This window comes from Salmo trutta, unplaced genomic scaffold (assembly GCF_901001165.1).
Source record: "Salmo trutta unplaced genomic scaffold, fSalTru1.1, whole genome shotgun sequence".
In the NCBI taxonomy this organism is placed as follows: Eukaryota; Metazoa; Chordata; class Actinopteri; order Salmoniformes; family Salmonidae; genus Salmo; species Salmo trutta.
Window position 1 is genome coordinate 2293214 of NW_021823237.1, and position 127518 is coordinate 2420731.

General features: G+C 46.9%; 2 protein-coding genes, 1 long non-coding RNA gene and 2 pseudogenes across 4 annotated transcripts; 2 read left to right on the top strand and 3 right to left on the bottom strand.

Annotated features, from left to right (window-relative positions):
* Nucleotides 1–11766: 11766 nt before the first annotated feature.
* LOC115189815 (transmembrane protein 243-like) lies at nt 11767–24924 on the top strand (annotated as a pseudogene).
* A 4397-nt stretch (nt 24925–29321) lies between these two features.
* On the bottom strand, nt 29322–43077 carry LOC115189799 (cyclin-D-binding Myb-like transcription factor 1; annotated as a pseudogene).
* On the bottom strand, nt 34900–35337 carry LOC115189800 (uncharacterized). Its single transcript, XR_003877000.1, has 3 exons — nt 35218–35337; nt 35072–35134; nt 34900–34988 (listed from the first exon to the last, which is right to left on the bottom strand). It is a non-coding gene; the product is annotated as an uncharacterized LOC115189800 (long non-coding RNA).
* Nucleotides 43078–50515: 7438 nt separating the features above from the next.
* LOC115189788 (CWF19-like protein 1) lies at nt 50516–73436 on the top strand. Of its 2 annotated transcripts, XM_029748306.1 has the most exons (15): nt 50516–50670; nt 50820–50977; nt 51229–51313; nt 51387–51471; nt 52487–52588; nt 52967–53181; nt 53887–54002; nt 55602–55686; nt 58299–58433; nt 63519–63708; nt 63953–64032; nt 64146–64355; nt 66217–66336; nt 70449–70546; nt 72272–73436. In XM_029748306.1, exons 2-15 carry the CDS (start codon nt 50955–50957, stop codon nt 72414–72416), a joined length of 1689 nt encoding a protein of 562 aa, XP_029604166.1. In that variant the 5' UTR covers nt 50516–50670; nt 50820–50954; the 3' UTR covers nt 72417–73436. The 2 variants fall into 2 exon arrangements, with proteins under 2 accessions (XP_029604166.1, XP_029604165.1); XM_029748305.1 differs by lacking the exon at nt 50516–50670 and having other exon boundaries at nt 50708–50977.
* A 3674-nt stretch (nt 73437–77110) lies between these two features.
* On the bottom strand, nt 77111–111799 carry LOC115189824 (CD9 antigen-like). Its single transcript, XM_029748331.1, is given in 9 exon segments — nt 77111–77730; nt 78485–78568; nt 85230–85319; nt 85572–85673; nt 86380–86454; nt 87512–87609; nt 89379–89441; nt 89444–89480; nt 111331–111799. Coding segments are annotated over 9 exon segments (681 nt in total). The 5' UTR covers nt 111397–111799; the 3' UTR covers nt 77111–77664.
* Between the last annotated feature and the right edge of the window lie 15719 nt (nt 111800–127518).

Sequence of the window (127518 nt, forward strand, 5' to 3'; positions counted from 1 at the left end):
CCAGCTCGGAAACCAGATTGCATAGCGGAGAAGGTACGGTGGGATTCGAAATGGTCGGTGATCTGTTTAACTTGGCTTTCGAAGACCTTAGAAAGGCAGGGTAGGATAGATATAGGTCTATAACAGTTGGGTCTAGAGTGTCTCCCCCTTTGAAGAGGGGGATGACAGCAGCTGCTTTCCAATCTTTGGGAATCTCAGACGATACAAAAGAGAGGTTTAACAGGCTAGTAATAGGGGTTGCAACAATTGTGGCGTTAATTTAGAAAGAGAGGGTCCAGATTGTCTAGCCCGGCTGATTTGTAGGGGTCCAGATTTTGCAACTCTTTAAGAACATCAGCTATCTGGATTGGGTGAAGGAGAAATGGGGGAGGTTTGGGCAAGTTGCTGTGGGGGATGCAGGGCTGTTGACCGGGGTAGGGGTAGCCAGGTGGAAAGCATGGCCAGCCGAGAAAAATGCTTCTAGAAATTCTCAATTATCGGTGGTGACAGTGTTTCCTAGCCTCAGTGCAGTGGGCAGCTGGAAGGAGGTGCTCTCATTCTCCATGGACTTTACAGTGTCCCAGAACTTTTTGGAGTTTGTGCTACAGGATGCAAATTTCTGTTTGAAAAAGCTAGCCTTTGCTTTCCTAAATGCCTGTTAATACTGGTTCCTAACTTCCCTGAAAAGTTGAATATCGCGGGGGCTATTCGATGCTATTCGACTTCAATAGCATGGCTGTTATGGCTTAATGCTCTACAAGACCATACAGCGCTAGGCTATACAACGTGACTTCAATAGCATGGCTGTAATGGCTTAATGCTCTACCAGACAATACAGCGCTAGGCTATACAACGTGACTTCAATAGCATGGCTGTAATGGCTTAATGCTCTACAACGTGACTTCAATAGCATGGCTGTAATGGCTTAATGCTCTACAAGACAATACAGCGCTAGGCTCTACAACGTGACTTCAATAGCATGGCTGTAATGGCTTAATGCTCTACAACGTGACTTCAATAGCATGGCTGTAATGGCTTAATGCTCTACAAGACAATACAGTGCTAGGCTATACAACGTGACTTCAATAGCATGGCTGTTATGGCTTAATGCTCTACAACGTGACTTCAATAGCATGGCTGTAATGGCTTAATGCTCTACAACGTGACTTCAATAGCATGGCTGTAATGGCTTAATGCTCTACAAGACAATACAGTGCTAGGCTATACAACGTGACTTCAATAGCATGGCTGTTATGGCTTAATGCTCTACAACGTGACTTCAATAGCATGGCTGTAATGGCTTAATGCTCTACAACGTGACTTCAATAGCATGGCTGTAATGGCTTAATGCTCTACAACGTGACTTCAATAGCATGGCTAATGGCTTAATGCTCTACAACATGACTTCAATAGCATGGCTGTAATGGCTTAATGCTCTACAACGTGACTTCAAGAGCATGGCTGTTATGGCTTAATGCTCTACAACGTGACTTCAATAGCATGGCTGTAATGGCTTAATGCTCTACAACGTGACTTCAATAGCATGGCTGTAATGGCTTAATGCTCTACAACGTGACTTCAATAGCATGGCTGTTATGGCTTAATGCTCTACAAGACAATACAGCGCTAAGCTATACAACGTGACTTCAATAGCATGGCTGTAATGGCTTAATGCTCTACAACGTGACTTCAATAGCATGGCTGTAATGGCTTAATGCTCTACAACGTGACTTCAATAGCATGGCTGTAATGGCTTAATGCTCTACAACGTGACTTCAATAGCATGGCTGTAATGGCTTAATGCTCTACAAGACAATACAGTGCTAGGCTATACAACGTGACTTCAATAGCATGGCTGTAATGGCTTAATGCTCTACAACGTGACTTCAATAGCATGGCTGTTATGGCTTAATGCTCTACAACGTGACTTCAATAGCATGGCTGTAATGGCTTAATGCTCTACAACGTGACTTCAATAGCATGGCTGTAATGGCTTAATGCTCTACAACGTGACTTCAATAGCATGGCTGTTATGGCTTAATGCTCTACAAGACAATACAGCGCTAAGCTATACAACGTGACTTCAATAACATGGCTGTTATGGCTTAATGCTCTACAACGTGACTTCAATAGCATGGCTGTAATGGCTTAATGCTCTACAACGTGACTTCAATAGCATGGCTTAATTCTCTACAAGACAATACAGCTCTAGGCTAAACAACGTGACTTCAATAGCATGGCTGTAATGGCTTAATGCTCTACAAGACAATACAGCGCTAGGCTAAACAGCGCTAGGCTAAACAGCGCTAGGCTAAACAACGTGACTAATTAAAGGGGAGCCTCACATAACTGAATGATCTTGAAATGTAAACTTCTAAACAGTTTGGAATGAAATATCCATATAAAGTACATCTCTATAATTACAGGGTGTATAAATAAAGTAGTGAGGGACATTATCCTATACAAACACAGGGCTAAATGTCAAAATAACATGACACTGAAAACTGATCTAGCAAGCCTGCAGTAGCTAGCTCACGGTAGCTCACGCTAAACCCCTGCAGTAGCTAGCTCACGGTAGCTCACGCTAAACCCCTGCAGTAGCTAGCTCACGGTAGCTCACGCTAAACCCCCGCAGTAGCTAGCTCACGGTAGCTCACACTAAACCCCTGCAGTAGCTAGCTCACGGTAGCTCACACTAAACCCCTGCAGTAGCTAGCTCACGGTAGCTCACGCTAAACCCTGCAGTAGCTAGCTCACGGTAAACACTTCATTAGCAGAACCACAAAATATGACAATAACGTAGGTAAGCGCATAAACACTTCCAAATCAGCAAGGACGCACACTGGCCTTGGCTAACACAAGTGGAGGAGTTCTATGTATTGTACTATGATAAGCAGTATTTGGTAGTCATTCTGTCTGTATATACAGTAGGTTGTGTGTGTGTGTGTGTGTGTGTGTGTGTGTGTGTGTGTGTGTGTGTGGTGTGGTGTGTGTGTGGTGTGTGGTGTGTACCTGCTCCCAGAGTGGAGGAGTTCTATGTATTGTACTATGATAAGCAGTATTTGGTAGTCATTCTGTCTGTATATACAGTAGGTTGTGTGTGTGTGTGTGTGTGTGTGTGTGGTGTGTGTGTGTACCTGCTCCCAGAGTGGAGGAGTTCTATGTATTGTACTATGATAAGCAGTATTTGGTAGTCATTCTGTCTGTATATACAGTAGGTTGTGTGTGTGTGTGTGTGTGTGTGTGTGTGTGTGTGTACCTGCTCCCAGAGTGGAGGAGTTCTATGTATTGTACTATGATAAGCAGTATTTGGTAGTCATTCTGTCTGTATATACGTAGGTAGTGTGTGTGTGTGTGTGTGTGTGTGTGTGTGCCTGCTCCCAGAGTGGAGGAGTTCTATGTATTGTACTATGATAAGCAGTATTTGGTAGTCATTCTGTCTGTATATACTGTAGGTAGTGTGTGTGTGTGTGGGTGTGTGTGTGTGTGTGTGTGTGTGTGTGTGTGTGTGTGTGTGTGTGTGTGTGTGTACCTGCTCCCAGAGTGGAGGGGTTCTATGCGGGAGGCGTCTCCCTTCGCCAGTCGGAAGTCTCCTGTGTACAACACCGTGCCCTGGGCCCCCTCTACCAAGAACCTACACACACACACACACACACACACACACACACACACACACACAAGGGTTGGGAGATATCCAGGTTTTCATACCTTCATATCGTTCCTGTACCATAACGGGGTATACGGTACGAATTAATATATATATATATATATATATATAAATCTCAGTCCCAGGACAAAGTTTGGACACACCTACTCATTCAAGGCCTTTTCTTTATTTTTACTATTTTCTACATTGTAGAATAATAGTGAAGACATCAAAACTATGAAATAACACATATGGAGTCATGTAGAAACCAAAAAATGTTAAATTATATTTGAGATTCTTCAAAGTAGCCACCCTTTGCCTTGATGACAGCATTGCACACTCTTGGCATTCTCTCAACCAGCTTCATGAGGTAGTCACCTGGAATCCATTTCAATTAACAGGTGTGCCTTGTTAAAAGTTCATTAATGCATTTGAGCCAACCAGTTGTGTTGTGAAAGGGTAGGGTGGTATACAGAATATAGCCCTATTTGGTAAAAGATCAAGTCCATATTATGGCAAGAACATTTCAAATGAGCAAAGAGAAACGATCGACATTACTTTAAGACATGAAGGTCAGTCAATCCAAAAAATCTAAAGAACTTTGAACATTTTTCAAGTGCCGTCGCAAAAACCCTCAAGCGCTATGATGAAACTGGCTCTTATGAGGACCTCCACAGGAAAGGAAGACCCAGAGTTACCTCTGCTGCAGAGGATAAGTTCATTGTAGTTAACTGCACCTCAGATTGCAGCCCAAATAAATGCTTCACAGAGTTCAAGTAACAGACACATCTCAACATCAACTGTTCAGAGGAGACTACGTGATTCTTTTTCATTTTTTCCCTCACTTTTATTTAACTAGGCAAGTCAGTTAAGAACAACTTCTTATTTACAATGACGGCCTATCGGGGAACAGTGGGTTAACTGCCTTGTTCAGGGGCAGAACGACAGATTTTTACCTTGTCAGCTCGGTGATTCGATCCACCAACCTTTCGGTTAAATGGCCCAACACTCTAACCACTAGGCTACCTGCCGCCCCGAATCAGGCCTTCATGGTTGAATTGCTGCAAAGAAACCACTACTAAAGGACACCAATAATAAGAAGAGACTTGCTTGGGCCCAGAAACACGAGCAGTGGACTTTAGACCGGTGGAAATCTGTCCTTTGGTCTGATGAGTCCAAATGTTGTATTTTTGGTTCCAACCGTCGTGTCTTTGTGAGATGCAGAGTAGGTGAACGGATGATCTCTGCATGTGTGGTTCCAACCGTGAAGCATGGAGGAGGAGGTGGTGTGATGGTGACACTGTCTGTGGTTTATTTAGAATTCAAGGCACACTTAACCAGCATGGCAACCACAGCTTCTGCAGTGATACGCCATCCCATCTGGTCTGCGCTTAGGGGAATATCATTTGTTTTTCAACAGGACAATGACCCAACACACCTCCAGGCTGTGTAAGGGCTATTTGACCAAGAAGGAGAGTGATGGAGTGCTGCATCAGATGACCTGGCCTCCACAATCAACCGACCTCAACCCAATTGAGAGTTTGGGATGAGTTGGACTGCAGAGTGAAGCAAAAGCAGCCAACAAGTGCTCAGCATATGTGGGAACTCCTTCAAGACTGTTGGAGAAGCATTCCAGGTGAAGCTGGTTGAGAGAATGCCAAGAGTGTGCAAAGCTGTCAAAGGCAAAGGGTGGCTACTTTGAAGAATCTAAAATATATTTTGATTTGTTTAACACTTTTTTGATTGTTGTTTCATAGTTTTGATGGATAATGTATAAAATAGTAAAAATAAAGAAAAACCCTTGAATGAGTAGGTGTGTCCAAACTTTTGACTGGTACTAATATATTTAATAAAACACAGTACCAGTTCTTGATACACATGGAAAACTGTTGAGTGTGAAAAACCCAGCAACGTTGCAGTTCTTGACGCAAACCGGTGCGCCTGTACACAAAACATTAAGAACACCTGCTCTTTCCATGGCAGACTGACCAGGTGAAAGCTATGATCCCTTATTGATGTCACTTGTTAAATCCACTTCAATCAGTGTAGATGAAGGAGAGGAGACATGTTAAAGAATGATTTTTAAGTCTTGAGATAATTGAGACGGATTGTGTATGTGTGCCATTCAGAGGGTGAACGGGCAAGACAAGAGATTTAAGTGCCTTTGAACGGCATATGGTAGTAGGTGCCAGGCGAACCGGTTTGAGTCAAGAACGGCAACGTTGCTGGGTTTCTCACACTCAACAGTTTCTTTGTGTATCAAGAACGGTCCACCACCCAAAGGACATCAGCCAACTGGACACAACTGTGGGAATCATTGGGCCAGCTTCCCTGTAGAAAGCTTTCGACACCTTGTAGTGTCCACGCCCCAACGAATGGGGAGGCACTCAATATTAGGAAAGTGTTCTTATTGTTTATACACTCACCCCCCCCCCTTTTGCTTCTCACAGTTGTGCCAAGATGGCTGGATGTCCCAGCAGCACTGCAGTTCTTGACAAACCAGTTCGCATGGCACCTATTACCATACCTTATTCAAAGGCACTTCAACATTTTGTCTTGCACATTCACCCTCTGAATGGCACACACTACACAATCCATGTCTCATTAGTCTCAAGGCTTACAATCCTTCTTTAACCTGTCTCCTGCCCTTCATCTACTCTGATTGAAGTGGATTTAACAAGTGACATCAATAAGGGATCATATCTTTCACCTGGATTCACCTTGTCAGTCTGTCATGGAAAGAGCAGGTGTTCTTAATGTTTTCGGTTGGAGTCCCAACAAATGCTTATAAATTACAAGCGAATTCCCATAGCGGACGCTAGCTAAATGCTAACAAGCGCACATAAACAAATTGCAAGGACAGACAACCCAGCTCATAAAGTATACAACTATGTCAACAGGCCACTCACAGTTTGCTGCTAGCAACAAAACAAATATTACACAGCATTGATTGTGTCTGCTGTAACCAGGAAGCTTGATGTTGCCATCTAACACTTAGCTAACAAGTTAGCAAACCAGATGCACGCTGGAGCCCTGGCTGGAGATCATTTACTCAGTACATCTTAGCTAACAAGTTAGCAAACCAGCTGGAGCCCTGGCTGGAGATCATTTACTCAGTACATCTTAGCTAGGGAAATGATAGTTATAAACAGTGGCGTTGCATGCTCCCCTGCGAGGCTCAGAGCTTTAGAGGGCCCTCACCCCCCAAAAATATCCAATTGTCGGTATTTCTAAATACCCCAGTACACAGTAGCTATATATGATATATCACCCAAGTCTAACTAACACACACACAAGCTAGGTGATACCACACACACACACACACACACACACACACAAGCCAGGTGATACCACACACACACACACAAGCCAGGTGATACCACACACACACACACACACGCAGGTGATACCACAAGCACACGCACACAAGCCAGGTGATACCACACACACACACACAAGCCAGGTGATACCACACACACACACCACACACACATACACACACACACAAGCAGGTGATACCACAAGCACACACACACAAGCTAGGTGATACCACACACACACACACACACAAGCCAGGTGATACCACAAGCACACACACACAAGCTAGGTGATACCACACACACACACACACACACACACAACACACACACACAAGCTAGGTGATACCACACACAAGCTAGGTGATATGTCATATTACCACAAACACACACACACACACACACACACACACACACACACTAGGTGATACCACACACACACACACACACACACAAGCCAGGTGATACCACACACACACAAAAGCCAGGTGATATGTCATATTACCACATAAACACACACACACACACACACACACACACACAGTACTCACATGACCGAGCCTGGACAGTGACCTGCAGGAAGCAGAGTCACCACAGTTCTTCTCTCTGTGGACACACACAATCAGTCATCAAAGAGTCAGTCATATAGCAAACTAACAGCGATCAGCCCTTATATGACCCTATATGTGTTGTAATGATGACCCAGTGTCGTACCTCTCCTGAAGCCTCATCTATTAAAGTGATTAGTGTGGGGACTCTCCAGTCCAAAGCAACCTGGACAAACAGAAAGCACATAAATTACACAAAGCTTACCTAGCAATACGTCCATAACTAGTGTTCAGTATTCAGAATGATTTTTCACAATCAACTACTTACTATGTGATCTTCCCAGAAGGCATATTTTGGGTTGCTCAGCAACCAGTTCCTTAGTTACAAATGAACAGTACAGTTTGACTGTCAGACTGGAACAATGAACCCAGACAGTAACGTTTAGAGCATCAGTTAGCTTTGAAACAGTTTCACTGAACTTTCAGACCATCAAAATAAAACGTTGTGAAATCACCTGAATTTCAACTTTCTTTTCAACAGGGGCCCCTTCAGTCCCTTCATGTGATCTGCAGAAAATACATGATGTAAGTAGCTAACGTTAGTTAGTTACATGTCTTACTGTGTAACAGTTAACGTTAGAGCACATCCTGGCTAGTTATCTTTAGCTAGCTAACTGCTGTTTTGGTTCACTGTACCTCAGAGTTTCTTTACCTTATGACAGTGAGATAAAAATAAGCCCTTGCATGTAGATTCTCCCTGTCGAAACGGTCCAGAGACATGTTGGGATACTCCTTCATACGACCAGCGAAACGAACTCATTTTGATTGAAGATTAGCTCCAGTATTTTCTAAACGACCGACCCACTCGTTTGACTGCTGCTAGGTGACATGTCGGCGCATTTTGGTCGGGGATACTTGAATAGCTAACGTTAGCTAAGACACCTAGTGGATGGGAGCCAAAACTAAACGATACCACGGCCAGCATTGTATCTGCATTTTACCTGCTCACTATAACTACAACGTTGCTAGCAGTAGTCAGTAACAAAAACAACACCTGTTGAAGAAGGATGGAAGGAAGGATGGAAGGAAGGAAGGAAGGTAGGTTTGGGTTGCTAGGTAACTAAAGACAACCGTCCCTCATCACCAACTCTTGGGACTGTGAGTCTTGCCCCGTTCAGCTGTAAGTAACATTGTGGTATTAGCTACTTAATCAAATGGAGATAAAATGTATAGCTAGCTAGCCAGATTCTAGTCTATTTTCAGAACTGTGACTTGTATATTATATCTCCCGTAGCCTGAACGCTAGTGCTAGCAACTTTCATTCAAATATAGCTAGCTAGCTAGCCAGATTCAGTCTATTTCAGAACTGTGACTTGTATATTATATCTACCGTAGCCTGAAGCTAGTGCTAGCAACTTTCATTCAAATATTAGCTAGCTAGCTAGCCAGATTCAGTCTATTTTCAGAACTGTGACTTGTATATTATATCTACCGTAGCCTGAAGCTAGTGCTAGCAACTTTCATTCAAATATTAGCTAGCTAGCTACTGTACGTTTGGCAACGTTAGTGTCAACTGTGCAATTACATTTGATTGGTTTCGGGCACGAATATAAAACTGAAATCAGCTTAAGAAATATGTAGATAAAATGTTTTCGGTAATAAGATGGTTAGTGTGTAAGAATTAAGAGAGGAGTTCTGCCTGCTCTCCTCTCTACAATGTCCTGTACCGAGACTGGCTATCTGACAAGTGACAGGCAGACCCACCTGCTGCACCCATCTGTTCTCTACCCCCCCAGGACAGGAGGATGGAGAGAAACAGAAAATCAGGATCCCCCTACCCATATAACCTACTATGTAATTGCCATTCTTTTAAAATGGTGTTTTATTGTTTATTTACTTTTCCTATATGTATTTCCGTGTCCATGAATGTCATGTCAGTATATAGAGATTCTTGAACTTGTCTAACTGAGCCCACTATTTGCTCCTGTAGGTCGCCTGTGGACATCCTCTCTGCAGCACAATGTCTTGTGCAGCCTACTTAGATGGCAACGCAACGCCAAAGTCCATGAGCAGAGCCAAACAATGGACTGACGAGGTGGAGAACTTATACCGATTCCAACAGGCAGGCTACAGAGATGAACTGGAATACAAACAAGTAAAGCAAGTTGACTTGGTAAACAACTATTAAATGAATCCCTATCACTGGCTAAAAGCATTGACAGTTGGTTTACTACAAGATGAATGTGTCCACTATGGCATTGCTTCTTTGTCTCAGATCGGACAGGTGGCCTGAGACTGGTTTGTAAGAAGCTTCAGCGTCGAGACAACACATTCTATACTACAACAGAAAAAGAGAATGTGAAGACAGGGAAGTCCATAAAGTGAAGGTCTATGCATATAAGTCAGGAAGTGTCCAGCGATCTCTCTTTCCATTTTGAATATCTTTTTGACATGTTTTTGAAGAAGACGTCTGTAGGAAGGAAGGCAACACCATCCCAGCTGTGGAATGTAGACCAGTTCACTGAATAAAGGCTGTGAGGCTGAAGCTGTCTGATGTGTGATCCTGTGAGGGAAGGGTATGTGTGTGTTATAAAAGGGTCCTTTTGATGAATGTTTTGTTGTGGATCCAGATGAACTATTGAACTGTGTGAGAGGGGATTATGGACTGGGGCTATCACACCCTCATCATGTGATATTGTGACGTTAGTATGAGAACTGGGATCACCGTCAACAAAATGAAATACCTAAAGTCTGACCCCGTAACGGGGATATTCACATATACCATTACACTAACTAGGATTCACATACCAGTACACTAACTAGGATTCACCCTTCACATACCAGTACACTACTAGGATTCACATATACTAGTACACTAACTAGGATTCACATACCAGTACACTAACTAGGATTCACATATACCAGTACACTAACTAGGATTCACATATACCAGTACACTAACTAGGATTCACATATACTAGTACACTAACTAGGATTCACATACCAGTACACTAACTAGGATTCACATATCCAGTACACTAACTAGGATTCACATATACCAGTACACTAACTAGGATTCACATATACAGTACACTAACAAGGATTTCACATATACCAGTACACTAACTAGGATTCACATATACCAGTACACTAACTAGGATTCACATATACCATACACTAACTAGGATTCACATATACCAGTACTTCCAACTAAAACATAGAGCTGCTGAGCACATATTCTGCTGCATGACATTCATGGTATTCTATAAACACACATTTCTATATGAATGTTGTGTGAAGGTGCCTCCTCCTGGATACTCCTGTGGGGGATATGGGGCCCAGTTAGAATGGACTGAGAGCTGAACTGGTATGACAGTTAGCAGGTGGTAAACAATACAACTATTTGGCTTAAGTATTGGTCCTGATGAATATATTTACAAGTCTCCAATGATGAATTCATATGATATGAAGATAACGACTGGACTTTCCAGTGGTGTGTAAAGTACTTCAGTAAAATTACTTGAAACTACTACTGAAGTAGTTTTTCTGGGTATCTGTACTTTACTATTTATATTTTCACAACTTTTACTTCACTACATACCTAAAGAAAATATTGTACTTTTTATTCTATACATTTTCCCTGATAACCCAAAGCACTCTTTACATTTTGAATGCTTAGCAGAACAGGAAAATTGTGAAATTTACACACTTATCAAGGAGATCGCGTGGGTATCCCTACTGCGTATGTTCTGGCAGACTCACTAAACACAAATGCATGTTTTGTAATAAAAATAGTGTTGGAGTGTGCCCCTGGCTATCCATACATTTTCAAAACAAGAAAATGGTGCCGTCTGCTTTGCTAGTATAAGGAATTTGAAATGGATTTATACTTTACTTTTGATATTTAAGTATATTTTAGCAATGAAATTTACTTTTGATACTTAAGTATATTTAAACCAAATACTTTTAGACTTTTACTCAAGTAGTATTTTACTGGGTGACTTTCACTTTTACTTAAGGTATTAAGGTATCTATACTTTTACTCAAGTATGACAATTGGGTACGTTGGATTTCAACAAACATTACTGCAGAATGGTGTCCCTAAAAAAGGTTTGCATTAATCACCACTCATCAACTCAATTAAAACAGACCCATTAATAATGCATGTGAAATATGTTGATTTAGTACACTGTATTGAATAATGGCAAATCTTTCTTTGCTGAAACGTGTATCTGCGTAATAACCCACGTTCCCTTTAAGAGTACTGTCACGTTCCCTTTAAGCCGCCAGGCTGTAATTTCTAGTTGACCCGATCAGAATCATTTCGCTCCTGGAAGTTTTGGAGACACTGAATAACTGACAAGTAGTTGACACATATTCATCTGAAACACCAACCTTTTATTATGCTCTGACACGTAAGTACATTGAAACAAGTAGACGTTTGGTTGAACCTTTGAACTCGGTGTTTTCGGCAGACGGTTGGAGCCGTTCTGGTAGTATTATTGTTAGCGGACATGCTATCAGTAACAACCCGCCGTTAAGGTTAGATAAGCAGCCTTACTAGCTAGCTTGCTAGCCGTCTAACATTAAGCTCCTAGATATGTTCTGGGACCTTTTGATAAGTGTCTGAAATCAATGTTAAATTAACATCTGTGAGGTCAGCGCCCAAGATAGCTAAGCTAGCTAGCAAGCTAACGACGACCAGCTGTTACCGACTGTTTTGCTGTAGCTAGCCGGTTCCGGTATGTCGGGGCTCCCTGCCGCCGGTATGAATTATTTAACCTTCTTCTTTGATGAGGTTAACGGCTGTTGACATCCAATAATGCTGTATTACTGCCCACCAACTAGACTGGAGTATAACTCCATTATACTTTGCCTGGAAAAACCAAATTAAATAAGCAAATAACGTTACCCTACTATAATTCAGATTGTATTTGGTCACATGCGCCGATGTTTTTTAATTTTTTAAATGCAATAAAATAACAATAACGAGGCTATATACAGGGGTTACCGGTACGAGTCAATGTGGAGGCTATATACAGGGGGGTACCGGTACGAGTCAATGTGGAGGCTATATACAGGGGGGTACCGGTACAGAGTCAATGTGGAGGCTATATACAGGGGGGTACCGGTACAGAGTCAATGTGGCGGCTATATACAGGGGGTACCGGTACAGAGTCAATGTGGAGGCTATATACAGGGGGTACCGGTACGAGTCAATGTGGAGGCTATATACAGGGTGGTACCAGTACAGAGTCAATGTGGAGGCTATATACAGGGGTGGTACCGGTACAGAGTCAATGTGGAGTCTATATACAGGGGGTACCGGTACGAGTCAAGGTGTGGAGGCTATATACAGGGGGTACCGGTACAGAGTCATGTGTAGGTTATATACAGGGTATTACGGTACAGAGTCAATGTGGGGCCTATATACAGGGGGGTACCGGTACGAGTCAATGTGGAGGCTATATACAGGGGGTACCCGGTACAGAGTCAATGTGGAGGCTATATACAGGGGGTACCAGTATAGAGGTCAATGTGGAGGCTATATACAGGGGAGGGGGGGGTACCGGTATAGAGTCAATGTGGAGGCTATATACAGGGTGGTACCGGTACAGAGTCAATGTGGAGGCTATATACAGGGGGTACCGGTACAAAGTCAATGTGCAGGGTACAGGTTAGTTGAGGTAATTTGTACATGTAGGTAGGGGTAAAGTTGACTTATGCATAGATAATAACAGCGAGTAGCAGCGGTTGGGGCTGCGGGGAGCCGGCGGCGGGGGGGCCCGGCGGTTGGGGCGGCGGGGGGCCCGGCGGTTGGGGCGGCGGGGGGCACGGCGGTTGGGGCGGCGGGGGCCCGGCGGTTGGGGCGGCGGGGGGCCCGGCGGTTGGTGCTGCGGGGGGCCCGGCGGTTGGAGCTGACAGGGTAAAAATCTGTCGTTCTGCCCCTGAACAAGTTAACCTACTGTTCCCCGGTAGGCCATCATTGTAAATAAGAATTTGTTCTTAACAGACTTGCCTGGTTAAATAAAGGTTCAAATATAATAATAAAATGTTTGTAACTAGCAAGGCCATTTAGACTCCAGTTGGGTGATTTGCTGTTGTTTTCAGTGTAGCTGTTCACATGATCCCATGCAGCAGCTCTTAGGGTTATGATGTGTTATGGAGCCCAGGCTGAAATGGAGCTGGAGGCTAGAGAGAAGCAGCTCGTTCCCATGTCATAATGGACCTCTTGTTCCTGTGGCTTTGGAGCACAAAGCTGCCTCAGGAATTCTGCCTTTTCACCCAGAATGTTGTTGCAACAGGAAACCTGGCCTAGAATGGTCTTCTACACCGTGCAGTAACATACTTCTGTGGTAGAGCTGGGCTAGAGCAGAGCTGGGGCTAGAGCTGGGGCTAGAGCTGGGGCTAGAGCAGGGGCTAGAGCTGGGGCTAGAGCTGGGCTAGAGCTGGGCTAGAGCTGGGGCTGGGCTAGAGCTGGGCTAGCAGGGGCTAGAGCAGGGGCTAGAGCAGGGGCTAGAGCAGGGGCTAGAGCAGGGGCTAGAGCTGGGCTAGAGCTGGGCTAGAGCTGGGCTAGAGCTGGGGCTAGAGCTGGGGCTAGAGCTGGGCTAGAGCTGGGCTAGGGAGGAGAAGGATGCAGGAGGAGAAGGAGGAGGAGGAGGAGAGGGTTGAAGAGGGGGAGGGAGGAGAAGGATGAAGGGGGAAGGAGAAGGATGAAGAGGGGGAGGGAGGGAGAAGGATGAAGGGGGGGAAGGAGAAGGATGAAGAGGGAGGGAGGAGAAGGATGAAGAGGGGAGGGAGGAGAAGGATGAAGGGGGGAGGGAGGAGAAGGATGCAGGAGGAGAGGGATACAGGAGGAGAAAAGAGGAGGAGAGGGAGGCCCAGGTGGACCTCTAGTACTACACACTATGGACTTGTGGAGTTCTGAGATTTTTTCACAGGTGGAAGCAGTTTGACATTAGTTCAAACTTTCCTCTGATAGGCCAGGTGGAAGTAGTTAGAACTGTTGTCAAACTTTCCTCTGATAGGCCAGGTGGAAGTAGTTAGAACTATTGTCAAACTTTCCTCTGATAGGCCAGGTGGAAGTAGAACTATTGTCAAACTTTCCTCTGATAGGCCAGGTGGAAGTAGTTAGAACTATTGTCAAACTTTCCTCTGATAGGCTAGGACCTAGCCTAGCCGCAAGGTGGAAGTTCCACCATATTGCCTAGACCCATTCAGTCATCTGGGATCTCCACTAGTGTCTAGGGGGGCGATTTGGGATTGGGTGGGGGGACAGAGATGAGAGGGCGAAGGGGAAGAGTGGGTATCAAGGAAAGAGAGGAGGTAATGGAATAGGGGGAATCAGAAAGGGAGAGGGAGTGTTTTAGCCAGTCCCTTTATGGGTAATGGAATAGGGGGAATCAGAAAGGGAAGAGGGAGAGGGAGTGTTTTAGCCAGTCCCTTTATGGGTAATGGAATAGGGGAATCAGAAAGGGAAGTGGGAGAGGGAGTGTTTTAGCCAGTCCCTTTATGGGGTAATGGAATAGGGGGAATCAGAAAGGGAAGAGGGAGTGTTTTAGCCAGTCCCTTTATGGGGTAATGGAATAGGGGGAATCAGAAAGGGAAGAGGGAGAGGGAGTGTTTTAGCCAGTCCCTTTATGGGTAATGGAATAGGGGGAATCAGAAAGGGAAGAGGGAGAGGGAGTGTTTTAGCCAGTCCCTTTATGGGGTAATGGAATAGGGGGAATCAGAAAGGGAAGTGGGAGTGTTTTAGCCAGTCCCTTTATGGGGTAATGGAATAGGGGGAATCAGAAAGGGAAGTGGGAGAGGGAGTGTTTTAGCCAGTCCCTTTATAGGGTAATGGAATAGGGGGAATCAGAAAGGGAAGAGGGAGAGGGAGTGTTTTAGCCAGTCCCTTTATGGGGTAATGGAATAGGGGGAATAAGAAAGGGAAGTGGGAGAGGGAGTGTTTTAGCCAGTCCCTTTATAGGGTGAGGGACAGGCTATTAACTTCCCTCTCCTCTTCCTCCCACCCTTCAGGTCAGGCATCTGGTTGGCTGGCCCTGCTTCCTGTCCGGTAAGGCCTGCCCCTGTGGAGGTACTAGCATGCAGTTCCTCTGTGTGTCCATGGGGTGGAGCTGCTGAGCCATGGATGACTTCACTACCAATGATTTCACCTCCAGAACATATGGCACCAGCGGCCATGAACAGACTGCTGTTTGGAGAAACCTCTGCTCGGGTACGCCTGCCGTGTGTGGTGTGTGTGTGTTGTGTGTGGTGTGTGTGTGTGTGTGTGTAACCACTGACCCTCCCTCTAAACACTAATCATCAATAACAGTATATAACCCTAATGGCTCTATGTCTCTCTAACCACTGACCCTCCCTCTAAATACTTATCATCAATAACAGTATATTACCCTAACCCTAATGGCTCTATGTCTCTCTAACCACTGACCCTCCCTCTAAACACTAATCATCAATAACAGTATATAACCCTAATGGCTCTATGTCTCTCTAACCTCTGACCCTCCCTCTAAACACTAATCAATAACAGTATATAACCCTAATGGCTCTATGTCTCTCTAACCACTGACCCTCCCTCTAAACACTTATCAATAACAGTATGATGCTTTTACAAGTCACCTCACTGTGATGGTGAATTTGAAGGAAGAAGTTTCACCAGCAGGTTGAAGCAGTGGAGAACATGGTAGTTCTGGATGCTGCTCCAAAGCCCAACACAATGACATGGACGGTACTTTCTAAGGTGTTGATTCCTTCAGAACACCCAGAGACCATCTGACAGCTCATTCAGAGGCCTGTACAGTGGGGGGGAAAGTATTTGATCCCCTTCTGATTTTGTACATTTGCCCACTGACAAAGAAAGGATCAGTCTATAATTTTAATGGTAGGTTTATTTGAACATTGAGAGACAGAATAACAACAAAAATATCCAGAAAAACTCATGTTAAAATGTTATAAAATGATTTGCATGTTAATGAGGATAAATAAACCTACCATTAAAATTATAGACTGATCATTTCTTTATCAGTGGGCAAACGTACAAAATCAGCAGGGGATCAATACTTTTTTCCCTCACTGTACTACCCACCACTGCAACCTGTATGCTCTCGTTGGTTGGCCCTCGCTTCATATTCGTCGCCAAACCCACTGGCTCCAGGTCATCTATAGTCTTTGCTAGGTAAAGCCCCGCCTTATCTCAGCTCACTGGTCACCATAGCAGCACGCGCTCCAGCAGGTATATCTCACTGAATCTAGGACCAGTTTCAAATAACTCTGAACCTAGGACCAGTTTCAAATAACTCTGAGCCTAGGACCTGTTTCAAATAACTCTGAACCGAGGCCATAGGCCCCGTTTCAAATAACGCTGAACCTTGTGACCTGTTTCAAAATAACTCTGAACCTAGGACATAGGACCTGTTCAAATAACTCTGAATCTAGGACCTGTTTCAAATAACTCTGAACCTAGGACCAGTTTCAAATAACTCTGAACCTAGGACCTGTTGTTCAAATAACTCTGAACCTAGGACCAGTTTTCAAATGAAACACTTATACACTCAACATGGTCACTTTATATGTGGCTCTGCTCCGGAATGGGGAAAATATCCTTTTTCTATTTATTCAGCTAAATTTAATTATATTATTCTTACTATAAAATCATATCATGTAAAACAATAACGCAGGGACTTATAAGCATATCGTCTGCTAAATGAACAAGTCTACAGTCTATATCATGGAGGAATAGCCAGATAACATACAGTATCTAGTCTGATAAATGAACAAGTCTACAGTCTATATCATAGCCAGATAACATACAGTATCTAGTCTGATAAATGAACAAGTCTACAGTCTATATCATGGAGAATAGCCAGATAACATACAGTATCTAGTCTGATAAATGAACAAGCCTACAGTCTATATCATAGAGAATAGCCAGATAACATACAGTATCTAGTCTGATAAATGAACAAGCCTACAGTCTATATCATGGAGAATAGCCAGATAACATACAGTATCTAGTATCTAAATACATTTTCTTCATCATGTTTCTTTGAACCTAAAACCAATCATGTATTTATTGTGACGGTGTTTTATTAAATATATTCTAGACTTTTCTAAATGTAGATGTTCCAATCAGCTGCTTGTATGTGTGGAGGCCTGGAGATGCTAAACGGGGTGATTACCGGTTAGTTACCGTGAGACCGGCAGTCATGACCCCCACAGCCCCATCTGGGCCCATACTGGGAATCTCCGGCCCGTACTGGAATCTCCGGCCCGTACTGGGAATCTCCGGCCCGTACTGGGAATCTCCGGCCCGTACTGGGAATCTCCGGCCCGTACTGGGAATCTCCAGCCCGTACTGACCGGCAGTCTTGACCGCCACAGCGTGTGTGTTATTGTCTTGTCTCATGTAATGTCCTCTTGTCCTTGCAGGACAGAGCCATCAACCTGGCGATCGGAGGACTAACATCCCTGCTCGTTGTAGTAAGTACCCCTGGCCTGTTTCCACGTGTTGTTACAGCCTGAATGGATTCACACAATATCCCATAATAATATCCCATAATGGCAAAGTGGGATTGTGTTTTTTTTTAGACATTTTTACACATTTTATAAAAAAATGAGAAGCTGAAATGTTTTGTAAGTTTTCAACCCCTTTTGTTTTGGATCCTAAATAATTTCAGGAGTAAAAATGTGCTGAACAAGTCACACAAGTTGCATGGACACACTCTGTACAGTAATACTGTTAACTTCTATGGGCTAGTGGGACGCAAGCGTCCCACCCCTGGTACACCCGATCAACAGCAGGTGAAATATCAAGGGCGCCAAATTTGAAAACAATTAAATGTCATCATTCAAATTTCTCAAACATACAACTATCTTACACCCTTTGAAAGATAAACATCTCCTTAATCTAACCACGTTGTCCGATTTCAAAAAGGCTTTACGGCGAAAGCATAAAGTTAGATTATGTTAGGACAGTACATTGAAAATAGCTGTGTGTAATGTTTTGTCACTGCAAAGACAGGCGTCACCAAAAGCAGAAAACCAGCTAAAATGATGCACTAACCTTTGACAATCTTCATCAGATGACACTCCTAGGACATTATGTTAGAACAAAAAATGCATGTATTGTCTATCAAGTTCATATTTATATCCAAAACAGCATTTTACAATGGCGTTGATGTTGAGAAAATATTTTCCCTCCAATACCGCCAGTCAATAAGCACAACAAATTAAATAATTACTATTCGAACCATTGGTAAAATATTATATTGTCATTCAAAGAATTATAGATTAACATCTCGTGAACGCAAACCGGAATTGCCAGATTTAAAAATAACTTTACTGGGAAATCACACTTTGCAATAAACGAGGTCCCTGTGCTCAGAAAAATAGGCTTGGCGATACAGACTAGGCGCCATGTTGGAGAGATCTAAAAATCCAAAATACTATGTAAATAATCCCTTACCTTTGATTATCTTCATCAGAAGGCACTACCAGGAATCCCAGGTCCATAACACATGTAGTTTTGTTCGAAAAAGCTCATAATTTATGTCCCAAAAAGCTCCGTGTTGTTTAGCGCGTCCTGTAGGCTCCTCAAAAACATGAACGTCCGCCCGCCGGACTTGTCTTCACCAAAGAGGGAAAAATATATATTTACGTTAGTTCAAACATGTCAAACATTGTATAGCATAAATCATTAGGGCCCTTTTTCAATCAGAACTTCAATAATATTCAAGGCGGACGATTGCATTCTCTTTAAAACGTATTGGAACGAGAGTACCCAAACATGCACTCGCGCGCCAGAGTAGTATTGGCCATCCGCTTATGACCAAACATTCAAGTCTCTTGTTCGGATCAGTTTTCACAGTAGAAGCTCAAAAACCACTTTGTAAAGACTGGTGACATCTTGTGGATGGCGTAGGAAGGCTCAATGATTAATAAGTCCCTGTGTGTTTCAATGGCATAGGCCTTAAAAGTAATTCAACACATCAGATACACCACTTCCTGTTAGAAATTGTCTCAGGGGTTTTGACTGCATATATAGTTCTGTTATACTTACAGACACCATTCAAACAGTTTTCGAAAATTCCAGAGTGTTTTTCTATCCAAAGCTAGCTTCTGATGTGGTGTAGGAGGCAGTTAAAATGGGCACATATTTTTGTTTTCAAAATTCTCAATACTGACCCCTAGCCCCAACCAGGTTAAACATGAATGACTACACTAGCCTAGTGGTTAGAGCGTTGTGCCAGTAACCGAAAGGTTGCTTGATTGAGTCCCTGAGCTGACAAAGGTAAAAAATCTGTCGTTCTGCCCCCTGAACAAGGCAGTTAACCCACTCTTCCTAGGGTCGTCATTGTAAATAAGAATTTGTTCTTAATGGACTTGCCTAGTACATGTAAAAATGAATTGGGAGAGGAAATGGATAGAATGATGATTTACTGGGAAAGATGGGGGTTGATCTGTTGCTGTCTGCAGGGGTGATCTGTGGCTGTCTGCAGGGGATCTGTGGCTGTCTGCAGTAGAGGGTCGACCGATTATGATTTTTCAACACCGATACCGGATTATTGGAGGGCCAAAAACCCTGATGCCGATTAAGCGGGCCGGATTTTATTTATTTGTAATAATGACAATTACAACAATACTGAATGAACACTTATTTTTAACTTAATATATACATCAATAAATCAATTTAGCCTCAAATAAATATGAAACATGTTCAATTTGGTTTAAATAATGCAAAAACAAAGTGTTGGAGAAGAAAAGTAAAAGTGCAATATGTGCCATGTCAGAAAGCTAACGTTTAAGTTCCTTGCTCAGAACATGGGAACATATGAAGCTGGTGTTTCCTTTTAACATGAGTCTTAATATTCCCTGGTAAGAAGTTTTAGGTGTAGTTATTATAGGAATTATAGGACTATTTCTCTCTATACGATTTGTATTTCTATACCTTTGATATTGGATGTTCTTATAGGCACTTTATATGCCAGTGTAACAGTATAGCTCCGTCCCCTCATCCTCGCTCCTACCTGGGCTCGAACCAGGAACACATCGACAACAGCCACACCTCGAAGCAGCGTTACCCATGCAGAGCAGGGAAACAACCACTCCAAGTCTCAGAGCGAGTGTCTATCAAATCATAGACTTAATTATAACATAAACACACAGAAATACGAGCCTTAGGTCATTAATATGGTCGAATCCGGAAACTATCACCTCGAAAATAAAACGTTTTCCTGTCAGTGAAATACGGAACCGTTCCGTATTTTATCTAACGGGTGGCATCGCTAGTCTAAATATATCCTGTTACATTGCACAACCTTCAATGTTATGTCATAATTCCGTAAATTCTGGCAAATAGTTCGCAACGAGCCAGGCGGCCCAAACTGTTGCATAAACCCTGACTCTGCGTACAATGAACGCAATTTCATGTTAGCAGGCAATATTAACTAATATGCAGGTTTAAAAATATATACTTGTTTATTGATTTAAAGAAAGGCATTGATGTTTATGGTTAGGTACATTGGTGCAACGACAGTGCTTTATTCGCAAATGCGCTTGTTAAATCAACACCCTTTGTCGAAGTAGGCTGTGATTCGATGAGAAATTAACAGGCACCACATCGATTATAGTAATCATCAATCAACCATGTGTAGTTAACTAGTGATGATGTTAAGATGATAGTTTTGTTTATAAGATAAGTCTAATGCTAGCTAGCAACTTACCTTGGCTTCTTGCTGCCCTCGCGTAACAGGTAGTCAGCCTGCCATGCAGGCTCCTCGTAGAGTAAAATGTAAGGCAGGTGGTTAGAGCGTTGGCTAGTAACCCGGAAGGTTGCAAAAAACGAATCCCAGAACCCCCCCCTGAACAAGGCAGTTAACCCCCCGTTCCTAGGCCGTCATTGAAAATAAGGAATGTGTTCTTAATCTGACTTGCCGAGTTAAGTAAAGGTGTAAAAAAAAAAAAAAAAAAAATCGGCAAATCGATGCCAAAAATACAGATTACCGATTGTTATGAAAACTTGAAATCGGCCCTAATTAATCGTCCATTCCGATTAATCGGTCAACCTCTAGTCTGCAGGTTAGCTGTGGCTGTCTGCAGGGGGGATCTGTCTGCAGGGGATCTGTGGCTGTCTGCAGGGGGATCTGTGGCTGTCTGCAGCGGTAGTTCTGGATGTTTCATACTGTGAGAGGTGTCTGTGCTGGTCCTGGTAGTTATGTGGTGGTTTCATACTGTGAGAGTGTCTGTGCTGGTCCTGGTAGTTATGGATGTGCTCCCTTCCATGCCCGCCCGGGCATTGAGCGGGGCTTGGTCCTCCCCACACTTGGAAAATCCCTTGGGTGCTGGGCTTCGCTCTGCTGGTGGCTAGGAGCGTGTGGGGGTTGAGTGCACCCACTGACCAGATCACCCACTGATTTGAGCGGCCTTTTGTATTGTCTTGTTGTTTTAAAAAAAATGTGATCAGTTAGGTGGTGATTGTGTTCCCTAGGTAACAGTGATCAGTTAGGTGGTGATTGTGTTCCCTAGGTAACAGTGATCAGTTCATTCGTGTTCCCCTCGTGCCTCCCTGGCCACTCAACATCTTCTTGGCTTTCTGTATCTGCTGACCTGCGGCTCGGCCATGGTGCTGGTGAGTACACACTGCTTTCTTTGGGTCTGAAGAGGATAAATCTCTCCCTCCTGTAGATCTTCTGGTACCGGCAGGGGGACGTGGGGCGGGGCGGGGTACCGGCAGGGGACGTGGGGCTGGGTACCGGCAGGGGGACGTGGGGCTGGGTACCGGCAGGGGGACGTGGGGCTGGGTACCGGCAGGGGGACGTGGGTTGGGTACCGGCAGGGGGACGTGGGCTGGGGTACCGGCAGGGGGACGTGGGGTGAGATTGGGTACCGGCAGGGGGGACGTGGGGCGGGGTACCGGCAGGGGGACGTGGGGTGAGATTGGGGTACCGGCAGGGGGACGTGGGGCGAGATTGGGTTACCGGCAGGGGGACGTTGGGGCGAGATTGGGTACCGGCAGGGGGACGTGGGGCGGGGTACCGGCAGGGGGGACGTGGGGTGAGATTGGGTACCGCAGGGGGCCGTGGGGCGGGGTACCGGCAGGGGGACGTGGGGTGAGATTGGGTACCGGCAGGGGGACGTGGGGTGGGGTGGGGTACCGGCAGGGGGACGTGGGGTGAGATTGGGTACCGGCAGGGGGGACGTGGGGTGGGGTGGGGTACCGGCAGGGGGACGTGGGATTGGGTACCGGCAGGGGGACGTGGGGTGGGGTGGGTACCGTCAGGGGACGTGGGATGGGTACCGGCAGGGGGACTTGGGTACCGGCAGGGGGACTTGGTACCCACCCCACACCCACGTCCCCCTGCCGGTACCCAATCCCACGTCCCCCTGCCGGTACCCCACCCCACGTCCCCCTGCCGGTACCCCACCCCACGTCCCCCTGCCGGTACCCCACCCCACGTCCCCCTGCGGTACCCAATCTCATGGGTACATGCAGGGGGACTTGGGGTTGGGTACATGCAGGGGGACTTGGGGGTTGGGTACATGCAGGGGGACTTGGGGTTGGGTACATGCAGGGGACTTGGGGTTGGGTACCTGCAGGGGGACTTGGGGTGGGGTACCTGCAGGGGGACTTGGGGTGGGGTACCTGCAGGGGGACTTGGGGGTGGGGTACCTGCAGGGGGGACTTGGGGTGGGTACCGGCAGGGGGACGTGGGGTGGGGTACATGCAGGGGGACTTGGGGTTGGGTACATGCAGGGGGACTTGGGGTGGGGTACATGCAGGGGGACTTGGGGTTGGGTACCGGCAGGGGGACTTGGGTGTGGGTACCGGCAGGGGACGTGGGGGTGGGTGGGGTACCGGCAGGGGGACGTGGGGTGGGGTGGGGTACCGGCAGGGGGGTGAAGTGGGGGGGTACCGGCAGGGGGACGTGGGGTGAGATTGGGTACCGGCAGGGGGACGTGGGGTGGGGTGGGTACCGGCAGGGGGACGTGGGATTGGGTACCGGCAGGGGGACTGGGTACCGGCAGGGGGACTTGGTACCCACCCCACGTCCCCCTGCCGGTACCCAATCCCACGTCCCCTGCCGGTACCCCCACCCCACGTCCCCCTGCCGGTACCCAATCTCATGGGTACATGCAGGGGGACTTGGGGTTGGGTACATGCAGGGGGACTTGGGGTTGGGTACATGCAGGGGGACTTGGGGTTGGGTACATGCAGGGGGACTTCGGGTTGGGTACATGCAGGGGGACTTGGGGTTGGGTACATGCAGGGGACTTGGGGTTGGGTACATGCAGGGGGACTTGGGGTGGGGTACATGCAAGGGGGACTTGGGGTGGGGTACCTGCAGGGGGACTTGGGGTGGGGTACCTGCAGGGGGACTTGGGGTGGGGTACCGGCAGGGGGACTTGGGGTGGGGTACATGCAGGGGGCCTTGGGGTGGGGTACATGCAGGGGGACTTGGGGTGGGGTACATGCAGGGGGACTGGGGTGGGGTACAGGCAGGGGGACTTGGGTTGGGTACAGGCAGGGGGACTTGGGTTGGGTACAGGCAGGGGGACTTGGGGTTGGGTACCGGCAGGGGGACTTGGGGTTGGGTACCGGCAGGGGACTTGGGGTGGGGTACATGCAGGGGGACTTGGGGTTGGGTACCGGCAGGGGGACTTGGGTTGGGTACCGGCAGGGGGACTTGGGGTTGGGTACCGGCAGGGGGACTTGGGGGTGGGGGTACCGGCAGGGGGACTTGGGGTTGGGTACCGGCAGGGGACTTGGGGTGGGTACAGGCAGGGGGACTTGGGGTGGGTACCTGCAGGGGTTAAGCTGAATCTCTCGGTCTTCCTCCTGTAGATTGTCTGGTACCGGCAGGGGGACTTGGATCCGAAGTTCAGAAAGTTAATCTACTACATGCTGGCCTCCATCATACTGCTGTGTCTCTGTGCTAACCTGTACTTCCACGACGTGGGCAGAGGGACGTGAGACTGGACATGCCTTACTCACCCTTACTGCCACACACGGTCACTGACTGGACTAGTGGAACCAGGTGGACTAGTGGGACCAGTTATACCAGGAGGATGGCTGACCTGCCCAGTACCAGTTCCGATGGGGGGGGGGGCCCACATTCCACACAAGCACAAAAAGGACAGACAGTTTCCAGACAAGTGACTGTTTCTACTCCACCAATCAATGGCGCTGCACAGATCATCTGACCGCTCTGCACAGCAATCACTTTAGGATTGTTCAGACCGTTTGTTGCTTTTTTTATTTAGTATTTTATGCAATAAATAATCATATCCTGTCTGGCCTGTGAGTTGTTGTCCTGCACCTCTGCCATAAGCTTGTTGATAGCTGGCGTCTTCTTCTCAGCCACATTCTGATTGTCCCACATTTTCAGAAAAGTGTCTACACATGGTATTAAAATGTCTCTTATCCACTGTCTACTCATTGTGACCAGATTTCCTGATCCATCCTTGTGTGCAAATTATGACAGATTATTTATTTTACTTCGGCTGCGTTTAGTCAGCCTAATTCTGATGTTTCACCCTGTTATGGCAAAAGAGTTGCTCTGATTGGTTAAAAGATGAGAATTGTGCTGCCTGTGCGTCTGCCTACCTCCAGAGGTGATCAGGAAGACCATCAGATTACAGTAGCTACGCTTCCAGTAACTTGTCCAGTGATCTGACCATCAGATTACAGTAGCTACGCTTCCATTAACTTGTCCAGTGATCTGACCATCAGTAGCTACGCTTCCATTAACTTGTCCAGTGATCTGACCATCAGTAGCTACGCTTCCATTAACTTGTCCAGTGATCAGATCATCAGTAGCTACGCTTCCATTAACTTGTCCAGTGATCTGATCATCAGATTACAGTAGCTACGCTTCCATTAACTTGTCCAGTGATCTGACCATCAGATTACAGTAGCTGCGCATGTAACTTGCAACAGAGATTTAAAGTTAGAGGTCATATCAGGAAATTAGTCAAATAAATATATTCATTAGGGCCTAATCTATGGAGGTCACATGACTGGGAATACAGATATGCATCGGTTGGTCACAGGTACCTTTAAAAAGAACAGGTAGGGGTGTGGATCAGGAAACCAGTCAGTATCTGGTGTCTCCACCATTTACCTCAAGCAGCGCGACACATCTCCTTCACATAGAGCTGATCAGGCTGTTGATTGGGGAATGTTGTCCCACTCCTCTTCAATGGCTGTGAGAAGTTACTGGATATTGGTGGGAACTGGAACACGCCGTTGTACATGTCGATCCAGAGCACCCTAAACATGCTCAATAGGTGACATGTCTGGTGAGTATGCAGGCCATGGAAGAACTGGGAGATTTTCAATTTCCAGGAAATGTGTACAGATCCTAGCAACATGGGGCTGTGCATTATCATGCTGAAACATGAGGTGATGGAGACTGATGAATGGCACCACAATGGGCCTCAGGATCTCCCCACGGTATCTCTGTTCATTCACCATGGGGCCCATACCATAACCCCACCGCCACCATGGGGGCCCATACCATAACCCCACCTCCACCATGGGGCCCATACCATAACCCCACACCTCCACCATGGGGCCCATACCATAACCCCACCTCCACCATGGGGCCCATACCATAACCACACCTCCACCATGGGGCCCTCTGTTCACAACGTTGACATCAGCAAACCACCCGACACCTGCGGTTCTGAGGCCGGTTGGATGTACTGCCAAATTCTCTAAAATGACATTGGAGGCTTATGGTAGAGAAATTAACATTACATTTTCTGGCAACAGCTTTGGTGGACATTTTTGCCGCCAGCATGCCAATTGTACGCTTCCCTCAACTTGAGACCTCTGTGGCATTGAGTTGTGACAAAACTGCACACTCTAGAGTTGCCTTTATTGTCCCCAGCACAAGGTGCACCCGTGTAGTGGTCATGCTGTTTAATCAGCTTCATGATATGCCACACCTGTCAGGTGGATGGATTTTCTTTAAAAGATATATTATTAACCCATTCACCACCCCCCTCTTCAGAGGACAAATACATGGTGTTTTTACAGCTTTTCTGCTACATTTTACACACATTTAGCGTACATGTACTTTTATATAAAGCATTTACATAATAATTCATTACCAAACATCAACTCCGTAATCCCACCTCTCAGCCCATCCCACCCCTCAGCCCATCCCACCTCTCAGCCCATCCCACCCCTCAGCCCCTCCCACCTCTCAGCCCCTCCCACCCCTCAGCCCATCCCACCGCTCAGCCCCTCCCACCCCTCCGCCCATCCCACCCCTCAGCCCCTCCCACCCCTCCGCCCCTCTCAGCCCATCCCACCTCTCAGCCCATCCCGCCCCTCAGCCCATCCCACCTCTCAGCCCATCCCACCCCTCAGCCCATCCCACCTCTCAGCCCATCCCACCTCTCAGCCCCTCCCACCCCTCAGCCCATCCCACCTCTCAGCCCATCCCACCCCTTAGCCCATCCCACCTCTCAGCCCCTCCCACCCCTCAGCCCATCCCACCTCTCAGCCCATCCCACCCCTCAGCCCATCCCACCCCTCAGCCCATCCCGCCCCTCAGCCCATCCCGCCTCTCAGCCCATCCCACCCCTCAGCCCATCCCACCTCTCAGCCCATCCCACCTCTCAGCCCATCCCACCCCTCAGCCACTCTCAGCCAATCCCGCCCCTCAGCCACTCTTCCCCACCTATCACCATAGACCACCCTTGTTTGGTTTCCATGTTTTCCATAAATGTTTTACCTTTCTAATCGTATATTATCCACAGATTGTGAACTAAAGATGAAAACCTTTCCTACGAGTATTATTATATTATTGACTTGGATCATCTTGCCGAAGGAGAAAGGCTCACTAACAGGGATGTAAAGCTTGTTGTGCGTGTGGAGCATTTCTGGGATCATTTATTTCATCTCATGAAACATGGGATCAACACTTCAGATGTTGCCTTTATATTGTCGTCGGGTGGAATTGGATGGTGAAGCATCCAGAATAGCAAGACGAAGCAGTTCAGGCATTCTGGAAGACCCCCCCCATGGGACATGTCCCCCATGCCATTTCAGAATATGGGACATGTCCCCCCCATGCTATTTCAGAATATGGGACATGTCCCCCATGCCATTTCAGAATATGGGACATGTCCCCCCCATGCTATTTCAGAATATGGGACATGTCCCCCCATCCCTCAGTGGAAGCTGCACCCCATGCTATTTCAGAATATGGGACATGTCCCCCCATCCCTCAGTGGAAGCTGCACCCCATGCTATTTCAGAATATGGGACATGTCCCCCCCATGCCATTTCAGAATATGGGACATGTCCCCCCATCCCTCAGTGGAAGCTTGCACCCCATGCTATTTCAGAATATGGGACATGTCCCCCCATGCCATTTCAGAATATGGGACATGTCCCCCCATGCTATTTCAGAATATGGGACATGTCCCCCCATGCTATTTCAGAATATGGGACATGTCCACCCCATGCTATTTCAGAATATGGGACATGTCCCCATCCCCCAGTGGAAGCTGCACCCCATGCTATTTCAGAATATGGGACATGTCCACCCCATGCTATTTCAGAATATGGGACATGTCCACCCCATGCTATTACAGAATATGGGACATGTCCCCCCCATGCTATTTCAGAATATGGGACATGTCCACCCCATGCTATTTCAGAATATGGGACATGTCCACCCCATGCTATTACAGAATATGGGACATGTCCACCCCATGCTATTACAGAATATGGGACATGTCCACCCCATGCTATTTCAGAATATGGGACATGTCCCCCAGTGGAAGCTGGACACCATGCTATTTCAGAATATGGGACATGTCCCCCCCATGCTATTTCAGAATATGGGACATGTCCACCCCATGCTATTACAGAATATGGGACATGTCCACCCCATGCTATTTCAGAATATGGGACATGTCCCCCAGTGGAAGCTGGACACCATGCTATTTCAGAATATGGGACATGTCCCCCCCATGCTATTTCAGAATATGGGACATGTCCACCCCATGCTATTTCAGAATATGGGACCACATTAAATCAGAATGTGGACAAGATCAGGACAAAGGAGCAGGTATAACCGGGGATAAAGTGTCGGACGATCGACAGACGGTGCTAAAACACACCAGAGTAACAACTGTGGGAGTTTTTAATTACACATAAATAAAGTAAATGCAGATATAATTCACAGTGTCAGATGAATGAGAATCTGTCCTGTTCTTCGTGTGGTCAGCAGGCCGACGGTTACAACAGAAAACACCGGGACCTAGAAACTGTAAGGTGCTGTTCTGAGGCAGAGCTACCAGAGAATCTACCACACTGAGTGGACAAAACATTAAGAACACCTGCTCTATCCATGACAGACTGACCAGGTGAATCCAGGTGAAAGATTATGATCCCTTATTGATGTCACTTGTTAAATCCACTTCAATCAGAGTAGATGAAGGAGAGGAGACGGGTTAAAGAAGGATTTTGAAGCTTTCAGACATTTGAGACGTGGAGTTGCAACTCAATATTAGGAAGAGCTTAGTCCAGTCAGTGTGGCTCTGGCTGCAGGCTTTATGAAGTACATAGAACGGACAGTTTGGAAAGACCGTTCTGCAACACACACCCTCTCTCTCACACACACCCTCTCTCACACACACACACCCTCTCACACACACACACCCTCTCACACACACACACCCTCTCTCTCACACACACACACACACACACACACACACCCTCTCACACACACCCTCTCTCACACACACCCTCTCACACACACACACCCTCTCACACACACACACCCTCACGGTCAGGCCGGCCCCCCACAGGAGCCCATGATGATGTCATAGTCTCACCTCTGACCAAAGAGAACATTTAAAGGGGAGGGGCTTAATGGCCAACTCAGCCAATCAGAAATAATGTCCAAAATGATGACATGTCCACTCTGCTGTTTGATTGGCTCCATCAGTGATGATGTTTTCCAGCTAAGTCAGAACCATCCTGGTTCTCTAGGATCAGATCTGAAGGAGAGAAGAAGAGGAGGATGAGAGAGAGAGGAGGAGGATGAGAGAGAAGAGGAGGAGGATGAGAGAGAAGAGGAGGAGGATGAGAGAGAAGAGGAGGAGGATGAGAGAGGAGGAGGATGAGAGAGAAGAGGAGGAGGATGAGAGAGGAGGAGGATGAGAGAGAAGAGGAGGAGGATGAGAGAGGAGGATGAGAGAGAAGAGGAGGAGGATGAGAGAGGAGGAGGATGAGAGAGAAGAGGAGGATGAGAGAGAAGAGGAGGATGAGAGAGAGGAGGAGGATGAGAGAGAGGAGGAGGAGGATGAGAGAGGAGGAGGAGGATGAGAGAGGAGGAGGATGAGAGAGAGGAGGATGAGAGAGAAGAGGAGGAGGATGAGAGAGAGGAGGATGAGAGAGAAGAGGAGGAGGATGAGAGAGCGAGAGCGAGTGTGTGTGTGTATATATATGTGTGGTGTGTAGGTGTAGGTGTGTGTGTGGTGTGTAGGTGTGTGTGTGTGTACGTGTGTGTGTGGTGTGTACCTGTCAGTGTGCTGCTGACATTTGTAGGAGAAACGATAAGCACCGCCCCCTTCGCTATCCCAGAATCCACCACCTGCTCCTCCTGAGAGGAAGACTCCAGGACCTTGGCAGTAAAACTGTCTGTCATTGGCTCCGGAGTCTCGGTGGCTCCGCCTTCTGAGGAACCAATCAGGAAGTTCTGCTCTGGCTCCTCCCCCTGCATCTCCACAACCAGCTGTGATTGGCAAAGAGGCTCTGGAGAGGTGTGGTCAGAGGTGACCGTCTGAATGATGACGCTGTCGTTGGAACAAAGACCCTCCGTCTGACAAAACAAAATGCTGCACTTAAAGTCAGAAAATAACTAGTTTCTATGGGAGAGAACATAATTTATAACAATATTACTAAGGACTAGTTCACCAGGGGTATATTACTAACTAAGGACTAGTTAACCAGGGGTATATTACTGACTAAGGACTAGTTCACCAGGGGTATATTACTGACTAAGGACTAGTTCACCAGGGGTATATTACTGACTAAGGACTAGTTCACCAGGGGTATATTACTAACTAAGGACTAGTTCACCAGGGGTATATTACTGACTAAGGACTAGTTCACCAGGGGTATATTACTGACTAAGGACTAGTTCACCAGGGGTATATTACTGACTAAGGACTAGTTCACCAGGGGTATATTACTAACTAAGGACTAGTTCACCAGGGGTATATTACTGACTAAGGACTAGTTCACCAGGGGTATATTACTGACTAAGGACTAGTTCACCAGGGGTATATTACTGACTAAGGACTAGTTCACCAGGGGTATATTACTAACTAAGGACTAGTTCACCAGGGGTATATGACTAACTAAGGACTAGTTCACCAGGGGTATATTACTAACTAAGGACTAGTTCACCAGGGGTATATTACTAAGGACTAGTTCACCAGGGGTATATGACTAACTAAGGACTAGTTCACCAGTGAGAGTGATCGTTATTTATAATAATATTACTGAGGGAGTGAACGTTATTTATAATAATCGCTCACAAGTGTTTCTCTAAAAGCTGTCTGGGTTTAAATATCTTCTATTGTACAGAAAGCTTAATCAATTATTCAATTTTTTTATTATTTTACCTTTATGTAACCAGGCAAGTCAGTTAAGAACAGATTCTTATTTTCAATGACGGCCTCCCGGGGGAACAGGGGGGTAAACTGCCTTGTTCAGGGGGCAGAACGACAGATTTGTACTTTGTCAGCTTGGGGATTCGAACTTGCAACCTTTCGGTTACTAGTCCAACGCTCTAACCACTAGGCTACCCTGCCGCCGATTACTTCCTGTTACGTTCCCCAGCAAGAAAAACAAAAATTGTCGCTCAAAACAAGGGAATTAACAAAATGTCACTGACAAGCAAAACGAAACAGGTGGGGTTTTAGGAGGAGTTCTGAAACACACTCACTGAGAGGCTGTGTAGGATAATGTGTTCTGGGGACGAGGGCGAGGAGCTAGCCGTCAGGGTGACGGTGGGATTGCTGGGAAAGACTGAGCGGCAGGCTCTGATTGGCTGCTGTCTGAAGGAAGTATGTCCCTGGAGTCCCTGTAGGGTGCAGGTGGAAAGACTACACACACACACGCTGATTGTTGTTGTGATATTAAAACAGCATTACATGAACATTGTGTCTGTATCTAAAGGTAATATTATGGTCCAACTCACAGGGAGGATCTGTAAGGTCTGCAGAGCAGCAGTGTTGAGGGTGATGGTCTCTGTGTCACTGGTACCAGCACCGTCTGAGGCTGATAGAGATGCCAGTCAGTACACACACACACACACACCCACACACACACACACACACACACACACACACACACACACCACACACACAGTCTGAGGCTGATAGAGATGCCAGTCAGTACACACACACACACACACACTCTTCCCCTCCCCTGTACTGACCGAGGTGTGTGATCTGCAGTGGGATCTGCAGCGCTGTGACGGGCCGGGGGGTGGAGCTACAGCACTCCTCCAACTCGCGTGACTCGGATCTGCAGGGAAGGGCTACCTGGCCCCGCCCCCTAACGGCACCTGATTCTCCATCAACTCCTGAAGACCCTTCAGTAACACTACACACCACACACACACACACACACACACACACACCACACAGACACACCACACACACAGTATTATCTGCAGTAGTAACAATATCACTAGTTTGTTATTGTGTATGATTTAAACATGTTGCTGATACTGGATATGAGAGGTTAGAGGTGAGGAGAGGTAAGGGTCAGGGGTTAGAGGTGAGGAGAGGTAAGGGTCAGGGTTAGAGGTGAGGAGAGGTAAGGGTCAGGGGTTAGTGGTGAGGAGAGGTTAGGGTCAGGGGTTAGAGGTGAGGAGAGGTAAGGGTCAGGGGTTAGTGGTGAGGAGAGGTTAGGGTCAGGGGTTAGAGGTGAGGAGAGGTAAGGGTCAGGGGTTAGTGGTGAGGAGAGGTTAGGGTCAGGGGTTAGAGGTGAGGAGAGGTTAGGGTCAGGGGTTAGTGGTGAGGAGAGGTTAGGGTCAGGGGTTAGTGGTGAGGAGAGGTTAGGGTCAGGGGTTAGAGGTGAGGAGAGGTAAGGGTCAGGGGTTAGTGGTGAGGAGAGGTTAGGGTCAGGGGTTAGAGGTGAGGAGAGGTAAGGGTCAGGGGTTAGAGGTGAGGAGAGGTAAGGGTCAGGGGTTAGAGGTGAGGAGAGGTAAGGGTCAGGGGTTAGAGGTGAGGGTCAGGGGTTAGAGGTGAGGAGAGGTAAGGGTCAGGGGTTAGAGGAGAGGTAAGGGTCAGGGTTAGAGGAGAGGTAAGGGTCAGGGGTTAGAGGTGAGGGTCAGGGGTTAGAGGTGAGGGTCAGGGGTTAGAGGTGAGGGTCAGGGGTTAGAGGTGAGGGTCAGGGGTTAGAGGTGAGGGTCAGGGGTTAGAGGTGAGGGTCAGGGGTTAGAGGTGAGGGTCAGGGGTTAGGGTTAGGGTTAGGGTTAGGGGTGAGGGTCAGGGGTTAAAGGTGAGGGTCAGGGGTTAAAGGTGAGGGTCAGGGGTTAAGGTGAGGGTCAGGGGTTAAAGTGAGGGTCAGGGTTAGGTGAGGTCAGGGGTTAAAGGTGAGGGTCGGTTAGGTGAGGTCAGGTTAAAGGTGAGGGTCAGAGGCGTTACCGTGGAAGGGCAGTTCCTTGTGATTGGCTACTTGTCTCTTGATGCTCCACCACTTAGATCTGAGCCACTGAGGAGAGCGAACACTGCTCCACCCCCCTGCTAGCTCCTCCCACTTTAACTCATTCTCATCATCCACATCCACTCCACTATCCGCACACACACACACACACACACACACACACACACACACACACACACACACACACAGGTAAGCCAGAAGAAGTAACACCAGATGTAGGTACTTTCATCATAAAGCTGGTTGAATTCTACATTCGAATACTGTAATTACCCACCCAGACCCCCACTACCCAGACCCCCACCACCCAGACCCCCCCCACCCAGACCCCCCACCACCCAGACCCCCCCACCACCCAGACCCCCCACCACCCAGACCCCCACCACCCAGACCCCCCAACACCCAGACCCCCACCACCCAGACCCCCACTACCCAGACCCCCCCCACCCAGACCCCCCCACCCAGACCCCCCAACACCCAGACCCCCACCACCCAGACCCCCACCCAGACCCCCACCACCCAGACCCCCACCACCCAGACCCTCACCCCCCCACCACCCACCCAGACCCCACTACCCAGACCCAGACCCCCACCCCCAGACCCCCACCCCCCAGACCCACCCCATCCAGACCCCTCCCTACCTGTGTACTAAGCTGAGATCCTGGTCTTTGGTCCACTCCGTCCCTCCACTCTGTTTCCAGTTGAGGTAGTTGAGCCATTTAGAGCGACACTGTTTTCTCCGACCGCGTTCCCACCAGATCAGCTACAGCCGCCCAGGACACCCCCCCCGTCACCGCACGGCCTGGACACACACCCGCCAGCGCATACACACTGTCCGATAGACGCCTCTCCTCTTCCTCACTCCACTTCCCTACACACACAGACAACTGTAAGTCCCGCCTTCCTAAAGCATGAACCCTCCAGGACAAATATCTGACCTGCTTCCTAAAGCATAAACCCTCCAGGAGAATAATCTGACCTGCATCCTAAAGCATAAACCCTCCAGGATAAAGTATCTGACCTGCTTCCTAAAGCAATAAACCCTCCAGGAGAATAATCTGACCTGCTCCTAAAGCATAAACCCTCCAGGATAAAGTATCTGACCTGCTTCCTAAAGCATAAACCCTCCAGGAGAATAATCTGACTGCTTCCTAAAGCATAAACCCTCCAGGATAAAGGTTCTGACCTGCTTCCTAAAGCATAAACCCTCCAGGATAAAGGTTCTGACCTGCTTCCTAAAGCATAAACCCTCCAGGATAATGTGTCTGACCTGCTTCCTAAAGCATAAACCCTCCAGGAGAATAATCCGACCTGCTTCCTAAAGCATAAACCCTCCAGGATAAAGTATCTGACCTGCTTCCTAAAGCATAAACCCTCCAGGAGAATAATCTGACCTGCTTCCTAAAGCATAAACCCTCCAGGATAAAGTGTCTGACCTGCTTCCTAAAGCATAAACCCTCCAGGACAAATATCTGACTTGCTTCCTAAAGCATAAACCCTCCAGGATAAAGTATCTGACCTGCTTCCTAAAGCATAAACCCTCCAGGAGAATAATCTGACCTGCTTCCTAAAACCTAACCCCTCCAGGATAAAGTGTCTGACCTGCTTCCTAAAGCATAAACCCTCCAGGACAAATATCTGACTTGCTTCCTAAAGCATAAACCCTCCAGGATAAAGTATCTGACCTGCTTCCCTAAAGCATAAACCCTCCAGGACAAAGTATCTGACCTGCTTCCTAAAGCATAAACCCTCCAGGAGTATAATCTGACCTGCTTCCTAAAGCCTAAACCCTCCAGGATAAAGTGTCTGACCTGCTTCCTAAAGCATAAACCCTCCAGGATAAAGTGTCTGACCTGCTTCCTAAAGCATAAACCTCCAGGATAAAGTGTCTGACCTGCTTCCTAAAGCATAAACCCTCCAGGATAAAGTGTCTGACCTGCTTCCTAAACCATAAACCCTCCAGAACAAATATCTGACTTGCTTCCTAAAGCATAAACCCTCCAGGATAAAGTATCTGACCTGCTTCCTAAAGCATAAACCCTCCAGGATAAAGTGTCTGACCTGCTTCCTAAAGCATAAACCCTCCAGGATAAAGTGTCTGACCTGCTTCCTAAAGCATAAACCCTCCAGGATAAAGTATCTGACCTGTGTTGCAGGTGTCCTTCATTAGTCGGCAGCGGTCTTTAACAGACGAGGCGCTGCGACCCAGAGCGGCTCCTATGGTGGCCCAGTCGTTACCATGCTTCTGTCTCAGCCTGAACACAAACACATCCTCAGACTGCAGCACATGTTGACTGGAGACGCATTTAGAGGAGGAAGTGATGTCATACTCACTCTTTCAGCTTGTTGATCTCCTCAGGAGAGTACCTTCACAATAACAACAACAACATCAGATCACACACACCAACACACTAAAACTCTGGGGGGGCTATGATGATGTGGTGAGGGGGGGCTATGATGATGATGTGGGGGGGGGGGAGGGGCTATGATGATGATGATGTGGGGGGAGGGGCTATGATGATGTGGTAGGGAGGGGCTATGATGATGTGGGGTGGAGGGGCTATGATGATGATGTGGTGGGGAGGGGCTATGATGATGTGGGGGGGCTATGATAATGTGGGGGGAGGGGCTATGATGATGATGATGTGGGGGGGGCTATGATGATGATGATGATGTGGGGGGAGGGGCTATGATGATGTGGGGGGAGGGGCTATGATAATGTGGTGAGGAGGGGCTATGATAATGTGGTGGGGAGGGGCTATGATGATGTGGGGGGGAGGGGTTATGATGATGTGGGGGGGGGGGGGTTGATGATGATGTGGGGGGAGGGGTTATGATGCTGTGGGGGGGAGGGGTTATGATGCTGTGGGGGGGAGGGGCTATGATGATGTGGTGGGGGGGGTTATGATGATGTGGGGGGGGGGCTATGATGATGTGGGGGGAGGGGTTATGATGATGATGTGGGAGGTGCTATGATGATGATGTGGGAGGTGCTATGATGATGTGGTGGGGAGGGGTTATGATGATGATGTGGGAGGGGCTATGATGCTGTGGGGGGGGGGGTTATGATGATGTGGGGGGAGGGGCTATGATGTGGGGGGAGGGGCTATGATGATGATGTGGGGGGGAGGGGCTATGATGTGGGGGGAGGGGCTATGATGATGTGGGGGGGAGGGGTTATGATGATGTGGGGGGGAGGGGTTATGATGATGTGGGGGGGGAGGGGTTATGATGATGTGGGGGGGAGGGGTTATGATGATGTGGGGGGAGGGTTATGATGATGTGGGGGGAGGGGCTATGATGATGTGGGGGGGAGGGGCTATGATGATGTGGGGGGAGGGGCTATGGTGATGTGGGGGGAGGGGCGATGATGATGTGGGGGGAGGGGCTATGATGATGTGGGGGGGGGCTATGATGATGTGGGAGGGGCTATGATGATGTGGGGGGGAGGGGCTATGATGATGTGGGGGGAGGGGCTATGATGATGTGGGGGGGCTATGATGATGTGGGAGGGGCCATGATGATGTGGGAGGGGTGAGTACTGACTTGCCCACATGGTTGCGGTTATCGTACATGCGGAGGACTCGTCGGTAGACGGCGAACAGCGGGCGGTTCAGACCCCAGGCCACGCTGCGGTAGAAATCCTTACGCTCCTCCTTAGACATCTCAAAGATGATCTCAGCTGGGTCCTCCATTCCCCGACCCTGCACAGACACACGGCTAGGACAGACTCCCGGACACCTGCTGGGAACTCACCGTGAGGGTGGGTGTGGTGTGTGTGTGTGCGTGTGTGTATGTGTGTGTGTGTGTGTACCTGTTTGAGAGGTGTGTGTGTGTGTGTGTGTGTATGTGCGTGTGTACCTGTTTGAGAGGTGTGTGTGTGTGTGTGTGTGTGTGTGTGTGTACCTGTTTGAGAGGTGTGTGTGTGTGTGTGTGTGTGTGTGTGTGTGTGTGTGTGTGTGTACCTGTTTGAGAGGTGTGTGTGTGTGTGTGTGTGTACCTGTTTGAGAGGTGTGTGTGTGTGTGTGTGTGTGTGTGTGTGTGTGTGTGTGTGTGTGTGTGTGTGTGTGTGTGTGTGTGTGTGTGTGTGTGTGTACCTTCACATATTGTTGGATGTTGCTCATCAGGAGGTCGATCTCCTCTTTAGACCACATGCCTTGTTTCCACTTATGACCTGCAGACAAACAACCAATCACAGCCTCTGTTAGCACACTGACCAATCACAGCCTGCGTAAACCCACTGACCAACCATAAATATATGTAGCGAGCTCAATGTGCACCTTTGTTAACCAGAGTGTCTTTATCCTCCTTGGTGGTGAACCAGGCCTGGCTGACAGGAGATATCTCTTCACTGTTCTGAGGATCCTCACTCTGCAAGATCTACACACAGACACACACCCACACACACGCACAGAGAGACAGACACACACACAAAGTGTAAAGAAAAATGAAGAGGAGAGGAGAGAATGAGAGGAGGAGAGGAGAGGAGAGAGAATGAAAGGAGGAGAGGAGAGAGAGAGAGGAGGAGAGGAGGAGAGAGAGAGGAGGAGAGGAGAGAATGAGAGGAGGAGAGGAGAGAGAGAGAGGAGGAGAGGAGAGAGAGAGGAGGAGAGGAGAGAGAGAGGAGGAGAGGAGAGAGGAGGAAAGGAGAGAGAGAGAGGAGGAAAGGAGGAGAGAGAGGAGGAGAGGAGAGAGAGAGAGGAGGAGAGGAGAGAGAGAGGAGGAGAGGAGAGAGAGAGAGGAGGAGGAGAGAGAGAGGAGGAGAGGAGAGAGGAGAGGAGGAGAGAGGAGAGAGAGTGAGAGGAGGAGAGGAGAGGAGAGAGAGGAGGAGAGAATGAGAGAATGAGAGGAGGAGAGGAGAGAATGAGAGGAGAGGAGGAGAGGAGAGAGGGTGAGAGGTCGTGGAAGGGTTTGTTAGGTACCTGTATCTGGGCCTCCCCCTCTTCTGTAATGTCACTGTCGGCGGTGGCGGTCATAGTCACCTCGAAGCTCTCATCTCCCTCTGACACTGAAGAGACACACACAAAGGTACAGACACACCTATACAATGTGATATTGTTGTATGGTTGTATTAAACATGTTGTATTGTAGACATGTAGTGGTGTAATAATGTTATGTACTGTTTTATATTTAGTTTTATATGTAATGTAAGTGCTTTAATATGTTTGGACACCAGGAAGAGTAGCTGCTGCCTTGGCAGGAACTAATGTGGATCCATAATAAACCCCAGGAAGAGTAGCTGCTGCCTTGGCAGGAACTAATGGGGATCCATAATAAACCCCAGGAAGAGTAGCTGCTGCCTTGGCAGGAACTAATGGGGATCCATAATAAACCCCAGGAAGAGTAGCTGCTGCCTTGGCAGGAACTAATGGGGATCCATAATAAACCCCAGGAAGAGTAGCTGCTGCCTTGGCAGGAACTAATGGGGATCCATAATAAACCCCAGGAAGAGTAGCTGCTGCCTTGGCAGGAACTAATGGGGATCCATAATAAACCCCAGGAAGAGTAGCTGCTGCCTTGGCAGGAACAAATGGGGATCCATAATAAACCCCAGGAAGAGTAGCTGCTGCCTTGGCAGGAACTAATGGGGATCCATAATAAACCCCAGGAAGAGTAGCTGCTGCCTTGGCAGGAACTAATGGGGATCCATAATAAACCCCAGGAAGAGTAGCTGCTGCCTTGACAGGAACTAATGGGGATCCATAATAAACCCCAGGAAGAGTAGCTGCTGCCTTGGCAGGAACTAATGGGGATCCATAATAAACCCCAGGAAGAGTAGCTGCTGCCTTGGCAGGAACAAATGGGGATCCATAATAAACCCCAGGAAGAGTAGCTGCTGCCTTGGCAGGAACTAATGGGGATCCATAATAAACCCCAGGAAGAGTAGCTGCTGCCTTGGCAGGAACTAATGGGGATCCATAATAAACCCCAGGAAGAGTAGCTGCTGCCTTGACAGGAACTAATGGGGATCCATAATAAACCCCAGGAAGAGTAGCTGCTGCCTTGGCAGGAACTAATGGGGATCCATAATAAACCCCAGGAAGAGTAGCTGCTGCCTTGGCAGGAACTAATGGGGATCCATAATAAACCCCAGGAAGAGTAGCTGCTGCCTTGGCAGGAACTAATGGGGATCCATAATAAACCCCAGGAAGAGTAGCTGCTGCCTTGGCAGGAACTAATGGGGATCCATAATAAAACCCCAGGAAGAGTAGCTGCTGTCTTGACAGGAACTAATGGGGATCCATAATAAACCCCAGGAAGAGTAGCTGCTGTCTTGGCAGGAACTAATGGGGATCCATAATAAACCCCAGGAAGAGTAGCTGCTGCCTTGGCAGGAACTAATGGGGATCCATAATAAACCCCAGGAAGAGTAGCTGCTGCCTTGACAGGAACTAATGGGGATCCATAATAAACCCCAGGAAGAGTAGCTGCCGCCTTGGCAGGAAGTAATGGGGATCCATAATAAACCCCAGGAAGAGTAGCTGCTGCCTTGACAGGAAGTAAAGAGGAAATACAAATACACTGTAAGACATCACACCCTGTCAGCCAACCACAACAGACAGGACAGTGTGTTTCTGTAACTCACTAGGGAGGGGGACCCCGACAGGCAGGACAGTGTGTTTCTGTACCTCACTAGGGAGGGGGACCCCGACAGGCAGGACAGTGTGTTTCTGTACCTCACTAGGGAGGGGGACCCCGACAGGCAGGACAGTGTGTTTCTGTACCTCACAAGGGAGGGGGACCCCGACAGGCAGGACAGTGTGTTTCTGTACCTCACTAGGGAGGGGGACCCCGACAGGCAGGACAGTGTGTTTCTGTAACTCACTAGGGAGGGGGACCCCGACAGGCAGGACAGTGTGTTTCTGTAACTCACTAGGGAGGGGGACCCCGACAGGCCAGAACAGTGTGTTTTCTGTACCTCACTAGGGAGGGGGACCCCGACAGGACAGTGTGTTTCTGTACCTCACTAGGGAGGGGGACCCCGACAGGCAGGACAGTGTGTTTCTGTACCTCACTAGGGAGGGGGACCCCGACAGGCAGGACAGTGTGTTTCTGTACCTCACTAGGGAGGGGGACCCCCGACAGGCAGGACAGTGTGTTTCTGTAACTCACTAGGGAGGGGGACCCCGACAGGCAGGACAGTGTGTTTCTGTAACTCACTAGGGAGGGGGACCCCGACAGGCAGGACAGTGTGTTTCTGTACCTCACTAGGGAGGGGGACCCCGACAGGCAGGACAGTGTGTTTCTGTACCTCACTAGGGAGGGGGACCCCGACAAGCAGGACAGTGTGTTTCTGTACCTCACTAGGGAGGGGGACCCCGACAGGCAGGACAGTGTGTTTCTGTACCTCACTAGGGAGGGGGACCCCGACAGGACAGTGTGTTTCTGTAACTCACTAGGGAGGGGGACCCCGACAGGCAGGACAGTGTGTTTCTGTAACTCACTAGGGAGGGGGACCCCGACAGGCAGGACAGTGTGTTTCTGTAACTCACTAGGGAGGGGGACCACAGAGAAATGAGGGGCGGAGTCTTTCTCTGTCTGTTCCTCATTGGTCAGACACAGTCTCTTCTGGATCGGCTCAGAGTCCTCATCTGCGCGCGCACAACACACACACACACAAAACACACACCACACACACACCACACACACACACACACACACACACACACAACACACACACACACACCACACACACCACACACACACACACACACACTCATCTGAAAGGAGGCACGTACCTGTCGTTCTGCCCCTGAACAAGGCAGTTAACCCACTGTTCCTAGGCCATTCATCTACACCAGTGCCATGATTACTGTATATATGTGATAACCTTTAGATGCTTGCAATGCGCAATGATGGAAATGGAGCTGTGCTGCTTTAGTTGTCAGGCTGAGAACTGGCTGCACCTGCTGAGAGTCAGGCAGGCTCATGGACGAGATAGCAGAGTGAGAATCCACAGTCTACACATGTTTCTCTCACCTTAGATACTCTGGATCTAATCCAATGTATGATTGACGGTAGGTTGCCCACGCCAACTAGTATAAGGAGTGTTGTCTCCTGTTTCGCCACACAGATCTTTACTATAGACTACTGAGGTATTCTGGATGTGAATCTCTGCAATTGCAATTTATTACTAAAGAGTTTTATACCAAGGTTCCTGTGTCATCTGTCTAGAAGACTGGTAGTTGAAGGAAACTTACATCACCCCAAGCAAAAGGACCACCCAACATGTTCCCATGTGGAAAATCATGGGCGCATTCAACACTGAAGCCAACTTTATAGGGGAGTCAAGACTGTCTGACCTACTAACCGCCCTGCATCATAACTAACCAGCCCTGCATCATAACTAACCACCCTGCATCATAACTAACCACCCTGCATCATAACTAACTACCCTGCATCATAACTAACCAGCCCTGCATCATAACTAACCGCCCTGCATCATAACTAACCAGCCCTGCATCATAACTAACTAACCACTTACCATGTGGAAGGTAATGTGTGTGTTACCGTGTGGAGGATAATGTGTGTGTTACCGTGTGGAGGACAGTGTAGGATGATGCTGCCGTCGCTGTCCTGGGTGAGAGTGACAGAGTTGACAGATTCCAGGGTCACCGAGTCCTCATCTTCCCCCGTGCTCATACTGAAACACACACACACACACACACTTCAACTCCACTGATGGCATATCTTTCCTGACACGCATGCTATTTATTTATAATAGTTGCTCATTTAGATGGGCAGTACAATCAGGAAATAGGACACAAGGAGGCCCAGGATCTGGATCAGTGAATCTCTCTCAACTGAGTAAAATATAACAAACTGTGTACTGTGAATACCATGTAGCTAGCTGAGCCTGTGAATACCATGTAGCTAGCTGAGCCGGTGAATACCATGTAGCTAGCTGAGCCTGTGAATACCATGTAGCTAGCTGAGCCTGTGAATACCATGTAGCTAGCTGAGCCTGTGAATACCATGTAGCTAGCTGAGCCTATGGATACCATGTAGCTAGCTGAGCCTATGGATATCATGTAGCTAGCTGAGCCTATGGATACCATGTAGCTAGCTGAGCCTGTGGATACCATGTAGCTAGCTGAGCCTATGGATACCATGTAGCTAGCTGAGCCTGTGGATATCATGTAGGGAAGCTTGTTCAGCCCCAGATCAGTGAATGACAGGAGAAGAGACGAGTGAAGGAAGCCAACTAATAGGAATGAGATGCACCCAGTCGTAGTAGTGGTACTAGCTAGCTGCTAGCTAATGCACTTGGCTAAAAGACGAATTATTTAACTAGCTTCGTTCGTTCAGTAAGGCTTTTATAGTTACGGCTGTGTCTTAGTCAAAATAGATGCTTTACAACAAAGGCCACCTCAAATAAAAATAACTTGGCCATATACACAGGGTACTACGAGGTTATTGAAGTAGATATGTACATACAGGTAGGGGTAAAGTAACTAGGCAACGGGATAGATAAACAGTAGCAGCAACGTATACATGATTACACAACCAGGCTATTGGCAGTTGGAGGCCCTGTGCTGGTAGTTAACGTTAGCCATAGCACATCATGCTAACTAGCTAGCATGCCCAGCTAAATGAAAGAAGACGAAAAGTCTCCGACGCCATGTTAGAGCAGAGCAGCTTGTGGTGTCTACATTTCAGCGTGTTATTGTGTTGTGTTTATGTTGCAGCCCGTTTCATCATTGGCTCTATCCTTTTACCACATCGAGCCTCAAGCAGAAACTGAATTATACGTTTGATTTTGTTACTTACTTCCTGTTTTTGGTCCGGGCACTTCGGAGAGACCAGGATGGAGGCAAATGCCAGGATGGAGAACCTCTCTGGTGGAGTTTCCGCTAGATAACACAGCCACAAAGGCCAAATCGTAAAAATTCATGAAAAAAATGTCTTAATTTAATGTTAGGGCTATGTATAAGGTTAGCAGTGTTAGTTTTAAAATCATAATTTAAGAATATATTCTGTAGAAATAGGCGGGGGTTATGACTTTGTGGCTGTGTTAACTAGTGACGACCCTCTAGTAGAGAAGGCATGAGGGTTGCCAGATAAGGTGGAAAAACAAAGTTTCTTCAGTTGCTTTGGTCAGAGAGGAAGAGGCAAAGTACTTCGCCCGAAATCTGTCCACGATAAATAAGACCACGAATTGAGAAATGTTCGTATAGAGGTCAATGAGTGTCAAATTTGGTCAACAAAAAAGGTAATTGCTAATTTGCTTCATGAGGCTTATTTGATCCAATAGAAGTTTCGTAATGGTTAGGTTGTGTTATGAATGCACTGATGCAGGTGGAAATGTAGCATTTCAGCAACTTTAAAAAAAATGACATTGCCATTGAGGGCTTCCACCATTTTAAAGTAGTCAACTGGGTGGGGATTTCTATTAGTTGAAGGAAATCAGCCAATGAAGAAGAAAATTGACTACTTTAAAATGGAGATAGCCTTAATGGCGATGCCCATGCTGTCACAGATGCTATAATGGCACAGATACAAAGATGAGTCCTCTATCTCTCTCTCTATGGCCAGTTGTTCACCGCTATTTGCCCTATCATTGGCTATAATGGTCCTACCTGATCTTGCCTCCTCCCACTTCCATCTTTGAGGACATGTATTTCCATTGTTAGAGCAGTCAATCGACTATATTGTCAATATAATAGACAGTCTTTGCTTTGGTTCAAATCTAAAGGTGTCCAACAAACTAAAGGTCTCCAAACTGTCAACGGATCTCAACAAAATAAAATGGAACATTTGTTTATGATTTTGGAGTGGGACAACTTTTCCAACTAGAATAATTAAAAATATAAACTTATCTGGCAACCCGGAGCATTCACATTGCTCTATCGTCAGTCATCGGACTAGAATCATTTTGGTATAAACGATTTTTGAAAGAGCTCTAACATGTCGGAGAGTAAGTATATAGAAATCACGTATTTGATAAATAATAAATATTGTATAATGGAGGATTCTGTGTTAACTCATTTGCAGCTTGCAATCAGCTCAGACACACACCTGATCCCATCAAATACCAACTGGAATAAGGTATTGCTTGTGATTTATTGGAAGGAAAGCTTGGAGCAAATTCATCAAGGGACAGTATTACAGTTCAATAGATTTTATTTATGTAAATAAAATAAGGCTTTAACAGAGGATTTGATAGGATAGATAAACTGAAATAACTGAACTATGAATATGATTGAATATATTTTACATCTCTTGTTCTCTCATGTGCATGTTATAATTAAGGATCCCATTTAGTTCCTGCCAAGGCAGAAGCTACTCTTCCTGGGGTTTATTATGGATCCCCATTAGTTCCTGCCAAGGCAGCAGCTACTCTTCCTGGGGTTTATTATGGATCCCCATTAGTTCCTGCCAAGGCAGCAGCTACTCTTCCTGGGGTTTATTATGGATCCCCATTAGTTCCTGCCAAGGCAGCAGCTACTCTTCCTGGGGTTTATTATGGATCCCCATTAGTTCCTGCCAAGGCAGCAGCTACTCTTTCTGGGGTTTATTATGGATCCCCATTAGTTCCTGCCAAGGCAGCAGCTACTCTTCCTGGGGTCCAGCAACATTAAGGCAGTTATACACTTTAAAACATTACAATACATTCACAACAGATTTCACAACACATTAAGTGTGCCCTCTGGCCCCAACTCTACTACCACATATCTACAACACAAAATCCATGTGTACGTGTGTGTCTAGTGCGTATGTTGTAATGTGTGTATGTGTGTGCGTGTCTGTGCCTGTGTTTGTCTCTTCCCAGTCCCCAATGTTCCATAAGGTGTATTTTAATTTAATTTTTTAAATCTGATTCTACTGCTTGCATCAGTTACCTGATATGGAATAGAGTTCCATGTAGTCATGGCTCTATGTAGTACTGTGCACCTCCCATAGTCTGTTCTGGACTTGGGGACTGTGAAGAGACCTCTGGTGGCATGTCTTGTGGGGTATGGATGGGTGTCTGAGCTGTGTGCCAGTAGTTTAAACAGACCTCTGGTGGCATGTCTTGTGGGGTATGGATGGGTGTCTGAGCTGTGTGCCAGTAGTTTATACAGACCTCTGGTGGCATGTCTTGTGGGGTATGGATGGGTGTCTGAGCTGTGTGCCAGTAGTTTATACAGACCTCTGGTGGCATGTCTTGTGGGGTATGTATGGGTGTCTGAGCTGTGTGCTAGTAGTTTAAACAGACCTCTGGTGGCATGTCTTGTGGGGTATGTATGGGTGTCTGAGCTGTGTGCTAGTCAGTTTATACAGACCTCTGGTGGTATGTCTTGTGGGGTATGTATGGGTGTCCGAGTTTTGTGCCAGTAGTTTAAACAGACCTCTGGTGGCATGTCTTGTGGGGTATGGATGGGTGTCTGAGCTGTGTGCCAGTCAGTTTAAACAGACATTTACATTTAAGTCATTTAGCAGACGCTCTTATCCAGAGCGACTTACAAATTGGTGCATTCACCTTATGATATCCAGTGGAACAACCACTTTACAATAGTGCATCTAAATCTTTTGGGGGGGGGGGGTTAGAAGGATTACTTTATCCTATCCCAGGTATTCCTTAAAGAGGTGGGGTTTCAGGTGTCTCCGGAAGGTGGTGATTGACTCCGCTGTCCTGGCGTCGTGAGGGAGCTTGTTCCACCATTGGGGTGCCAGAGCAGCGAACAGTTTTGACTGGGCTGAGCGGGAACTGTGCTTCCGCAGAGGTAGGAGGGCGAGCAGGCCAGAGGTGGATGAACGCAGTGCCCTTGTTTGGGTGTAGGGCCTGATCAGAGCCTGAAGGTACGGAGGTGCCGTTCCCCTCACAGCTCCGTAGGCAAGCTCCATGGACTTGTAGCGGATGCGAGCTTCAACTGGAAGCCAGTGGAGAGAGCGGAGGAGCGGGGTGACGTGAGAGAACTTGGGAAGGTTGAACACCAGACGGTCTGCGGCGTTCTGGATGAGTTGTAGGGGTTTAATGGCACAGGCAGGGAGCCCAGCCAACAGCGAGTTGCAGTAATCCAGACGGGAGATGACAAGTGCCTGGACTAGGACCTGCGCCGCTTCCTGTGTGAGGCAGGGTCGTACTCTGCGAATGTTGTAGAGCATGAACCTACAGGATCGGGTCACCGCCTTGATGTTAGTGGAGAACGACAGGGTGTTGTCCAGGGTCACGCCAAGGTTCTTAGCACTCTGGGAGGAGGACACAAGGGAGTTGTCAACCGTGATGGTGAGATCATGGAACGGGCAGTCCTTCCCCGGGAGGAAGAGCAGCTCCGTCTTGCCGAGGTTCAGCTTGAGGTGGTGAGCCGTCATCCACACTGATATGTCTGCCAGACATGCAGAGATGCGATTCGCCACCTGGTTATCAGAAGGGGGAAAGGAGAAGATTAATTGTGTGTCGTCTGCGTAGCAATGATAGGAGAGACCATGTGAGGATATGACCGAGCCAAGGGACTTGGTGTATAGTGAGAATAGGAGAGGGCCTAGAACAGAGCCCTGGGGGACACCAGTGGTGAGAGAACGTGGTGCGGAGACAGATTCTCGCCACGCCACCTGGTAGGAGCGACCTGTCAGGTAGGACGCAATCCAAGCGTGGGCCGCGCCGGAGATGCCCAGCTCGGAGAGGGTGGAGAGGAGGATCTGATGGTTCACAGTAGTTTAGACAGACCTCTGGTGGCATGTCTTGTGGGGTATGCATGGCTGTCCGAGCTGTGTGCCAGTAGTTTAGACAGACCTCTGCTGGCATGTCTTGTGGGGTATGCATGGCTGTCCGAGCTGTGTGCTAGTAGTTAAAAAACGTCTTACGGATCAGTGTCCCGTTAGCAGGACAACTTCCAGTGAAACTGGAGGGCGCGCAATTCAAATTTTGGTACATATAAGTATCTGATAACAGCTGAAAGCTTACATTCTTGTTAATCTAACTGCACCGTCCGATTTACAGTAGCTATTACAGCGAAAACATGCCATGCGATTGTTTGAGGACAGCGCCCCACATCAAAATATTTTTCCACCGGCACAGTTTTCATACATTCACATATAACAATTAAATATTCACTTACTTTTTGAAAATCTTTCTCTGATTTGTCATCCAAAGGGTCCCAGCTATAACATGTAGTGTCATTTTGTTAGATAAAATCCTTCTTTATATCCCAAAAAGTCTGTTTAGTTGGCGCCATCGATTTGAGTAATCCACTCATTCAACTTGCAGAGAAAGGAATTCAAAAATCTACCCCTAAACTTTGTTTCAACAAGTCAACACACGTTTCTATTTACTCCTCAGATACCCTAAAATGTGATCAAACTATAATATTTATTTTGGAAAGAAGTATGTTCAATAGGAAACCGATTTTAGCAGGTGCGTAATGTCTTCATGGCGGAAACACAAATTTCCAAGACTGCGTCCTTCTACTAAAACTGTTATTTCTTATTCGTTTTTGAAGTTACAAGCCTGAAACCTTGAACAGACTGCTGACACCCTAATTGTCAATATGACCTTTCTCTTGCATTTCTAAGAGGCTGGTCTCTCAACAAAAAGATTCTGGAAGGTTTTTCTTGGGATTTAATTCTATCATACCAATATTTCTACAAACTTCAAAGTGTTTTCTTTCCAATGGTACCAATTATATGCATATCCTGGCTTCAGGGCCTGAGCTACAGGCAGTTTACTTTGGGCACGTCATTCAGACAGGAAGTGGAGAAAAAAGGGGCCTATCCCTAAGAAGTTTTAAACAGATAGCTCGGTGCATTTAACATGTCAAAACTTCTCACAAACACAAGTAGTGATCGCTGCTCTTTAACGTATCGCTGCTCTTTAACGCATCGCTGCTCTGCTCTTTAACGCATCGCTGCTCTGTAACGCATCGCTGCTCTTTAACGCATCGCTGCTCTTTAACGCATCGCTGCTGCTCTTTAACGCATCGCTGCTCTGCTCTTTAACGCATCGCTGCTCTGTAACGCATCGCTGCTCTTTAACGCATCGCTGCTCTTTAATGCATCGCTGCTCTGTAACGCATCGCTGCTCTGTAACGCATCGCTGCTCTTTAACGTATCGCTGCTCTTTAACGCATCGCTGCTCTTTAACGCATCGCTGCTCTTTAACGCATCGCTGCTCTTTAACGCATCGCTGCTCTTTAACGTATCGCTGCTCTGCTCTGTAACGTATCGCTGCTCTTTAACGCATCGCTGCTCTTTAACGCATCGCTGCTCTTTAACGTATCGCTGCTCTGCTCTGTAACGTATCGCTGCTCTTTAACGCATCGCTGCTCTTTAATGCATCGCTGCTCTGTAACGCATCGCTGCTCTGTAACGCATCGCTGCTCTTTAACGCATCGCTGCTCTTTAACGCATCGCTGCTCTTTAACGTATCGCTGCTCTGCTCTGTAACGTATCGCTGCTCTTTAACGTATCGCTGCTCTTTAACGCATCGCTGCTCTGCTCTTTAACGCATCGCTGCTCTTTAACGCATCGCTGCTCTTTAACGTATCGCTGCTCTTTAACGCATCGCTGCTCTTTAACGCATCGCTGCTCTTTAACGCGTCGCTGCTCTGCTCTTTAACGCATCGCTGCTCTTTAACGCATCGCTGCTCTTTAACGCATCGCTGCTCTTTAACGCGTCGCTGCTCTGCTCTTTAACGCATCGCTGCTCTTTAACGCGTCGCTGCTCTTTAACGTATCGCTGCTCTTTAACGTATCGCTGCTCTTTAACGCGTCGCTGCTCTTTAACGCATCGCTGCTCTGCTCTTTAACGTATCGCTGCTCTTTAACGCATCGCTGCTCTGCTCTTTAACGTATCGCTGCTCTTTAACGCATCGCTGCTCTTTAACGCATCGCTGCTCTTTAACGCATCGCTGCTCTTTAACGTATCGCTGCTCTTTAACGCATCGCTGCTCTGCTCTTTAACGCATCGCTGCTCTTTAATTTAATGTTGTGAATACCATGTAGGGTAGCTGTGAAAACCATGTAGCTTGTTGTGAATACCATGTAGGGTAGCTGTGAAAACCATGTAGCTTGTTGTGAATACCATGTAGGGTAGCTGTGAAAACCATGTAGCTTGTTGTGAATACCATGTAGGGTAGCTGTGAAAACCATGTAGCTTGTTGTGAATACCATGTAGGGTAGCTGTGAAAACCATGTAGCTTGTTGTGAATACCATGTAGGGTAGCTGTGAATACCATGTAGCTTGTTGTGAATATCATGTAGGGTAGCTGTGAAAACCATGTAGCTTGTTGTGAATACCATGTAGGGTAGCTGTGAAAACCATGTAGCTTGTTGTGAATACCATGTAGGGTAGCTGTGAAAACCATGTAGCTTGTTGTGAATACCATGTAGGGTAGCTGTGAATACCATGTAGGGTAGCTGTGAAAACCATGTAGCTTGTTGTGAATACCATGTAGCTTGTTGTGAATACCACGTAGGGTAGCTGTGAAAACCATGTAGCTTGTTGTGAATATCACGTAGGGTAGCTGTGAATACCATGTAGCGTGTTGTGAATACCATGTAGGGTAGATAGCTCAGTAAATGCGTTTAGCCCCTGATCAGTGCATGAGAGAAGACCAGTGAAGAAAGCCAACTAGCACGAATTATTCAGGCAGGTTGTTTGTGCTGTTTCGAAGTCGAACTGGTGTCTCTGCCTCAACGGCGACATGATGAAATTACAGACCGGCTATGAGCGGTTTCCGAGGCGCTGTGCGTGTAACTAAAGCTCGTTAGCACATCATGTTAACTAGCTAGCACATCATGTTAACTAGCTAGCACGTCATGTTAACTAGCTAGCACGTCATGTTAACTAGCTAGCACGTCATGTTAACTAGCTAGCACGTCATGTTAACTAGCTAGCACGTCATGTTAACTAGCTAGCATGTCATGTTAACTAGCTAGCACATCGTGTTAACTAGCTAGCACGTCATGTTAACTAGCTAGCACGTCAGCTTACTGCCGAGTTAAATCAAATACATCGAAAAATCTCATTCTTTGCAGGTCAGGGGTATAGCCTTTCCCCTGAATTTTAGGTTTTATTTTTGGTTAACCAAAACAGAGCACCTCGGGGAAAGAGTCAAATTCCAGGATTTAGAAAGGAGAAGAGACATTTGGTCCGGTTATCACTAGTTACCACAGCCACAAAATCCAGTCCTGCCTATTTCTACAATGTATCTACTTTAAATTGTAAGCCTAACGTTAACCTCAGTGCTAACCGTATACCTAACCTTAAATTAAGACCAAAAAGCAACAATGTATGCATTTTTACGATAGACCATTTTGTTTAACTTTGTGGCTGTGGTAACTAGTGACGACACTGACGTCGGGGTTGCCAGATATGAGAGGAAACAGGACAGTCGCTTTGGTTCAAAACTGAAGGTGTCCTACTAAAGCATGTCTCCAAAATGCCGAAGGACAACACAAAATCATTTCTTTATGAGTTTGTAGCGTGTACAACACTAAATATCTGGCTACCCGGCGGACTGTCCATCCATCCGAATAGAATCATTTCCGGTATAAAGGATTTGTCTTTGTTTTATTAAAGTAATCCATCATGTCGGGGGGGGGGAGTACCTATACAAATCACGTATTAGCTCAATAATAAACGTTGTGTTTGCATGGTTCTGTGTTAATTGTACTAATAACCAGAATGTGTTTTATAGAGATGGGAAGGTTTATTTCGTCCGTAACAGAGGGGGAAGAATATTATCGACGCACACTGTCTACAGCTAGCTATCCGGAGACGAGCTAGCTAACACACTAGCTAACAAAAACTCTGCTTTTCTACTTTTAACGGAATGGGGGAAAAACCGTTGAAGATGTAAGTTTACACTTATGATAATTCATAGTTATTTATTAGCTTCCCCCTAACTTGGTAGTAAAGGTCAAAGTTATAACCTAATAAAAACTAGCTAGCAGTGAAAGTAAAACACAACAAGCCGTGTAGGTAACTAGATGGCTACGGTTGTCAAGTTGTCCAGTTTCTTCATGAGAAAGTACACTTGCTGTTTTCAATAAACTCTGCACATAACTAGCTAGCTACAATTTCAATACTGTTTTAATCTATTCTAGCCTCGCATGTGGTGACGTGGAAGGAAGCATTAATGCTGTGTTTAACCGCGTCCGAACCGTCCAGAAGAAGAGCGGCCAGTTTGATGTAAGTCCTAACCACACAATCACACTCTCTCACACACATCCCATCAGTATCTCATCTCCTATTCTCTCTGCAGCTGTTGCTCTGTGTAGGAAACTTCTTCGGTTCCTCTCCAGAAGCTCAGGCTGAATGGCAGGAGTACAAATCTGGAGCAAAGAAAGGTAACCTATTGTGGGTCTGGAGTTAGGAACGGCATTGTGGGTCTGGAGTTAGGAACGGCATTGTGGGGTTAGGAACGGCATTGTGGGTCTGGAGTTAGGAACGGCATTGTGGGTCAGGAGTTAGGAACGGCATTGTGGGTCCGGAGTTAGGAACGGCATTGTGGGGTCAGGAGTTAGGAACGGCATTGTGGGTCTGGAGTTAGGAACGGCATTGTGGGTCTGGAGTTAGGAACGGCATTGTGGGGTCAGGAGTTAGGAACGGCATTGTGGGTCTGGAGTTAGGAACGGCATTGTGGGTCTGGAGTTAGGAACGGCATTGTGGGTCAGGAGTTAGGAACGGCATTGTGGGTCTGGAGTTAGGAACGGCATTGTGGGTCAGGAGTTAGGAACGGCATTGTGGGTCTGGAGTTAGGAACGGCATTGTGGGTCTGGAGTTAGGAACGGCATTGTGGGTCTGGAGTTAGGAACGGCATTGTGGGTCCGGAGTTAGGAACGGCATTGTGGATCTGGAGTTAGGAACGGCATTGTGGGTCTGGAGTTAGGAACGGCATTGTGGGTCTGGAGTTAGGAACGGCATTGTGGGTCTGGAGTTAGGAACGGCATTGTGGGTCAGGAGTTAGGAACGGCATTGTGGGTCTGGAGTTAGGAACGGCATTGTGGGTCTGGAGTTAGGAACGGCATTGTGGGTCTGGAGTTAGGAACGGCATTGTGGGTCTGGAGTTAGGAACGGCATTGTGGGTCCGGAGTTAGGAACGGCATTGTGGGTCAGGAGTTAGGAACGGCATTGTGGGTCCGGAGTTAGGAACGGCATTGTGGGTCAGGAGTTAGGAACGGCATTGTGGGTCAGGAGTTAGGAACGGCATTGTGGGTCTGGAGTTAGGAACGTCATTGTGGGTCTGGAGTTAGGAACGTCATTGTGGGTCTGGAGTTAGGAACGGCATTGTGGGTCTGGAGTTAGGAACGGCATTGTGGGTCTGGAGTTAGGAACGGCATTGTCTTGACTTTGTTGTTGCAGCTCCCATCCACACCTACATCCTGGGAGCAGCCAGCCAGGAGACCACCCGCTTCTTCCCCAGTGCTGACGGCTGTGAGCTGGCTGACAACATCACCTACCTGGGTAAGAATAGACTCTGACCCCTGACCCCTGAGTAGACTGACATCACCTACCTGGGTAAGAATAGACTCTGACCCCTGACCCCTGAGTAGACTGACATCACCTACCTGGTTAAGAGTAGACTCTGACCCTGAGTAGACTGACATCACCTACCTGGTTAAGAGTAGACTCTGACCCCTGACCCTGAGTAGACTGACATCACCTACCTGGTTAAGAGTAGACTCTGACCCTGAGTAGACTGACATCACCTACCTGGGTAAGAGTAGCCTCTGACCCCTGACCCTGAGTAGACTGACATCACCTACCTGAGTAATACCGCTCTGTATTTCCACTGCTGTTTCACAGGCTTGACCGTAACATATCTCTCTCTCTGTGTGTCAGGTCGTCGAGGTGTTTTCTCCGGGGCGTCAGGCCTGCAGATAGCGTATGTGAGTGGTCGTGAGGGGCGGCAGGACCCGACTCCAGCTCACTGCTTCTCTCCTAAAGACCTCAGTCAGCTGGTGGAGCCACTGATTAGCAACAACCAGTTCAGAGGAGTGGACATCCTGCTGACATCACAGTGGCCCCGCGGAGTCTGGCAGTACGCCAACAGCCCCGTAAGACACTCAAACTGTCCTCTGTCTGTCCCAACTGTCCTCTTGTCTAACCCAACTGTCCTCTGTCTGTCCCAACTGTCCTCTTGTCTAACCCAACTGTCCTTTTGTCTAACCGACCCAACTGTCCTTTTGTCTAACCGACCCAACTGTCCTTTTGTCTAACCGACACAACTGTCCTTTTGTCTAACCGACCCAACTGTCCTTTTGTCTAACCGACCCAACTGTCCTTTTGTCTAACCGACCCAACTGTCCTCTTGTCTGTCCCAACTGTCCTCTTGTCTGTCCCAACTGTCCTCTTGTCTGACCCAACTGTCCTCTTGTCTGACCCAACTGTCCTCTTGTCTAACCGACCCAACTGTCCTCTTGTCTAACCGACCCAACGAACGGCATTGTGGGTCTGGAGTTAGGGCTGGGCGATATGGCCAAATTCTCATATCCCGATATAGAACATATTTTCTGTAAATTCAATGAATCAATAGTTGGTATAAATGACCCCATGTAAAGGCCTATTCTCATTACATTTGGAATTAAACTCAACAAATAAAAGGTCATTTTTGGTTATTTCTCCTTTTCTTTAGAACCTTTGTGCAAATGTTCAATGAAGCGCGTAACAAAATATAAAATATTAAGGTATAAAATCTAAAAAGGTAAATAGAAAAAAGCTTCAGCTATAGTTTCAAACAAAATAAATATGTTTTGTTTCAGGAAGTGAACACTAAGTTCTGTGGAACGACCTCCATCTCCCACCTGGCCTTCAAGCTGAAGCCTCGATACCACTTCGCTGCTGTAGAGGGAGTTCACTATGAGAGACGACCTTACAGGTACACACACACACACTCACACACTATCACACACACACACACACACACTATCACACACACACACACTATCACACACACACACACACACACACACACACACACACACACACACTCTATCACACACACACACACACACTCTATCACACACACACACACACACACTACCTTACAGGTGTACACACACACACACACACACACACACTACCTTACAGGTACACACACACACACACACACACACACTACCTTACAGGTACACACACACACACACACTATCACACACACACACACACACACACTATCTCACAGACACACACACACACACCAACACACACTACCTTACAGGTACACACACACTATCACACACACACTATCACACACACTACCTTACAGGTACACACACTATCACACACACACTATCACACACACACACACACACACACACTATCACACACACTACCTTACAGGTACACACACACACACACAACCTTACAGGTACACACACACACAGGTACACACACACACACACACACACACTATCACACACACTATCACACACACACACACACTATCTCACACACACACTATCTCACACACACACACACACACTATCACACACACACTATCACACACTATCACACACACACACACACACACACACACACACACACACACACACACACACACAACCTTACAGGTACACACACACACACACACACACACACAACCTTACAGGTACACACACACACACACACACACACACAACCTTACAGGTACACACACACACACACCAACACACACTACCTTACAGGTACACACACACACTATCACACACACACACACTATCGCACACACACACACACTATCACACACACACTACCTTACAGGTACACACACACACTATCACACACACACTATCACACACACACTACCTTACAGGTACACACACACACTATCACACACACACTATCACACACACTACCTTACAGGTACACACACAGACACACACAACCTTACAGGTACACACACACACACACACACACTGTCACACACACACACACACTATCACACACACACACACTATCACACACTATCACACTCACACACACACTATCACACACACAACCTTACAGGTGTGTACACACACACACACGCACACACACTATCACACACACTACCTTACAGGTACACACACTATCACACTCACACACACTATCACACACTATCACACACACACACACACACACACTATCACACACTATCACACTCACACACACAACCTTACAGGTGTGTACACACACACACTATCACACACTATCACACACACACACACACACACACTATCACACACACACACACTATCACACACAACCTTACAGGTACACACACACACACACTATCACACACACACACTATCACACACAACCTTACAGGTACACACATTATCACTCACACACACACACACACACACACACACACACACACACACACACACACACAACCTTACAGGGTAATACACACTGTATATAAACTACCATAATACCACTTTGCTGCGGTAGAGGGAGTTAACGTGTGTGTGTGTGTGTGTGTGTGTGTGTGTAGGAATCATGTTGTTCTTCAGGAGAACACTCAGCACGTCAGCAGATTTATCGCCCTGGCAACCGTCAACAACCCGGAGAAGAGAAAGGTGATGTTACTGACCACTCCCCTCTCTACTGGCCACTCCCCTCGGATGTTACTGACCACTCCCCTCTCTACTGACCACTCCCCTCTCTACTGGCCACTCCCCTCGGATGTTACTGCCCACTCCCCTCTCTACTGGCCACTCCCCTCGGATGTTACTGACCACTCCCCTCTCTACTGGCCACTCCCCTCTCTACTGGCCACTCCCCTCGGATGTTACTGACCACTCCCCTCTCTGTGTTGGAGGATGTTATTGGCCACTGGCAGCTTCATTAAATAGTACCCGCAAAACACCAGAGTTCCTCTGTCCAGTGTCTGTGTTCTTTTGCCCATCTTAATCTTTTCTTTTTATTGGCCAGTCTGAGAAATGGCTTTTTCTTTGCAACTCTGCCTAGAAGGCCAACATCCCGGAGTCGCCTCTTCACTGTTGACGTTGAGACTGGTGTTTTTCCGGTACTATTTAATGAAGCTGCCAGTTGAGGACTTGAGACGTCTGTTTCTCAAACTAGATGCTCTAATGTACTTGTTCTCTTGCTCAGTTGTGCACCGGGGCCTCCCACTCTTTCTATTCTGGTTAGAGCCAGTTTGTGCTGTTCTGTGAAGGGAGTAGTACACAGCGTTGTACGAGATTTTCAGTTTCTTGGCAATTCCTCGCATGGAATAGCCTTCATTTCTCAGAACAAGAATAGACTGACGAGTTTCAGAAGAAAGTTCTTTGTTTCTGGCCATTTTGAGCCTGTAATCGAACCCACAAATACTGATGCTCCAGATACTCAACTAGTCTAAAGAAGGCCAGTTTTATTGCTTCTTTAATCAGGACAACAGTTTCCAGCTGTGCTAACATAATTGCAAAAGGGTTTTCTAATGATCAATTAGCCTTTTAAAATGATAAACTTGGATTAGCTAACACAACGTGCCATTGGAACACAGGAGTGATGGTTGCTGATAATGGGCCTCTGTAGATATTCCATTAAAAATCAGCTGTTTCCAGCTACAATAGTCATTTACAACATTAACAGTGTTTACACTGTATTTCTGATCAATTTGATGTTATTTTAATGGACAAAAATGTTGCTTTTCTTTCAAAAACAAGGACATTTCTAAGTGACCCCAATCTTTTGAAAGGTAGTGTACATCAGAACCTCTAGTACCAGGATGTATTGTAACTGTGTCTTTCTCTCTCTAGTACCAGGATGTATTGTAACTGTGTCTCTCTCTCTCTAGTACCAGGATATATTGTAACTGTGTCTCTCTCTCTCTAGTACCAGGATGTATTGTAACTGTGTCTCTCTCTCTCTAGTACCAGGATGTATTGTAACTGTGTCTCTCTCTCTCTAGTACCAGGATGTATTGTAACTGTGTCTCTCTCTCTCTCTAGTACCAGGATGTATTGTAACTGTGTCTCTCTCTCTAGTACCAGGATGTATTGTATCTGTGTCTCTCTCTCTAGTACCAGGATGTATTGTAACTGTGTCTCTCTCTCTCTAGTACCAGGATGTATTGTAACTGTCTCTCTCTCTCTAGTACCAGGATGTATTGTAACTGTGTCTCTCTCTCTCTAGTACCAGGATGTATTGTAACGGTGTCTCTCTCTCTCTCTCTCTAGTACCAGGATGTATTGTAACTGTGTCTCTCTCTCTCTCTCTCTAGTACCAGGATGTATTGTATCTGTATCTCTCTCTAGTACCAGGATGTATTGTATCTGTATCTCTCTCTAGTACCAGGATGTATTGTAACTGTGTCTCTCTCTAGTACTAGGATGTATTGTATCTGTATCTCTCTCTAGTACCAGGATGTATTGTAACTGTGTCTCTCTCTAGTACCAGGATGTATTGTAACTGTGTCTCTCTCTAATACCAGGATGTATTGTATCTGTATCTCTCTCTAGTACCAGGATGTATTGTATCTGTATCTCTCTCTAGTACCAGGATGTATTGTAACTGTGTCTCTCTCTAGTACCAGGATGTATTGTATCTGTATCTCTCTCTAGTACCAGGATGTATTGTAACTGTGTCTCTCTCTCTAGTACCAGGATGAATTGTAACTGTGTCTCTCTCTCTCTAGTACCAGGATGAATTGTAACTGTGTCTCTCTCTCTCTAGTACCAGGATGTATTGTAACTGTCTCTCTCTAGTAGCAGGATGTATTGTAACTGTGTCTCTCTCTCTCTCTCTCTCTAGTACCAGGATGTATTGTAACTGTGTCTCTCTCTCTCTCTCTAGTACCAGGATGTATTGTAACTGTGTCTCTCTCTCTCTAGTACCAGGATGTATTGTAACTGTGTCTCTCTCTCTCTAGTACCAGGATGTATTGTAACTGTGTCTCTCTCTCTCTAGTACCAGGATGTATTGTAACTGTGTCTCGCTCTCTCTCTAGTACCAGGATGTATTGTAACTGTGTCTCTCTCTCTCTAGTACCAGGATGTATTGTAACTGTGTCTCGCTCTCTCTCTAGTACCAGGATGTATTGTAACTGTGTCTCTCTCTCTCTCTCTAGTACCAGGATGTATTGTAACTGTGTCTCTCTCTCTCTAGTACCAGGATGTATTGTAACTGTGTCTCGCTCTCTCTCTAGTACCAGGATGTATTGTAACTGTGTCTCTCTCTCTCTCTCTAGTACCTGTATGCCTTCAACATTATCCCGATGAAAAGCATGGAGGCATCAGAACTGGTCAAACAGCCTCAGGATGTCACTGAGAACCCTTACAGGAAGATGGTTGGAGAGAATACTCTATCAGACCCTACTGTCCAGGTACAGTCACACACACTGTTAGGATCTGAATACCCTTACAGGAAGATAGTTGGAGAGAATATTCTATCAGACCCTACTGTCCAGGTCCACTCACACACACTGTTAGGATCTGAATACCCTTACAGGAGGTCTATCTGACCCTACTGTCCAGGTACGCTCACACACACTGTTAGGATCTGAAAACCTCTCAGGGTTTGGAGAAATGCTCCATGCTAAATAAAGGCCAACAACTAAGATACATGTGTATGTGGACACCCCTTCAAATGATTGGATTCTCCTATTTCGGCCACATTTGTTGCTGACGTGTATAAAATTGAGCACACAGCCATGCAATCTCCATAGACTAATATCGGCGGTAGAACGGCCTTACTGAAGAGCTCAGTGACTTTCAACGTGGAACCGTCACAGGATCCCACCTTTCCAACAAGTCAGAATGTCAACTCTCTCCGCTGTTAGAGCTGCCCCGGTCGACTGTAAGTGCTGTTATTGTGAAGTCTAGGAGCAGTAATGGCTCAGCCGTGAAGTGGTAGTCCACACTAGCTCACAGAACGGGACCGCCGAGGGAAACGGGACCGCCGAGGGGAACGGGGACCGCCGAGGGAACGGGGCCGCCGAGGGAACGGGACCGCCGGGGGAACGGGGACCGCCGAGGGAACGGGGCCGCCGGGGGAACGGGGACCGCCGGGGGAACGGGGACCGCCGGGGGAACGGGGACCGCCGGGGGAACGGGGACCGCCGGGGGAACGGAACGGGGACCGCCGAGGGAACGGGACCGCCGGGGGGAACGGGACCGCCGGGGGAACGGGGACCGCCGGGGGAACGGGACCGCCGGGGGAACGGGACCGCCGGGGGAACGGGGACCGCCGGGGGAACGGGACCGCCGGGGGAACGGGGACCGCCGAGGGAACAGGCCGGGGGAACGGGGACGGCCGAGGGAACGGAACGGGGACCGCCGGGGGAACGGGGACGGCCGAGGGAACGGGACCGCCGGGGGAACGGGGACCGCCGGGGGAACGGGGACCGCCGAGGGAACGGGACCGCCGGGGAACGGGACCGCCGGGGGAACGGGCCGGGGGAACGGGGACGGCCGAGGGAACGGAACGGGGACCGCCGGGGGAACGGGGACCGCCGGGGGAACGGGGACGGCCGGGGGAACGGAACGGGGACGGCCGAGGGAACGGAACGGGGACCGCCGAGGGAACGGAACGGGGACCGCCGAGGGAACGGAACGGGGACCGCCGAGGGAACGGAACGGGGACCGCCGAGGGAACGGAACGGGACCGCCGGGGGAACGGAACGGGACCGCCGGGGGAACGGGGACGGCCGAGGGAACGGAACGGGGACGGCCGAGGGAACGGAACGGGGACGGACGAGGGAACGGAACGGGGACGGCCGAGGGAACGGAACGGGACCACCAAGTGCTGAAACACGTAGCGCGTAAAAACCGTCTGTCCTCGTTTGCAACACTCACTGAGTTCCAAACTGCCTCTGGAAGCAACGTCGGCACAGGAACTGTTTGTTGGGAGCTTCATGAAATGGGTTTCCATGTTTGCTAATTTATAATGCAAAATAAACAGAAATATCACCTTTACATAAGTATTCAGACCTTTTACTCAGTACTTTGTTGAAGTATCTTTGGCAGCGGTTACAGCCTTGAGTCTTCTTGGGTATGACACTACAAGCTTGGCACACCTGTATTTGGGGAGTTTCTCCCATTCTTCTCTGCAGATCCACTCAAGCTCTGTCAGGTTGGATGGGGAGCGTTGCTGCACAGCTATTTTCAGGTCTCTCCAGAGATGTTCAAGTCCAGGCTCTGGCTGGGCCACTCAAGGACATCCAGAGACTTGTCACGAAGCCACTCCTGCGTTGTCTTGGCTGTGTGCTTAGGGTCGTTGTCCTGTTGGAATGTGAACCTTCACCCCAGTCTGAGGTCCTGAGCGTTCTAGAGCAGGTTTTCATCAAGGATCTCGCTGTACTTTGCTCCGTTCATCTTTGCCTCTATCCTGACTAGTCTCTTAGTCCCTGCTGCTGAAAACATCCCCACAGCATGATGCTGCCACCACCATGCTTCACCGTAGGGATGGTGCCAGGTTTCCTCCAGACGTGATGCTTGGTGTTCAAGCCAAATAGTTGAATCTTGGTTTCATCAAACCACAGGTCTGAGAGTCTTTAGGTGCCTTTTGGCAAACTCCAAGCGGGCTGTCATGTGCCTTTTTACTGAGGAGTGGCTTCCGTCTGGCCACTCTACCATAAAGGCCTGATTGGTGGAGGGCTGCAGAGACTGTTGTCCTTCCGGAAGGTTCTCCCATCTCCACAGAGTGACCATCGGGTTCTTGGTCACCTCCCTGACCAAGGCCCTTCTCCCCAGATTGCTCAGTTTGGCCGGGCGGCCAGCTCTAGGAAGAGTCTTGGTGGTTCCAAACTTCTTCCATTTAAGAATGATGGAGGCCACTGTGTTCTTGGGGACCTTCAACGCTGCAGAAATGTTTTGGTCCCCTTCCCCAGATCTGTGCCTCGACACAATCCTGTCTCGTAGCTCTACGGACAGTTCCTTTGACCTCATGGCTACTCCATATTAATGGTCATGATTTTGCAATGAGATTTTGGACGAGCAGGTGTCCACATACTTTTGGTCATGTAGTGTAGAAGGCGAACAACTATAAAATATTGAAATGTTGGACGGACGGACGGACGGACGGACATGGGAAGACCAACCCGTGCTGCCGACCTCAAGGAGGAACATCTCATTCCCCTCCAGAGGAAATGGCAAATCTAAATAGTCCTCCTGTTTGGTCCTTCCGTTCCCAGTGCCAAAGCATCAAGCCAGACCGTGGGGCTGAATAGACATTTAAAACAAGACATAAGGACACTAATGATCTAAAGGCCAAATTCCAATAAGGAATAATCATCAGAAAATAGCCTTCTTAAAAACACACACCGCTTCGACAATGCAGACGATAAATATACACTGAGTGGACAAAACATTAAGAACCCCTTCCTCATATGGAGTTGCTCCCCCCCCTTCAGCCCTCAGAACAGCCTCATTTCGTCGGGACATGGACTCTACAAGGTGTCGAAAGCGTTCCACAGGGATGCTGGTCCATGTTGACTCCAATGCTTCCAATAGTTGGCACGTTGGCTGGATGTCCTTTGGGTGGTGGACGATTGTTAATTCCAACGGGAAACTGTTGAGTGTGTAAAAACCAGCAGCTTTGCAGTTCTGGACACAAACTGGTGCATCTGGCACCTACTACCATATGCCGTTCAAAGGCACTTAAATACACGGCTCAAAAAAAAAGGGAACACTTAAACAACACAATGTAACTCCAAGTCAATCACACTTCTGTGAAATCAAACTGTCCACTTAGGAAGCAACACTGATTGACAATAAATTTCACATGCTGTTGTGCAAATGGAATAGACAACAGGTGGAAATTATAGGCAATTAGCAAGACACCCCCAATAAAGGAGTGGTTCTGCAGGTGGTGACCACAGACCACTTCTCAGTTCCTATGCTTCCTGGCTGATGTTTTGGTCACTTTTGAATGCTGGCGGTGCTTTCACTCTAGTGGTAGCATGAGACGGAGTCTACAACCCACACAAGTGGCTCAGGTAGTGCAGCTCATCCAGGATGGCACATCAATGCGAGCTGTGGCAAGAAGGTTTGCTGTGTCTGTCAGCGTAGTGTCCAGAGCATGGAGGCGCTACCAGGAGACAGGCCAGTACATCAGGAGACGTGGAGGAGGCCGTAGGAGGGCAACAACCCAGCAGCAGGACCGCTACCTCCGCCTTTGTGCAAGAAGGAGCAGGAGGAGCACTGCCAGAGCCCTGCAAAATGACCTCCATCAGGCCACAAATGTGCATGTGTCTGCTCAAACGGTCAGAAACAGACTCCATGAGGGTGGTATGAGGGCCCGACGTCCACAGGTGGGGGTTGTGCTTACAGCCCAACACCGTGCAGGACGTTTGGCATTTGCCAGAGAACACCAAGATTGGCAAATTCGCCACTGGTGCTCTGTGCTCTTCACAGATGAAGCAGGTTCACACTGAGCACGTGACAGATGTGACAGAGTCTGGAGACGTCGTGGAGAACGTTCTGCTGCCTGCAACATCCTCCAGCATGACCGGTTTGGCGGTGGGTCAGTCATGGTGTGGGGTGGCATTTCTTTGGGGGGCCGCACAGCCCTCCATGTGCTCGCCAGAGGTAGCCTGACTGCCATTAGGTACCGAGATGAGATCCTCAGACCCCTTGTGAGTCCATATGCTGGTGCGGTTGGCCCTGGGTTCCTCCTAATGCAAGACAATGCTAGACCTCATGGGGCTGGAGTGTGTCAGCAGTTCCTGCAAGAGGAAGGCATTGATGCTATGGACTGGCCCGCCCGTTCCCCAGACCTGAATCCAATTGAGCACATCTGGGACATCATGTCTCGCTCCATCCACCAACGCCACGTTGCACCACAGACTGTCCAGGAGTTGGCGGATGCTTTAGTCCAGGTCTGGGAGGAGGTCCCTCAGGAGACCATCCGCCACCTCATCAGGAGCATGCCCAGGCATTGTAGGGAGGTCATACAGGCACGTGGGGGCCACACACACTACTGAGCCTCATTTTGACTTGTTTTAAGGACATTACATCAAAGTTGGATCAGCCTGTAGTGTGGTTTTCCACTTTAATTTTGAGTGTGACTCCAAATCCAGACCTCCATGGGTTGATAAATTGGATTTCCATTGATTATTTTTGTGTGATTTTGTTGTCAGCACATTCAACTATGTAAAGAAAAAAGTATTTAATAAGATTATTTCTTTCATTCAGATCTAGGATGTGTTGTTTAAGTGTTCCCTTTATGTTTTTGAGCAGTGTATTTTGTCTTGCCCGTTCACCCTCTGAATGGCACACATACACAATCCATGTCTCATTAGTCTCAAGGCTTAAAAATCATTCTTCAACCCGTCTCCTCTCCTTCATCTACACTGATTAAAGTGGATTTAACAAGTGACATTAATAAGGGATCATATCTTTCACCTGGATTCACCTGTTCAGTCTGTCATGGAAAGTGTTGTGAATGTTTTGTATACTGTGTCTCTCAGGAGCCGGCATCTCAGTTCTTCTTTGACCTGGGGAAGAAGCAGCGTGGGGGGGGGCGTGGCCAGGGGGGCCGTGGGAGGAAGAGGCCCTCAGATGGAGACGGGCAGAATCAAGGACAGCCGTGGGATCCAGACAGGCAGAGTCAGAGACCGCCCTTTGATCTAGACAGGCCTAAACAACCTCGCAGGCCCCGTGAGTCTCCCTCGCTCTCACAGACACACCCTCACCCTCACACACACCCTCCCACACCCTCCCACTCTCTCCCACACCCTCCCACTCTCTCCCACACCCTTACACACCATCCCCCACCCTCACCATCCCACACCCTCACCATCCCCCACCCTCACCATCCCCCACCCACACCCTCACCATCCCTCACCCTCTCCGTCTCCCATCCTCTCATGTATGTCTCTCTCTCTGTGTGTGTCTGGTTCAGCCCAGCCCAGCGGTCCCTGTTGGTTCTGTCTGGCCAGCCCTCAGGTAGAGAAACACCTGGTCATCAGCATTGGTACCCATGTGAGTTTCCACACAATCTGAGTATTACAACTGATAGTAGAAAGAGGTTGTTGTGTTTTAAAGGGCTCTAAAGCCCCCAGTTAACCATTTAGTGTTGATGTATTTTCCCTCAGTGTTACCTGGCTCTGGCTAAGGGCAGTCTGACCCCTCGGCATGTGTTGGTACTACCCATCGGCCACTACCAGTCAGTAGTGGAACTGAGCTCGGAGGTGGTTAAAGAACTGGACCGGTACAAGATGGCTGTCAGGACCTTCTATAAGAGCAAAGGACAGCGCTGTGTTCTGTTTGAGAGGAACTACCACAGCCAACACCTACAGATACAGGTAGACCAGAATACACTCCTCTCTCAGGGCCAGCCTGCCCATTACGGTTCTGCACTTCCTGCTGAGGAAACATCATTGCAAGTGGGCTCAAGATCACACCTGAGAAAGATGGGCAGCTAATAGGCTATTCAGAGCTTAATTAGTCCATTAGACTGGACTGAAGCCTTTATCAGGAATAAGGCTTAATTAGTCCATTAGACTGGACTGAAGCCTTTATCAGGAATAAGACTTAGTCCAGATGACTGGACTGAAGCCTTTATCAGGAATAAGGCTTAATTAGTCCATTAGACTGGACTGAAGCCTTTATCAGGAATAAGACTTAGTCCAGATGACTGGACTGAAGCCTTTATCAGGAATAAGACTTAATTAGTCCATTAGACTGGACTGAAGCCTTTATCAGGAATAAGACTTAATTAGTCCATTAGACTGGACTGAAGCCTTTATCAGGAATAAGGCTTAATTAGTCCAGATGACTGGACTGAAGCCTTTATCAGGAATAAGGCTTAATTAGTCCATTAGACTGGACTGAAGCCTTTATCAGGAATAAGACTTAATTAGTCTATTAGACTGGACTGAAGCCTTTATCAGGAATAAGACTTAATTAGTCTATTAGACTGGACTGAAGCCTTTATCAGGAATAAGACTTAATTAGTCTATTAGACTGGACTGAAGCCTTTATCAGGAATAAGGCTTAGTCCAGGTGACTGGACTGAAGCCTATATCAGGAATAAGACTTAGTCCAGGTGACTGGACTGAAGATTTTATCAGGAATAAGACTTAGTCCAGATGACTGGACTGAAGCCTTTATCAGGACTGGGCTAATAAGCCAACGGAACTGCCTGTTTTACCAACGCTACCACATGGATGTCTAGAAGATGTGCGCTGTTGGCTGACACTAGACTATTAGTTTAGTAGGAACAGAGAGGTAGAACAACCAGGACCAGACCAGCACCCCTGTAACCGTCTGTCCCTCACGTGGGAGGAGGTAGAACGGCCCTGTAACCGTCTGTCCCTCCCCAGGGAGGTAGAACGGCCCTGTAACCGCCTGTCCCTCCCCAGGGAGGAGGTAGAACGGCCCTGTAACCGCCTGTCCCTCCCCAGGGAGGAGGTAGAACGGCCCTGTAACCGCCTGTCCCTCCCCAGGGAGGAGGTAGAACGGCCATGTAACAGTCTGTCCCTCCCCAGGGAGGAGGTAGAACGGCCCTGTAACCGCCTGTCCCTCCCCAGGGAGGAGGTAGAACGGCCCTGTAACCGCCTGTCCCTCCCCAGGGAGGAGGTAGAACGGCCCTGTAACAGTCTGTCCCTCCCCAGGGAGGAGGTAGAACGGCCCTGTAACCGTCTGTCCCTCCCCAGCCCTGTAACCGTCTGTCCCTCCCCAGCCCTGTAACCGCCTGTCCCTCCCCAGGGAGGAGGTAGAACGGCCCTGTAACCGCCTGTCCCTCCCCAGGGAGGAGGTAGAACGCCCCTGTAACCGTCTGTCCCTCCCCAGCCCTGTAACCGTCTGTCCCTCCCCAGCCCTGTAACCGCCTGTCCCTCCCCAGGGAGGAGGTAGAACGGCCCTGTAACCGCCTGTCCCTCCCCAGGGAGGAGGTAGAACGCCCCTGTAACCGTCTGTCCCTCCCCAGGGAGGAGGTAGAACAGCCCTGTAACCGTCTGTCCCTCCCCAGGGAGGAGGTAGAACAGCCCTGTAACAGTCTGTCCCTCCGCAGGGAGGAGGTAGAACAGCCCTGTAACAGTCTGTCCCTCCCCAGGGAGGAGGTAGAACGGCCCTGTAACCGCCTGTCCCTCCCCAGGGAGGAGGTAGAACGGCCCTGTAACAGTCTGTCCCTCCCCAGCCCTGTAACAGTCTGTCCCTCCCCAGGTAGTACCAGTGCCGGAGGATAAATGTACCACTGAAGATATTAAAGAAGCCTTCATGCTGCAGGCGCAGGAACAGAACATGGAGCTGATGGAGATACCACAGCATACAGACCTGAAACAGGTGTACACACACACACACACACACACACACCTCAAACAGGTACACACACACACACACACACACACACACACACACACACACACACACACCTCAAACAGGTGTACACACACACACACACACACACCTCAAACAGGTGTACACACACACACACACACACACCTCAAACAGGTGTACACACACACACACACCTCAAACAGGTACACACACACACACACACACACACACCTCAAACAGGTGTACACACACACACACACACACACCTCAAACAGGTACACACACACACACACACACACCTCAAACAGGTGTACACACACACACTTCAAACAGGTACACACACACACACACACACACACACACACACAGAGACCTCAAACAGGACACACCCATCTGCGTCCGTTTGGTACCGATGAAATACACCCACTTTGAATTGTTTATTAGCTAATAATTAGGGCTGTCGAATTATATTAAAAAAATATCTCCACTTAATTTCATGGTTTTCAGTAGTTAACTACGATCAATACCTTTTTAAATTGTGACATTTTTACTCTAATTAAAGATGTTTCAATATCAAATCAAACTGTATTTGTCACAGAGTAGACCTTACCGTGAAATGCTGACTGACCAGCCCTTAACCAACAGGACTAGACCTTACCGTGAAATGCTGACTGACCAGCCCTTAACCAACAGGAGTAGACCTTACCGTGAAATGCTGACTGACAAGCCCTTAACCAACAGGAGTAGACCTTACCGTGAAATGCAGACTGACAAGCCCTTAACCAACAGGAGTAGACCTTACCGTGAAATGCAGACTGACAAGCCCTTAACCAACAGGAGTAGACCTTACCGTGAAATGCAGACTGACCAGCCCTTAACCAACAGGAGTAGACCTTACCGTGAAATGCAGACTGACCAGCCCTTAACCAACAGGAGTAGACCTTACCGTGAAATGCAGACTGACCAGCCCTTAACCAACAGGAGTAGACCTTACCGTGAAATGCTGACTGACGAGCCCTTAACAAACAGCGCAGTTCAAGAATAGTTAAGAAAATGTTTTAAATGCAACACAATAATATAACAATTACGAGGCTATATACAGGGGGGGGTACCGTTACAGAGTCAATGTGGAGGCTATATACAGGGGGTACCGGTACAGAGTCAATGTGGAGGCTATATACAGGGGGGTACCGGTACAGAGTCAATGTGGAGGCTATATACAGGGGGTACCGGTACAGAGTCAATGTGGAGGCTATATACAGGGGGTACCGGTACAGAGTCAATGTGGAGGCTATATACAGGGGGTACCGGTACAGAGTCAATGTGGAGGCTATATACAGGGGGTACCGGTACAGAGTCAATGTGGAGGCTATATACAGGGGGTACCGGTACAGAGTCAATGTGGAGGCTATATTTAGGGGGTACCGGTACCGAGTCAATATGGAGGCTATATACAGGGGGTACCGGTACAGAGTCAATGTGGAGGCTATATACAGGGGGTACCGGTACAGAGTCAATGTGGAGGCTACAGTGGGGGAAAAAAGTATTTGATCCCCTGCTGATTTTGTATGTTTGTCCACTTACAAAGAAATTATCAGTCTATAATTTTAATAGTAGGTTTTTTTGAACAGTGAGAGACAGAATAACAACAAAAAAATCCAAAAAACGCATGTCAGAAATGTTATAAAATGATTTGCATTTTAATGAGGGAAATAAGTATTTGACCCCTCTGCAAAACATGACTTAGTACTTGGTGGCAAAACCCGTGTTGGCAATCACAGAGGTCAGACGTTTCTTGTAGTTGGCCACCAGGTTTGCACACATCTCAGGAGGGATTTTGTCCCACTCCTCTTTGCAGATCTTCTCCAAGTCATTAAGGTTTCGAGGCTGACGTTTGGCAACTCGAACCTTCAGCTCCCTCCACAGATTTTCTATGGGATTAAGGTCTGGAGACTGGCTAGGCCACTCCAGGACCCTAGGAACATCCCAGACTGGGGCAGATTTGATTAGCTCGGTGGAGACCCTAGGAACCTCCAGGCTGGGGCAGATTCGCCTAGCTCGGTGGAGACCCTAGGAACCTCCAGGCTGGGGCAGATTCGCCTAGCTTGGTGGAGACCCTAGGAACCTCCAGACTGGGGCAGATTCGCCTAGCTTGGTGGAGACCCTAGGAACCTCCAGACTGGGGCAGATTCGCCTAGCTCGGTGGAGACCCTAGGAACCTCCAGGCTGGGGCAGATTCGCCTAGCTTGGTGGAGACCCTAGGAACCTCCAGACTGGGGCAGATTTGCCTCGGTGGAGACCCTAGGAACCTCCAGACTGGGGCAGATTCGCCTAGCTCGGTGGAGACCCTAGGAACCTCCAGGCTGGGGCAGATTCGCCTAGCTCGGTGGAGACCCTAGGAACCTCCAGGCTGGGGCAGATTCGCCTAGCTCGGTGGAGACCCTAGGAACCTCCAGGCTGGGGCAGATTCGCCTAGCTCGGTGGAGACCCTAGGAACCTCCAGGCTGGGGCAGATTCGCCTAGCTCGGTGGAGACCCTAGGAACCTCCAGACTGGGGCAGATTCGCCTAGCTTGGTGGAGACCCTAGGAACATCCAGACTGGGGCAGATTCGCCTAGCTTGGTGGAGACCCTAGGAACCTCCAGGCTGTCTATACTTCAACAGCAAAGTTAGAGAAGATGGGAATTTATGAAATAGGGCCTTGTAAACAAAAAGGGAGTCTTTAGTGAAGTCCAGCCAACCGTTTGAATCAGTATGCAGCGAAACAAAATGGAGGGCACTATGGAAGCTGCAGTTTGATGAATAATATCACCATAATCAACAACAGATGAAAGGTTGACTGAATAATCTGCTTCTTACTCCTTAGAGAAAGACGTTCTGTTTCTGTAGAAAAAGACAACTTCAAATCTTATCTTCTTAACCAGATCATCTGTTTTTTAAACATCAAATCCATATCAGTCCAAAAGCCTCAGTATTTATATGTGGGAACACGTTCTGTTGGAGAACCATCTAATGACTGAACATGTAGTTCATCTGGAACATTCTAATGAGAGTTTAAAAACATGTATTTCATTTTTAGTTGATGATAACAATGCTAGGAGACGGTAATGCCAGGAGATGATAATGCCAGCAGATGATAATGCCAGGAGCTGGTAATGCCAGGAGCTGGTAATGCCAGGAACGGTAATGCCAGGAGACGGTAATGCCAGGAGATGATAATGCCAGGAGATGGTAATGCCAGGAGATGGTAATGCCAGGAGATGGTAATGCTAGGAGCTGGTAATGCCAGGAGCTGGTAATGCCAGGAGCTGGTAATGCCAGGAGACGATAATGCTAGATGATAATGCTAGGAACTGGTAATGCTAGGAGCTGGTAATGCTAGGAGCTGGTAATGCTAGGGGATGATAATGCTAGGAGCTGGTAATGCTAGGAGCTGGTAATGCTAGGAGCTGGTAATGCTAGGAGCTGGTAATGCTAGGAGACAATGCTAGGAGATGATAATGCTAGATGATAATGCTAGGAGATGGTAATGCTTGGAGATTATATGAGATGATGCTAGGAGACAATAAATCTAGATGATAATGCCAGGAAATGATAAATCTGGACGATAATGCTAGGATATGATCATGCTAGATGATAATGCTAGGATATGATCATGCTAGATGATAATGCTAGGAGATGATCCTGCTAGGAGATGGTAATGCTAGGAGATGGTAATGCTAGGAGATGGTAATGCCAGGAGATGGTAATGCTAGGAGATGGTAATGCCTGCTAGGAGATGGTAATGCTAGGAGATGATCCTGCTAGGAGATGGTAATGCTAGGAGATGGTAATGCTAGGAGATGGTAATGCTAGGAGATGGTAATGCCTACTAGGAGATGGTAATGCTAGGAGATGATCATGCTAGATGATAATGCTAGGAGATGATCATGCTAGGAGATGATCATGCTGAAACTGGTTGTCTGTAGCTCAGTTGGTAGAGTATGGTTATTGCAACACCAGGATAGTGGGTTGGATTCCCGGGACCACCCAGACGTTAAATGTAACAGGACTCTAACTTGCTTTTACATATTTTCTGATAATGCTCGGTTATAATAAATAATGATTTGTTTCTATCAGATTGCTCCTCCAGGGACACCGTACTTCTACGTGGAGCTGGACTCTGGAGAGAAACTCTTCTACCGCATTCAGAAAAACTTCCCTCTGCAGTTTGGCAGGTATATACGTACACACACACCATGTATGATATAACCTAGAAACTAGTGATGTGCATCTTTCAAGGATAAAGCGTTACCTGTCCAATAGAATACACAGCATGTTCTTTAAGCCAATCCAACATAATCCAGGTAGAATCAGGAATTCCCCAGGGCAGCTGTCTTGGCCCCTTACTTTTTCAATCTTTACTAATGAATTGCCACTGGCTCTGAGTAACGCCAGAGTGTCTATGTATGCGGACGACTCAACACTATACACGCTAACTATTACAGCCACTGAAATGACTGCAACACTTAACAAAGAGCTGCAGTTAGTTTCAGAATGGGTGGCAAGGAATAATTTAGCCCTAAATATTTCAAAACTAAAAGCATTGTATTTGGGACAAATCATTTACTAAACCCTAAACCTCAACTAAATCTTGTAATGAATAATGTGGCATTGATCGAGTTGAGGAGACTAAACTGCTTGGAGTAACACTAAGATTGTAAACTGTCATGGTCAAAACATAATGATATAACAGTAACTAATTTGGGGAGAAGTCTGTCCATAATAAAGCCTCTACCTTCTTAACAACACTATCAACAAGGCAGGTCCCTACAGGCCCTAGTTTCTACCTTCTTAACAACACTATCAACAAGGCAGGTCCTACAGGCCCTAGTTTCTACCTTCTTAACAGCACTATCAACAAGGCAGGTCCTACAGGCCCTAGTTTCTACCTTCTTAACAACACTATCAACAAGGCAGGTCCTACAGGCCCTAGTTTCTACCTTCTTAACAGCACTATCAACAAGGCAGGTCCTACAGGCTCTAGTTTCTACCTTCTTAACAACACTATCAACAAGGCAGGTCCTACAGGCCCTAGTTTCTACCTTCTTAACAACACTATCAACAAGGCAGGTCCTACAGGCTCTAGTTTCTACCTTAACAACACTATCAACAAGGCAGGTCCTACAGGCCCTAGTTTCTACCTTCTAAACAGCACTATCAACAAGGCAGGTCCTACAGGCCCTAGTTTCTACCTTCTTAACAGCACTATCAACAAGGCAGGTCCTACAGGCCCTAGTTTCTACCTTCTAAACAACACTATCAACAAGGCAGATACTTTATGGAACAGAGGGGACTGTGAAGAGACAGAGCGCACACAATAACATACACCCTAGACACACATGATAACATACACACACGATAACATACACACACGATAACATACACAGAAAGAGTATCTGCTGCCTTGGCAGGAACTAACGGGGATCCATAATAAACCCCAGGAAGAGTAGCTGCTGCCTTGGCAGGAACTAATGGGGATCCATAATAAACCCCAGGAAGAGTAGCTGCTGCCTTGACAGGAACTAATGGGGATCCATAATAAACCCCAGGAAGAGTAGCTGCTGCCTTGACAGGAAGTAATGGGGATCCATAATAAACCCCAGGAAGAGTAGCTGCTGCCTTGACAGGAACTAATGGGGATCCATAATAAACCCCAGGAAGAGTAGCTGCTGCCTTGGCAGGAACTAATGGGGATCCATAATAAACCCCAGGAAGAGTAGCTGCTGCCTTGGCAGGAAGTAATGGTTAAACATTTGATCCAGGGACTGATGCACTAGGATCTTTACCATTTGATCCAGGGACTGATGCACTAGGATCTTAACCATTTGATCCAGGGATATGGGTGAATCATTCCAGCCCAACTGAAAACAGGTACTAACGTGTGTCTCTGTGTGGTGCAGGGAGGTGTTGGCCAGCGAGGCGGTCCTGAACATCCCGGAGAGGGCAGACTGGAGAGAGTGTAAACAGACCCCAGAGGAAGAGGAGAGTCTGAGCAAACAGCTACGAAACGACTTCCAACCCTACGACTTCGCCCTGGAAGACTGAACACCTACACACACTGTACCGTACAGTAGGGGTGTAATGGTATTCATACTGAACCGTACACTGTACCGTACAGTAGGGGTGTAATGGTATTCACACTGAACCGTACACTGTACCGTACAGTAGGGGTGTAATGGTATTCACACTGAACCGTACACTGTACCATACAGTAGGGGTGTAATGGTATTCACACTGAACCGTACACTGTACCGTACAGTAGGGGTGTAATGGTATTCATACTGAACCGTACACTGTACCGTACAGTAGGGGTGTAATGGTATTCATACTGAACCGTACACTGTACCGTACAGTAGGGGTGTAATGGTATTCATACTGAACCGTACACTGTACCGTACAGTAGGGGTGTAATGGTATTCATACTGAACCGTACACTGTACCGTACAGTAGGGGTGTAATGGTATTCACACTGAACCGTACACTACCGTACAGTAGGGGTGTAATGGTATTCATACTGAACCGTACACTGTACCGTACAGTAGGGGTGTAATGGTATTCATACTGAACCGTACACTGTACCGTACAGTAGGGGTGAAATGGTATCCGTATTCATAATGTCCCTCCAGCTAGTAATTTCTACTGTCATTGTGAGCTTCCACTTCTCCCACCTGCTGACCTCACCTACTAAGGACATTTTCGGCAGTTAAATGCAACAAAACATTATTTATAAATATCAATCTGTGAATGTGTTTTTTTAAACTATAATTTGTTTACAAGCATGACAGCTGTGTTTTTAGGTTGACGCAGCTTGTTGGCCGTTTTAGCCAATCGGTGATTCTCAACCCAGTTCAAATCACATGAATATTCCCACTGGTATTTATGACTACACAACTGGTAAATGGCCTCATGGTTACAAACGCAGCGTCAGAGTGGGAACGTGAGAGGCCCAACATAAAATAGTTTTTACTTCAGTCCAACCATCTGAAATAGTTGTTTTCACAATGTGGAGATAAATCAGTGTCGTCATTTTGTACAAGGTCCCTGATTAAAAGCCTTTTTTTTGTATGTTTGTTTTTGAGTCTTGATTTTCTTTCCTACTCAAAGCTTTCCCAGAATGCTGTGTGTGTTAGTAGAGAGGATGGAAGTCTCTCTGGTGTTGGAGCTTCCTGATGACTCATCCACCTGTAGAGGCTCATCCTGACCAGCAGAGGGCACCATCTACTACACCAGGGGTATATGACTAACTAAGGACTAGTTCACCAGGGGTATATTACTGACTAAGGACTAGTTAACCAGGGGTATATTACTAACTAAGGACTAGTTCACCAGGGGTATATTACTAAGTACTAGTTCACCAGGGGTATATTACTAACTAAGGACTAGTTCACCAGGGGTATATTACTAACTAAGGACTAGTTCACCAGGGGTATATTACTAACTAAGGACTAGTTCACCAGGGGTATATTACTAACTAAGGACTAGTTCACCAGGGGTATATTACTAACTAAGGACTAGTTCACCAGGGGTATATTACTGACTAAGGACTAGTTCACCAGGGGTATATTACTGACTAAGGACTAGTTCACCAGGGGTAAATTACTAACTAAGGACTAGTTCACCAGGGGTATATTACTAAGGACTAGTTCACCAGGGGTATATTACTAACTAAGGACTAGTTCACCAGGGGTATATTACTAACTAAGGACTAGTTCACCAGGGTTACATTACTAACTAAGGACTAGTTCACCAGGGGTATATTACTGACTAAGGACTAGTTCACCAGGGGTATATGACTAACTAAGGACTAGTTCACCAGGGGTATATGACTAACTAAGGACTAGTTCACCAGGGGTATATTACTGACTAAGGACTAGTTCACCAGGGGTATATTACTAAGGACTAGTTCACCAGGGGTATATTACTAAGGACTAGTTCACCAGGGGTATATTACTAAGGACTAGTTCACCAGGGGTATATTACTAACTAAGGACTAGTTCACCAGGGGTATATTACTGACTAAGGACTAGTTCACCAGGGGTATATTACTAAGGACTAGTTCACCAGGGGTATATTACTAACTAAGGACTAGTTCACCAGGGGTATATTACTGACTAAGGACTAGTTCACCAGGGGTATATTACTAAGGACTAGTTCACCAGGGGTATATTACTAAGGACTAGTTCACCAGGGGTATATTACTAAGGACTAGTTCACCAGGGGTATATTATGACTGGTGAACTAGTCCTTAGTTAGTAATATACCCCTGGTGAACTAGTCCTTAGTTAGTAATATACCCCTGGTGAACTAGTCCTTAGTTAGTAATATACCCCTGGTGAACTAGTCCATAGTTAGTAATATACCCCTGGTGAACTAGTCCTTAGTGAGTAATATACCCCTGGTGAACTAGTCCTTAGTTAGTAATATACCCCTGGTGAACTAGTCCATAGTTAGTGATATACCCCTGGTGAACTAGTCCTTAGTTAGTAATATACCCCTAGTGAAGGAGTAGTTCACCAGGGATGTCATTGCCGGTTTTGTCACGTCCTGACCAATATAAGTTGTTATTTTCTATGTTAGAGTGGTCAGGGCGTGACAGGGGGTGTTTTTGTGTCTGATCTATGTTTTCTAGTTCTTACTTTAAATTCTAGATTTCTATTTCTATGTTGGGATTGTTTGGGGTTTATTTCTAATTGGAAGCAGTTGATCCTCATTGCCTCTGATTAGAGATCATATTTAAGTAGGGGTTTTTCTCATTGTTGTTTGTGGGTTATTGTCTTTTGAGTAGTGTGTTGTCCTCTCTGCGTCAAGGTGTCACAATCTTCTTCATCAGATGATAAAGAAAAATCATTGTCGGACCAAAACGCAGCAGGGTTATGTGCACTCATCTTCTTTTATTAAATTGGCAAAGAAGGAAAAAACAAAATAAACACGTACACAAAACACAATGATGAGTAACAGGCCGGTAAGGCATTAAGGCTATGCCTAGCACAATCTGCCACAAACTACCAACACAAACACATACCTATATATAGGACTCTCAATCAGAGGCAACTAGGAAACACCTGCCTCCAATTGAGAGTCCAACACCCAATGACCTAAACAAATAAATACTAATACTAGAATGAACATAGAAATACAAAACATATAACATAACCCAAAACCCAGAAATAATAAATCAAACACCCTTCTAAACAACCAACCACCCCGAACCACATAAAACAAATACCCCCTGCCACGTCCTGACCAAACTACAATAACCAATAACCCCTTTACTGGTCAGGACGTGACACACGGGTTGTTGTCGTCCTATTTTCAAGTTATTAGTGTGTTGCATTCAGTTTCACTTGTAATAACTATGTGGAACTATGAAAATGCTGCATCTTGGTCCGCTCTTTATAACAACCGTGACAGGCTGGCCATTTATTGGGATGAATATTGTCCTGGAGGCAGCTCTACTAGCTGGCTCAGCCACAAAATCTGATTTTAATTACACTGGTAACACTACACTGTGTGCACAATTATTAGGTAAGTGAGTATTCTGATCTTATCATTGTTTCTATTCACATTTTACAACTCCAAACCATATAAACTTGAATGCTTATTGGATTTCATCATTTTCAGGTGATGTGTATTTGTGTAATGAGGGAGGGTGTGGCGAAAGTGAATAACACCTTATATCAAGGTGTGCATAATTATTAGGCAGCCTCATTACCTCAGGTAAAATGGGCCGAAAAAAATAATTTAATTGACACTGAAAAGCCTAAAATGTAAAATGCCTTTCAGACGGATGCGACACTCTTTAAATAGCTAAACTATTGAGATGTGACCACCGGACAGTCAAACCTCTGCATTCCAGAAGGCCATGATCTTTATGCAGGACAATGCTCCATCACATGCATCCAAGTACTCCACTGCTTGGCTAGCCAGCAAGGGCCTCAAAGATGCCTGAATAATGACCTGGCCCGCTTCCTCACCTGACTTAAATCCTATTGAGAACTTGTGGGCCCTTCTCAAACGTGAGATTTACATTGAGGGAAAACAATACACCTTTTTTGAACAGCATTTGGGAAGCTGTGGTTGCTGCTTCAGTGAAAATTGATCGTGAAGAGATCAAGAAACTGACAGACTCCATGGATGGAAGGCTCATGGCAGTTATTGAAAATAAGGCTGGCTATATTGGTCACTGAACATTTTTCAAAGGGCAAAAATGTTCTATAATTGTCATTTTGTGCTACTTATCTGTTACACTTACTCTAAAAATTGAGAATAAACAAGTGAGTTTAGAGAAATTATTTTTGTAATTTAGTTGCCTAATAATTGTGCACACTTATATATTTCCCTGAGAAAGACAAATCTCACTTTTCCTTTGTTCAACATTCAGGTTTGAGGTTCAATAACATTTTGGATTGACTGTGCGCTTTGTGTTTGTTCAACAATAAAATAAATCCCGAGGAATACAATTTGACTAATAATTATGCGTAATCTTAAACAAGCTCATTTTAGTTTTCATAACTTTTTTACGATATATCAATTTTTTTGACTTTGCGGCTGGTTTATCTAGCGGAAAGCACTCAGCTCTTTCTCCAGGACAGAATGAATCCCAGTAAACGTGTCATGTTGTGGGGTCTTGTTGAACTAAATGACCTGACCGTATGTTTGGTTTGTTGAGTTGAACATTGACCGTTACAGAGAGTTGTTCTGTTCCCTCGATCTAACCCCCACGTCAGTCACTCACAGTCCAACGTCCATATTACTTTATTTTATTTGGCAATTCAAAGAAATACACAACTTTTGTTCATCAAAATCGTTGCAATAAAAATGTTTATAAAATCTATACTCTGCCATAAAGTTATTACAGTCCATGTAGCTGAACAAACAGGCAATATGAGGAGAAACATAGTCAGGTTTCTAAAGCACATTACAACAGATTAAATTCTGGCAGATTTTAAGGCGTTTTGCTTCTACAGTGATGAAACGATACACTGATCACGGTACATTAATGTTACACAGCCTGAAACCTCAGTACAGCTCCACACTTTCACAGGAGACCGAGTTTCCATCCAGGGTAGAGCCTTACTGACTGGCTGGCTGACTGACTGGCTGGCTGGCTGGCTGGCTGGCTGGCTGACTGACAGGCTGGCTGGCTGGCTGACTGGCTGGCTGGCTGGTTGGCTGCCAGCCTAAAACTGCTAACTAACCCTAATCCTAATGGCAGTACAAACCTAGTGAGCGTTTAACATCTATTGAGGACAGACACAGATACGTTAAGTGCAGGGAAGGGCAGAGTCCGGGTCTACATGATGTCACGAGACCTCCTGATGGCGCAGCACAGCAGCATGCTGAAGATCATCCCAAAGATCTGGACAGAAGAGAAAGACATATCATTAGAGGACAAGAGGAAGGAGAGGACAGAGGAGTGGAGGACAGAGAGGAAGAAGAGGAGAGGAGGAGAGAGAGGAAGGAGAGGAGAGGAGAGGAGAGGAGGAGAGAGAGGAAGGAGAGGACAGAGGAGTGGAGAGGAGGAGAGAGAGGAAGGAGAGGAGAGGAGTGGAGGACAGAGAGGAAGGAGAGGAGAGGAGTGGAGGACAGAGAGGAAGGAGAGGAGAGGAGGGAGGAGAGGAGAGGACAGAGGAGAGGAGGAGAGAGGAAAGAGAGGAAGGAGAGGAGAGAGGAGGAGAGGAGGAGAGGAGAGGGGTGGAGGAGAGGAGAGATGAGTGGAGGAAAGAGAGAAAGGAGAGAGAAGAGAGGAGTGGAGGAGAGGAGAGGAGTGGAGGAGAGAGAGAAAGGAGAGAGAGGGGTGGAGGAGAGAGAAAGGAGAGGAGAGAAGAGATGAGTGGAGGAGAGAGAGAAAGGAGAGGAGTAGAGGAGAGAGGAGAGAGAGAGAAAGGAGAGGAGAGGGAGAGGGGTGGAGGAAAGGAGAGGAGAGGAGAGGAGTGGATGAGAGAAAGAAGAGGAGAGAGAGAGAGAGAGAGGAGAGGAGAGGAGAGGAGAGAGAGAAAGGAGAGAAGAGAGAGAGAGAGAGGAGAGGAGAGGAGAGCAGAGGAGAGGAGTAGATGAGAGAAAGAAGAGGTTAGAGAGAGAAAGGAGAGAGAGAGTTGATTGGCTGCTCTCACCATGAGGACTCCAATTCCGATGCCCACTCCGCCAATGATATGGAGTTTAGAGTTGAACACCTCGTCAATGGCCGTTGGACAACTCTGACAGAACAACACAGTGAGATTACACACTACTACAACTCTACCAGGACTGAGATTACACATTACTACACCTCTGACAGGACTGAGATTACACACTACTACAACTCTACCAGGACTGAGATTACACACTACTACAACTCTGACAGGACTGAGATTACACACTACTACAACTCTGACAGGACTGAGATTACACACTACTACAACTCTGACAGGACTGAGATTACACACTACTACACCTCTACCAGGACTGAGATTACACACTACTACAACTCTACCAGGACTGAGATTACACACTACTACAACTCTACCAGGACTGAGATTACACACTACTACAACTCTGACAGGAATGAGATTACACACTGCTACAACTCTACCAGGAAAGAGATTACACATTACTACAACTCTGACAGGACTGAGATTACACACTACTACAACTCTACCAGGACGGAGATTACACACTACTACAACTCTGACAGGACTGAGATTACACACTACTACACCTCTACCAGGACTGAGATTACACACTACTACAACTCTGACAGGACTGAGATTACACACTACTACAACTCTACCAGGACTGAGATTACACACTACTACAACTCTGACAGGACTGAGATTACACACTACTACACCTCTACCAGGACTGAGATTACACACTACTACAACTCTGACAGGACTGAGATTACACACTACTAAACTCTGACAGGACAACACAGTGAGATTACACACTACTACAACTCTACCAGGACTGAGATTACACACTACTACAACTCTGACAGGACTGAGATTACACACTACTACAACTCTACCAGGACTGAGATTACACACTACTACAACTCTACCAGGACTGAGATTACACACTACTACAACTCTGACAGGACTGAGATTACACACTACTACAACTCTGACAGGACTGAGATTACACACTACTACAACTCTACCAGGACTGAGATTACACACTACTACAACTCTGACAGGACTGAGATTACACACTACTACAACTCTACCAGGACTGAGATTACACACTACTACAACTCTGACAGGACAGCACACTGAGATTACACACTACTACAACTCTTTTACCCTATAACATACACTTCTACCCTCCAAAATACACTTCTATACTATAATATACACTTCTACCCAATAATATAGACCTCTACCCTGTAATATACACTTCTATACTATAATATACACTTCTACCCTGTAATATACACTTCTACCCTATAATATACACTGCTACCCTATAATATACACTGCTACCCTGTAATATACACTACTACCCTATAATATACACTTCTACCCTATAATATATTCCACTACCCTATAATATACACTTCTACCCTATAATATACACTTCTACCCTATAATACACTTCTACCCTATAATACCCTATAATATACACTTCTACTTTATAATATACACTTCTACCCTGTAATATACACTGCTACCCTATAATATACACTTCTACCCTATAATACCCTATAATATACACTTCTACCCTATAATTAAAAATATATATATTTCACCTTTATTTAACTAGGTAGGCCAGTTGAGAACTAGTTCTCATTTACAACTGCGACCAGGCCAAGATAAAGCAAAGCAGTGCGACACAAACAACAACACAGAGTTACACATTAGGGAGGTAAGACAATAAATAGGCCGCAGTGGCAAAGTAATTACAATTTAGCAATTAAACACTGGAATGATAGATGTGCAGAAGATGAATGTGGAAGTAGAGATACTGGTGTTCAAAAGAGCAAAATAAATAAATAAATACAGTATGGGGATGAGGTAGATTGGGTGGGCTGTTTACAGATGGGCTATGTACAGGTGCAGTGATCTGTGAGCTGCTCTGACAGCTGATGCTTAAAGTTAGTGAGGGAGATATGAGTCTCCAGCTTCAGAGATTTTTGCAATTCGTTCCAGTCATTGGCAGCAGAGAACTGGAAGGAAAGGCGGCCAAAGGAGGAATTGGCTTTGGGGGTGACCAGAGAGATATACCTGCTGGAGCGCATGCTACGGGTGAGTGCTGCTATGGTGACCAGTGAGCTGAGATAAGGCGGGGCTTTACCTAGCAAAGACTTATAGATGACCTGGAGCCAGTGGGTTTGGCGACGAGTATGAAGCGAAGGCCAACCAACGAGAGCGTACAGGTCGCAGTGGTGGGTAGTATATGGGGCTTTGGTGACAAAACGGATGGCACTGTGATAGACTGCATCCAGTTTATTGAGTAGAGTGTTGGAGGCTATTTTGTAAATGACATCGCCAAAGTCAAGGATCGGTAGGATGGTCAGTTTTACGAGGGTATGTTTGGCAGCATGAGTGAAGGAGGCTTTATTGCGAAATAGGAGGCCAATTCTAGATTTAACTTTGGATTGGAGATGCTTAATGTGAGTCTGGAAGGAGAGTTTACAGTCTAGCCAGAGACCCAGGTATTTGTAGTTGTCCACATATTCTTAGTCAGAACCGTAATATACACTTCTACTCTCCAATATATTCCACTACCCTATAATGTACACTTCTACCCTATAATATACACTTCTACCCTATAATATACACCTCTACCCTGTAATATACACTTCTACCCTATAATATACACCTCTACCCTGTAATATACACTTCTACCCTGTAATATACACTTCTACCCTATAATATACACTGCTACCCTATAATATACACTTCTACCCTATAATATACACTTCTACCCTATAATACCCTATAATATACACTGCTACCCTATAATATACACTTCTTCCCTATAATATACACTTCTACCCTATAATTCTACCCTATAATATACACTTATACCCTATAATATACACCTCTACACTATAAAATACACTTCTACCCTATAATATACACTGCTACCCTATAATATACACTTCTACCCTATAATATACACTTCTAGCCTGAAAATACACTTCTACCCTGAATATACACTTCTACACTATAATATACACTTCTACCCTCCAATATATACCACTACCCTATAATATACACTTATACCCTATAATATACACTTCTACCCTATAATATACACTGCTACCCTATAATATACACTTCTGCCCTATAATATACACTTCAACCCTATAATATACACTTCTACCCTGTAATATACACTTCTACCCTATAATACCCTATAATATACACTTCTTCCCTATAATATACACTTCTACCCTATAATTCTACCCTATAATATACACTTATACCCTATAATATCCACCTCTACACTATAATATACACTTCTACCCTCCAATATATACCACTACCCTATAATATACACTTCTACCCTATAATATACACTTCTACCCTGTAATATACACTTCTAGCCTGAAAATACACTTCTACCCTGAATATACACCTCTACCCTATAATATACACTTCTACCCTCCAATATATACCACTACCCTATAATATACACTTCTACCCTATAATATACACTTCTACCCTATAATATACACTGCTACCCTATAATATACACTTCTGCCCTATAATATACACTTCAACCCTATAATATACACTTCTACCCTGTAATATACATTTCTACCCTGTAATATACACTTCTACCCTATAATACCCTATAATATACACTTCTACCCTATTATATACATTTGTACCCTATAATATACAATAATACCCTATAATATACACTTCTACCCTATAATATACACTTCTACCCTATAATACCCTATAATATACACTGCTACCCTGTAACGTGCTCCTCTACCCTATAATATAGACCTCTACCCTATAATGTACTCTTCTACCCTATAATATACATCTCTACCCTATAATGTACTCTTCTACCCTATAATATACACTTCTACCCTATAATATACACTTCTACCCTATAATATACTCTTCAACCCTATAATATACACTTATACCCTATAATATACACTTCTACCATATAATATATACTTCTAGGCCTATAATATACACTTCTAGCCCTATAATATACTCTACTACCCTCCAATATACACTTCTACCCTCCAATATACACTTCTACCCTATAATACCCTATAATATACACTCCTACCCTGTAATGTGCTCCTCTACCCTATAATATAGACCTCTACCCTATAATGTACTCTTCTACCCTATAATATACACTTCTACCATATAATATATATTTCTAGGCCTATAATATACACTTCTAGCCCTATAATATACTCTACTACCCTCCAATATACACTTATACCCTCCAATATACACTTCTACCCTATAATATACTCTTCAACCCTATAATATAAACTTCTACCCTATAATATACACTTCTACCCTATAATATACACTTCTACCCTATAATATATACTTCTAGCCCTATAATATACACTTCTAGCCCTATAATATACTCTACTACCCTCCAATATACACTTATACCCTCCAATATACACTTCTACCCTATAATATACTCTTCTACCCTATAATATGCACTTCTACCCTATAATATAAACTTCTACCCTATAATCTGGTTTCCGAGCTGGTCATGGGTGCACCTCAGCCACACTCAAGTTCCTAAACAATATCATAACCGCCGTGGATAAAAGACAATACTGTGCAGCCGTATTCATTGACCTGGCCACGGCTTTCGACTCTGTCAATCACCACATCCTCATCGGCAGACTCACAGCCTTGGTTTCTCAAATGACTGCCTCGCCTGGTTCACCAACTACTTCTCTGATAGAGTTCAGTGTGTCAAATCGGAGGGCCTGTTGTCCGGGCCTCTGGCAGTCTCTATGGGGGTGCCACAGGGTTCAATTCTCAGGCCGACTCTTTTCTCTTTATACATCAATGATGTCGCTCTTGCTGCTGGTGATTCTCTGATCCACCTCTACGCAGACGACACCATTCTGTATACATCTGGCCCTTCTTTGGACACTGTGTTAACTAACCTCCAGACGAGCTTCAATGCCATACAACTCTCCTTCCGTGGCCTCCAACTGCTGTTAAATACAAGTAAAACTAAATTCATGCTCTTCAACCGATCGCTGCCTGCACCTGCCCGCCCGTCCAGCATCACCACTCTGGACGGTTCTGACGTAGAATATGTGGACAACTACAAATACCTGGGTGTCTGGTTAGACTGTAAACTCTCCTTCCAGACTCATATTAATAAATCTAGAATCGGCTTCCTATTTCGCAACAAAGCATCCTTCACTCATGCTGCCAAACATACCCTCGTAAAACTGACTATCCTACCTATCCTTGACTTCGGCGATGTCATTTACAAATTAGCCTCCAACACTCTACTCAGCAAACTTGATGCAGTCTATCACAGTGCCATCCGTTTTTTTCCACAAAGCCCCATATACTACCCATCACTGCGACCTGTATGCTCTCGTTGGCTGGCCCTCGCTACATATTAGTTGCCAGACCCACTGGCTCCAGGTCATCTATAAGTCTCTGCTAGGTAAAGCTCCGCCTTATCTCAGCTCACTGGTCACCATAGCAGCACCCACTCGTAGCACGCGCTCCAGCATGTATATCTCTCTGGTCACCCCCAAAGTCAACTCCTCCTTTGGCCGTCTTTCCTTCCAGTTCTCTGCTGCCAATGACTGGAACGAATTGCAAAAATCACTGAAGCTGGAGACTTATATCTCCCTCACTAGCTTTAAGCATCAGCTATCTGAGCAGCTAACCGATCGCTGCAGCTGTACATAGTCCATCTGTAAATAGCCCATCCAATCTACCTACCTCATCCCCATGTTGTTTTTATTTACTTTTCTGCTCTTTTGCACAACCTGTATCTCTACTTACACATCATCATCTGCTCATCTATCACTCCAGTATTAATGCTAAATTGTAATTATTTTGCCTCTAGGGCCTAGTTATTGCCTACCTCCCTACTCTTCTACATTTGCACACACTGTACATATATTTGTATTTTGTGTTATTGACTGTACGTTTATTCCATGTGTAACTCTGTGTTGTTGTATGTGTCGAACTGCTTTGCTTTATCTTGGCCAGGTCGCAATTGTAAATGAGAACTTGTTCTCAACTAGCCTACCTGGTTAAATAAAGGACTTGTTCTCAACTAACCTACCTGGTTAAATAAAGGACTTGTTCTCTACTAGCCACCTGGTTAAATAAAGGACTTGTTCTCAACTAGCCTACCTGGTTAAATAAAGGACTTGTTCTCAACTAACCTACCTGGTTAAATAAAGGACTTGTTCTCTACTAGCCACCTGGTTAAATAAAGGACTTGTTCTCTACTAGCCTACCTGGTTAAATAAAGGACTTGTTCTCTACTAGCCTACCTGGTTAAATAAAGGACTTGTTCTCTACTAGCCTACCTGGTTAAATAAAGGTGAAAAATAAATAAAAATACACTTCTACTCTTCAATATACATTTCTACCCTGTAAAATATATTTCTACCCTATGATATACACTTCTACCCTATAATATACACTTCTACCCTATAATATACACTTCTACCCTATAATATAAACTTCTACCCTATAATATACACTTCTACCCTATGATATACACTTCTACCCTCCAATATACACTTCTACCCTATAATATAAACTGCTACCCTATAATATACACTTCTACCCTATGATATACACTTCTACCCTCCAATATACACTTCCACCCTACAATATAATAGCTCGTCACTCAAATAGTTGTTGCTGTAGGGGTTATGTTTGTTACCGTGGTAATCAGAGCCTCCAGTCCTTCCTTCTTTGGGCAGGTCTCCCTGGCGCTGTCAATCACCGTGCCTGTCAGGCCGCAGCAGTTCAGCTGCCCCAGGGAAACACAGACAACACCATTTTAGTTCCACTATACACTTTTACAGACAGACAGTACAGACAGACAGACAGACAGACAGACAGACAGACAGACAGACAGACAGACAGACAGACAGACAGACAGACAGACAGACAGACAGACAGACAGACAGACAGACACTGGACTGTTATGTTAGAGTTGTGTGTGTGTGTGTGTGTGTGTGTGTGTGTGTGTGTGTGTGTGTGTGTGTGTGTGTGTACTCACTCCAAAGTGTATAAGGCGTAATGTCTCCTTCAAGGCCTCCTGCTTGGTGTTCATGTAGTTAGTATAAGTCTGCTTGTAGAACTCTGTGATGTCTTCCACCACCTAGACAGAGACAGACGGGGGAAACAAGGGAGACCGGGAGGGGGGAGACAGACAGGGGGTGGGGAGAGACAGAGAGGGAAGGGGGAGACAGACAGGGGGAGAGAAGAGAGACAGAGAGGGGAGGGGGAGACAGACAGGGGGAGAGAAGAGAGACAGAGAGGGAAGGGGGAGACAGACGGGGGAGAGAAGAGAGACAGAGAGGGGGAGAGAAGAGAGACAGAGAGGGGAGGGGAGACAGACAGGGGGAGAGAAGAGAGACAGAGAGGGGGAGAGGAGAGAGACAGAGAGGGGAGAGGAGAGACAGACAGGGGGAGAGAAGAGAGACAGAGAGGGGAGGGGGAGACAGACGGGGGGAGAGAAGAGAGACAGAGAGGGGGAGAGGAGAGAGACAGAGAGGGGAGAGGAGAGAGAGAGGGGGAGAGAAGAGAGACAGAGAGGGGAGGGGAGACAGACAGGGGGAGAGAAGAGAGACAGAGAGGGGGAGAGGAGAGAGACAGAGAGGGGAGAGGAGAGACAGACAGGGGGAGAGAAGAGAGAGAGAGGGGAGGGGGAGACAGACGGGGGGAGAGAAGAGAGACAGACAGGGGGAGAGGAGAGACATGAGAATGGAGAGATGCTAAGGTTTTGTATTGAGCTGTAATAGAAGGTCTGATGGTCTGTCAACACAGTCAGCACAACGAACAGTAAAACAGGATCTGAGTGTTACCGTATCTTTATTGGAGAGGCCCCAGATCCCTGCTGCTACCTCCACCCCAAAGATTAACAACAGGAAGAAGAAGAACTGGAGAGAGAGAACGAGAGACAGACAGGGGGAGGGGAGAGACAGACGGGGGGGAACGAGAGACAGACAGGGGGAGGGGGGAGAACGAGAGACAGACAGGGGGAGAGGGGAGAACGAGAGAGACGGGGAGGGGGGAGAACGAGAGACAGACAGGGGGAGGGGGGAGAACGAGAGACATACAGGGGGAGGGGGGAGAAACCAGGGGGTGGGGAGAGAGACAGACAGGGGGGAGAACGAGAGACAGACAGGGGGAGGGGAGAGACAGACAGGGGGAGGGGAGAGACAGACAGGGGGAGGGGGGAGAGACAGACAGGGGGAGGGGGGAGAAACCAGGGGGCAGGGAGAGAGACAGACAGGGGGAGGGGAGAGAGACAGACAGGGGGGAGAACGAGAGACAGACAGGGGGAGGGGGGAGAAACCAGGGGGCAGGGAGAGAATTAAATCTTTATTTTAACAGGGAAAACAGACTGAGACCTGGATCTCTTCTACGGCTGTGCCCTGTGTAAACATGTTGACATGTACAGTTTTAGGCATACAGACAAGAACATTTCAAACATACAAAACAAAGACACAATTCAACAGAAACAATCACAGACAACATCATATTGATCCTCCATAACATTTTTGAAATGGGCAAGGGACACCAGAGTGTCTAACTTAAGTTGGATCTGCAGTTTGTTCCATAAATAAGGCGCAAAGGAACTAAAGGCAGTCCTACCCAACTCTGTGGAGACCGCAGGAGTCTCTAATGTAATCCACATCTGTGATCTGGTTTAAAAATTTGTATATCTAGTAGAAATTAATGATGATATATATGGAGGTAGTTTTAAAAGAAGCGCTTTATAAATAAACAACAGAGCATGTTGCTCTCGCCTCACAGATAGAGAGGCCCAACCCACATGTTGATATAGGATACAGTGATGAGTTTTGTAACTATCACCCGTGATAAACCTGAGTGTACAGACAGGGTGTGAGGTCTTGCGCTTCTCTTTCAATGGAAAGTGTGTTGTCATTGTATTCCATCATCATCATCATCATCATCATGGCTGATCCTCACCAGTCCGAGCATGCAGGGGGATTCCTTGATGGCTCCACAGCAGCCCAGGAACCCAACAACCATCATCAAGGCCCCAGCAGCGATCAGAATGTACACACCTATGGACCACACAGCATATACACCATATATACACCATATATACACAATATATACCATATACACCATATACACCATATATACACCATATACACCATATACACACCATATACACACCATATACACACCTATGGACCACACAGCATATACACCATATATACACCATATATACACCATATACACCATATACACACCTATGGACCACACAGCATATACACCATATATACACCATATACACCATATACACCATATACACCATATACACCATATATACACCATATACACACCATATATACACCATATACACCATATACACACCATATACACACCATATACACACCATATACACCATATACACACACCACACACACCATATACACACCATATACACACCATATACACCATATACACACCTATGGACCACACAGCATATACACCATATATACACCATATACACACACCACACACACCATATACACCATATACACCATATACACCATATACACCATATACACACACCACATATACACACACCATGTACACACCATACACACCATATACACACCATATACACACCATACACACACCACACACACCACACACACACACCACACACACCACACACACCACATACACACACCGTACACACACTATACACACAGTGAATAACTGCTTTAACCGATGCAAATTATTAAGTCTGATGTTGAAAGTTTTTCTCTAGTCTCACTCTGTCACAAACCACAAGCAAATGGATGCAGAGATGGACACACACACACACACACGCACACACACACACACACACACACACACACACACACACACACACACACACACACACACACACACACACAAACATACACACACCACATACACACACACACACACACACACACACACACACACACACACACACACACACACACACACACACACACACACACACACACACACACACACACCATGCACACACCACATACACACACACACACACACACCATACACACACCTCATACACACACACAAACATACACACACACACACACACACACACACCATACACACACCATACACACACACACACACACACACACACACACTTGTTTGTTGCAGACAGATCCAGCAGAGGAAGTGATGTCTTGGTCAACAGATCATTGTGATGTCAGAACAACAACTCCTCCCACTAACGGATTCTGAGACAGTTATTAACATGGCTGCCATTCCTCTGTAACCCTGGTGATATAGCAGCCCTCTGTAACCCTGGTGATGTAGCAGCCCTCTGTAACCCTGGTGATATAGCAGCCCTCTGTAACCCTGGTGATATAGCAGCCCTCTGTAACCCTGGTGATATAGCAGCCCTCTGTAACCCTGGTGATATAGCAGCCCTCTGTAACCCTGGGGATATAGCAGCCCTCTGTAACCCTGGTGATATAGCAGCCCTCTGTAACCTGGTGATATAGCAGCCCTCTGTAAACCCTGGTGATATAGCAGCCCCTCTGTAACCTGGTGATATAGCAGCCACTCTGTAACCCTGGCGATATAGCAGCCCTCTGTAACCCTGGTGATATAGCAGCCCTCTGCTAACCCCTGGCGATATAGCAGCCCTCTGTAACCCTGGTGATATAGCAGCCCTCTGTAACCCTGGTGATATAGCAGTTAGGGGTTAGGGGTGTAGGGGTTAGGGTGTAGTGGTTTAGGGTGTAGGGGTTAGGGTGTAGGGGTTAGGGTGTAGGGGTTAGGGTCGTAGGGGTTAGGGGTGAGAGCTCAGTCTTACCGGTGAAGAAGACAGAAGGAGAGTCCTCTCCACTGAACAGTCCCTCAGTCCGAGAGTCAAACGCAGCCCCAGCCCTACAGCCAACACTCCTGTCCCTGCCAGCTGCTGATACACCACCCACACACACACACACACACACACAACACACACACCACACACACACACACACACACACACACACACACACACACACACACACACGAAACAGTTCAGATTTGGGAATGATACCCAGCAGGCACTTATCCTCAAAATATACTTATATAATAATATCGAAATATAATATAATATAATTATATAATAATATAGAGAATATAATAATAATTAATCGTAATATATAATATAGAAATATTAATAATAATATAATAGTAATATGATAATATAGAAATATAATATAATATAATTAGTAATATAATAATTATAGAAATATAATAATATAGAACTATCATTAACTAGAAATATACATAATAGTAATATACTAATATAGAAATATAATAATATAGAAATATTAATAATAGCAATATAATATCGTAATTATATAATAATATTAATAGTAATCATAATAATAATATTATATGTAATATTAATAATAGATAGTAATATATAATAGAATAGTAATATAATATAATAGTAATATAATAATAATATAGTAATATAATAATATAATAGTAATATAATAATATATAGTAATATAATAATATAATAGTATATAATAATATAATAGTAATATAATATATATAGTAATATAAAATAATAGTAATATAATAATAATATAGTAATAATAAAATAATAGTAATATAATAATAATATAGTAATATAATAATATAATAGTAATATAATAATATAATAGTAATATATAATTAATAGTATATAATATATATAGTAATATAATAATATAATAGTATATAATATAATAGTATAATAAATAATAATATAATAGTAATTAATAAATAGTAATAATAATAATATAGTAATATAATAATAATAATAGTAATATAATAATATAGTAAATAATAATATAATAATAATATAGTAATATAATAATAATAGTAATATAATAATAATAGTAATATAATAATATAATATAATATAATAGTAATATAATAATATAGAAATATAATAATATAGAATATAATAATATAAAAATATAATAATATAAAAATATAATAATAATATAATAATACAGAAATATAATAATAATATAATAATAATATAATAATATAGAAATATAATAATATAATAATAATATAGAAATATAATAATATAGAAATATAATATAGAAATATAATAGTAATATAATAATAATATAATAATAATATAATAATATAGAAATATAATAATAATATAATAGTAATATAATAATAATATAATAATATAGAAATATAATAATAATATAATAATAATATAATAATATAGAAATATAATAATAATATAATAATATAATAATAATATAATAATATAGAAATATAATAATAATATAATAGTAATATAATAATATAGAAATATAATAATAATATAATAGTAATATACTTATATAGAAATATAATAATAATATAATAATATAGAAATATAATAATAATATAATAGTAATATAATAATAATATAATAGTAATATAATAATAATATAATAATATAGAAATATAATAATAATATAATAGTAATATAATAATATAGAAATATAATAATAATATAATAGTAATATAATAATAATATAATAATATAAAAATATAATAATAATATAATAGTAATATAAAAATATAATAATAATATAATAGTAATATAATAATAAATAAAAATTATAATAATATAATAGTAATATACTAATATAGAAATATAATAATAATATAATAGTTATATAATAATATAATAATAATATAGAAATATAATAATAATATAATAGTAATATAATAATAATATAGAAATATAATAATAATAATATAGTAATATAACAATACAATAGTAATATAATAATATAGTAATATAATAATAATATAATAATATAATAATAATAATAATAATAATATAATAATAATAATATAATAATAATATAGTAATATAACAATACAATAGTAATATAATAATATAGAAATATAATGATTTCATAATATTAATAGGGATTGATTGAAGCTCAATGTTAAATCCATATCTACACCAATATGACACCAACGTGGATGAAAATGTGTGAATCAACTTGATTGGAGGTATACAGCACACTCCCTGCCTCTCCTCATGAGCCATCCGGCCGTTAAGGAGAACCATACAGCACACTCCCTGCCTCTCCTCATGAGCCGTCCGGCCGTTAAGGAGAACCATACAGCACACTCCCTGCCTCTCCTCATGAGCCATCCGGCCGTTAAGGAGAACCACATACCGGGTTTTTAAGAGGGTCGTCAGCAACTGAGTTCTCAGAGTATTTTTCTGCGCCTACCTAGCTCAAATTCTAGACGTCAGATTAAAACGAGACAATAGGGTCCATAAAATGACCACCGTGCTTAAAAAATGTCGCATTGACTAAGTTTGTAGGTGGAGCTGTTTTTATTAAATGCATAATTTATCGCTCTCACGTGCACATTTCTGTCCATTAAGAACCAAAGATGTGCTGCCTTTTTGTTAGCATTTTGGTGTGTTTTCTAGATTCAGAACATAAAACAACATTTATAAAGCAAACATTATCCCGTAGGTCTAACACAGCCAATGCATGAATAGTTTAGGCAGAACAGTGTTTAATGCTCTGAACCAAATGCTTGAATAGTTGAAACATATGTTGCAGAACAGTGGTAATATTTGTTCAGAATATTGACAAAGAAATCGATATAAGGATTGGACTCTTTTTTCAATTTTTGCCTAAAAAGACAAACCCAAATCTAACTGCCTGTAGCTCAGGGGTATGCATATTCTTGATACCATTTGAAAGAAAAAAACTACTTTTTTTTGGAACCATTATCTTTGAAATGCAAGAGAAAGGCCATAATGTATTATTCCAGCCCAGGTGAAATTTAGATATTGGCCACTAGATGGCAGCAGTGTAAGTGCAAAGTTTTAGACTGATCCAATGAACAATTGTATTTCTGTTCAAAATGTTTTATCACGACTGCCCAAATGTGCCTACTTTGTTTATTAGTAACTTTTCAAGTTCAAAACTGTGCACTCTCCTCAAACAATAGCATGGCATTTTTTCACTGTAGTAGCTACTGTAAATTGGACAGTGCAGTTAGATTAACAAGAACTTAAGCTTTCTGCCAATATCAAATATGTCTATGTCCTGGGATATGTTCTTGCTACTTACAACCTCATGCTAATTGCATTAGCCTAAGTTAGCTCAACCGTCCCGTGGGGGACTCACCGATCCTACAGAAGGGGGTTAGCCATCTGTGAAGCCACTGATGCCTTCCCTGTAGCTCAGTTGGTAGAGCATGGTGTTTGCAACACCAGGGTTGTGGGTTCGATTCCCACGGGGGGCCAGCACAGAAAAAAAAAAAAAATATGAAATTGTATGAAATGTATGCATTCACTACTGTAAGTCGCTCTGGATAAGAGCGTCTGCTAAATGACGTAAATGTATAAATGAAGGAATTAACAACAAATTCTCAAAACATAAATATTTCTACCTCTTAAAGTAAAAGTTAAATACAAACATTTGTGAACATTTGGAAAAGGATTCATTTGAAAATCCCCAATAAAAACAACCATTCTGTCAGATCTTGCAGGTCAAACTTGACGCCGTTGACCAAATCCCTGGACACATTTTTTAGGAATCACAGTTTTGAGAGAAACAATAGTCACAGGGGGCTATTGAAAGAATGTACATACAATAAGGTTCAGTTAATATTCATAACTGACAGTTTTTAGAATTTTAAACACTATTTTGGAAAGTAATACTTTTATTAACTATATAATAATATAGAAGGGAATGAAACAATGAGAAGGAATAGGAAGGATGATGATGACAGAGACTGTCCCCCTCTCTACTCTACTCCTCAAACTCCAGCTGACTCCCTCGCTGAAGGACCGTCTACGGGCCAGGACGGAGGGGCACCCCCAGCTGACTCCCCACTGAAGGACCGTCTACGGGCCAGGACGGAGGGGCACCCCCAGCTGACTCCCCACTGAAGGACCGTCTACGGGCCAGGACGGAGGGGAACCCCCAGCTGACTCCCCACTGAAGGACCGTCTACGGGCCAGGACGGAGGGGCACCCCCAGCTGACTCCCCACTGAAGGGACCGTCTACGGGCCAGGACGGAGGAGAACCCCCAGCTGACTCCCCACTGAAGGACCGTCTACGGGCCAGGACGGAGGGGAACCCCCAGCTGACTCCCCACTGAAGGACCGTCTACGGGCCAGGACGGAGGAGAACCCCCAGCTGACTCCCCACTGAAGGACCGTCTACGGGCCAGGACGGAGGGGAACCCCCAGCTGACTCCCCACTGAAGGACCGTCTACGGGCCAGGACGGAGGGGAACCCCCAGCTGACTCCCCACTGAAGGACCGTCTACGGGCCAGGACGGAGGGGGCACCCCCAGCTGACTCCCCACTGAAGGACCGTCTACGGGCCAGGACGGAGGAGAACCCCCAGCTGACTCCCCACTGAAGGACCGTCTACGGGCCAGGACGGAGGGGAACCCCCAGCTGACTCCCCACTGAAGGACCGTCTACGGGCCAGGACGGAGGGGCACCCCCAGCTGACTCCCCACTGAAGGTCCGTCTACGGGCCAGGACGGAGGGGCACCCCCAGCTGACTCCCCACTGAAGGACCGTCTACGGGCCAGGACGGAGGGGCACCCCCAGCTGACTCCCCACTGAAGGACCGTCTACGGGCCAGGACGGAGGGGCACCCCCAGCTGACTCCCCACTGAAGGACCGTCTACGGGCCAGGACGGAGGGGCACCCCCAGCTGACTCCCCACTGAAGGACCGTCTACGGGCCAGGACGGAGGGGCACCCCCAGCTGACTCCCCACTGAAGGACCGTCTACGGGCCAGGACGGAGGGGCACCCCCAGCTGACTCCCCACTGAAGGACCGTCTACGGGCCAGGACGGAGGGGAACCCCCAGCTGACTCCCCACTGAAGGACCGTCTACGGGCCAGGACGGAGGGGCACCCCCAGCTGACTCCCCACTGAAGGACCGTCTACGGGCCAGGACGGAGGGGCACCCCCAGCTGACTCCCCACTGAAGGACCGTCTACGGGCCAGGACGGAGGGGAACCCCAGCTGACTCCCCCCGCTGAATGACCGTCTACGGTGGCGTGTCTCTACAGGGACAGGAGGACGAGTATTGACGTGATGAGGAGACAGGGATAGTTGTGCTAAAATCCTCAGAGCAACAAGAGCATTTGTTTTTAAAGAGTCACACCTTTCCGAGAGTAGAGCCAACCGTGGAGGCTTGGATCAATGGTGAGTCACTAATATTTCTTGTTGATACTGGGGCTGCTGTGTCTGTCATTAACTGCGAGGCTATGACAACACCTCCCATGTCTAGTGAAACAGTCAAAGCTGTAGGGGCTTCAGGCCTCCCATTCAGAGAGCAGGTAACGTTGTCTCTGCCTGTCTCTAGGGGCTTCAGGCCTCCCATTCAGAGAGCAGGTAACGTTTCCTCTGCCTGTCTCTAGGGGCTTCAGGCCTCCCATTCAGAGAGCAGGTAACGTCGTCTCTGCCTGTCTCTAGGGGCTTCAGGCCTCCCATTCAGAGAGCAGGTAACGTCGCCTCTGCCTGTCTCTAGGGGCTTCAGGCCTCCCATTCAGAGAGCAGGTAACGTCGTCTCTGCCTGTCTCTAGGGGCTTCAGGCCTCCCATTCAGAGAGCAGGTAACGTCGTCTCTGCCTGTCTCTAGGGGCTTCAGGCCTCCCATTCAGAGAGCAGGTAACGTTGTCTCTGCCTGTCTCTAGGGGCTTCAGGCCTCCCATTCAGAGAGCAGGTAACGTTTCCTCTGCCTGTCTCTAGGGGCTTCAGGCCTCCCATTCAGAGAGCAGGTAGCGTTGTCTCTGCCTGTCTCTAGGGGCTTCAGGCCTCCCATTCAGAGAGCAGGTAGCGTTGTCTCTGCCTGTCTCTAGGGGCTTCAGGCCTCCCATTCAGAGAGCAGGTAACGTTGTCTCTGCCTGTCTCTAGGGGCTTCAGGCCTCCCATTCAGAGAGCAGGTAACGTTGTCTCTGCCTGTCTCTAGGGGCTTCAGGCCTCCCATTCAGAGAGCAGGTGACGTTGTCTCTGCCTGTCTCCTTTTTGTGAGGAGTTGTGTCAACATTAATTTCTCTACTCTGACCGCTGTCCCGTCAATCTGACGGGCAGGGACCTCCTGTGTAAACTGGGCGTCGACATAACATGTGGCCGAACCGGGTTTAACCGTTATTCACGAGGAAGAGGACGAAGAGGGGGAGCAATCGATGTTAAAATGTTGTGAGTTTTGTGACTGGTATTATGCATGGGATGTTGACGATGAGGCGTCCCAATATTGCTCGTGTTTTCTCAACGGCCAAAACCCATTGGGGCCACGAGGGCAGTTTCATGTCTGACGCAGGGTTACATTACACCTCCCATTTTTCACCATTGACAAGAGATCTCCATTATGAGAAACAATGGCTGTGTTCTACATTACAGGATGAGTCAGTGCAGTGTGAGGGTTTATACTGAGCAGTGATCTCTGTGCTTTAGGGGGTTCATCTAACCCCTGCACAGAAAGACCTCTCTACCTGTTTGAGGATAGAGCACCAGTGTGAGGGTTTCTACCGTAGCAGTGATCTCTGTGCTTTAGGGGGTTCATCTAACCCCTGCACAGAAAGACCTCTCTACCTGTTTGAGGATAGGGCACCACATGCGTCCCTGGCTAAATCAGACGGTAGTAGAATGGGCGGATACTGGAATTTGGATGAAATGCTTGGTTGATGCTATAGACTGGGAGATGCGTCCTGATAGGTCGACGTATTCACTCAGCACAATGAGAAGTTGTTACCCACTCAGCTGGGAAACGCCAACTGAGAAGGGTCTGCATGGTGTTGATCAGGTTTCTTTCCCTACCGATGTCGTGTTGTTGAGTGAAGACTCACCCCTCCTGAGAGGAGTCTGCATGGTGTTGATCAGGTTTCTTTCCCTACCGATGTTGTGTTGTTGAGTGAAGACTCACCCCTCCTGAGAAGGGTCCCTGAATGACTATGGGCAAGGGACAAATAGGATTTTGGGGAGAATGAAGGGAGCTGAGCCAATGGTGGTCACTCCTAAAGATACCAGCCGTCCATCTAGAGCACAATATCCACTCAGTAGGGAGGCAATCGCAGGTATTACTGCTGTTCATGCATCCCTGTTAGCTAATGGTGCTTTAACTCCCTGTCCAGAATCACCCTGTAACACCCCTATCTAGCCTGTTAGCTAATGGCGCTTTAACTCCCTGTCCAGAATCACCCTGTAACATCCCTATCTAGCCTGTTAGCTAATGGCGCTTTAACTCCCTGTCCAGAATCACCCTGTAACATCCCTATCTAGCCTGTTAGCTAATGGTGCTTTAACTCCCTGTCCAGAATCACCCTGTAACACCCCTATCTAGCCTGTTAGCTAATGGAGCTTTAACTCCCTGTCCAGAATCACCCTGTAACACCCTTATCTAGCCTGTTAGCTAATGGTGCTTTAACTCCCTGTCCAGAATCACCCTGTAACATCCCTATCTAGCCTGTTAGCTAATGGTGCTTTAACTCGCTGTCCAGAATCACCCTGTAACATCCCTATCTAGCCTGTTAGAAAACCTTCAGGTGATTGGAGATTGGTCCAGGATTTAAGGCCTGTGAACGATGCAGTTCTTGCCCCGGTGGTTCGTAATGTTACTACTCTCTTGGGGGGCGGTACCACCCACAGCAGAGTGGTTCTCTGTGATTGATTTGACGAATGCATTTTTTTTCAGTATTCCTGTGGCACCAGAATCTCCGTTCTGGTTTGCCGTTCACGTTTCTCAGTAAGAGATTTACGTGGACTGTGGCTCCTATGGGTTACGTGGAATCCCCCCGCTATTTTTTTTCGGCAGCTTTAGCGCTAAATCTGGAGGGTTTTCTACCCCCCTGAGGGCAGCACTCTGATTCAGTATGTGGATGATTTGTTGTCGTGCTCCTAGCTCCACGGAAGCTTGTGAAACTGATACTCGGGCTCTGTTGATATTTCTCGCTGAGAATGGCCAGAAAGTTTCAGAGAAGAAGTTACAGTTGGTTTCACAGACAGTATCTGGGTCATGACCTCACTCCCAATGGCAGGTGGCTGGGTAAAAAGAGGACACAGGCTATTCTCTCCGTCCCACAGCCGGTTACTAAACAACACATGATGTCATTAACCGGTATGGCAGGGTATTGTAGGGCGTGGTTATCTGACTATGCTGAGGTGGTGCAGTCACTTGTTGACCTTATTTATGGCCACAAAATGGCTACGAATGACAAAATGAAGTGGACACCAGAGGGACTGACTGCTCTGACCAGACTGAAACATCTCATGACTACTTCTCCCTGTTTGGGACTCCCTGACCATTCTGCTTCTCCCTGTTTGGGACTCCCTGACCATTCTGCTTCTCCCTGTTTGGGACTCCCTGACCATTCTGCTTCTCCCTGTTTGGGACTCCCTGACCATTCTGCTTCTCCCTGTTTGGGACTCCCTGACCATTCTGCTTCTCCCTGTTTGGGACTCCCTGACCATTCTAAACCTTTTAACCTCTTTGTTTGTGAGAAAACATGGTTTTATGTCGTCTGTTTTAACACAGGATCATGGAGGACAGCAGCGCCTGGTTGGGTATTACTCCAAACAGCTGGACAGTGTAGCCAGAGGCCTGGTTGGGTATTACTCCAAACAGCTGGACAGTGTAGCCAGAGGCCTGGTTGGGTATTACTCCAAACAGCTGGACAGTGTAGCCAGAGGCCTGGTTGGGTATTATTCCAAACAGCTGGACAGTGTAGCCAGAGGCCTGGTTGGGTATTACTCCAAACAGCTGGACCATGTAGCCAGAGGCCTGGTTGGGTATTACTCCAAACAGCTGGACCATGTAGCCAGAGGCCTGGTTGGGTATTACTCCCAACAGCTGGACCATGTAGCCAAAGGCCTGGTTGGGTATTACTCCAAACAGCTGGACCATGTAGCCAGAGGCCTGGTTGGGTATTACTCCAAACAGCTGGACAGTGTAGCCAGAGGCCTGGTTGGGTATTACTCCAAACAGCTGGACAGTGTAGCCAGAGGCCTGGTTGGGTATTACTCCAAACAGCTGGACAGTGTAGCCAGAGGCCTGGTTTATTGTGATGGCTGCTGCTACTGCAGCTGTGATGGCTGCCGCTACTGCAGCTGTGATGGCTGCTGCTACTGCAGCTGTGATGGCTGCCGCTACTGCAGCTGTGATGGCTGCCGCTACTGCAGCTGTGATGGCTGCTGCTACTGAAGCTGTGATGGCTGCCGCTACTGAAGCTGTGATGGCCGCTACTGCAGCTGTGATGGCTGCCGCTACTGCAGCTGTGATGGTTGCCGCTACTGCAGCTGTGAAGGCTGCTGCTACTGCAGCTGTGATGGCTGCTGCTACTGCAGCTGTGATGGCTGCCGCTACTGCAGCTGTGATGGCTGTTGCTACTGCAGTTGCTACGACTGTGCTGTCCTGGTGGAGCTTGTATCTAAACCAACGACGGATTTAACTGATATCCCTTTTTCAAAATGCACATTTGGAGCTGTTTGTAGATGGCTCTGCTCAGCGTTCTGAGAAAGGAGAACCATTGGTTGTTTATGCGGTTACTACTGCCTCAACCACAGTGGAAATGGATAAATTACCCTCCTAACTTTCTGCAGCAGAACTCTTTGCACTCACTAGAGCTTGCATCTTAGCTAAAGGCCAGTCAGGTGCTAGCTATACCGATAGCAGATATGCCTTTGGTGTGGTACATGATTTGGGTACTCTGTGGAAACAGCACGGCTTCCTGACCTCCTCTGGTCAGACAATCTCTCATTCAAAACGTGTTGATAACTTGCTAAAAGGCTATTTTGCTCCCTTCTGAAGTTGCTGTTTGTAAGTGCCTCGCTCATGCTAACTCTTCCGACCCTGTCTCCAATGCTATGGCTGACTTGGCAGCTAAGGCAGCGGCTGTCTCCGTGGAGACCCCCTGCGTTACAGATGGTTTTACTTCCTGATCATAACCTCTTCTCTCTCACTGATATCTCTGACTTGCAATCCCCTGTGGGTCCTGTTGAGTTGAGGAAGTGGAAACGATTATGTACATATGACCAGGTGCAGAAACTCTGTCTGGGCCCGGCTGGGCTACCAGTCTCACCACGTTCACGGTTTCCCCTACTTAGCTAAATTGTCACATGGTAGGGATCATGTGTCAAAGGGGGGAGTTGGAAGTTGTTGATTTTGTAAATACATTTTTGGTTTGCACCAGGGTTTTCTGTGTTTGCTGAACAATTTTGTGTGAAAATGAGTGATTTGTATGACTAACAACATGGGAAGAGGGATTCCCATGCTACTGTCGCCTCATCCGACCCATTTACATTTTACATTTTAGTCATTTAGCAGACGCTCTTATCCAGAGCGACTTACAGTAGTGAATGCATACATTTCATACATTTTTTATTGTACTGGCCCCCCGTGGGAATCGAACCCACAACCCTGGCGTTGCACACACCATGCTCTACCAACTGAGCCACAGGGAAGACCGACCCCTGAAGGACCATTTAAACACAATAATTATGGATTTTTATTGAACTCTCTCCTTGTCAGGGTTACAAATATTGTCTGGTGATTAGACTGAGGGGGGGGCAGCAGCTCTGGAAACCCCATTAGACTGAGGGGGGGGGGGCAGCAGCTCTGGAAACCCCATTAGACTGAGGGGGGGGGGGAGCAGCAGCTCTGGAAACCCCATTAGACTGCGGGGGGGGGGGGGGGGGGCAGCAGCTCTGGAAACCCCATTAGACTGAGGGGGGCAGCAGCTCTGGAAACCCCATTAGACTGAGGGGGAGCAGGAGCTCTGGAAACCCCATTAGACTGAGGGGGGGGGGGGCAGCAGCTCTGGAAACCCCATTAGACTGAGGGGGGGGGGGGGCAGCAGCTCTGGAAACCCCATTAGACTGAGGGGGGGGGGAGTAGCAGCTCTGGAAACCCCATTAGACTGCGGGGGGGGGGGGGGGCAGCAGCTCTGGAAACCCCATTAGACTGAGGGGGGCAGCAGCTCTGGAAACCCCATTAGACTGAGGGGGAGCAGCAGCTCTGGAAACCCCATTAGACTGAGGGGGAGCAGCAGCTCTGGAAACCCCATTAGACTGAGGGGGTGGGGGGGCAGCAGCTCTGGAAATCCCATTAGACTGAAGGGGGGGGGGCAGCAGCTCTGGAGAGCAGCAGCTCTGGAAACCCCATTAGACTGAGGGGGGGGGGGGGCAGCAGCTCTGGAAACCCCATTAGACTGAGGGGGGGGGGCAGCAGCTCTGGAAACCCCATTAGACTGAGTGGGGGGGGCAGCAGCTCTGGAAACCCCATTAGACTGAGGGGGAGCAGCAGCTCTGGAAACCCCATTAGACTGAGGGGGGGGGGGGGCAGCAGCTCTGGAAACCCCATTAGACTGAGGGGGGGCAGCAGCTCTGGAAACCCCATTAGACTGAGGGGGGGGGCAGCAGCTCTGGAAACCCCATTAGACTGAGGCGGGGCAGCAGCTCTGGAAACCCCATTAGACTGAGGGGGGGACAGCAGCTCTGGAAACCCCATTAGACTGAGGGGGAGCAGCAGCTCTGGAAACCCCATTAGACTGAGGGGGGGGGGAGCAGCAGCTCTGGAAACCCCATTAGACTGAGAGGAGCAGCAGCTCTGGAAACCCCATTAGACTGAGGGGGGGGGGGCAGCAGTTCTAGAAACCCCATTAGACTGAGGGGGGGGGGGGGCAGCAGCTCTGGAAACCCCATTAGACTGAAAGGGAGCAGCCCTGGAAACCCCATTAGACTGAGGGGGGGGGGGAGCAGCGGCTCTGGAAACCCCATTAGACTGAGGGGCCAGCAGCTCTGGAAACCCCATTAGACTGAGGGGGGGGGGCAGCAGCTCTGGAAACCCCATTAGACTGAGGGGGGGGGGGAGCAGCTCTGGAACCCCCATTAGACTGAGGGGAGCAGCAGCTCTGGAAACCCCATTAGACTGAGGGGGGGGAGCAGCTCTGGAAACCCCATTAGACTGAGGGGAGCAGCAGCTCTGGAACCCCATTAGACTGAGGGGGGGCAGCAGCTCTGGAAACCCCATTAGACTGAGGGGGGAGCAGCAGCTCTGGAAACCCCATTAGACTGAGGGGGAGCAGCAGCTCTGGAAACCCCATTAGACTGAGGGGGAGCAGCAGCTCCGGAAACCCCATTAGACTGAGGGGGGGGGGCAGCAGCTCTGGAAACCCCATTAGACTGAGGGGGGGGGGGCAGCAGCTCTGGAAACCCCATTAGACTGAGGGGGGGGCAGCAGCTCTGGAAACCCCATTAGACTGGGGGGGGGGGGGGCAGCAGCTCTGGAAACCCCATTAGACTGAGGGGGGGGGGAGCAGCAGCTCTGGAAACCCCATTAGACTGAGGGGAGCAGCAGCTCTGGAAACCCCATTAGACTGAGGGGGGCAGCAGCTCTGGAAACCCCATTAGACTGAGGGAAGGGGCAGCAGCTCTGGAAACCCCATTAGACTGAGGGGGGGGGGGGGCAGCAGCTCTGGAAACCCCATTAGACTGAGGGGGAGCAGCAGCTCTGGAAACCCCATTAGACTGAGGGGGAGCAGCAGCTCTGGAAACCCCATTAGACTGAGGGGGGGGGAGCAGCTCTGGAAACCCCATTAGACTGAGGGGGAGCAGCAGCTCTGGAAACCCCATTAGATTGAGGGGGAGCAGCTGCTCTGGAAACCCCATTAGACTGAGGGGAGCAGCAGCTCTGGAAACCCCATTAGACTGAGGGGGAGCAGCAGCTCTGGAAACCCCATTAGACTGAGGGGGAGCAGCAGCTCTGGAAACCCCATTAGACTGAGGGGGGGGCAGCAGCTCTGGAAACCCCATTAGACTGAGGGGGGCAGCAGCTCTGGAAACCCCATTAGACTGAGGGGGGGGCAGCAGCTCTGGAAACCCCATTAGACTGAGGGGGGAGCAGCAGCTCTGGAAACCCCATTAGACTGAGGGGGAGCAGCAGCTCTGGAAACCCCATTAGACTGAGAGGAGCAGCAGCTCTGGAAACCCCATTAGACTGAGGGTGGGGGGCAGCAGCTCTGGAAACCCCATTAGACTGAGGGGGGGGGGGCAGCAGCTCTGGAAACCCCATTAGACTGAAAGGGAGCAGCCCTGGAAACCCCATTAGACTGAGGGGGGGGGGGGGAGCAGCGGCTCTGGAAACCCCATTAGACTGAGGGGCCAGCAGCTCTGGAAACCCCATTAGACTGAGGGGGGGGGGGCAGCAGCTCTGGAAACCCCATTAGACTGAGGGGAGCAGCAGCTCTGGAAACCCCATTAGACTGAGGGGGGGGGGGAGCAGCTCTGGAACCCCCATTAGACTGAGGGGAGCAGCAGCTCTGGAAACCCCATTAGACTGAGGGGGGGGAGCAGCTCTGGAAACCCCATTAGACTGAGGGGAGCAGCAGCTCTGGAAACCCCATTAGACTGAGGGGGGCAGCAGCTCTGGAAACCCCATTAGACTGAGGGGGGAGCAGCAGCTCTGGAAACCCCATTAGACTGAGGGGGGGGGCAGCAGCTCTGGAAACCCCATTAGACTGAGGGGGGGGGGGGCAGCAGCTCTGGAAACCCCATTAGACTGAGGGGGGGGCATCAGCTCTGGAAACCCCATTAGACTGGGGGGGGGGGCAGCAGCTCTGGAAACCCCATTAGACTGAGGGGGGGGAGCAGCAGCTCTGGAAACCCCATTAGACTGAGGGGAGCAGCAGCTCTGGAAACCCCATTAGACTGAGGGGGGCAGCAGCTCTGGAAACCCCATTAGACTGAGGGAAAGGGCAGCAGCTCTGGAAACCCCATTAGACTGAGGGGGGGGGGGCAGCAGCTCTGGAAACCCCATTAGACTGAGGGGGAGCAGCAGCTCTGGAAACCCCATTAGACTGAGGGGGAGCAGCAGCTCTGGAAACCCCATTAGACTGAGGGGGGGGGAGCAGCTCTGGAAACCCCATTAGACTGAGGGGGAGCAGCAGCTCTGGAAACCCCATTAGATTGAGGGGGAGCAGCTGCTCTGGAAACCCCATTAGACTGAGGGGAGCAGCAGCTCTGGAAACCCCATTAGACTGAGGGGGAGCAGCAGCTCTGGAAACCCCATTAGACTGAGGGGGGGCAGCAGCTCTGGAAACCCCATTAGACTGAGGGGAGCAGCAGCTCTGGAAACCCCATTAGACTGAGGGGGGGGGGGGCAGCAGCTCTGGAAACCCCATTAGACTGAGGGGGGGGGGGGCAGCAGCTCTGGAAACCCCATTAGACTGAGGGGGAGCAGCAGCTCTGGAAACCCCATTAGACTGAGGGGGAGCAGCAGCTCTGGAAACCCCATTAGACTGAGGGGGAGCAGCAGCTCTGGAAACCCCATTAGACTGAGGGGGGGGAGCAGCTCTGGAAACCCCATTAGACTGAGGGGGAGCAGCAGCTCTGGAAACCCCATTAGACTGAGGGGGAGCAGCAGCTCTGGAAACCCCATTAGACTGAGGGGAGCAGCAGCTCTGGAAACCCCATTAGACTGAGGGGAGGAGCAGCTCTGGAAACCCCATTAGACTGATGGGGAGCAGCAGCTCTGGAAACCCCATTAGACTGAGGGGAAGCAGCAGCTCTGAAAACCCCATTAGACTGAGGGGGAGCAGCAGCTCTGGAAACCCCATTAGACTGAGGGGGAGCAGCAGCTCTGGAAACCCCATTAGACTGAGGGGGAGCAGCAGCTCTGGAAACCCCATTACACTGAGGGGGGGCAGCAGCTCTGGAAACCCCATTAGACTGAGGGGAGCAGCAGCTCTGGAAACCCCATTAGACTGAGGGGGGGGCAGCAGCTCTGGAAACCCCATTAGACTGAGGGGGAGCGGCAGCTCTGGAAACCCCATTAGACTGAGGGGGGGGCAGCAGCTCTGGAAACCCCATTAGACTGAGGGGGGCGGAGCAGCAGCTCTGGAAACCCCATTAGACTGAGGGGGAGCAGCAGCTCTGGAAACCCCATTAGACTGAGGGGGGCAGCAGCTCTGGAAACCCCATTAGACTGAGGGGGAGCAGCAGCTCTGGAAACCCCATTAGACTGAGGGGGAGCAGCAGCTCTGGAAACCCCATTAGACTGAGGGGGAGCAGCAGCTCCGGAAACCCCATTAGACTGAGGGGGAGCAGCAGCTCTGGAAACCCCATTAGACTGAGGGGGGGGGGAGCGGCTCTGGAAACCCCATTAGACTGAGGGGGAGCAGCAGCTCTGGAAACCCCATTAGACTGAGGGGGGGGGGGGAGCGGCTCTGGAAACCCCATTAGACTGAGGGGTGCAGCACCATTGTTGATGTGGAAACTGACGATCGTTCTCCTCATCGATTTGGCTCGGCAACATTTACTGATCATTATTGGATATGTGGTGATAAAGCCTGTCTCTACCTACCAACACATTGGACAAGGTGCTGTATTTTCGGTAAACTAAACATCTCCCTTTGTGGTAATGCATAAAAGTAACTCCTCTATTCCAAGCAGGTTAAGACGAATTAAGAGGGGCATCTCGCAAACCCAATGACGTCCCCAGTGAATAGCGACGATCCTCAAAATTGGAGTTCTGGCGTGGTTTAATCCCCTGGTATGGGTCCATCAGAGAACCCACATGAGTTGGATCGGCTAGGATATCATTTGGAATCCCTGGTAAATTTGACCACTTCAGGGTTTTCAATTATAAGACCAGAGTTGCCCCTCGACTCATGACCACAACAATATAGGGTGGCACTTGACATGTTGCTAGCACGTAAAGGAGGGGTTTGTCAAATTATAGGAGATCACTTCTGTATGTTCATACCCCAGGGAGATGAGAATTTGACTATTGTAGTGGAACATTTGAAAGAGCTTAGTGGTGTTCTCAACAGGGAACACCAGCCTGACGTCGACTGGAATCCGTTAGGGTGGGTTCAGTCAGTGTTTGGTGCTTGGGGAGCGACCATTTTCCACTGGCTCATCTACGGTCTAATATTACTGCTCTGTTGCTAATTATCATTTGGGTGAAGGAATTGTTTAATAAAGTGGTTGATGTTGTTCTTACTATGCCCTTGCTTGCAAACGAAGAAGGTGAAGATGAAGAATCTGAGATTGATGGACGACAGTCAGGTGAACACAGTGAAGTATTCCCACTGGACAGTGCAGATAGAGAGGGTTCACAGGATATGAGTGATTTCCCCTGACCTATTCCCTATTCCTGACTACATCTCTGATGGTGGGGACTCCGAGGGATGACTGTCCTATCTGTTGTGATGAGGCCTGTGTTTAGACACTGGTTCTCCTGTAACTTAGGGAGCATTTCTATGTTCTGTTTTTTCTTCTGTATTTTCCTCAACAATGTATTATTCTGTGTGATTAATCTTGTGCAAGTCTGTCTTGTAGAATAAAGGTTGTAAACTCAGTTTCCGAAGGGAGAAAGCTAACATGGAGCTAAGGTACTCGACATTGAAGGGATTTCATTCTTTATTTTCTTTTCAATTTGATGATGTATTTTTTAAATGTTATAATTCATATATTCTGCAACTACTGTTAGTAAGGTACCATGTTACTGTTCTGAATTAGTTGGGTAACATAGATAATGAAGATGTCTTATCTGTATAATATGCTTATGTGATATACTTGTTATTAGAATGAATCCCTTTGGACTCTGGTGTTGGCAGTTGCACTTCTTCCCTCAGCTGGGGCTCAGTCACCCCGGGGCTCAGTCACCCGGGGCTCAGTCACCCGGGGCCCAGTCACCCGGGGGCCAGTCACCCCGGGGCCCAGTCACCCGGGGCCCAGTCACCCGGGGCCCAGTCACCCGGGCCTCAGTCACCCGGGGCTCAGTCACCCGGGGCTCAGTCACCCGGGGATCAGTCACCCGGGGCTCAGTCACCCGGGGCCCAGTCACCCGGGCCTCAGTCACCCCGGGGCTCAGTCACCCGGGGCTCAGTCACCCGGGGCCCAGTCACCCGGGCCTCAGTCACCCGGGGCTCAGTCACCCGGGGCTCAGTCACCCGGGGCCTAGTCACCCGGGGATCAGTCACCCGGGGCTCAGTCACCCCGGGGCCCAGTCACCCGGGGATCAGTCACCCGGGGCTCAGTCACCCCGGGGCTCAGTCACCCAGAGCCCAGTCACCCGGGGCCCAGTCACCCGGGGCCCAGTCACCCGGGGGCCAGTCACCCGGGGCCCAGTCACCCGGGGGCCAGTCACCCCGGGGCTCAGTCACCCGGGGCCCAGTCACCCGGGGCTCAGTCACCCGGGGCTCAGTCACCCCGGGGCCCAGAGAGGGGAGAGGTCAAGTTTGTCTTTCACATGTCCCTGGTGCTATGCAGAATATCAGAAAGGGAAGAGGACAGGAGAGAACATGAGAAAGGGAAACCCACTGAATTTGTCTCGGAGCTGATACCGGCATTGCTGGGAAGGGAACACTTCAAAACGGCCATCCTGATCATCACAGGCAACGAAGCCAGGCCAAGGCTGCGCCACCAAGGCCTTTCATCGCACAGCTGCACTATCCCCAGACCAGGAATCTCATCCTCAAGCTGGCTAGTCAAAAGTTCCCCCTTAACTACAACAGAGCCAGGGTATCTTTCTACCCAGATCTTACTTTGGAGGTGAGGAACCAACGGAAAGAGTATGATGAGTTACGCAACAAATGCAGGGCGGCCAACACCCGATATGGATTCCTCTTCCCAGCCTGGTTTAAGGTGACAGTCGAGGGATCAATACATACGTTTGACAACCTCAAAAGAGGCCGATCTGTTCTTGTCAAGCGAGCTCCCTGGCTGAGGATACAGAAATGGCTAAATGGCCAAATACAGGCCACGAATGTGTTTGAATTTCCTGCCTATGTCTTTTCGATCAGAAGGTCAGAAATTGGGACTTATATGATGGGTGAGATGTTATGGCTTATATAGCGTTGTTTAGCCTATCATGTTTTAGCGACACTCACCCCCCCTAACGTGAGAGTTAAGTGTTATTTAATATTAGTTTATATGCGGAGCATCTATAGACGACGAGTTAGTTCAAGCTGTATGTCTATACACCCTAAGGTTTGTGTGTTAGTTAAGGAGTGCTTCGTTTTGGGGAAGTCCCTCAGTAAAGGGACGGGACAGGGGGATGAGGTCTGTGTTTTATGGTGACGTTTATTAATACAGGTGGCATGACAAGCTCCTGCACGGCGGGATGTTTTGGGTTTTGTATGACAGCAACAATTTGCTCTAAAATAAGAAACGCCACAGAGTACACCTGGTGGAATAAAGATAGTCAGCTGGAACTGTAATGGCTTAGGGCATGTCGTTGAAAACCAGCGAAGGTTTTTTTTCCTCATCTTAAATCACTGGTGACTGACATAGTGCTTCTTCAACAAACTCATATTAAACACTCCTCTCAGGCCAAGCTACGAGTCGGCTGGATCTGTCAGGTATACCAGTCTAACTGTAACGCCCTGGCCATAGAGAGGGGTTTTTGTTCTTTATTTTGGTTAGGCCAGGGTGTTACATTGGGTGGGCGTTCTATGTTCCTTTCTCTATGTTTTTGGATTTCTTTGTTTTGGGCCGTGTGTGGCTTCCAATCAGGCACAGCTGAAGTTCGTTGTTGTTGATTGGGAGTCACACATAAGTGCATGTTTTTCCGTTGGGGGTTTGTGGGTAATTGTTTCTGTCATTGTGTTTCACCTGACAGGACTGTTTGGCTGTCGGTTTTTCTTGTTTTGTTTTTGTATAGTGTTCTTGCTTAATTAAATATGATGAACACTAACTCCGCTGCGTTTTGGTCCACTCTCTCTCACGGCAGTCGTTACACTAACTTTGATGCAAAAGCGAGAGGGGGTAGCAATCCTGATAAGGAAAAACATTCCTTTTGTTTACTCATCCTCGATTTCAGATCCTAATGGTCGGTATATTATTGTGGCTGGTACACTGAATTGGATACCAATAGCCTTGGTAAGACCTGGATGACATAATATAGTAATATAATAACTTAAAACCTGGATGATATATCACACACAGAGAGAGTGTATCTCAGGCATACCTGACCAACCAAGGGAAACAACCATAATATAGTAATATAAAAATATAATAACTTAAAACCTGGATGATATATCACAGACAGAGAGAGTGTATCTCAGGCATACCTTACCAACCAAGTTAAACTACCAGACAGTCCTCTAGTCTGATTTAGCTTCTCTGTTTTAATCATTCTCTTTTTTTTTTACTATGGTCAACAAACACCTGTCCACTAAAATGCTGATAACATTGTAAAAGAGAAGAGAGAATGTGACAAGGCAGGAAGTTGGCAATGTGACAAGGCAAGGAAGTTGTGACAAAATTCTGATTTACAATGACGGCCTACCGGGGAACAGTGGGTTAACTGCCTTGTTCAGGGGGCAGAATGACAGATTTTTACCTTGTCAGCTTGGGGATTCGATCCAGCAACCTTTCAGTTACTGGCCCAACGCTCTAACTACTAGGATACCTGCCGCTCTAACCACTAGACTACCTGCCTCCTCTAACCACTAGGCTACCTGCCTCCTCTAACCACTAGGCTACCTGCCTCCTCTAACCACTAGGCTACCTGCCTCCTCTAACCACTAGGCTACCTGCCCCTCTAACCACTAGGCTACCTGCCACCTCTAACCACTAGGCTACCTGCCTCCTCTAACCACTAGGCTACCTGCCTCCTCTAACCACTAGGCTACCTGCCTCCTCTAACCACTAGGCTACCTGCCTCCTCCTCTAACCACTAGGCTACCTGCCTCCTCTAACCACTAGGCTACCTGCCTCCTCTAACCACTAGACTACCTGCCTCCTCTAACCACTAGACTACCTGCCTCCTCTAACCACTAGACTACCCGCCTCCTCTAACCACTAGGCTACCTGCTGCTCTAACCACTAGGTTACCTGCCTCCTCTAACCACTAGACTACCCGCCTCCTCTAACCACTAGGCTACCTGTCTCCTCTAACCACTAGGCTACCCGCCTCCTCTAACCACTAGGTTACCCGCCTCCTCTAACCACTAGGCTCCCTGCCTCCTCTAACCACTAGGCTACCTGCCTCCTCTAACCACTAGGCTACCTGCCTCCTCTAACCACTAGGCTACCTGCCTCCTCTAACCACTAGGCTCCCTGCCACCCCTGCCACCCCTCTAACCACTAGGCTCCCTGCCTCCTCTAACCACTAGGCTACCTGCCACCTCTAACCACTAGGCTACCTGCCACCTCTAACCACTAGGCTACCTGCTGCTCTAACCACTAGGCTACCTGCCACCTCTAACCACTAGGCTACCTGCTGCTCTAACCACTAGGCTACCTGCCTCCTCTAACCACTAGGCTACCTGCCTCCTCTAACCACTAGGCTACCTGCCTCCTCTAACCACTAGGCTACCTGCCTCCTCTAACCACTAGACTACCTGCCTCCTCTAACCACTAGGCTACCTGCCTCCTCTAACCACTAGGCTACCTGCCTCCTCTAACCACTAGGCTACCTGCCTCCTCTAACCACTAGGCTACCTGCCTCCTCCAACCACTAGGCTACCTGCTTCCTCTAACCACTAGGCTCCCTGCCACCCCTCTAACCACTAGGCTACCTGCCACCTCTAACCACTAGGCTACCTGCTGCTCTAACCGCTAGGCTACCTGCCTCCTCTAACCACTAGGCTACCTGCCTCCTCTAACCACTAGGCTACCTGCCTCCTCTAACCACTAGGCTACCTGCCTCCTCTAACCACTAGGCTACCTGCTTCCTCTAACCACTAGGCTACCTGCCCACTCTAACCACTAGGCTACCCGCCTCCTCTAACCACTAGGCTACCTGCCTCCTCTAACCACTAGGCTACCCGCCTCCTCAACCACTAGGCTACCCGCCTCCTCTAACTACTAGGCTACCTGCCTCCTCTAACCACTAGGCTACCCGCCTCCTCTAACCACTAGGCTACCTGTCTCCTCTAACCACTAGGCTACATGCCTCCTTTAACCACTAGGCTACCTGCCTCCTCTAACCACTAGGCTACCTGCCTCCTCTAACCACTAGGCTACCTGCCTCCTCTAACCACTAGGATACCTGCCTCCTCTAACCACTAGGCTACCTGCCTCCTCTAACCACTAGGATACCTGCCTCCTCTAACCACTAGGATACCTGCCTCCTCTAACCACTAGGATACCTGCCTCCTCTAACCACTAGGCTACCTGCCTCCTCCTCTAACCACTAGGCTACCTGCCTCCTCCTCTAACCACTAGGCTACCTGCCTCCTCTAACCACTAGGCTACCTGCCTCCTCTAACCTCTAGGCTACCTGCCTCCTCTAACAACTAGGCTACCTGCCTCCTCTAACCACTAGGCTACCCGCCTCCTCTAACCACTAGACTACCCGCCTCCTCTAACCACTAGGCTACCTGCCTCCTCTAACCACTAGGCTACCTGCCTCCTATAACCACTAGGCTACCTGCCTCCTCTAACCACTAGTTTACCTGCCTCCTCTAACCACTAGGCTACCTGCCTCCTCTAACCACTAGGCTACCTGCCTCCTCTAACCACTAGGCTACCTGCCTCCTCTAACCACTAGGCTACCTGCCTCCTCTAACCACTAGGCTACCTGCCTCCTCTAACCACTAGGCTCCCTGTCTCCTCCTCTAACCACTAGGCTACCTGCCTCCTCTAACCACTAGGCTACCTGCCTCCTCTAACCACTAGGCTACCTGCCTCCTCCTCTAACCACTAGGCTCCCTGCCACCCCAGGCTCAGGTAAGAGTGGACTCAGTAGAGAGAATATGAGACAGAAGGTAGATATCTCAGAGCACTTACCCAGAACAGGAAGTAGATATCTCAGAGCACTTACCCAGAACAGGAAGTTGAACATGAACATCAGGTATTTGATGCATTTGAATCCTCCTACGACTCCCATGGTAAAATACAACACAGGTTTGGTGGTGGAGAGAAATATCCCAGAGAAGTCTAGTCACAGAGTTAAAACCGACGGTTCCCAGAGAAGTGTAGGAACAGAGTTAAAACCCGACGGTTCACAGAGAAGTCTAGTCACAGAGTTAAAACCGACGGTTCCCAGAGAAGTCTAGTCACAGAGTTAAAACCGAAGCTTCCCAGAGAAGTCTAGTCACAGAGTTAAAACCGAAGCTTCCCAGAGAAGTCTAGTCACAGAGTTAAAACCGAAGCTTCCCACTTCTTATTTAAAGACAAAGATAGTGAGTGAAAGAACGCGAGCGAGCGAGAGAGAGAGAGAGAGAGAGAGGTCTGTGGAGGATTCCTGAGCCACACCCTGCAACCTCACTTGTTCTTTGTTAGTCAGTCGGTGAAGCAGGAAGGGAGGGGCTCCACTGAAGCTTACAACAAGCTCTACGCAGACGCAGAGTGTGGTAATGACGTTTTTTTCCCCTCGTACCTGATTTCAACATACCTTTTTTTACTACCTGAAAAACTGAGACATATCATTCGTTCCTCAGCCGTTGGGGGCAGGGCTTCGCTTGGTTCCTTGATCTGATCTTTAGACTAGATACAGGGCCTTCGGAAAGTATTCAGACCCTTTGGTTCCTTGATCTGATCTTTAGACTAGATACAGGGCCTTTCGGAAAGTATTCAGACCCTTTGGTTCCTTGATCTGATCTTTAGACTAGATACAGGGCCTTCGGAAAGTATTCAGACCCCTTGACCTTTTCCACATTTTGTTACCTTACAGCCTTATTGTCTCGGATCCCTCCGGAACTTTCATTACGCCCACCTGTCCCCTATTCCCACTGATTAGTATGTGTATAAGTGTGCCCTTTGGTTTCCATGGTGCTGTCCATTATTGTTGCTGTGTCCGTTGGTGCGTGTGAGTACCTGTGCTGTGTGTTTTGGGGTTTTCGTGCCCTGGTGGATTGCTCAGATGATTACGGGGTCTGGTCCCCTGTGTTAGTCATCGTGCCCTGGTGGATTGCTCAGATGATTACGGGTCCCGTGTGTTAGTCATCGTGCCCTGGTGGATTGCTCAGATGACTACGGGGTCTGGTCCCGTGTGTTAGTCATCGTGCCCTGGTGGATTGCTCAGATGATTACGGGGTCTGGTCCCGTGTGTTAGTCATCGTGCCCTGGTGGATTGCTCAGATGATTACGGGGTCTGGTCCCGTGTGTTAGTCATCGTGCCCTGGTGGATTGCTCAGATGATTACGGGTCCCGTGTGTTAGTCATCGTGCCCTGGTGGATTGCTCAGATGATTACGGGGTCTGGTCCCGTGTGTTAGTCATCGTGCCCTGGTGGATTGCTCAGATGATTACGGGTCCCGTGTGTTAGTCATCGTGCCCTGGTGGATTGCTCAGATGATTACGGGGTCTGGTCCCGTGTGTTAGTCATCGTGCCCTGGTGGATTGCTCAGATGATTACGGGTCCCGTGTGTTAGTCATCGTGCCCTGGTGGATTGCTCAGATGATTACGGGTCCCGTGTGTTAGTCATCGTGTGAGTGTGTTATTTATTCGAGGTTCTCCTCGCTCTTTTGTTTGGGGTTTCTACCCTGTGTTTTTGTTACGTGTTTGTTTGGTCTTCGACATTAAACCATTTTAGAATAAGGCTGTAATGTAACAAAATGTGGATGAAGTCAAGGAGTCTGAATACTTTCCGAATCAAATCAAAGTTTATTTGTCACGTGCTCCAAATTCAACAGGTGTAGTAGACCTTACAGTGAAATGCTGAATACAACAGGTGTAGTAGACCTCACAGTGAAATGCTGAATACAACAGGTGTAGTAGACCTCACAGTGAAATGCTGAATACAACAGGTGTAGTAGACCTCACAGTGAAATGCTGAATACAACAGGTGTAGTAGACCTCACAGTGAAATGCTGAATACAACAGGTGTAGTAGACCTTACAGTGAAATGCTGAATACAACAGGTGTAGTAGACCTCACAGTGAAATGCTGAATACAACAGGTGTAGTAGACCTCACAGGGAAATGCTGAATACAACAGGTGTAGTAGACCTTACAGTGAAATGCTGAATACAACAGGTGTAGTAGACCTCACAGTGAAATGCTGAATACAACAGGTGTAGTAGACCTCACAGTGAAATGCTGAATACAACAGGTGTAGTAGACCTCACAGTGAAATGCTGAATACAACAGGTGTAGTAGACCTCACAGTGAAATGCTGAATACAACAGGTGTAGTAGACCTCACAGTGAAATGCTGAATACAACAGGTGTAGTAGACCTCACAGTGAAATGCTGAATACAACAGGTGTAGTAGACCTTACAGTGAAATGCTGAATACAACAGGTGTAGTAGACCTTACAGTGAAATGCTGAATACAACAGGTGTAGTAGACCTCACAGTGAAATGCTGAATACAACAGGTGTAGTAGACCTCACAGTGAAATGCTGAATACAACAGGTGTAGTAGACCTTACAGGGAAATGCTGAATACAACAGGTGTAGTAGACCTCACAGTGAAATGCTGAATACAACAGGTGTAGTAGACCTCACAGTGAAATGCTGAATACAACAGGTGTAGTAGACCTCACAGTGAAATGCTGAATACAACAGGTGTAGTAGACCTCACAGTGAAATGCTGAATACAACAGGTGTAGTAGACCTTACAGTGAATGCCAATAGTCCGGGTAGCCATTTGATGAACTGTTCAGGAGTCTTGTGGCTTGGGGGTAAAAACTGTTGAGAAGCCTTTTGGTCCTAGAATGCACTGTAGGCTATTCATCCAAGAAGTCTATTTTACATGGATGACCAAATATAATCTCAGGGACTGTTCAAACAGTAAACAAAACAACAACAATCCATCCAAAATGGTATTTTGTTTAGAAGTAATAACTTTTGTGAAATGGACCGGCTGTAGTCTATTGGACCAGACCATCACATGGAGATGAAGGCCTTGTTTCTATTGGACCAGACCATCACATAGAGATGAAGGCCTTGTTTCTATTGGACCAGACCATCACATGGAGATGAAGGCCTTGTTTCTATTGGACCAGACCATCACATGGAGATGAAGGCCTTGTTTCTATTGGACCAGACCATCACATGGAGATGAAGGCCTTGTTTCTATTGGACCAGACCATCACATAGAGATGAAGGCCTTGTTTCTATTGGACCAGACCATCACATGGAGATGAAGGCCTTGTTTCTATTGGACCAGACCATCACATGGAGATGAAGGCCTTGTTTCTATTGGACCAGACCATCACATAGAGATGAAGGCCTTGTTTCTATTGGACCAGACCATCACATAGAGATGAAGGCCTTGTTTCTATTGGACCAGACCATCACATGGAGATGAAGGCCTTGTTTCTATTGGACCAGACCATCACATGGAGATGAAGGCCTTGTTTCTATTGGACCAGACCATCACATGGAGATGAAGGCCTTGTTTCTATTGGACCAGACCATCACATGGAGATGGAGGCCTTGTTTCTATTGGACCAGACCATCACATGGAGATGGAGGCCTTGTTTCTATTGGACCAGACCGTTTCTATAGGCTCAGACTGTGTAGTGTCTCCATCTAGTGGTGGAAATGTAACCCTGCAGGTCAGACTGAGACGTACCAGTTATAGTGATGATGAGGAGGAGGAGGAAGAGGAGCTTGTCGACTCCAATAGTTCTCTGTTCTGCTAGCCACATGATAATAGAGGTAGCTAAGCCTCCTGGAGATTTACTACTGGATGTGCAGGTTTTTGTTCCAGCCCTGCTCTAGCAAACCTGATTTGACTAACTAGCTGCTCATCACTGTTTATGGGCCGGAGTCAGTTTCCATGATATTTGTAAACAGCAGTCCAATCCTTTTACATCCACGAGGTGGAGTGAACAAGTGTACACTATGAAGTGAAGGGTAAAGATGGGGAACAAGGGCTGTATGTATCAAGTGTCTCAGAGTAGGAGGGCTGGTCATTCAAAGACTCAAACATGGTCATTCAAAGACTCAAACATGGTCATTCAAAGACTCAAACATGGACATTCAAAGACTCAAACATGGACATTCAAAGACTCAAACATGGACATTCAAAGACTCAAACATGGACATTCAAAGACTCAAACATGGACATTCAAAGACTCAAACATGGACATTCAAAGACTCAAACATGGACATTGTCACAGTATCTAACGAAGGTGGCGCCCCTCCTCGGTCGGGCGGCGCTCGGCGGTCGTCGTCGCCGGCCTATTAGCTGCCACCGATCGTTGTTTCTGTGTCGTTTGGTTTTGTCTGTCTGTTCCGCACCTGTTTTGTGTCTGTCATTAGTGGGGGGTTATTTAGTGTGTAATTTCAGTTGGGGTTCTCGTGCGGGATTGTTTATTGTCCACTCAGGACAGTTGCGATTGTAAACTGTTATTGTCCATTATATTGCCGGGCTGCGCCCCGTGCGCTTTTTTTTCAGTGCGCTTATTTTGGGAAGGTGTTTTCCCCTGGCGGACTTCGCCACGCGCCCTGTGCCCTACGGCTATTGCATTTTTCTATTATTATTAAAACACAGTTGCTCCGGCCCTCTGTCTCCTGCTCCTGATTCCACATCTCCACTGGTCCTAGACAGCCGTGACAGACATTCAAAGACTCAATCGTGTATTTCATGTTTCTACCTTCTTGGCTTTGTGCTGTTGTCTGTGCCCAATAATGTTTGTACCATGTTGTGCTGCTACCATGTTGTGCTGCTACCATGTTGTTCTTCTACCATTTTGTTCTGCTAGCATGTTGTGTTGCTGCCATGTTGTGCTGCTGCCATGTTGTGCTGCTGCCATGTTATGATGCTGCCATGTTGTGCTGCTACCATTTAAGATGCTACCATGTTGTGCTTCTACCATGTTGTGTTTCTACCATGTTGTGCTGCTACCATGTTGTGTTTCTGCCATGTTGTGCTGCTGCCATGTTGTTCTTCTACCATTTTGTTCTGCTACCATGTTGTGTTGCTACCATGTTGTGCTGCTGCCATGTTGTGTTACTACCATGTTGTGTTGCTACCATGTTGTGCTGCTGCCATGTTGTGTTGCTACCATGTTGTGCTGCTTCCATGTTGTGCTGCTACCATGTTGTGTTGCTACCATGTTGTGCTGCTGCCATGTTGTGTTGCTACCATGTTGTGTTGCTGCCATGTTGTGTTGCTGCCATGTTGTGATGCTGCCATGTTGTGTTTCTGCCATTTTGTGTTGCTGCCATGTTGTGCTGCTGCCATGTTGTGTTGCTGCCATGTTGTGTTGCTGCCATTTTGTGCTGCTGCCATTTTGTGCTGCTGCCATGTTGTGTTGCTGCCATGTTGTGCTGCTGCCATGTTGTGCTGCTGCCATGTTGTGTTGCTGCCATGTTGTGCTGCTGCCATGTTGTGCTGCTGCCATGTTCTGTTGCTGCCATGTTGTGTTGCTGCCATTTTGTGTTGCTGCCATGTTGTGCTGCTTTCATTTTGTGCTGCTACCATGTTGTGTTGCTGCCATGTTGTGTTGCTGCCATGTTGTGTTGCTGCCATGTTGTGCTGCTGCCATGCTGTGCTGCTGCCATGTTGTGCTGCTAACAAGCAAATCACATGATAATAACCTTTTATCAATCGTTTTTGTACTTGGTTACCATGGATATGAATAGTGACAGTGGAGAACATGGGCGTCATGGAGGGAAATTCAGATGTTGATGTTACCATGGATATGAACATGGATGTCGTGGAGGGAAATTCACATGTTGATGGTTACCATGGATATGAACATGGACGTCGTGGAGGGAAATTCACATGTTGATGGTTACCATGGATACGAACATGGACGTCGTGGAGGAAAATTCACATGTTGATGGTTACCATGGATACGAACATGGACGTCGTGGAGGGAAATTCACATGTTGATGGTTACCATGGATATGAACATGGACGTCATTGAGGGAAATTCACATGTTGATGGTTACCATGGATATGAACATGGACGTCGTGGAGGGAAATGCACATGTTGATGGTTACCATGGATACGAACATGGACGTCGTGGAGGGAAATTCACATGTTGATGGTTACCATGGATATGAACATGGACGTCGTGGAGGGAAATGCACATGTTGATGGTTACCATGGATACGAACATGGACGTCGTGGGGGGAAATTCACATGTTGATGGTTACCATGGATACGAACATGGACGTCGTGGAGGGAAATGCACATGTTGATGGTTACCATGGATACGAACATGGACGTCGTGGAGGGAAATGCACATGTTGATGGTTACCATGGATACGAACATGGACGTCGTGGAGGGAAATGCACATGTTGATGGTTACCATGGATACGAACATGGACGTCGTGGAGGGAAATGCACATGTTGATGGTTACCATGGATACGAACATGGACGTCGTGGAGGGAAATGCACATGTTGATGGTTACCATGGATACGAACATGGACGTCGTGGAGGGAAATGCACATGTTGATGTTCACGGGAAACATCTTCGGACAGACACCAATATGCCCGTCCTTTTCAACAGTCAGTGTGTTTGTGGTACTATGTTTAGCAGACTTAGATAGAACATGTGAACATTTTCTGGATGGGAGAAATTATAAGTGGGAAATGTTCAGTGTTTGTGTTGTCATAGTGATTAGCAGGGCCAGTTCAAACATCTGGAAACTGTCACGGCTGTCAAAAGGAGCGGACCAAAGCGCAGCGTGTGTTTCGACTTACTATCGTCAGGATGTGACAGCTACAGACACTGGGGTGTTGTCATAGTGATTAGCAGGGCTAGTTTAAACATCTGGAAACAGACACTGGGGTGTTGTCATAGTGATTAGCAGGGCTAGTTTAAACATCTGGAAACAGACACTGGGGTGTTGTCACAGTGATTAGCAGGGCTAGTTTAAACATCTGGAAACAGACACTGGGGTGTTGTCATAGTGATTAGCAGGGCTAGTTTAAACATCTGGAAACAGACACTGGGGTGTTGTCATAGTGATTAGCAGGGCTAAACATCACTATTTTCCTAGTCTCTAGTCTCCATTGAAAGACCTCTCCACAACACCAGGAAGGTCTCCATTGAAAGACCTCTCCACAACACCAGGAAGGTCTCCATTGAAAGACCTCTCCACAACACCAGGGAGGTCTCCATTGAAAGACCTCTCCACAACACCAGGGAGGTCTCCATTGAAAGACCTCTCCACAACACCAGGGAGGTCTCCATTGAAAGACCTCTCCACAACACCAGGAAGGTCTCCATTGAAAGACCTCTCCACAACACCAGGGAGGTCTCCATTGAAAGACCTCTCCACAACACCAGGAAGGTCTCCATTGAAAGACCTCTCCACAACACCAGGAAGGTCTCCATTGAAAGACCTCTCCACAACACCAGGGAGGTCTCCATTGAAAGACCTCTCCACAACACCAGGAAGGTCTCCATTGAAAGACCTCTCCACAACACCAGGAAGGTCTCCATTGAAAGACCTCTCCACAACACCAGGAAGGTCTCCATTGAAAGACCTCTCCACAACACCAGGTTAGCAGGAAGGTCTCCATTGAAAGACCTCTCCACAACACCAGGAAGGTCTCCATTGAAAGACCTCTCCACAAAACCAGGAAGGTCTCCATTGGAAGACCTCTCCTCAACACCAGGAAGGTCTCCATTGAAAGACCTCTCCACAACACCAGGAAGGTCTCCATTGAAAGACCTCTCCTCAACACCAGGAAGGGTCTCCATTGAAAGACCTCTCCACAACACCAGGTTAGCAGGGAAGTCTCCATTGAAAGACCTCTCCACAACACCAGGTTAGCAGGGAGGTCTCCATTGAAAGACCTCTCCACAACACCAGGAAGGTCTCCATTGAAAGACCTCTCCACAACACCAGGTTAGCAGGAAGGTCTCCATTGAAAGACCTCTCCACAACACCAGGGAGGTCTCCATTGAAAGACCTCTCCATAACACCAGGGAGGTCTCCATTGAAAGACCTCTCCACAACACCAGGAAGGTCTCCATTGAAAGACCTCTCCACAACACCAGGTTAGCAGGAAGGTCTCCATTGAAAGACCTCTCCACAACACCAGGAAGGTCTCCATTGAAAGACCTCTCCACAACACCAGGTTAGCAGGAAGGTCTCCATTGAAAGACCTCTCCACAACACCAGGAAGGTCTCCATTGAAAGACCTCTCCACAACACCAGGTTAGCAGGAAGGTCTCCATTGAAAGACCTCTCCACAACACCAGGAAGGCTCCATTGAAAGACCTCTCCACAAAACCAGGAAGGTCTCCATTGGAAGACCTCTCCTCAACACCAGGAAGGTCTCCATTGAAAGACCTCTCCACAACACCAGGAAGGTCTCCATTGAAAGACCTCTCCTCAACACCAGGAAGGTCTCCATTGAAAGACCTCTCCACAACACCAGGTTAGCAGGGAAGTCTCCATTGAAAGACCTCTCCACAACACCAGGTTAGCAGGGAGGTCTCCATTGAAAGACCTCTCCACAACACCAGGAAGGTCTCCATTGAAAGACCTCTCCACAACACCAGGTTAGCAGGAAGGTCTCCATTGAAAGACCTCTCCACAACACCAGGGAGGTCTCCATTGAAAGACCTCTCCATAACACCAGGGAGGTCTCCATTGAAAGACCTCTCCACAACACCAGGAAGGTCTCCATTGAAAGACCTCTCCACAACACCAGGTTAGCAGGAAGGTCTCCATTGAAAGACCTCTCCACAACACCAGGAAGGTCTCCATTGAAAGACCTCTCCACAACACCAGGTTAGCAGGAAGGTCTCCATTGAAAGACCTCTCCACAACACCAGAAAGGTCTCCATTGAAAGACCTCTCCACAACACCAGGTTAGCAGGAAGGTCTCCATTGAAAGACCTCTCCACAACACCAGGAAGGTCTCCATTGAAAGACCTCTCCACAACACCAGGTTAGCAGGAAGGTCTCCATTGAAAGACCTCTCCACAACACCAGGAAGGTCTCCATTGAAAGACCTCTCCACAAAACCAGGAAGGTCTCCATTGGAAGACCTCTCCTCAACACCAGGAAGGTCTCCATTGAAAGACCTCTCCACAACACCAGGAAGGTCTCCATTGAAAGACCTCTCCTCAACACCAGGAAGGTCTCCATTGAAAGACCTCTCCACAACACCAGGTTAGCAGGGAAGTCTCCATTGAAAGACCTCTCCACAACACCAGGTTAGCAGGGAGGTCTCCATTGAAAGACCTCTCCACAACACCAGGAAGGTCTCCATTGAAAGACCTCTCCACAACACCAGGTTAGCAGGAAGGTCTCCATTGAAAGACCTCTCCACAACACCAGGGAGGTCTCCATTGAAAGACCTCTCCATAACACCAGGGAGGTCTCCATTGAAAGACCTCTCCACAACACCAGGAAGGTCTCCATTGAAAGACCTCTCCACAACACCAGGTTAGCAGGAAGGTCTCCATTGAAAGACCTCTCCACAACACCAGGAAGGTCTCCATTGAAAGACCTCTCCACAACACCAGGTTAGCAGGAAGGTCTCCATTGAAAGACCTCTCCACAACACCAGGAAGGTCTCCATTGAAAGACCTCTCCACAACACCAGGTTAGCAGGAAGGTCTCCATTGAAAGACCTCTCCACAACACCAGGAAGGTCTCCATTGAAAGACCTCTCCACAAAACCAGGAAGGTCTCCATTGGAAGACCTCTCCTCAACACCAGGAAGGTCTCCATTGAAAGACCTCTCCACAACACCAGGAAGGTCTCCATTGAAAGACCTCTCCTCAACACCAGGAAGGTCTCCATTGAAAGACCTCTCCACAACACCAGGTTAGCAGGGAAGTCTCCATTGAAAGACCTCTCCACAACACCAGGTTAGCAGGGAGGTCTCCATTGAAAGACCTCTCCACAACACCAGGAAGGTCTCCATTGAAAGACCTCTCCACAACACCAGGTTAGCAGGAAGGTCTCCATTGAAAGACCTCTCCACAACACCAGGGAGGTCTCCATTGAAAGACCTCTCCATAACACCAGGGAGGTCTCCATTGAAAGACCTCTCCACAACACCAGGAAGGTCTCCATTGAAAGACCTCTCCACAACACCAGGTTAGCAGGAAGGTCTCCATTGAAAGACCTCTCCACAACACCAGGAAGGTCTCCATTGAAAGACCTCTCCACAACACCAGGTTAGCAGGAAGGTCTCCATTGAAAGACCTCTCCACAACACCAGGAAGGTCTCCATTGAAAGACCTCTCCACAACACCAGGTTAGCAGGAAGGTCTCCATTGAAAGACCTCTCCACAACACCAGGAAGATCTCCATTGAAAGACCTCTCCACAACACCAGGTTAGCAGGAAGGTCTCCATTGAAAGAACTCTCCACAACACCAGGTTAGGTAAATGTCTAGCCTGACATGGAAGACGATAACGATTAGATATGGAAACATCATGGTTGGGTGTTGTTTTCTGTTTGTTCCCCGCTTGGTGGTGACAAGATTACACACACACACACACACACACACACACACACACACACACACACACACACACACACACACACACACACACACACACACACACACACACACACACACACACACACACACAGTTGACCTCTAGGGGTGTGTGTGTAACTGAAGCTCTGTTCTCCCTCAGGATTCTGGAGAATCAACAACAATGTCTTTGTCTCCCCGTCACCAGCCTTTCTCTCTCTCTCTCTCTCTCTCTCTCTCTCTCTCTCTCTCTCTCTCTCTCTCTCTCTCTCTCTCTCTCTCTCTCTCCTCTCTCTCTCTCTCTCTCTCTCTCTGTTTCTATTTCCCTCTCTTTCTCTCTGTTCTCCTCCCACAGAAGGAACAGAAGCACATGAGAGGTGAGAAAGTCAGAGGAAGAAATCAATACACTTTCACTTCTTTGTCATAAAGCAGCATTTCCCAGAGTAGAGCTGTTGTTCTTTTCTACCTAGAAGGTCAGACAACATGATAGTCTGGTGACCTTCCTCTTTTCTCCCCAGAAGGTCAGACAACATGATAGTCTGGTGTCTTCCTCTTTTCTCCCCAGAAGGTCAGACAACATGATAGTCTGGTGTCTTCCTCTTTTCTCCCCAGAAGATCAGACAACATGATAGTCTGGTGACCTTCCTCTTTTCTCCCCAGAAGGTCAGACAACATGATAGTCTGGTGTCTTCCTCTTTTCTACCCAGAAGGTCACACAACATGATAGTCTGGTGACCTTCTTCAATACACAGGTCACACAACATGATAGTCTGGTGACCTTCCTCTTTTCTCCCCAGAAGGTCAGACAACATGATAGTCTGGTGACCTTCTTCAATACACAGAAGGTCACAACATGATAGTCTGGTGACCTTCCTCTTTTCTCCCCAGAAGGTCACAAAACATGATAGTCTGGTGACCTTCCTCTTTTCTCCCCAGAAGCTCAGACAACATGATAGTCTGGTGACCTTCCTCTTTTCTCCCCAGAAGATCAGACAACATGATAGTCTGGTGACCTTCCTCTTTTCTCCCCAGAAGATCAGACAACATGATAGTCTGGTGACCTTCCTCTTTTCTCCCCAGAAGATCAGACAACATGATAGTCTGGTGACCTTCCTCTTTTCTCCCCAGAAGATCAGACAACATGATAGTCTGGTGACCTTCCTCTTTTCTCCCCAGAAGGTCAGACAACATGATAGTCTGGTGACCTTCCTCTTTTCTACCCAGAAGATCAGACAACATGATAGTCTGGTGATCTTCCTCTTTTCTACACAGAAGGTCACACAACATGATAGTCTGGTGACCTTCTTCAATACACAGAAAATCAGACAACATGATAGTCTGGTGACCTTCTTCAATACACAGAAGATCAGACAACATGATAGTCTGGGTCTTCTGAACTTCCCAATACTGATGCATATCAGTCACTTCAAACCTCCTTCACATTGAAATACTGTCAAAAGGACTGGCAGACTGATTTGTAGTAAATAAACTGTCAAAAGGACTGGCAGACTGATTTGTAGTAAATAAACTGTCAAAAGGACTGGCAGACTGATTTGTAGTAAATAGACTGTCAAAAGGACTGGCAGACTGATTTGTAGTAAATAAACTGTCAAAAGGACTGGCAGACTGATTTGTAGTAAATAAACTGTCAAAAGGACTGGCAGACTGATTTGTAGTAAATAAACTGTCAAAAGGACTGGCAGACTGATTTGTAGTAAATAAACTGTCAAAGCCCAAATTAAATAAAGTAAACAGTCATTGAATGCATCACTTTTTCACATGGTCGGGTCGCAGTTTTTTTATATCAAAAACTGGTCGCCGGCCAAGAAGTCTGGGAACACATATATCTGTCTAAAATGCGAATGGTTCCAATCTACACTACCGTTCAAAAGTTTGGGGTCACTTAGAAATGTCCTCGTTTTTGAAAGAAAAGCGAATTGTTTGTCCATTAAAATAACATCAAATTGATCAGAAATACAGTGTAAACATTGTTAATGTTGTAGCTGGAAACGGCTGATTTTTAATGGAATATCTACAGAGGCCCATTATCAGCAACCATCACTCCTGTGTTCCAATGGCAGGTTGTGTTAGCTAATCCAAGTTTATCATTTTAAAAGACTAATTGATCATTAGAAAACCCTTTTGCAATTATGTTAGCACAGCTGAAAACTGTTGTTCTGATTAAAGAAGCAATAAAACTGGCCTTCTTTAGACTAGTTGAGTATCTGGAGCATCAGCATTTGTGGGTTCGATTACAGGCTCAAAATGGCCAGAAACAAAGAACTTTCTTCTGAAACTCGTCAGTCTATTCTTGTTCTGAGAAATGAAGGCTATTCCATGCAAGAAATTGCCAAGAAACTGAAGATCTCGTACAACGCTGTGTACTACTCCCTTCACAGAACAGCACAAACTGGCTCTAACCAGAATAGAAAGAGTGGGAGGCCTCAGTGCACAACTGAGCAAGAGAACAAGCACATTAGTCTCTCTAGTTTGAGAATGTTCCTATTGAAACATACAGTGGTTGTATTTTAATGTCGGCCTACAGGGAAGATAGGTCCTGTGGAGATGTTCATATTGAGACATACTACAAAGTCACTACAAAGATAAAGCCGTCCTTCCTACCTCTGTTGCCAGAGAGGAAGGAAACTGCTCAGGGATTTCACCATGAGGCCAATGGTGACTTTAAAACAGTTACAGAGTTTAATGGTTGTGATGGGAGAAAACTGAGGATGGATCAACAACATTGTAGATACTCCACAATACTAACCTAAATGACAGAGTGAAAAGAAGGAAGTCTGTATAGAATAAAAATATTCCAAAGATGCATCCTGTTTGCAATAAGGCACTGACGTAAAACTGCTAAAAATGTGGCAAAGAAATTAACTTTATGTCTTGAACACAAAGTGTTATGTTTGGGGCAAATCCAACACATCACATCACTGAGTACTACTCTTCATATTTTCAAGCATGGTGGTGGCTGCATCATGTTATGGGTATGCTTGTCACCGGCAAGGTTAAGGATATAAAGAAACGGAATAGAGCTAAGCACAGCCAAAATCCTAGAGGAAAACCAGGTTCAGTCTGCTTTCCAATAGACACAGAGAGACAAATTCCCCTTTCAGCAGGACAATAACCTTGTTTAACGTTTTGACTTCATTCTGATTTGTGCTCTGATATCTGTTTCACTGATTTCTGCTCTCATAAAAGCCTGGGTTTTCTGCACTTCAACACTAGAAGCTTATTACCTAAAATGGATCAATTGAAAGTGTGGGTTCAGAGCTCCAATCCAGATGTGTTGGTCATTACTGACACGTGGTTAAAGTTAATGATGTGGTTGTTACTGACAAGAAGCACATGGCTGAGCTCTTTAATCACCACTTCATTAAGTCAGGATTCCTATTTGACTCAGCCACGCCTCCTTGCCCGTCCAACATTTCCTCGTCTCCCACCCCTTCTAATGCGACTAGCCCCGATGCTCCTCCCTCTTTTTCCCCTGCCCCGCTACAAAGTTTCTCCCTGCAGGCAGTATAATGTAGCCTAAATCACTGATCAGAAACATTTATATGCTATAATGTAGCCTAAATCACTGATCAGAAACATTTAGCGTGCTATAATGTAGCCTAAATCACTGATCAGAAACGTTTAGCATGCTAGCATGTAGCCTAAATCACTGATCAGAAACATTTAGTGTGCTATAATGCCGCCTAAATCACTGATCAGAAACATTTAGCGTGCTATAATGTAGCCTAAATCACTGATCATCAGAAACATTTAGCGTGCTATAATGTAGCCTAAATCACTGATCAGAAACATTTAGCGTGCTATAATGTAGCCTAAATCACTGATCAGAAACATTTAGCGTGCTATGATGTAGCCTAAATCACTGATCAGAAACATTTAGCGTGCTATAATGTAGCCTAAATCACTGATCAGAAACATTTAGCGTGCTATAATGTAGCCTAAATCACTGATCAGAAACGTTTAGCATGCTAGCATGTAGCCTAAATCACTGATCAGAAACATTTAGCATGCTATATTGTAGCCTAAATCACTGATCAGAAACATTTAGCATGCTATAATGTAGCCTAAATCACTCATCAGAAACATTTAGCATGCTATAATGTAGCCTAAATCACTGATCAGAAACATTTAGCGTGCTATAATGTAGCCTAAATCAAGTGTATTATTTATTGACTCACGTAGTAGCCTTCTGTAGCCTTATATAGAGGCTATTTTCCTATCGTCAGTCCCACTGAAACCCACATTCTGACTCCTGTCTCGCTTGAACGTTCCTAACTTTATTCTGTAATCCAAAATGTGCAGAATCGAAGCACGTCAAAATCCAGCTCTAACATTTCCTCTGCTTCTCTGCGCTGTCTGATACTGCTGCCCGTACGAGAGCGTCCGTAGAGAATGTGTGGTTAACACACGGTATGGCAGTAGGCCAAGACATGGAAATACATTTAAAACCGAGTTGGTCCCTGTTAAGATACCTTGATATGTAAACTATTTCCTCTCTTCATCTCCCCGTTATTCATGAGCTGATCTGCTGTCTGTATAATCATCAACTCGATTTTGTCAAATAGGAGATATTCTGTAATTCGGTTATCTAGGAACTTCGGTCATGTGACTTTTGTTTGACTATCGTTACAAAGTTTTTTATGATTGGACAACACAATAGCCTACTCCGGGTGCGCCCTGTGCATCCTGAGCGCTCTCTGTGTCGCGATACCATTGGCCTACTGCTGAAAGGCACTGAATTAATTAAGGAACATGATAACGGTTTTAAAATTGCATTTTTTTTTTCTTCTCCCGGGGAATCTAGCAAACACTATCTGCAGCGTCTCCAGCTGCCTATTTGAGCGGACTCTGAGCAGGGGAAGTTTGTTTCACGTCTCAGGCCCTCGACCTGTGCAGCGAGAAGGCGGATTTAACCGTTTGAGAGAGTAGTGACTGTGCTGTTATCCGGGGGACGCAGGAGAACATAACGAACAAACCAGTGTTGAAGTTTCCACTGGTTCGTAAAGAGGCAGGCGCTGATAGAACTGCACGCAGGAGAACATAGAACTGTCAGATCTAGAATATAAGCGTTCTGACCTTCGATCAACGCTGGGAGCAATATTTAGATGTTGAGCCATAATTTGATTTTCTTTATTGTGTAGACCGAGGTGTCCTCATTTGTAGTTAGCCCAAGCCCAGTATTCAGTCATAACGAGATGCATTGAGTGACACTCACCCAGAAGACGAAGTTAAAGATGAACAAGATATATTTGACGCAAGTCTCTCCTCCCGTCAGTAGAGCCATGGTCCGTCAGTCCGTCCGTCCGTCAGATGAAGAGATTTAGACGTCTGTAATACTGTTATAGAAGCTGTATAATAATGTTGTTGATTCCGGTCAGTTGGGCGAATGGAAATGATGGAAGTCCTCAGCCCTCTCTGTCTCTGCTGTCTGTGTGCTGTGCGTGGTGGTGCCTATATAGAGGCAGCACTCCCACCTCAGACACAAACTGTCTGCCACTTTGTTTCTCTCTCTCTCTCTCTCTCTCTCTCTCTCTCTCTCTCTCTTCTCCGCTCTCTCTCTCGTCATCTCTCTCCTCTCTGTCTCGGTCTCTCCTCTTCGTCTCTCATCTCTCTCTCGGTCCTCTCTC

Coding starts and splice junctions, on each gene's coding strand:
- LOC115189788 (XM_029748306.1), top strand. CDS start 50,955: ATGGGGGAAAAACCGTTGAAGAT. Junction 63,709..63,952: donor TAAACAACCTCGCAGGCCCC/GTGAGTCTCCCT, acceptor TGTCTGGTTCAG/CCCAGCCCAGCGGTCCCTGT. Junction 66,337..70,448: donor AGCATACAGACCTGAAACAG/GTGTACACACAC, acceptor TGTTTCTATCAG/ATTGCTCCTCCAGGGACACC.